This window comes from Pleurodeles waltl, chromosome 9, assembly GCF_031143425.1.
Source record: "Pleurodeles waltl isolate 20211129_DDA chromosome 9, aPleWal1.hap1.20221129, whole genome shotgun sequence".
NCBI classification, from domain to species: Eukaryota; Metazoa; Chordata; class Amphibia; order Caudata; family Salamandridae; genus Pleurodeles; species Pleurodeles waltl.
Genome location: NC_090448.1, coordinates 8,395,515 through 8,539,693, shown reverse-complemented (window position 1 = coordinate 8,539,693; position 144,179 = coordinate 8,395,515). Strand labels below are relative to the sequence as shown.

The 144,179-nt window shown below is 50.4% G+C and overlaps 1 protein-coding gene across 1 annotated transcript; it reads left to right on the top strand.

The window, feature by feature from the left end:
• Nucleotides 1–66,225: 66,225 nt before the first annotated feature.
• LOC138258827 (dual specificity protein phosphatase 7-like) lies at nt 66,226–132,073 on the top strand. Its single transcript, XM_069206098.1, has 3 exons — nt 66,226–68,599; nt 98,522–98,947; nt 130,164–132,073. The coding sequence occupies exons 1-3, from the start codon at nt 68,185–68,187 to the stop codon at nt 130,469–130,471; spliced, it is 1,149 nt and encodes a 382-aa protein (XP_069062199.1). The 5' UTR covers nt 66,226–68,184; the 3' UTR covers nt 130,472–132,073.
• The last annotated feature ends 12,106 nt before the right edge of the window (nt 132,074–144,179 follow it).

The following is a 144,179-nucleotide window of genomic DNA, read 5'->3' as shown; positions in this document are numbered from 1 at the left end:
CTTTTGATTTACTGATTCCACGTGCTAACAATGCATCCATCAACTAGTTCATTCTTTGGATTTACTGATGCCACGTGCTAACAATGCATCCTTCGATGGGTTCCTTCTTTTCATTTACTGACCGCGCGTGCTAACAATGCATCCTTCGACAGGTTCCTTTTTTTCATTTATGGATCCCACATGCTAACAATGCATCCTTCGACGGGTTTAGTCTTTTCATTTACTGATCCCACGTGTTAATAATGCATCCTTCAACAGGTTCTTTCTTTTCATTTACTGAACCAACGTTCTAATATTGAATACTTTGGCAGGTTTCTTCTTTTCATTTACTGATCTCACGTGCTGACAATGCTTCGTTCAACGAGTACCTTCTTTTCATTTACTGATCCCACATGCCAACACTGCATCGTTCGACGAGTTCCTCCTTTTCATTTACTGATCCCACGTGCTAACAGTGCATCCTTAGAGATGTTCCGTCTTTTCATTTACTGATCCCACGTGCTAACAATGCATCCTTCGACAGGTTCCTTCTTTTCATTTACTGATCCAACGTGCTAACAATGCATCCTTCAACAGGTTCCCTCTTTTCATTTACTGATCCTACGTGCTAACAATGTATCCTTCGACAGGTTCCTTCTTTTCATTCAATAATCCCACGTGCTAACAATGCATCCTTCAACAGATTCCTTCTTTTCATTCAGTGATCCCACGTGCTAACAATGCATCCTTCGACAGGTTCCTTCTTTTCATTTACTGATCCCACGTGCTAACAATGCATCCTTCGTGAGGTTCTTTCTTTTCATTTACTGATCCAACGTGCTAATAATGCATCCGTCAACAGGTTCCTTCTTTTCATTTACTGATCCCATGTGCCAACAATGCGTCCTTCGACAGGTCCCTTCTTTTCATTTACTGATCCAACGTGCTAACAATGCATCCTTCGACAGGTTCCTTCTTTCCATTTACTGATCCCGTGTGCTAACAATGCATCCTTGGTCACATTACTTCTTTTCATTTACTGATCCCGCGTGCTAACAATGCGTCCTTCAACAGGTTCCCTCTTTTCATTTACTGATCCAACATGCTAACAATGCATCTTTCGACAGGTTCCTACTTTTCATTCACTGATCCCACATGCTAACAATGTACCCTTCATCAGGTTCCTTCTTTTCATTCACTGGTCCTACGTGCTAACAATGCATCCTTCGACGAGTTCCCTCTTTTCATTTAGTGATTGCACCTGCTAACAATGCATCCTTCAACAGGTTCCTTCTTTTCATTTACTGATCTGTCGAGTAGGCTCTCCTAATGAGACTACTGGATTTTTGGGCGGCATGATCGTTCGTAGTGTGGGGGACTAAGTCTGACCCACGGTGAAGGACCCTTGTCATCTCAAATCCGGGTTTTGCTCTGGCTAACTAGCAGTGCCTTATCTCTCCCGAAGGGAAGAGACAATTGGGCCGCCGAGCTCATGACATCTTAATACTTCCCAGGGAAGTCGTGGTCACTCAGGTCTCAACAGCTGCTCTCATACACAGTAAGGTCTCATATAAAAATGACAAAGGCAGTTTAAGTTTGAAAGATTGGTTTAATAAAACAACTGCATTTTATATAGTAAGGCGTGAGCTGCAATAACCAGAACAAAACAACACAGTAGGATTAAAATAGTGACGATGAGAGTGAAGAACAAGAATAAGGCTATCATAGTGCAACTATATTAAGTTCTCTCTAAGTTATATTATGAGCACAGCATGTGAAGCTCTAAGCCTGCCTTTCAGGTTCCCCCGGGAGGACATCAACCGTCATACCTGAGCAAAGGCCTGTAAGCTGCATCAGCATCTGCAATGGGGCAGTCAGCATCTAGTTGTAGGTTCCTGGTCGGAATCTCCCTCTGACCTGTACTAGGACTAGAAAGTGATTTTATAACTAACACGCAGATGTTCTAAGAAAATGTCCCTACGTAAGGATGTGTATCGTCTACGAACACTAGAGACTAAACTTCTACCACGTGTACCGGCAATGTACCAGACTGTAGCCTTGACTGAAGCACAGGGTGAGCAAGAATGCATTGTTTGAGAACACAGTGCTGAACTAAGCTAAACAGTGTGATAGAAAGAATAAAACAAGACCGTAAAACTGGTTATTGTAAAATAACAGTGCGAAGTTGTATAAAATGTATCTAGGGCAAAGTGCACAGAGGCCTAATATGTTAACCTAACATGCATAAATCTATATTAAAAATGGCTACACTACAGATCCAACGTGCTAATAATGCATCCTTCGAGAGGTTCCTTCTTTTCATTTACTGATCCAACATGCTAACAATGCATCCTTCAACAGGTCCCTTCTTTTCATTTACTGATCCTACGTGCTAACAATGCATCCTTCGACAGGTCCCTTCTTTTCATTTACTGATCCAACATGCTAACGATGCATACTTCGACAGGTTCCTTCTTTTCATTTACTGATCCAACATGCTAACGATGCATCCTTCGACAGGTTCCTTCTTTTCATTTACTGATCACACGTGCTAACAATGCATACTTCGACAAGTACCTTCTTTTCATTTACTGATCCCATGTGCTATCAATTAATCCTTAGGTGGTTCCTTCTTTTCATTTACTGATCCCACATGCTAACAATGCATCCTTCGACGGGTTTAGTCTTTTCATTTACTGATTACACGTGCTAACAATGCATTCTTCAACAGGTTCCTTCTTTTCATTTACTGATCCAACGTTCTAATAATGCATCCTTCGACAGGTTCCTTCTTTTCATTTACTCACCCAACATGCTAACAATGCATACTTCGACAAATTCCTTCTTTTCATTTACTGGTCCCACGTGCTAATAATGCATCCTTCGACAGGTCCCTTCTTTTCATTTACTGATCCCACATGCCAACAATGCATCCTATGACGGGCGCCTTCTTTTTATATACTGATCCCACATGCCAACACTGCATCGTTCGACAAGTCCCTCCTTTTCATTCACTGATTGTAGGAGGCTGGCCTGGCTTGTAGTGGGTACCAGAGGTACTTACACCTTGTGCCAGGTCCAATTATCCCTTATTAGTGTAGAAGAGGTATTTCTAACAGCTTTGGCTGATAAAAGTTAGCTATGGCAAAGCAGCTTAGGCTGAAGTAGGAGACATGTAAAGCTCCTACTATACCACTGGTGTCATATGCACGATATCATAAGAAAACACAATACACAGAAGTACTAAAAATAAAGGTACTTTATTTTTACGACAATATGCCAAAAGTATCTCACTGAGTACCCTCAGTATGAGGATAAGTTATATACACAAGATATATGTACACAAACTAAAATGATGCAGGTAATAGCAAAAAAAGTAATGCAAGCAGTGTAAAGTTACAATAGATTGCAATAGGAGCACATAGGTATAGGGGCAACACAAACCATATACTCCAAAAGTGGAATGCGAACCACGAATGGACCCCAAACCTATGTGAGCTTGTAGAGGGTCGCTGGGACTGTAAGAAAACAGTGAGGGTTAGAAAAATAGCCCACCACAAGACCCTGGAAGGTAGGTGTAAAGTACACCTACCACCCCCAGAGAGCACAGAAGTCGTGATAGGGGGATTCTGCAGGAAGAACAAACACCAACAATGCAACAACAGTGAATTTACAGACCTGAGTACCTGAAAGACAAGGGGACCAAGTCCAAGAGTCGCGACAGTGTCGAGAGTGGGCAAGAGCCGAGGAAATGCCAGCTGGGAGTGCAAGGAAGCTGCCACCTGTTGGAAGAAGCTTGGAGTTCTGCAAGAAAGAAGAGGACTAGGAACTTCTCCTTTGGAGGATGGATGTCCCACATCGCGATGAAGCTTGCAGAGGTGTTCCCACGCAGAAAGACCGCCAACAAGCCTTGCTGGCTGCAAGGGTCGCGGTTAGAGTTTTGGATGCTGCTGTGGCCCAGGAGGGACCAGAATGTCACCACTTGGATGAGGAGACAGAGGGGGTGCCCAGCAAGTAAGGGAGCCCTCACAGAAGCAGGCAGCACCCGCAGAAGTACCTCAACAGGCACTTAGAAGAAAAGTGAACCGGAGTCCACCCGAAGTCACAAAAGGGAGTCCCACGACGCCGGAGGACAACTCAGAAGGTTGTGCACTGCAGGAAGGAGTGTCGGGGAACCAGGCTTGGCTGTGCACGAAGGAAATCCTGGAAGAGTGCACAGGAGCCGGAGCAGCTGCAAATCACGTGGTACCCAGCAATGCAGTCTAGCGTGGGGAGGCAAGGACTTACCTCCACCAAACTTGGACTGAAGAGTCACTGGACTGTGGGAGTCACTTGGACAGAGTTGCTGAGTTCCAGGGACCACGCTCGCCGTGCTGAGAGGGGACCCAGAGGACCGGTGATGCAGTCTTTTGTTGCCTGCGGTTGCTGGGGGAAGATTCCGTCGACCCACAGGAGATTTCTTCAGAGCTACTGGTGCAGAGAGGAGGCAGGCTACCCCCAGAGCATGCACCACCTGGAAACAGTAGAGAAAGCCGGCAGGATGAAGCGATACAAGGTTGCTAGTAGTCATCTTACTACTTTGTAGCGGTTTTGCAGGCGTCCTGAACAGTCAGCGGTCGATCCTGTGGCAGAAGGTGAAGAGGGAGATGCAGAGGAACTCTGGTGAGCTCTTGTATCCATTATCTGAAGAATTCCCCAAAGCAGAGACCCTAAATAGCCAGAAAAGGAGGTTTGGCTACCTGGGAAGGAGGATTGGCTACCAAGAGAGGTAAGAGCCTATCAGAAGGAGCCTCTGACGTCACCTGCTGGCACTGGCCTCTCAGAGCTGTCCAGTGTGCCACAGACACCTCTGTTTTCAAGATGGCAGGGGTCTGGGACACACTGGAGGAGCTCTGGGCACCTCCCCTAGGAGGTGCAGGTCAGGGGAGTGGTCACTCCCCTTTCCTTTGTCCAGTTTCGCGCCAGAGCAGGGCTGGGGGATCCCTAAACCGGTGTAGACTGGCTTATGCAGAGATGGGCACCATCTGTGCTCATCAAAGCATTTCTAGAGGCTGGGGAGGCTACTCCTCCCCAGCCTTCACACCTATTTCCAAAGGGAGACGGTGTTACACCCTCTCTCAGAGGAAATCTTTTGTTTTGCCTTCCTGGGCCAGGGCTGCCTGGACCCCAGGCCAGGGCTGCCTGGACCCCAGGAGGGCAGAAACCTGTCTGAGGGGTTGGCAGCAGCTGCAGTGGAGACCCCGGAAAGGCAGTTTGGCAGTACACGAGTTCTGTGCTAGAGACCCGGGGGATCATGGAATTGTCCCCCCAATGCCAGAATGGCATTGGAGGGACAATTCCATGATCTTAGACATGTTACATGGCCAGGTTCGGAGTTACCATTTTGACGCTGTACATAGGTAGTTACCTATGTACAGTGCACGCGTGTAATGGTGTCCCCGCACTCACAAAGTCCGGGGAATTTGCCCTGAACGATGTGGGGGCACCTTGGCTAGTGCCAGGGTGCCCACACACTAGGTAACTTTGCACCCAACCTTCACCAGGTGAAGGTTAGACATATAGGTGACTTATAATTTACTTAAGGGCAGTGGTAAATGGCTGTGAAATAACGTGGACGTTAGTTCAGTCAGGCTGCAATGGCAGGCCTGTGTAAGAATTGTCAGAGCTCCCTATGGGTGGCAAAAGAAATGCTGCAGCCCATAGGGATCTCCTGGGACCCCAATACCCTGGGTACCTCAGTACCATATACTAGGGAATTATATGTGTGTACCAGTAGGCCAATGTGAATTGGTAAATTTAGTCACTAGCCTGTTAGTGACAAATTTGGAAAGCAGTGAGAACATAACCACTGAGGTTCTGGTTAGCAGAGCCTCAGTGAGACAGTTAGGCATCACACAGGGAACACATACAGGGCACATACTTATGAGCACTGGGGCCCTGCCTGGCAGGGTCCCAGTGACACATAGACTAAATCAACATATATACAGTGAAATATGGGGGTAACATGCCAGGCAAGATGGAACTTTCCTACACAACCCCCCCCCCCCCAAAAACGAAGGACAATAAGACTAGCCATGACCTGATGAGTCTTCATTGTCTAAGTGGAAATATCTGGAGAGTCCATCTGCATTGGAGTGGTTACTCCCAGGTCTATGTTCCACTGTATAGTCCATTCCCTGTAGAGATATGGACCACCTCAACAATTTAGGGTTTTCACCTTTCATTTGTTTTAGCCAAAGAAGAGGTTTTTGGTCTGTCTGAAAAATAAAGTGAGTGCCAAACAGGTATGGCCTCAACTTTTTCAGTGCCCAGACCACAGCAAAGGCCTCCCTCTCTATGGCAGACCAACGCTTTTCTCTAGGAGTCAACCTTCTACTGATAAAAGCAACTGGTTGATCCTGGCCCTCAGAATTCAGTTGTGATAAGACTGCCCCTACCCCTAATTCAGATGCATCGGTTTGAACAATGAATTTCTTGGAGTAACATGGGCTTTTTAGGACAGGTGCAGAGCACATGGCCTGTTTGAGCTCCTCAAAAGCTTTCTGGCAGCTAGCTGTCCACAATACCTTTTTAGGCATCTTTTTACTGGTGAGATCATTAAGTGGGGTGGCTATGGAGCCATAGTTTTTAATGAATCTCCTGCAATACCCAGTGAGGCCTAGGAAGGCTCTCACCTGGGTCTGAGTTGTAGGAGGAACCCAATCCATGATTGTCTGGATTTCCCCCTGCAGTGGTGCAATCTGTTCTCCACCTACCAGGTGTCCCAGATAAACCACCTTTCCCTGCCCTATCTGGCACTTTGAGGCCTTGATAGTGAGGCCTGCCTTTTGCAGGGCCTCCAAAACTTTCCAAAGGTGGACCAGGTGCTCATCCCAGGTGGAGCTAAAGACAGCTATATCATCTAGATATGCTGCACTAAAAGCCTCCAACCCTTGCAGGACTGTGTTTACCAACCTCTGAAAAGTGGCAGGTGCATTCTTCAAACCAAAGGGCATCACTGTAAATTGGTAGTGCCCTCCTATAGTTGAAAATTCAGTTTTAGGTTTAGCATCCTCAGCCAATTTGATCTGCCAATACCCTGCAGTCAAATCAAAGGTGCTTAGATACTTGGCAGATGCCAGTGTATCTATGAGCTCATCTGCCCTGGGTATAGGGTGAGCATCAGTTACCTGATTGAGACCTCTGTAGTCTACACAACACCTCATCTCCCTTTTTCCATCTTTTGAGTGAGGCTTTGGCACCAGCACCAGAGGACTCGCCCATGGGCTTTCAGAAGGTTCAACCATTCCTAGATCAAGCATTTTCTGAACCTCTTGTTTTATGCAGTCCCTGACATGGTCAGGCTGCCTATAGATTTTACTTTTGACAGGCAAGCTGTCTCCAGTATCAATTGTGTGTTCACACCAAGATGTGGTGCCAGGCACAGTTGAAAAGAGTTCATAAAACTGTCCAAGGAGATTTATGCAGTTGTCTTTCTGTTCTGCAGACAGACAATCTGCTAACACTACTCTCTCCACTAAAGCATACTCTTCAGTGGAGGAGAAGAGATCAGGGAGAGGGTCACTCTCTTCTTCCTGTCCCTCATCTGTTGCCATGAGCAGGGTGAGATCAGCCCTGTCATAGTAGGGTTTTAGGCGGTTGACATGAATCACCCTAAGGGGACTCCTGGCAGTGCCCAGGTCTACCAGATAGGTAACCTCACCCTTTTTCTCAACAATTAGATGGGGTCCACTCCATTTGTCATGGAGTGCTCTTGGGGCCACAGGCTCCAATACCCACACCTTCTGTCCTGGCTGGTACTGGATCAGAACAGCCTTCTGGTCATGCCATTGCTTCTGGAGCTCCTGGCTGGCCTGAAGGTTTTTACTGGTCTTTTTCATGTACTCTGCCATTCTGGATCTTACGCCAAGTACATAGTCCACTATGTCCTGTTTGGGAGCTTTTAAAGGTTGTTCCCAACCCCCCTTCACAAGTGTTAGTGGACCTCTTACAGGGTGCCCAAAGAGGAGTTCAAATGGGCTGAAGCCCACTCCTTTCTGGGGTACCTTCCTGTGAGCAAAAAGGAGGCAAGGTAACAGGACATCCCATCTCCTCCTGAGTTTTTCATGGAGTCCCATTATCATTCCTTTGAGAGTTTTATTAAACCTCTCTACCAGACCATTAGTCTGTGGATGATGAGTGGTGAATTTGTATGTTACACCATATTCCTTCCACATAGCTTTCAAGTATGCAGACATGAAGTTGCTACCCCTGTCTGATACTACCTCTTTAGGAAAACCCACCCTGGAAAAGATTCCCAGGAGGGCCTTTGCCACTGCAGGAGCTGTAGTGGTCCTTAGAGGAATTGCTTCAGGATATCTTGTGGCATGGTCCACAACCACCAAGATAAACCTATTGCCTGAAGCAGTAGGAGGGTCAAGGGGGCCAACTATGTCAACCCCTACCCTTTCAAAGGGGACCCTAACCACAGGTAGTGGAATAAGGGGAGCCTTTGGTGTGCCACCAGTCTTGCCACTGGCTTGGTAGGTCACACAAGACTTACAAAAATCTTTTGTGTCCTCTGACATCCTAGGCCAGTGAAACAGGGGACAAGCGTTTCCCATGTTTTGATCATCTGGCCCAAATGCCCAGCCAAAGGAATGTCATGTGCCAGAGTTAGGAGGAACTCTCTGTACTGCAGGGGAATGACCAATCTCCTGGCTGTTCCAGGTTTTGGGTCCCTTGCCTCTGTGTACAAGAGGTTGTCCTCCCAGTAAACTCTATGTGAGTCACTGACATCCCCATTTTGCTGCTTGACAGCTTGCTGTCTGAGACCCTCTAATGTGGGACAGGATTGATGTGCCACACTCAGCTCTTCCCTGGCAGGCCCCCGTCCACCCAAAAGCTCAGCAGTGTCTGCTGCCAGCTCATCTGGTGAAGGTTCTACACAGGAAGGAAATTCTTCTTCCTCAGAAGGAGAATAATCTGTAGAGGGAGGGATAGTGGGTAGGGATTTACCCTTGCTACCCCTAGCTTTAGGGAGCACTTGGTCCATTGTTCCAGGATCCACGTTACCCTGTCATTTTTGCTTTTTGGCCTGAGCCCTTGTCAAAGCAAAAATATGTCCAGGAATGCCCAGCATTGCTGCATGAGCCTCCAACTCCACTTCTGCCCAAGCTGATGTCTCTAAATCGTTCCCTAATAGACAGTCTACAGGTAAATCTGAGGCAACCACAACTTTCTTTGGACCAGTAACCCCCCCCCCCCCAGTTGAGATTCACAACAGCCATGGGCTGGCTAAGAGTGTTGTTATGAGTGTCTGTCACTTGGTACTGGTGACCAAGTAGGTGTTGTTCAGGGTGTACCAGTTTCTCTATCACCATGGTAACACTGGCACCTGTGTCCCTGTAGGCCTGAATCTCAACACCATTTATTAGGGGAAGTTGCTTGTACTTATCCATATTAAGGGGACAAGCAACCAAGGTGGCCAAATCAATGGCACCTTCAGAGACTAACACAGCCTCTGTAGTCTCCCTAACAAGACCAACCTCAACTAAATTACCAAAAGTGAGCCCAGCTACTCCCTTGGATTGGCTATTAGTAGGTTTGCTCCCACCACCACTGCTATTACTAGTGGCACTAGAATTTGCAGTAGGAGTTGTGGTAGTGGGAGGTTTGGTTTTTTTCTTTGGACAACTGGCATCAGTTGTCCAATGGCCTTTGACTTTACACAAATAACACCAAGGCTTTTTAACTTGATTTGAAGAGGATTTGGACCCACCACCCCCACCAGAGGATTTTTGTGGGCCTGATGAAGACTCAGTTTTACTTTTGTCCCCACCCTTGTCAGAAGACTTACCATCCTTTTTCTATCCATCCTTGTCACCCCCTGTATGAACTTTTCTGTTTACTCTTGTTCTGACCCATTTGTCTGCCTTTTTTCGCAATTCTTGGGGGAGAGGTCAGATCTGAGTCCACTAGATATTGGTGTAACAAATCAGACACATGGTTATTCAGAATATGCTCTCTCAGAATAAGATTATACAGGCTTTCAAAGTCAGAAACTTTACTGCCATGTAACCACCCTTCCAAGGCCTTCACTGAACAGTCAACAAAGTCTATCCAGTCTTGTGAGGACTCTTTTCTGGTGTCCCTGAACTTAATCCTGCATTGTTCAGTGGTTAAGCCAAATCCATCCAAGAGTGCATCCTTCAAAACTGCAAAATTGTTAGCATCACTTTCTCTAACAGTAAGGAGCCTATCCCTACCCTTTCCATTGAAAGATATCCACAATATAGCAGCCCACTGCCTTTGAGGGACCCCTTGTACCATAAGGCCCTCTCAAGTGCAGCAAACCACTTGTTGATGTCATCCCCCTCCTTGTAAGGGGGGACTATCTTGTGCAGATTCCTGGAATCATGCTCTCTAACAGGATGACTATCAGGAATACTGCTTTTGCTGCCACCATGGGGTCCAAACCCCAATCTCTGTCTCTCCTTCTCCAGGTTTAGGGATCCCCTATCTAAGGCCAGCTGTTGCTGTTTAAGCTTCAGTCTGGTCTCTTCCACTCTCAACTTTTTGAGTTCCCTTTCTAACATGTTGTCTTCAGGGTGGGTGGGTTGGGAATGGTTGGACACAGAAGATAAATTGGAAACAACAAAGGGAGATCCGTCCCTAACTGACTGAACCCTAATAACCTGGCCTCCAGGAATAAAGACACCCCTACTATGATGGGAACCTACATTACTACCAGCATTACTAGGTGGCCTGCTAAGGGGCAGATTTGGAACAGAACCCTCCCCACCTCCCTCAAGGAGATCCCCTGAGTCAGAATGGGAGCCTTCTATTAACCTCTCATTTGAATTGCCACCTAGGGACTCATCATTCACAATAAGCATGTTATATAGAAACTCTTTTGTGGGGTTCTTTCCTATCACTAAACCTCTATCTAAGCAGAGACTCCTTAGGCTCTTGTAATTCAAATTGTCATAAGTAGTATTGACCATTTTAAGAGCAGACTCTACATCAGACATGATAGCAAAAGGTTTAGAGACAGTGAGAAGGAAGAAAAAGTTTCAGAACTTTTTAAAGAAAAGAGAAAAAAACTTTTTCTAAGTTTTAGAAACTTTTAGAAGTTTAGAGAAACTTTTCAGAACTTTGTAAAAAGTTTGAGAGAATAAAAGCAAAACTTTTTGGTTAGGTGTACATACACTGAACTTGTTTTGTATATTATTCTCTTATGAAAAGTACACAATGACAAAGTGGTAAGTAGTTACAAGTACTTATCCCACCGCTGCACAACCAATGTAGGAGGCTGGCCTACCAGAGGTACTTACACCTTGTGCCAGGTTCAGTTATCCCTTATAAGTGTAGAAGAGGTGTTTCTAGCAGCTTAGGCTGATAGAAGGTAGCTATGGCAAAGCAGCTTAGGCTGAACTAGGAGACATGTAAAGCTCCTACTATACCACTGGTGTCATATGAACAATATCATAAGAAAACACAATACACAGAAGTACTAAAAATAAAGGTACTTTATTTTTATGACAATATGCCAAAAGTATCTCAGTGAGTACCCTCAGTATGAGGATAAGTTATATACACAAGATATATGTACACAAATCAAAATTATGCAGGTAATGGCAAGAAAAATAATGCAAGCAGTGTAAAGTTACAATAGATTGCAATAGGAGCACATAGGTATAGGGGCAACACAAACCACATACTCCAAAAGTGGAATGCGAACCACGAATGGACCCCAAACCTATGTGAGCTTGTAGAGGGTCGCTGGGACTGTAAGAAAACAGTGAGAGTTAGAAAAATAGCTCACCCCAAGACCCTGAAAGGTAGGTGTAAATTGCACCTACTACCCCCAGAGAGCACAGAAGTCGTGATAGGGGGATTCTGCAGGAAGAACAAACACCAGCAATGCAACAACAGTGGATTTCCGGACCTGAGTACCTGTAAGACAAGGGGACCAAATCCAAGAGTCGCGACAGTGTTGAGAGTGGGCAGGAGCCCAGGAAATGCCAGCTGGGAGTGCAAGGAAGCTGCCACCTGTTGGAAGAAGCTTGGAGTTCTGCAAGAAAGAAGAGAACTAGGAGCTTCTCTTTTGGAGGATGGATGTCCCATGTTGCGATGAAGCTTGCAGAGGTGTTCCCACGCAGAAAGACCACCAACAAGCCTTGCTAGTTGCAAGGGTCGCGGTTAGGGTTTTTGGATGCTGTTGTGGCCCAGGAGGGACCAGGATGTCGCCACTTGGATGAGGAGACAGAGGGGGTTCCCAGCAAGTAAGGGAGCTTTCACAGAAGCAGGCAGCACCCGCCGAAGTACCTGAACAGGCACTTAGAAGAAAAGTGAACCGGAGTCCACCCGAAGTCACAAAAGGGAGTCCCACGACGCCGGAGGACAACTCAGAAGGTTGTGCACTGCAGGAAGGAGTGTCGGGGACCCAGGCTTAGCTGTGCACAAAGGAAATCCTGGAAGAGTGCACAGGAGCCGGAGCAGCTACAAATCACGCGGTACCCAGCAATGCAGTCTAGCGTGGGGAGGCAAGGACTTACCTCCACCAAACTTGGACTGAAGAGTCACTGGACTGTGGGAGTCACTTGGACAGAGTTGCTGAGTTCCAGGGACCACGCTTGTCGTGCTGAGAGGGGACCCAGAAGGCCGGTGATGCAGTCTTTTGTTGCCTGCAGTTGCATGGGGAAGATTCCGTCGACCCACGAGAGATTTCTTCAGAGCTCCTGGTGCAGAGAGGAGGCAGGCTACCCCCAGAGCATGCACCACCTGGAAACAGTCGAGAAAGCCGGCAGGATGAAGCGATACAAGGTTGCTAGTAGTCGTCTTACTACTTAGTTGTGGTTTTGCAGGCGTCCTGAGCAGTCAGCGGTCGATCCTTTGGCAGAAGGTGAAGAGGGGGATGCAGAGGAACTCTGGTGAACTCTTGCTTTCGTTATCTGAAGAAGCAGAGACCCTAAATAGCCAGAAAAGGAGGCTTGGCTACCTAGGAAGGAGGATTGGCAAACAAGAGAGGTAAGAGCCTATCAGAAGGAGCCTATGATGTCACCTGCTGGCACTGGCCACTCAGAGCAGTCCAGTGTGCCACAGACACCTCTGTTTCCAAGATGGCAGAGGTCGGGACACACTGAAGGAGCTCTGGGCACCTCCCCTGGGAGGTGCAGGTCAGGGAAGTGGTCACTCCCCTTTCCTTTGTCCAGTTTCGCGCCAGAGCAGGGCTGGGGGATCCCTAAACTGTTGTAGACTGGCTTATGCAGAGATGGGCACCATCTGTGCCCATCAAAGCATTTCCAGAGGCTGGGGAAGGCTACTCCTCCCCAGCCTTCACACCTATTTTCAAAGGGAGAGGGTGTTACACCATCTCAGAGGAAATCCTTTGTTCTGCCTTCCTGGGCCAGGGCTGCCTGGACCCCAGGAGGGCAGAAACCTGTCTGAGGGGTTGGCAGCAGCTGCAGTGGAGACCCCGGAAAGGCAGTTTGGCAGTGCCCGGGTTCTGTGCTAGAGACCCGGGGGATCATGGAATTGTCCCCCAATGCTAGAATGGCATTGGGGGGACAATTCCATGATCTTAGACATGTTACATGGCCATGTTTGGAGTTACCATTGTGACGCTGTACATAGGTAGTAACCTATGTACAGTGCACGCGTGTAATGGTGTCCCCGCACTCACAAAGTCCGGAGAATTTGCCCTGAACAATGTGGGGGGCACCTTGGCTAGTGCCAGGGTGCCCACACACTAAGTAACTTTGCACCCAACCTTCACCAGGTGAAGGTTAGACATATAGGTCACTTATAAGTTACTTAAGTGCAGTGGTAAACGGCTGTGAAATAACGTGGACGTTATTTCACTCAGGCTGCACTGGCAGGCCTGTGTAAGAATTGTCAGAGCTCCCTATGGGTGGCAAAAGAAATGCTGCAGCCCATAGGGATCTCCTGGAACCCCAATACCCTGGGTACCTGAGTACCATATACTAGGGAATTATATGGGTGTACCAGTATGCCTATGAGAATTGGTCAATTTAGTCAATAGCCTGTTAGTGACACATTTGGAAAGCAGAGAGAGCATAACCACTGAGGTTGTGGATAGCAGAGCCTCAGTGAGACAGTTGGGCATCACACAGGGAACACATACAGGGCACATACTTATGAGGACTGGGGCCCTACCTGGCAGGTGACACATAAATAAAACAACATATATACAGTGAAATATGGGGGTAACATGCCAGGCAAGATGGTACTTTCCTACACTGATCCCACGTGCTAACAGTGCATTTTTAGAGATGTTCCTTCTTTTCATTTACTGGTCCTACGTGCTAAAAATGCATCCTTCGAATGGTTCCTTCTTTTCATTTACTGAACCTACGTGCTAATAATGCATCCTTCGACAGGTTCCTTCTTTTCATTTACTGATCCCACGTGCTAACAATGCATCCTTGGACAGTTTCCTTTTTTTCATTTACCGATCCCGCGTGCTAATAATGCATCCTTCGACAGGTTCCTTCTTTTCATTTACTGATCCCACATGCCAACACTGCATCGTTCGACTGGTTTCTCCTTTTCATTTACTGATCCCACGTGCTAACAGTGCATCCTTAGAGATGTTCCTTCTTTTCATTTACTGATCCTACATGCTAATAATGCATCCTTCGACAGGTTCCTTCTTTTCATTTACTGATCCCGCGTGCCAACAATGCATCCTTCGACAGGTTCCTCGTTTTTATTTACTGATCCCACGTGCTAACAGTGCATCCTTAGAGATGTTCCTTCTTTTCATTTACTGATCCCACATGCTAACAATGCATTCTTCGACAGGTTCCTTCTTTTCATTTACTGATCCCACGAGCCAACAATACATCCTTTGACAGGTTCCTTCTTTTCATTTACTGATCCCACGTGCCAACAATGCATCCTTTGACAGGTTCCTTCTTTTCATTTACTGATCCCTCGTGCAAACAATGCATCCTTGGCAAGGTTCCTTCTTTTCATTTACTGATCCAACATGCTAACGATGCATCCTTCCACAGGTTCCTTCTTTCCATATACTGATCCCATGTGCCAACAATGGATCCTTCGACAGATTCCTTCTTTTCATTCACTGATCCCCTATGCTAACAATGCATCATTCGACGAGTTCCTTCTTTTCATTTACTGATCGCACGTGCTAACAATGCATCCTTCGACGAGTTCCTTCTTTTCATTTACTGGTCGCATGTGCTAATAATGCATCCTTCGACAGGTTCCTTCTTTTCATTTACTGATCCCACCTGCTAACAATGCATCCTTCAACAGGTTCCTTCTTTTCATTTACTGATCCCATGTGCCAACAATGCATCCTTTGACAGGTTCCTTCTTTTCATTCACTGATCCCACATGCTAACAATGCATCCTTTGACAGGTTCCTTCTTTTCATTTACTGATCCCGCATGCCAACAATGCATCCTTCGACGAGTTCCTTCTCTTCATTTACTGGTTGTAAGGAAATGCCTCCTTGGCATGGTTACCCCCTGACGTTTTGCCTTTGCTGATGCCAAGTTATGATTTGAAAGTGTGCTGAGGCCTGCTAACCAGGCCCCAGCACCAGTGTTCTTCCCCTAACCTGTACTTTTGTTTCCACAATTGGCACACCCTGGCATCCAGGTAAGTCCATTGTAACTGGTACCTCTAGTACCAAGGGCCCTGATGCCAGGGAAGGTCTCTAAGGGCTGCAGCATGTCTTATGCCACCCTGGGGACCCCTCACTCAGCACAGACACACTGCTTGCCAGCTTGTGTGTGCTAGTGGGGATAAAAAGACTAAGTCGACATGGCACTCCCCTCAGGGTGCCATGCCAACCTCACACTGCCTATAGGTATAGATAAGTCACCCCTCTAACAGGCCTTTCAGCCCTAAGGCAGGGTGCACTATACCATAGGTGAGGGCATAAGTGCATGAGCACTATGCCCCCACAGTGTCTAAGCCAAACCTTAGACATTGTAAGTGCAGGGTAGCCATAAGTGTATATGGTCTGGGAGTCTGTCATGCACGAACTCCACAGTACCATAATGGCTACACTGAAAACTGTGAAGTTTGGTATCAAACTTCTCAGCACAATAAATGCACACTGATGCCAGTGTACATTTTATTGTAACATACATCCCAGAGGGCACCTTAGAGGTGCCCCCTGAAACCTTAACCGACTACCCATGTAGGATGACTGGTTTTAGCAGCCTGCCACACTCCAGACATGTTGCTTGCCACATGGGGAGAGTGCCTTTGTCACTCTGTGGCTAGTAACAAAGCCTGTACTGGGTGGAGATGCTTATCACCTCCCCCTGCAGGAACTGTAACACCTGGCGGTGAGCCTCAAAGGCTCACCCCCTTTGTTACAGCACCCCAGGGCACTCCAGCTAGTGGAGTTGCCCGCCCCCTCCGGCCACGGCCCCACTTTTGGCGGCAAGGCCGGAGGAGATAATGAGAAAAACAAGGAGGAGTCACTGGCCAGTCAGGACAGCCCCTAAGGTGTCCAGAGCTGAGGTGACTCTTTTAGAAATCCTCCATCTTGCAGATGGAGGATTCCCCAAATAGGGATAGGAATGTGCCCCCCTCCCCTCAGGGAGGAGGCACAAAGAGGGTGTAGCCATCCTCAGGGCTAGTAGCCATTGGCTACTAACCCCCCAGACCTAAACACACCCCTAAATCGAGTATTTAGGGGCTCCCCAGAACCTAGGAGCTCAGATTCCTGCAACCTAAGAAGAAGAGGACTGCTGAACTGAAAAACCTGCAGAGAAGACGGAGACACCAACTGCTTTGGCCCCAGCTCTACCGGCCTGTCTCCCCCTTCTAAAGACACTGCTCCAGTGACGTGTTCCCAGAGTCCAGCAACCTCTGAAGCCTCAGAGGACTACCCTGCATCTAGAAGGACCAAGAACTCCCGAGGACAGCGGCTCTGTTCACCCAAGACTGCAACTTTGCAACAAAGAAGCAACTTTGAAACAACACACGTTTCCCGCCGGAAGCGTGAGACTTTGCACTCTGCAACCGACACCCCCGCCTCGACTTGTGGAGAACAAACACCACAGGGAGGACTCCCCGGCGACTACGAGACCATGAGTAGCCAGAGTTGACCCCCCTGAGCCCCCACAGCGACTCCTGCAGAGGGAATCCCGAGGCTCCCCCTGACCGTGACTGCCTGCTTCAAAGACCTGACGCCTGGTAAGGACTCTGCACCCGCAGCCCCCAGGACCTGAAGGATCCGACCTCCAGTGCAGGAGCGACCCCCAGGTGGCCCTTGCCCAGGTGGTGGCTACCCCGAGGAGCCCCCCCCTTGCCTCCATGCATTGCCTTGGTCTCCCATTGATTTCTATTGCAAACCCGACGCTTGTTTGCACACTGCACCCGGCCGCCCCCATGCCGCTGAGGGTGTACTTTCTGTGCTGACTTATGTCCCCCCTTGGTGCCCTACAAAACCCCCCTGGTCTGCCCTCTGAAGACGCAGGTACTTACCTGCTGGCAGACTGGAACCGGGGCACCCCCTTCTCCATTGAAGCCTATGCGTTTTGGGCACCACTTTGACCTCTGCACCTGACCGGCCCTGAGCTGCTGGTGTGGTAACCTTAGGGTTGCTCCGAACCCCCAACGGTGGGCTACCTTGGACCCAAACTTGAACCCCGTAGGTGGTTTACTTACCTGCAAAAACTAACAAACACTTACCTCACCTTGGAACTGTTGAAAATTGCACTGTCTAGTTTTAAAATAGCTATATGTCATTTATGTGAAAACTGTATATGCCATTTTGCTAATTCAAAGTTCCTAAAGTACCTTCATGAAATACCTTTCATTTGAAGTATTACTTGTAAATCTTGAACCTGTGGTTCTTAAAATAAACTAATAAAATATATTTTTCTATACAAAAACCTATTGGCCTGGAATTGTCTCTGAGTGTGTGTTCCTCATTTATTGCCTGTGTGTGTACAACAAATGCTTAACACTACTCCTCTGATAAGCCTACTGCTCGACCACACTACCACAAAATAGAGCATTCGAATTATCTCTTTTTGCCACTATCTTACTTCTAAGGGGAACCCTTGGACTCTGTGCATGCTATTTCTTACTTTGAAATAGTACATACAGAGCCAACTTCCTACATTGGTGGATCAGCGGTGGGGTACAAGACTTTGCATTTGCTGGACTACTCAGCCAATACCTGATCACACGACTAAATTCCAAAAATTGGCATTAGAAACTGATTTTTGAAATTTGAGCTATTTTTCTAAATTTTTAAAAGTCCTGCTAGGGCCTTGTGTTAGTCCCTGTTAGCATTTCTTTTAGAGTTTAAAAGTTTTGTAAAAGCTTGAATTAAGTTCTAGAGATAGTTTTAGATTCCTAAAAAGTATTCCAACTTTTAGAAACATAGGGGGTCATTACGACCTCGGCAGTCTTTTAGCAAGACTGCCGAGGGACCGCCGTGCGAAAGACCGCCTCTGCAGGCGTTTTGCCGCTCAGCGTATTATGACTGTTGGCTGCTCTCCGTCGTTATTCCGACAGAGAGCCGCCAATAGCCATACTTGCGGGCGGCGGGGAAGTGGAGGTTGGCGTGGAGGTGTCGGCGGAGCTGCTCCCATGGCTCCCGTACCCTCCCGGAGGATCGACGGAACAGGTAAGTCGATCGTCCGTTAGGGGAGGGGGGTGAGGGTGTTGTGTGTTGTGTGCGTGCATGGAAGTTTACATGTGTGTGTATGTAGAGGGGGTGTGTGAGTGCGTGTATGCTTGCGGGAGTGTTGTGTGTATGGGAATGAGTGCGTGTTTGGCTGTGGGTATGTCTGTATGGATATGTGCGTGTATGTTTGAATGTGGGTGTGCGTGCCTGACTGTGTGTGTGGCTGTGGGCATGTATGTCTGGGTGTGTGCATGTGTGTTGGTGGTGCCTGCATGCATGTCGGGTGTGTGTGAGTAATGTTATGTTGGGGGTCGGGGTGGGGAGGGGGGCCCTGCCACCTTTGGGGGGTGGCAGGGGTGGTGGGGGGTGTAGGGGAGGGAGTCAGGGTGGGGGTGGGGGTTGGGGGAGACCCCTATCAGTGCCAGGGAAGGAATTCCCTGGCACTGATAGTGCTTACCGCCATGGATTTCATGGCGGTTCAAACCGCTGGAAATACACGGCGGTAAGCCGGGTCCAAATACCGCTGGCGGTAAATTGACGGCCGCGGGGCTGGAGACCCAGGTCTCCAGCCCGGCGGTCGTTTCCGCCCTGGTAGGCGGGACGGAGAACCGGCGGATGACCATGGCGGTAACCGCCATGGTCATAATTCACCAAGGTAAGACCGCCAGCCTGTTGGCGGTCTTACCGCCGGTTCTCCGCCATCTGCCAGGGTTGTAATGACCCCCATAATGTCTAATGCAGAAGAGAATGTGATGGAACTCGACATCACCCCTTACCTGCATCTTAGGATAAAAGAGTTAAGGTCTCTCTGCAAAATAAAAAAGATTAGAACTGGTTCAAACCCTAACAAATTACAGCTCCCGGTGCTGTTGGCAGAGTTTGCCAAGAACAACCCCTCTGAGGATGACCTCACAGAGGAGGGAACTAGTGATGTGGAGGAAATCCCACCTCCAGTCCTAGTTAGGGAGGCCAGGGCTCCTCAAACCCTGACTCCAAATGTGATAGTCAGAGAGGCTGCTTCTCTCACAGGAGGGTCCAGCACCTCTGGAATCACTGAGGATAGCCTCAGTGAAGATGACCTACTGTTAGCCAGGATGGTCAAAATATTGGCTTTTGAGAGACAGCTCCTAGCCATAGAAAGGGAAAGACAAGAGATGGGTTTTGGTCCCATCCATGGTGGCAGCAACATAAATAGGGTCAGAGATTCTCCTGACATGTTGAAAATCCCTAAAGGGATTGTAACTAAATATGAAGATGGTGATGACATCACCAAATGGTTCACAGCTTTTGAGAGGGCTTGTGCAACCAGAAAAGTAAACAGATCTCACTGGGGTGCTATCCTTTGGGAAATTTTCACTGGAAAGTGTAGGGATAGACTCCTCACACTCTCTGGAAAAGATGCAGAATCTTATGACCTCATGAAGGGTACCCTGATTGAGGGCTTTGGATTCTCCACTGAGGAGTATAGAATTAGGTTCAGGGGGGCTCAAAGATCCTCGAGCCAGACCTGGGTTGATTTTGTTGACTACTCAGTGAAAACACTGGATGGTTGGATTCAAGGCAGTGGTGTAAATGATTATGATGGGCTGTACAATTTATTTGTGAAAAAAACCCTGTTAAGTAATTGTTTCAATGATAAACTGCATCAGCATCTGGTAGACCTAGGACCAATTTCTCCCCAAGAATTGGGAAAGAAGGCGGCCATTGGGTCAAGACTAGGGTGACCAAGACTTCCACAGGGGGTGACCAAAAGAAAGGGGTCACAAAGCCTCCCCAGGGGAAGAGTGTTGAGACATCCAAAGGGAAAAATAGTAAATAGACTTCTACAGGGCCCCAAAAACCTGCTCAGGAGGGTGGGCCCAGAACCTCTTCACAATCCAATTTTGGGTACAAGGGTAAAAACTTTGATCCCAAAAAGGCCTGGTGTCGTAGCTGTAATCAGCCTGGACACCAAACTGGAGACAAGGCCTGTCCCAAGAAAGGTTCCACTTCTAACTCTACTCCAGCTAACACTGGAATGGCCAGTCTCCAAGTGGGATCAACAGTGTGCCCAGAGCAAATCAGGGTTCACACTGAAGCTACACTAGTCTCTGAGGGTGGGGTGGATTTAGCCACACTGGCTGCCTGGCCCCCTAATATGCAAAAATACAGGCAGCAACTCTTAATTAATGGACAAAGTGTAGAAGGCCTGAGGGATACAGGTGCCAGTGTCACCATGGTGACAGAGAAACTGGTTTCCCCTGGTCAATACCTAGCTGGACAAACTTATCCAGTCACCAACGCTGACAATCAGACTAAAGTACATCCCATGGCTATGATAACTTTAGAGTGGGGAGGGGTCAATGGCCCGAAACAGGTGTCGGTCTCCTCAAATATCCCTGTAGACTGTTTGCTTGGAAATTACCTGGAGTCCTCAGCATGGGCTGAGGTAGAACTAAAGACACATGCAGCCATGCTGGGTATCCCTGGACTGGTGTGTGTCAAGACAAGGGCACAGTGCAAGGCTCAGGGTGGAAAAGTGGTGTTGGAGCCTGGAAAAGGGGCCCAACCCTCCAAGAGAAAAGGAAAGAAGACTGGGGAACCAGCTTCAACACAACAAGAAAAAGAGAACCTCTCTTCTCAGGAAGAAGTTCTGCCCTCTGAGGGAACTGAGCCTCTGGAGTTAGAACCTTATCAGGTTGAGCTCCTAGGCCCAGGGGGACCCTCAAGGGAACAGTTCTGTAGGGGGCAAGAAACCTGTCCCTCTCTTGAAGGCCTTAGGCAGCAAGCTGCTGAAGAGTCCAAAGGAAAAATAACAGGAACACATAGAGGCGGTCATTCCAACCCTGGCGGTCAATGACCGCCGGGTTGGAGGACCGCGGGAGCACCGCCGACAGGCCGGCGGTGCTCCCAAGGGCATTCCGACCGCGGCAGTAAAGCCGCGGTCGGACCGGCAACACTGGCGGTCTCCCGCCAGTGTACCGCCGCCCTTTGGAATCCTCCAAGGCGGCGCAGCTAGCTGCGCCGCTGAGGGGATTCCGACCCCCCCTACCGCCATCCAGTTCCCGCGGTCCGCCCGCCGGGAACCGGATGGCGGTAGGGGGGGTCGCGGGGCCCCTGGGGGCCCCCTGCAGTGCCCATGGGCCCCTGGCATGGGCACTGCAGGGGCCCCCGTAAGAGGGCCCCTACAAGTATTTCACTGTCTGCTTGGCAGACAGTGAAATACGCGACGGGTGCAACAGCACCCGTCGCACCTTCCCACTCCGCCGGCGCGATTACGAGCCGGCATCCTCGTGGGAAGGGAGTTTTTCCCTGGGCTGGCGGGCGGTCTTTTGGCGACCGCCCGCCAGCCCAGGGAAAAACTTAGAATACCCTCCTCGGTCTTTCGACCGCGGAGCGGTATTTCGGAGGGGGGAAGTCTGCCGGGCGGCCTCCGCCGCCCGCCAGACTTGGAATGACCCCCAGAGTCTACTGGGACGATGGACTCCTTTACACTGAGGCAAGAGATCCCAAACCTGGTGCCACTAGGAGAGTGGTAGTGCCTCAGGAGTTTAGGGAGTTCATTCTAACCTTAGCTCATGATATTCCTCTTGCTGGGCATTTGGGACAGACCAAGACGTGGGAGAGGTTAGTCAACCACTTCTATTGGCCCAACATGTCCCAGAAGGTCAAGGAGTTTTGTGTCTCCTGTACCACCTGTCAAGCCAGTGGTAAGACAGGTGGACACCCAAAGCCCAGCCCCTCATTCCACTTCCAGTAGTGTGGGTCCCCTTTGAAAGAGTGGGTGTGGACATAGTGGGTCCACTTGAACCTCCCACAGCCTCAGGGAACCAATACATCCTAGTAGTAGTGGATCATGCTACTAGATATCCTGAAGCAATTCCCCTTAGGTCGACTACTGCCCCTGCAGTAGCCAAAGCACTCATTGGTATTTTTACCAGAGTGGGATTTCCTAAGGAGGTGGTGTCTGACAGAGGTACCAACTTTATGTCAGCATACCTGAAACACATGTGGAATGAGCGTGGGGTGACTTACAAATTCACCACACCATACCATCCACAAACCAATTGTCTTGTTGAAAGATTTAAGAAGACATTGAAAGGCATGATCATGGGGCTCCCTGAAAAACTCAAAAGGAGATGGGATGTCCTCTTGCCATGTCTGCTTTTCGCCTACAGAGAGGTGCCTCAGAAGGGAGTAGGGTTTTCCCCCTTTGAACTTCTTTTTGGCCATCCTGTAAGGGGACCACTAGCTCTTGTGAAGGAAGGCTGGGAGAGATCTCTTCATGAGCCTAAGCAAGATATAGTGGACTATGTACTAGGCCTACGTTCAAGGATGGCAGAGTATATGGAAAAGGCAAGTAAAAACCTTGAGGCCAGCCAACAGCTCCAGAAGTTTTGGTATGACCAAAAGGCTGCTATGGTTGAATTTCAGCCAGGGCAGAAAGTCTGGGTTCTGGAGCCTGTGGCTCCCAGGGCACTTCAGGACAGATGGAGTGGCCCTTACCCAGTGCTAGAAAAGAAGAGTTAGGTCACCTACCTGGTAGACCTAGGCACTAGCAGGACCCCCAAGAGGGTGATCCATGTGAACCGCCTCAAACTCTTCCATGACAGGGCAGATGTGAATCTGTTGATGGTGACAGATGAGGACCAGGAAGCTGAGAGTGAACCTCTCCCTGATCTCCTCTCCACAGAACCTAAAGATGGCTCAGTTGATGGAGTGATCTATTCAGACACCCTCTCTGGCCAACAGCAATCTGACTGTAGGAAGGTCCTGCAACAGTTTGCTGAGCTCTTTTCCCTAACCCCTGGTCAGACACACCTGTGTACCCATGATGTGGACACAGGAGACAGCATGCCTGTCAAAAACAAAATATTCAGACAGTCTGACCAAGTTAAGGAAAGCATCAAGGTGGAAGTCCACAAGATGCTGGAATTGGGAGTCATTGAGCAATCTGACAGCTCCTGGGCTAGCCCAGTGGTCTTAGTCCCCAAACCTCACACCAAAGATGGAAAGAGAGAGATGAGGTTTTGTGTGGACTACAGAGGACTTAATTCTGTCACCAAGACAGATGCCCATCCCATTCGATGGCCAGATGAACTGATTGACAAACTAGGTGCTGCCAAATACTTAAGTACCTTTGACTTGACAGCAGGGTACTGGCAAATCAAAATGGCACCAGGAGCAAAAGAAAAGACAGCATTCTCCATACCTGATGGGCATTATCAGTTTACTGTTATGCCCTTTGGTTTAAAGAATGCCCCTGCCACCTTCCAAAGGTTGGTGAATCAAGTCCTTGCTGGCTTGGAGTCCTGTAGTGCAGCTTATTTTGACGATATTGCTGTCTTTAGCTCCAGCTGGCAGGATCACCTGGTCCACCTGAAGAAGGTTTTGAAGGCTCTGCAAGCAGCAGGCCTCTCTATCAAGGCATCCAAATGCCAGATAGGGCAGGGAACTGTGGTTTACTTGGGTCACCTTGTAGGTGGAGGCCAAGTTCAGCCACTCCAGCCCAAGATCCAGACTATTCTGGACTGGGCAGCTCCAAAAACCCATACTCAAGTCAGGGCATTCCTTGGCTTGACTGGGTACTACAGGAGGGTTGTGAAGGGATATGGATCTATAGTGACAGCCCTCATAAAACTTACCTCCAAGAAAATGCCCAAGAAGGTAAACTGGACTGTAGAATGCCAACAAGCCTTTGACACCCTGAAACAAGCAATGTGCACAGCACCAGTTCTCAAAGCTCCAGATTACTCCAAGCAGTTCATTGTGCAGACAGATGCCTCTGAACATGGGATATGGGCAGTTTTGTCCCAAACAAATGATGATGGCCTTGACCAGCCTGTTGCTTTCATTAGCAGGAGGTTACTCCCCAGGGAGAAGCATTGGAGTGCCATTGAGAGGGAGGCCTTTGCTGTGGTTTGGTCCCTGAAGAAGCTGAGACCATACCTATTTGGTACTCACTTTGTAGTTCAGACTGACCACAGACGTCTCAGATGGCTGATGCAAATGAAAGGTGAAAATCCAAAACTGTTCAGGTGGTCCATCTCCCTACAGAGAATGGACTTTATAGTGGAACACAGACCTGGGACTGCCCATGCCAAATCAGATGGCCTTTCCAGGTTCTTCCACTTAGAAAATTAAGACTCTCTTGGGAAAGGTTAGTCTCATCCTCTTTCGTTTGGTGGGGGGGGTTGTATAAGGAAATGCCTCCTTGGCATGGTTACCCCCTGACTTATTGCCTTTGTTGATGCCAAGTTATGATTTGAAAGTGTGCTGAGGCCTGCTAACCAGGCCCCAGCACCAGTGTTCTTTCCCTAACCTGTACTTTTGTTTCCACAATTGGCACACGTGGCATCCAGGTAAGTCCCTTGTAACTGGTACCTCTAGTACCAAGGGTCCTGATGCCAGGGAAGGTCTCTAAGGGCTGCAGCATGTCTTATGCCACCCTGGGGACCCCTCACTCAGCACAGACACACTGCTTGCCAGCTTGTGTGTGCTAGTGGGGATAAAAAGACTAAGTCGACATGGCACTCCCCTCAGGGTGCCATGCCAACCTCACACTGCCTATAGGTATAGATAAGTCACCCCTCTAGCAGGGCTTACAGCCCTAAGGCAGGGTGAACTATACCATAGGTGAGGGCATAAGTGCATGAGCACTATGCCCCCACAGTGTCTAAGCCAAACCTTAGACATTGTAAGTGCAGGGTAGCCATAAGAGTATATGGTCTGGGAGTCTGTCATGCACGAACTCCACAGAACCATAATGGCTACACTGAAAACTGTGAAGTTTGGTATCAAACTTCTCAGCACAATAAATGCACACTGATGCCAGTGTACATTTTATTGTAACATACACCCCAGAAGGCACCTTAGAGGTGCCCCCTGAAACCTTAACCGACTACCCGTGTAGGCTGACTGGTTTTAGCAGCCTGCCATACTCCAGACATGTTGCTGGCCACATGGGGAGAGTGCCTTTGTCACTCTGTGGCTAGTAACAAAGCCTGTACTTGGTGGAGATGCTTATCACCTTCCCCTGCAGGAACTGTAACACCTGGCGGTGAGCCTCAAAGGCTCACCCCCTTTGTTACAGCACCCCAGGGCACTCCAGCTAGTGGAGTTGCCCGCCCCCTCCGGCCACGGCCCACTTTTGGCGGCAAGGCCGGAGGAGATAATGAGAAAAACAAGGAGGAGTCACCGGCCAGTCAGGACAGCCCCTAAGGTGACCTGAGCTGAGGTGACTCTGACTTTTAGAAATCCTCCATCTTGCAGATCTAGGATTTCCCCAATAGGGATAGGAATGTGCCGCCCTCCCCTCAGGGAGGAGGCACAAAGAGGGTGTAGCCACCCTCAGGGCTAGTAGCCATTGGCTACTAACCACCCAGACCTAAACACACCCCTAAATCGAGTATTTAGGGGCTCCCCAGAACCTAGGAACTCAGATTCCTGCAACCTAAGAAGAAGAGGACTGCTGAACTGAAAAACCTGCAGAGAAGACGGAGACACCAACTGCTTTGGCCCCAGCTCTACCGGCCTGTCTCCCCCTTCTAAAGACACTGCACCAGCAACGCGTTCCCAGAGTCCAGCAACCTCTGAAGCCTCAGAGGACTACCCTGCATCTAGAAGGACCAAGAACTCCAGAGGACAGCGGCTCTGTTCACCAAAGACTGCAACTTTGCAACAAAGAAGCAACTTTGAAACAACACGTTTCCCGCCGGAAGCGTGAGACTTTGCACTCTGCACCCGACGTCCCAGGCTCGACTTGTGGAGAACAAACACCACAGGGAGGACTCCCTGGTGACTACGAGACCGTGAGTAGCTAGAGTTGACTTCCCTGAGACCCCACAGCAACGCCTGCAGAGGGAATCCAGAGGCTCCCCCTGACCGCGACTGCCTGCTTCAAAGACCCGACGCCTGGTAAAGACTCTGCACCCGCAGCCCCCAGGACCTGAAGGATCCGACCTCCAGTGCAGAAGCGACCCCTAGGTGGCCCTCTTCCTTGCCCAGGTGGTGGCTACCCCGAGGAGCCCCCCCTTGCCTGCCTGCATCGCTGAAGAGACCCCTTTGTCTCCCATTGATTTCTATTGCGAACCCGGCCCCTGTTTGCACACTGCACCCGGCCGCCCCCGTGCCGCTGAGGGTGTACTTTCTGTGCTGACTCGTGTCCCCCCCCCGGGACATACATAGTACATACAGAGCCAACTTCCTACACTGGTCCCACATGCTAACAATGCATCCTTCGACAAGTTCCTTCTTTTCATTTACTGGTCCCACATCTTAACAATGCATCCTTCGACGAGTTCCTTATTTTCATTTATTAAGCCCACGTGCGAAAAATGCATCATTCAACAGGTTCCTTCTTTTCATTTACTGATCAAATGTGCTAACAATGCATCCTTCGACAGGTCTCCTCTTTTAATTTTCTGGCCCCATGTGCTAACAATGGATCCTTCAATGAGTTTCTTCTTTTCATTTACTGGTCCCACATGCTAACAATGCATCCTTCGACGAGTTCCTTATTTTCATTTATTAAGCCCACGTGCTAACAATGCATCATTCGACAGGTTCCTTCTTTTCATTTACTGATCCCACGTGCTAACAATGCATCCTTGGATAGGTTACTTCTTTTGATTTACTGATCCAACAAGCTAACAATGCATCCTTCGACAGGTTCCTTCTTTTTATTTACCGATCCCGCGTGCTAACAATGCATCCTTCAACAGGTTCCCTCTTTTCATTTAATGATCCTACGTACTAACAATGCATCCTTCCACAGGTCCCTTCCTTTCATATACTGAACCCACGTGCTAACAATGCATCCTTCGACGAGATCCTTCTTTTCATTTACTGAACCCACATGCTAACAATGCATATTTCGACGAGATCCTTCTTTTCATTTACTGATCCCACGTGCTAACAATGCATCCTTCCACAAGTACCTTCTTTTCATTTACTGATCCCACATGCCAACACTGCATCCTTCGACGAGTTCCTCCTTTTCATTTACTAATCCCACGTGCTAACAATGCATACTTCGAGATGTTCCTTCTTTTCATTTACTGATCCCACGTGCTAACACTGCATCCTTCGACGAGTTCCTTCTTTTCATTAACTGATCCCATGTGCTAACAATGCCTCCTTCAACAGGTTCCTTCTTTTCGTTTACTGATCCCGCGTGCGAACAATGCATTCTTCAACAGGTTCCTTCTTTTCATTCACTGATCCCGCGTGCGAACAATGCATCCTTCGACGAGTTCCTTCTTTTCATTTACTGATCCCATGTGCCAATAATGCATCATTCGACAAGTTCCTTCTTTTCATTTACTGATCCAAAGTGCTACCAATGCATCCTTCTACAGGTTCCCTCTTTTCATTTACTGATCCTACGTGCTAACAATGCATCCTTCAACAGGTTCTTCTTTTCATTTACTGATCCCACGTGCTAACAATGCATCCTTGGACAGGTTCCTTCTTTTCATTTACTGATCCCACGTGCTAGCAATGCATCGTTCGTCGAGTTCCTTTTTTTCATTTACAGATCCCACATGCCAACACTGCATCGTTCGACGAGTTCCTCCTTTTCATTTACTGATCCCACGTGTTAACGATGCATCCTGCGACAGGTTCCTTCTTTTCATTCACTGAACGCATGTGCTAACAATGCATCCTTCGACGAGATCCTTCTTTTCATTTACTGAACCTGCGTGCTAACAATGCATCCTTTGAGAGGTTCCTTCTTTTCATTTATTGATCCCACATGCTAACAATGCATCCTTCTACTGGTCCCTTGTTTTCATTTACTGATCCAAAGTGCTAACAATGCATCCTTCAACAGGTTCCCTCTTTTCATCTACTGATCCTACGTGCTAACAATGCATCCTTCGACGAGTTCCTTCTTTTCATTTACTGGTCCCACATGCTAACAATGTATCCTTCGACAGGTTCCTTCTTTCCATTTACTGATCCCCCGTGCTAACAATGCATCCTTGGACAGGTTCCCTCTTTTCATTTACTGATCCAACGTACTATCAATGCATCCTTCGATAGGTTCCTTCTTTTCATTTACCGATCCCACGTGCTAACAATGCGTCCTTCAACAGGTTCCCTCTTTTCATTTACTGATCCTACGTACTATCAATGCATCCTTCGATAGGTTCCTTCTTTTCATTAACTGGTCTCACGTGCTAACAATGCATCCTTCAATGAGTTGCTTCTTTTCATTTACTGATTACATGTGCTAACAATGCATCCTTCAACAGGTTCTTTCTTTTCATTTACTAATCCAACAGGCTAACAGTGGATCCTTCGACAGGTTCCTTCTTTTCATTCACTGATCCCACACGCTAATAATGTACCCTTCATCAGGTTCCTTCTTTTCGTTCACTGGTCCTACGTGCTAACAATGCATCCTTCGACGAGTTCCCTCTTTTCATTTAGTGATTCCACCTGCTAATAATGCATCCTTCAACAGGTTCCTTCATTTCATTTACTGATCTAACGTGCTAACAATGCATCTGTCAACAGGTTCCTTCTTTTCATTACTGATCCAACATGCTAACAATGCATCCTTCGATGCGTCACTTCTTTTCATTTACTCATACAATGTGCTAACAATGCATCCTTTCAGAGGTTCCTTCTTTTCATTTACTGATCCACCCTGCTAAAGATGCATCCTTCAACAGGTTCCTTCTTTTCATTTACTGATCCACCCTGCTAAAGATGCATCCTTCAACAGGTTCCTTCTTTTCATTTACTGATCCAACGTGCTAACAATGCATCGTTTGACAGGTTCCTTCTTTTCATTCACTGATCCCATGAGCTAATAATGTACCCTTCGTCAGGATCCTTTTTTTCATTCACTGGTCCCACGTGCTATCAAGGCATCGTCGACAGTTTCCTTTTTTCATTTACTGATCCCACGTGCTATCAATGCATCCTTCGACAGGTTCCTTCTTTTCATTTACTGAACCCACGTGCTAACAATGCATCCTTCGACGAGATCCTTCTTTTCATTTACTGAACCCACGTGCTAACAATGCATCTGTCGACAGGTTCCTTCTTTTCATTACTGATCCAACATGCTAACAATGCATCCTTCGATGAGTCACTTCTTTTCATTTACTCACACAATGTGCTAATAATGCATCCTTCGAGAGGTTCCTTCTTTTCATTTACTGATCCCACCTGCTAACAATGCATCCTTCGACAGGTTCCTTTTTTCATTTACTGATCCAACGTCCTAACAATGCATCCTTCGACAGGCTTCTTCGTTTCATTTACTGATCCCACATGCTAACAATGCATCCATCGACGGGTTTAGTCTTTTCATTTACTGATCTAACGTGCTAATAATGCGTCCTTGAACAGGTTCCTTCTTTTCATTTACCAATCCAACGTGGTAATTATGAATCCTTCGACAGGTTTCTTTGTTTCATTTACTCACCCAACCTGCTAACAATGCATCCTTCGACTGGTCACTTCTTTTCCTTTACTGCTCCCACGTGCTAATAATGCATCCTTTAATAAGTTCCTTCTTTTCATTTACTGATCCCACGTGCTAACAATGCATCCTTGGACAGGTCCCTTCTTTTCATTTACCGATCCTGCGTGATAATAATGCATCCTTCAACAGTTTCATTATTTTCATTTACTGATCCTACATGCTAACAATGCATCCTTCCACAGGTTCCTTCTTTTCATTTACTGATCCCACGTGCTGACAATGCATCCTTCGACGAGTTCCTTCTTTTCATTTACTGATTACACATGCTAACAATGCATCCTTGGACAGGTTCCTTCTTTTCATTTACTGATCCCACATGCCAACACTGCATCGTTCAACGAGTTCCTCCTTTTCATTTACTGATCCCACGTGCTAACAGTGCATCCTTAGAGATGTTCCTTCTTTTCATTTACTGATCCTACTTGCTAACAATGCATCCTTCGACAGGTTCCTTCTTTTCATTTACTGATCCAGCATGCCAACAATACATCCTTCGACAGGTTCCTTCTTTTCATTTACTGATCCCGCGTGCCAACAATGCATCCTTCAACAGGTTCCTTCTTTTCATTCAATGATCCCACGTGCTAAAAATGCATCCTTCGACAGGTTTCTTCTTTTCGTTTACTGATCCCACGTGCGAACAATACATCCTTCGACAGGTTCCTTCTTTCCATATACTGATCCCACGTGCTAACAATGCATCCTTCGATGAGTTCCTTATTTTCATTTACTGATCCTACTTGCTAACAATGCATCCTTCGACAGGTTCCTTCTTTTCATTTACTGATCCAGCATGCCAACAATACATCCTTCGACAGGTTCCTTCTTTTCATTTACTGATCCCGAGTGCCAACAATGCATCCTTCAACAGGTTCCTTCTTTTCATTCAATGATCCCACGTGCTAAAAATGCATCCTTCGACAGGTTTCTTCTTTTCGTTTACTGATCCCACGTGCTAACAATACATCCTTCGACAGGTTCCTTCTTTCCATATACTGATCCCACGTGCTAACAATGCATCCTTCGATGAGTTCCTTATTTTCATTTACTGATCCAACGTGCTAATAATGCATCCATCAGCGGGTTCCTTCTTTTCATTTACTGATCCCACATGCCAACAATGCATCCTTCGACAGGTTCCTTCTTTTTATTTACCGAACCCGCGTGTTAACGATGCATCCTTCGACAGGTTCCTTCTTTCATTTACTGAACCCACGTGCTAACAATGCATCCTTCGATGAGATCCTTCTTTTGATTTACTGATCCCACGAGCTAACAATGCATCCTTCGAAGGGTTCCTTCTTTTCATTTACTGATCCCACGTGCTAACAATGCATCCTTTGACAGGTTCCTTCTTTTCATTTATTGATCCCACATGCTAACAATGCATCGTTCAAATGGTCCCTTGTTTTCATTTACTGATCCCTCGTGGTAACAATGCATCCTTCAGTGGGCGCCTTCTTTTCATTTACTGATCCCGCGTGCTAAGAATGCATCCTTCGACAGGTTCCTTCTTTTTACTAACTGATCCCACGTGCTAACAATGCATCCTTCGATGAGTTCCTTGTTTTCATTTACTAATCCCACATGCTAACAATGCATCCTTCGACAAGTTCCTTATTTTCATTTACTAAGCCCACATGCTAACAATGCATCTTTCAACAGGTTCCTTCTTTTCACTTACTGATCCCTCGTGCTAACAATGCATCCTTCGACAGGTTACTTCTTTGATTTACTGATCCAAAGTGCTAACAATACATCCTTCGACAGGTTCCTTCTTTTCATTTACCGATCCCGCATGCTAACAATGCATCCTTCAACAGGTTCCCTCTTTTCATTTACTGATCCTACGTGCTAACAATGCATCCTTCCACAGGTCCCTTCCTTTCATATACTGATCCCACGTGCTAACAATGCATCCTTCGACGAGATCCTTTTTTTCATTTACTGAACCCATGTGCTAACAATGCATATTTCGACGAGATCCTTCTTTTCATTACTGATCCCAAATGCGAACAATGCATCCTTCGACGAGTCCCTTCTTTTCATTTACTGATCCCACATGCCAACACTGCATCCTTCGAGGAGTTCCACCTTTTCATTTCTAATCCCATGTGCTAACAATGCATACTTCGAGATGTTCTTTCTTTTCATTTGCTGATCACACATGCTAACAATGCATCCTTCAACGAGTTCCTTCTTTTCATTTACTGATCCCACGTGCTAACAATGCATCCTTCAACAGGTTCCTTCTTTTCGTTTACTGATCCCGCGTGCGAACAATGCATCCTTCGACAGGTTCCTTCTTTTCATTCACTGATCCCGCGTGCGAACAATGCATACTTCGACGAGTTCCTTCTTTTCATTTACTGATCCCACGTGCCAATAATGCATCATTCAACAAGTTCCTTCTTTTCATTTACTGATCCAAAGTGCTAACAATGCATCCTTCCACAGGTTCCCTCTTTTCATTTACTGATCCTAAGTGTTAACAATGCATCCTTCCACAGGTTCTTCTTTTCATTTACTGATCCCGCGTGCTAACAATGCATCCTTCGACAGGTTCCTTCTTTTCATTTACTGATCCCACGTGCTAGCAATGCATCCTTCGACGAGTTCCTTCTTTTCATTTACAGATCCCACATGCCAACACTGCATTGTTCGACGAGTTCCTCCTTTTCATTTACTGATCCCACGTGTTGACGATGCATCCTGCAACAGGTTCGTTCTTTTCATTTACTGAACCCATGTGCTAACAATGCATCCTTCAACGAGATCCTTCTTTTCATTTACTGAACCTGCATGCTAACAATGCATCCTTTGAGAGGTTCCTTCTTTTCATTTATTGATCCCACATGCTAACAATGCATCCTTCTACTGGTCCCTTGTTTTCATTTACTGATCCAAAGTGCTAACAATGCATACTTCAACAAGTTCCCTCTTTTCATTTACCGATCCCAAGTGCTAACAATGCATCCTTCGACGAGTTCCTTCTTTTCATTTACTGGTCCCACATGCTAACAATGTATCCTTCGACAGGTTCCTTCTTTCCATTTACTGATTCCGCGTGCTAACAGTGCATCCTTGGACAGGTTCCCTCTTTTCATTTACTGATCCAACGTACTATCAATGCATCCTTCGATAGGTTCCTTCTTTTCATTTACCGATCCCAAGTGCTAACAATGCGTCCTTCAACAGGTTCCCTCTTTTCATTTACTGATCCTACGTACTATCAATGCATCCTTCGATAAGTTCCTTCTTTTCATTAACTGGTCCCACGTGCTAACAATGCATCCTTCAATGAGTTGCTTCTTTTCATTTACTGATTACATGTGCTAACAGTGCATCCTTCGACAGGTTCCTTCTTTTCATTCACTGATCCCACACGCTAACAATCTACCCTTCATCAGGTTCCTTCTTTTCATTCACTGGTCCTACGTGCTAACAATGCATCCTTCGACGAGTTCCCTCTTTTCATTTAGTGAATCCACCTGCTAACAATGCATCCTTCAACAGGTTCCTTCTTTTCATTTACTGATCCAATGTGCTAACAATGCATCCTTTGACAGGTTCCTTCTTTTCATTCACTGATCCCATGAGCTAACAATGTACCCTTCGTCAGGTTCCTTTTTTTCATTCACTGGTCCCAAGTGCTATCAAGGCATCCTTCGACAGGTTCCTTTTTTCATTTACTGATCCCACGTGCTATCAATGCATCCTTCAACAGGTTCCTTCTTTTCATTTACTGATCTAACGTGCTAACAATGCATCTGTCAACAGGTTCCTTCTTTTCATTACTGATCCAACATGCTAACAATCCATCCTTCGATGAGTCACTTCTTTTTATTTACTCATACAATGTGCTAATAATGCATCCTTTGAGAGGTTCCTTCTTTTCATTTACTGATCCCACCTGCTAACAATGCATCCTTCGACAGGTTCCTTTTTTCATTTCCTGATCCAACGTGCTAACAATGCATCCTTTGACAGGCTCCTTCTTTTCATTTACTGATCCCACGTGCTAAGAATGCATCCTTCGACGGGTTTAGTCTTTTCATTTACTGATCCAACGTGCTAATAATGCATCCTTGAACAGGTTCCATCTTTTCATTTACCAATCCAACGTACTAACAATGCATCCTTTGACAGGTTCCTTCTTTTCATTCACTGATCCCATGAGCTAACAATGTACCCTTCGTCAGGTTCCTTTTTTTCATTCACTGGTCCCAAGTGCTATCAAGGCATCCTTCGACAGGTTCCTTTTTTCATTTACTGATCCCACGTGCTATCAATGCATCCTTCAACAGGTTCCTTCTTTTCATTTACTGATCTAACGTGCTAACAATGCATCTGTCAACAGGTCCCTTCTTTTCCTTTACTGATCCAACGTGCTAATTATGAATCCTTCAACAGGTTTCTTCTTTTCATTTACTCACCCAACCTGCTAACAATGCATCCTTCAATAGGTCCCTTCTTTTCATTTACTGGTCCCACGTGCTAATAATGCATCCTTCAACAAGTTCCTTCTTTTCATTTACTGATCCCACGTGCTAACAATGCATCCTTCGACAGGTCCCTTCTTTTCATTTACCGATCCCGCGTGCTAATAATGCATCCTTCGAGATGTTCCTTCTTTTCATTTACTGATCCCACGTGCTAACAATGCATCCTTGGACAGGTTCTTTCTTTTCATTTACTGATCCCACGTGCTGACAATGCATCCTTCAACGAGTTCCTTCTTTTCATTTACTCATCCCACATGCCAACACTGCATTGTTCGACGAGTTCCTCCTTTTCATTTACTGATCCCACGTGTTGACGATGCATCCTGCAACAGGTTCGTTCTTTTCATTTACTGAACCCATGTGCTAACAATGCATCCTTCAACGAGATCCTTCTTTTCATTTACTGAACCTGCATGCTAACAATGCATCCTTTGAGAGGTTCCTTCTTTTCATTTATTGATCCCACATGCTAACAATGCATCCTTCTACTGGTCCCTTGTTTTCATTTACTGATCCAAAGTGCTAACAATGCATACTTCAACAAGTTCCCTCTTTTCATTTACCGATCCCAAGTGCTAACAATGCATCCTTCGACGAGTTCCTTCTTTTCATTTACTGGTCCCACATGCTAACAATGTATCCTTCGACAGGTTCCTTCTTTCCATTTACTGATTCCGCGTGCTAACAGTGCATCCTTGGACAGGTTCCCTCTTTTCATTTACTGATCCAACGTACTATCAATGCATCCTTCGATAGGTTCCTTCTTTTCATTTACCGATCCCAAGTGCTAACAATGCGTCCTTCAACAGGTTCCCTCTTTTCATTTACTGATCCTACGTACTATCAATGCATCCTTCGATAAGTTCCTTCTTTTCATTAACTGGTCCCACGTGCTAACAATGCATCCTTCAATGAGTTGCTTCTTTTCATTTACTGATTACATGTGCTAACAGTGCATCCTTCGACAGGTTCCTTCTTTTCATTCACTGATCCCACACGCTAACAATCTACCCTTCATCAGGTTCCTTCTTTTCATTCACTGGTCCTACGTGCTAACAATGCATCCTTCGACGAGTTCCCTCTTTTCATTTAGTGAATCCACCTGCTAACAATGCATCCTTCAACAGGTTCCTTCTTTTCATTTACTGATCCAATGTGCTAACAATGCATCCTTTGACAGGTTCCTTCTTTTCATTCACTGATCCCATGAGCTAACAATGTACCCTTCGTCAGGTTCCTTTTTTTCATTCACTGGTCCCAAGTGCTATCAAGGCATCCTTCGACAGGTTCCTTTTTTCATTTACTGATCCCACGTGCTATCAATGCATCCTTCAACAGGTTCCTTCTTTTCATTTACTGATCTAACGTGCTAACAATGCATCTGTCAACAGGTCCCTTCTTTTCCTTTACTGATCCAACGTGCTAATTATGAATCCTTCAACAGGTTTCTTCTTTTCATTTACTCACCCAACCTGCTAACAATGCATCCTTCAATAGGTCCCTTCTTTTCATTTACTGGTCCCACGTGCTAATAATGCATCCTTCAACAAGTTCCTTCTTTTCATTTACTGATCCCACGTGCTAACAATGCATCCTTCTACAGGTCCCTTCTTTTCATTTACCGATCCCGCGTGCTAATAATGCATCCTTCGAGATGTTCCTTCTTTTCATTTACTGATCCCACGTGCTAACAATGCATCCTTGGACAGGTTCTTTCTTTTCATTTACTGATCCCACGTGCTGACAATGCATCCTTCAACGAGTTCCTTCTTTTCATTTACTCATCCCACATGCCAACACTGTATCGTTCGACGAGTTCTTCCTTTTCATCTACTGATCCCACGTGCTAACAGTGCATCCTTAGAGATGTTCCTTCTTTTCATTAACTGATCCTACGTGCTAACAAAGCATCCTTCGACAGGTTCCTTCTTTTCATTTACTGATCCCGCGTGCCAACAATACATCCTTCGACAGGTTCCTTCTTTTCATTTACTGATCCTGCGTGCCAACAATGCATCCTTCAACAGGTTCCTTCTTTTCATTTACTGATCCCTCGTGCTAACAAAGCATCCTTTGACAGGTTCCTTCTTTTCATTTACTGATCCAACATGCTAACGATGCATCCTTCCACAGGTTCCTTCTTTTCATTTATTGATCCCACGTGCTAACAATGTATCCTTTGACAGGTTCCTTCTTTTCATTTACTGATCCTGCATGCCAACAATGCATCCTTCGACAGGTTCCTTCTTTTTATTCACTGATCCCACGTGCTAAAAATGCATCCATCGACAGGTTTCTTCTTTTCGTTTACTGATCCCGCGTGCTAACAATGCATCCTTCGACAGGTTCCTTCTTTCCATATACTGATCCCACGTGCTAACAATGCATCCTTCGATGAGTTCCTTATTTTCATTTACTAATCCAACGTGTTAATTATGCATCCGTCACCAGGTTCCTTCTTTTCATTTACTGATCCCACATCCTAACAATGCATCCTTCGACAGGTTCCTTCTTTTCATTTACTGATCCCGCGTATTAATGATGCATCCTTCGACATGTTCCTTCTTTTCATTTACTGCTCCCACGTGCTAACAATGCATCTATTTCTTTTCATTTACTGATCCCGCATGCCAACAATGGATCCTTCGACAGGTTCCTTCTTTTAATTTACTGATCCCACGTGCTAAAAATTCATCCTTCGACAGGTTTCTTCTTTTCGTTTACTGATCCCGCGTGCTAACAATGCATACTTCGACAGGTTCCTTCTTTTCATTCACTGATCTCTCGTGCTAACAATGCATCCTTCAACGGGCGCCCTCTTTTCATTTGCTGATCCCGCGTGCTAACTATCCATCCTTCGACAGGTTCCTTCTTTCCATATACTGATCCTACGTGATAACAATGCATCCATCGACAGGTTCCTTCTTTTTACTAACTGATCCCATGTGCTAACAATGCATCCTTCTATGAGTTCCTTCTTTTCATTTACTAATCCCACATGCTAACAAAGCATCCTTCGACGAGTTCCTTCTTTTCATTTACTGGTTCCACATGCTAACAATGTATCCTTCGACAGGTTCCTTCTTTCCATTTACTGATCCCGTGTGCTAACAATGCATCCTTGGACAGCTTCCTTCTTTTCATTTACCGATCCCGCATGCTATCAATGCATCCTTCGACAGGTTCCCTCTTTTCGTTTACTGATCCAACGTACTATCAATGCATACTTCGATAGGTTCCTTCTTTTCATTTACCGATCCAACGTGCTAACAATGCGTCCTTCAACAGGTTCCCTCTTTTCATTTACTGATCCTACGTACTATCAATGCATACTTCGATAGGTTCCTTCTTTTTATTAACTGGTCCCACGTGCTAACAATGCATCTGTCAATGAGTTGCTTCTTTTCATTTACTGATTCCAGAGGCTAACAATGCATCCTTCGACAGGTTCCTTCTTTTCATTCACTGATCCCACATGCTAACAATGTACCCTTCATCAAGTCCCTTCTTTTCATTCACGGGTCCTACGTGCTAACAATGCATCATTCGACGAGTTCCCTCTGTTCATTTACTGATCCAACATGCTATCAATGAATCCTTCTATAGGTTCCTTCTTTTCATTTACCGATCCCACGTGATAACAATGCGTCCTTCAACAGGTTCCCTCTTTTCATTTACTGATCCTACGTACTATCAATGCATCCTTCGATAGGTTCCTTATTTTCATTTACCGATCGCACGTGCTATCAATGCATCCTTCGACAGGTTCCCTCTTTTCATTTACTGATCCAATGTGCTATCAATAAATCCTTTGATAGGTTCCTTCTTTTCATTTACCGATCCCGTGTGATAACAATGCGTCCTTCAACAGGTTCCCTCTTTTCATTTACTGATCCTACGTACTATCAATGCATCCTTCAATAGGTTCCTTCTTTTCATTTACCGATCCCGCGTGATAACAATGCGTCCTTCAACAGGTTCCCTCTTTTCATTTACTGATCCTACGTACTATCAATGCACCTCTGAGAGGTTCCTTCTTTTCATTAACTGGTCCCACGTGCTAACAATGCATCCTTCAATGAGTTGCTTCTTTTCATTTACTGGTTACATGTGCTCACAATGCATCCTTCAACAGGTTCCTTCTTTTCAATTACTAATCCCACAGGCTAACAATGCATCCTTCTACAGGTTCCTTCTTTTCATTCACTGATCCCACATGCTAACAATGTACCTTCGTCAGGATCCTTTTTTTCGTTCACTGGTCCCACGTGCCATCAAGGCATCCTTCGACAGTTTCCTTTTTTCATTTACTGATCCCACGTGCTATCAATGCATCCTTCGACAGGTTCCTTCTTTTCATTTACTGATCCAACATGCTAACAATGCATCCTTCGAAGAGTCACTTCTTTTCATTTACTCATACAATGTGCTAATAATGCATCCTTCGAGAGGTTCCTTCTTTTCATTTACTGATCCCACCTGCTAACAATGTATCCTTCGACAGGTTCCTTTTTTCATTTACTGATCCAACGTCCTAACAATGCATCCTTCGACAGGCTCCTTCTTTTCATTTACTGATCCCACATGCTAACAATGCATCCTTCGACGGGTTTAGTCTTTTCATTTACTGATCCAACATGCTAATAATGCATCCTTAAACAGGTTCCTTCCTTTCATTTACCGATCCAACGTGCTAACAATGCATACTTCAACAGGTTCCTTCTTTTCATTTACTGATCGAACGTGGTAATTTTGAATCCTTCTACAGGTTTCTTCGTTTCATTTACTCACCCAACCTGCTAACAATGCATCCTTCGACAGGTCCCTTCTTTTCATTTACTGGTCCCACGTGCTAATAATGCATCCTTCAACAAGTTCCTTCTTTTCATTTACTGATCCCACGCGCTAACAATGCATCCTTGGACAGGTCCCTTCTTTTCATTTACCGATCCTGCATGCTAATAATGCATCCTTCAACAGTTTCCCTCTTTTCATTTACTGATCCTTCGTGCTAACAATGCATCCTTCCACAGGTTCCTTCTTTTCATTTACTGATCCCACGTGCTGACAATGCATCCTTTGACGAGTTCCTTCTTTTCATTTACTGATCCCACATGCTAACAATGCATCCTTGGACAGGTTCCTTCTTTTCATTTGCTGATCCCATGTGCTGACAATGCATCCTTCGACGGGTTCCTTCTTTTCATTTACTGATCCCACATGCCAACACTGCATCGTTCAACGAGTTCCTCCTTTTCATTTACTGATCCCACATGCTAACAGTGCATCCTTAGAAATGTTCCTTCTTTTCATTTACTGATCCTACGTGCTAACAATGCATCCATCGACAGGTTCCTTCTTTTCATTTACTGATCCAGTATGCCAACAATATATCCTTCGACAGGTTCCTTCTTTTCATTTACTGATCCCACGTGCCAACAATGCATCCTTCGACAGGTTCCTTCTTTTCATTTACTGAACCCTCGTGCTAACAATGCATCCTTCGACAGGGTCCTTCTTTTCATTTACTGATCCAACATGCTAACGATGCATCCTTCGACAGGTTCCTTCTTTTCATTTACTGATCCCGCGTGCCAACAATGCATCATTCGACAGGTTCCTTCTTTTCATTCAATGATCCCAAGTGCTAAAAATGCATCCTTCGACAGGTTCCTTCTTTTCGTTTACTGATCCCGCGTGCTAACAATGCATCCTTCGACAGGTTCCTTCTTTCCATATACTGATCCCACGTGCTAACAATGCATTCTTCGATGAGTTCCTTATTTTCATTTACTGATCCAACGTGCTAATAATGCATCCGTCAACAGGTTCCTTCTTTTCATTTACTGATCCCACATGCTAACAATGCATCCTTCGACAGGTTCCTTCTTTTCAGTTACTGATCCCGCGTGTTAACGATGCATCCTTCGACAGGTTCCTTCTTTCATTTACTGAACCCATGTGCTAACAATGCATCCTTCGACGAGATCACTCTTTTGATTTACTGATCCCACGTGCTAACAACGCATCCTTCGACGGGTTCCTTCTTTTCATTTACTGATCCCACGTGCTAACAATGCATCCTTCCACAGGTTCCTTCTTTTCATTTATTGATCCCACATGCTAACAATGCATCCTTCAACTTGTCCCTTGTTTTCATTTACTGATCCCTCGTGCTAACAATGCATCCTTCAAAGGGCGCCTTCTTTACATTTACTGATCCCGCGTGCTAACAATGCATCCTTCGACAGGTTCCTTCTTTCCATATACTGATCCTACGTGCTAACAATGCATCCTTCGACAGGTTCCTTCTTTTTACTAACTGATCCCACGTGCTAACAATGCATCCTTCAATGAGTTCCTTCTTTTCATTTACTAATCCCACATGCTAACAATGCATCCCTCGAAGAGTTCCTAATTTTCATTTACTAAGCCCACATGCTAACAATGCATCCTTCAACAGGTTCCTTCTTTTCACTTACTGATCCCTCGTGCTAACAATGCATCCTTTGACAGGTTACTTCTTTCAATTTACTGATCCTACGTGCTAACAATGCATCCTGGGACAGGTGACTTCTTTTCATTTACTGATCCAACGGGCTAACAATACATCCTTAAACAGGTTTTCTCTTTTCATTTACTGATCCTACGTGCTAACAATGCATCCTTCCACAGGTTCCTTCCTTTCATCTACTTATCCCACATGCTAACAATGCATCCTTCGACGAGTTCCTTCTTTTCATTTACTGATACCACATGCCACCACTGCATCCTTCGACGAGTTCATCCTTTTCATTTACTGATCCCACGTGCTAACAATGCATCCTTCGAAATGTTCCTTCTTTTCATTTACTGATCCCGCGTGCCGTAAATGCATCCTTCGACAAGTTCCTTCTTTTAATTCACTGATCCCACGTGCCAATAATGCATCATTCGACAGGTTCCTTTTTTCCATTTACTGATCCCGCGCGCTAACAATGCATCCTTCGACAGGTTCCTTCTTTTCATTTACCGATCCCGCGTGCTATCAATGCATCCTTACACAGGTTCCTTCTTTTCATTTATTGATCCCACATGCTAACAATGCATCCTTCGACAAGTTCCTTCTTTTAATTCACTGATCCCACGTGCCAATAATGCATCATTCGACAGGTTCCTTTTTGCCATTTACTGATCCCGCGCGCTAACAATGCATCCTTCGACAGGTTCCTTCTTTTCATTTACCGATCCCGCGTGCTATCAATGCATCCTTACACAGGTTCCTTCTTTTCATTTATTGATCCCACATGCTAACAATGCATCCTTCAACTTGTCCCTTGTTTTCATTTACTGATCCCTCGTGCTAACAATGCATCCTTCAACGGGCGCCTTCTTTTCATTTACCAATCCTGCGTGCTAACAATGCGTCCTTCGACAGGTTCCCTCTTTTCATTTACTGATCCTATGTACTATCAAAGCATCCTTCGATATTTTCCTTCTTTTCATTAACTGGTCCGACGTGCTAACAATGCATCCTTCAACGAGTTGCTTCTTTTCATTTACTGATTACATGTGCTAACAATGCATCCTTCAACAGGTTCCTTCATTTCATTTACTGATCCCACATGCTAACAATGCATCCTTGGACAGGTTCCTCCTTTTCATTTACTGATCCCACAGGCTAACAATGCATCCTTCGACAGGTTCCTTCTTTTCATTCACTGATCCCACATGCTAACAGTGTACCCTTCATCAAGTTCCTTCTTTTCATTCACTGGTCCTACGTGCTAACAATGCATCCTTCGACGAGTTCCCTCTTTTCATTTAGTGATTCCACACGCTAACAATGCATCCTTCAACAGGTTCCTTCTTTTCATTTACTGATCCAACGTGCTAATAATGCATCCTTTGACAGGTTCCTTCTTTTCATTCACTCATCCAATGAGCTAGCAATGTACCCTTCGTCAGGATCCTTTTTTTCATTCACTGGTCCCACGTGCTATCAAGGCATCCGTCGACACGTTCCTCTTTTCATTCACTGATCCCACGTGCTATAAATGCATCCTTCGACAGGTTCCTTCTTTTCATTTACTGATCCAACATGCTAAAAATGCATCTGTCGTCAGGTTCCTTCTTTTCATTACTGATCCAACATGCTAACAATGCATCCTTCGATGAGTCACTTCTTTTCATTTACTCATACAATGTGGTAATAATGCATCCTTCGAGAGGTTCCTTCTTTTCATTTACTGATCCCACCTGCTAACAATGCATCCTTCGAATGGTTCCTTTTTTCATTTACTGATCCAATGTCCTAACAATGCATCCTTCGACAGGCTCCTTCTTTTCATTTACTGATCCCACATGCTAACAATGTATCCTTCGACGGGTTTAGTCTTTTCATTTACTGATCCAACGTGCTAATAATGCATCCTTGAACAGGTTCCTTCTTTTTATTTACCGATCCAACGTGCTAACAATGCATACTTCGACAGGTTCCTTCTTTTCATTTACTGATCTAACGTGGTAATTATGAATCCTTTGACAGGTTTTTCGTTTCATTTACTCACCAAACCTGCTAACAATGCATCCTTCGACAGGTCCCTTCTTTTCATTTACTGGTCCCACGTGCTAATAATGCATCCTTCAACAAGTTCCTTCTTTTCATTTATTGATCCCACGTGCTAACAATGCATCCTTGGACAGGCCCCTTCTTTTCATTTACCGATCCCGCGTGCTAATAACGAATCCTTCAACAGTTTCCCTCTTTTCATTTACTAATCCTACGTGCTAACAAGGCATCCTTCGACGAGTTCCTTCTTTTCATGTACTGATCCCACGTGCTGACAATGCATCTTTCGACGAGTTCCTTCTTTTCATTTACTGATCCCACATGCTAACAATGCATCCTTGGACAGGTTCCTTCTTTTCATTTACTGATCCCACGTGCTGACAATGCATCCTTCGACGAGATCCTTCTCTTAATTTACTGATCCCACATGTCAACACTGCATCGTTCTACGAGTTCCTCCTTTTCATTTACTGATCCCACGTGCTAACAGTGCATCCTTAGAGATGTTCCTTCTTTTCATTTACTGAACTTACGTGCTAACAATGCATCCTTCGACAAGTTCCTTCTTTTGATTTACTGATCCCGCGTGCCAACAATACATCCTTTGACAGGTTCCTTTTTTTCATTTACCGATCCCTCGTGCTAACAATGAATCCTTCGACAGGTTCCTTCTTTTCATTTACTGATCCAACATGCAAACGATGCATCCTTCGACAGGTTCCTTCTTTTCATTTACTGATCCCATGTGCCAACAATGCATCCTTCGCAGGTTTCTTCTTTTCATTCACTAATCCGACATGCTAAAAATGCATCCTTCGACAGGTTCCTTCTTTCCATATACTGATCCCACGTGCTAACAATGCATACTTCGATGAGTTTCTTATTTTCATTTACTGATCCAATGTGGTAATAATGCATCCGTCAACAGGTTCCTTCTTTTCATTTACTGATCCCACATGCTAACAATGCATCCTTCGACAGGTTCCTTCTTTTCATTTACTGATCCCGCGTGTTAACAATGCATCCTTCAACAGGTTCCTTCTTTCATTTACTGAACCCACGTGCTAACAATGCATCCTTCGACGAGATCCTTCTTTTGATTTACTGATCCCACGTGCTAACAACGCATCCTTCGACGGGTTCCTTCTTTTCATTTACTGATCCCACGTGCTAACAATGCATCCTTTGACAGGTTCCTTCTTTTCATTTATTGATCCCACATGCTAACAATGCATCATTCAACTGGTCCCTTGTTTTCATTTACTGATCCCTCGTGCTAACAATGCATCCTTCAACGGGCGCCTTCTTTTCATTTACTGATCCCGCATGCTAACAATGCATCCATTGACAGGTTCCTTCTTTCCATATACTGATCCTAAGTGCTAACAATGCATCCTTCGAAAGGTTCCTTCTTTTTACTAACTGATCCCACGTGCTAACAATGCGTCCTTCGATGAGTTCCTTCTTTTCATTTACTAATCCCACATGCTAACAATGCATCCTTCGACGAGTTCCTTATTTTCATTTACTAAGCCCACATGCTAACAATGCATCCTTCAACAGGTTCCTTCTTTTCACTTACTGATCCCTCGTGTTAACAATGCATCCTTCGACAGGTTCCTTCTTTCCATTTACTGATCCTACGTGCTAATAATGCGTCCTTGGACAGGTTACTTCTTTTCATTTACTGATCCAACGTGCTAACAATGCATCCTTCCACAGGTTTCTTGTTTTCATTTACTGATCCTACGTGGTAACAATGCATCCTTCCACAGGTTCCTTCTTTTCATTTACTGATCCCACGTGCTAACAATGCATCCTTCGACGAGTTCCTTCTTTTCATTTACTGATCCTACATGCCAACACTGCATCCTTCGACGAGTTCCTCCTTTTCATTCATTGATCCCACGTGCTAACAATGCATCCTTCGAGATGGTCCTTCTTTTTATTTACTGATCCTGCGTGCTAACAATGCATCCTTCGACAGGTTCCTTCTTTTCATTCACTGATCCCACGTGCCAATAATGCATCATTCGACAGGTTCCTTCTTTTCATTTACTGATCCTACGTGCTAACAATGCATCCTTCCACAGGTTCCTTCCTTTCATCTACTTATCCCACATGCTAACAATGCATCCTTCGACGAGTTCCTTCTTTTCATTTACTGATACCACATGCCACCACTGCATCCTTCGACGAGTTCATCCTTTTCATTTACTGATCCCACGTGCTAACAATGCATCCTTCGAAATGTTCCTTCTTTTCATTTACTGATCCCGCGTGCCGTAAATGCATCCTTCGACAAGTTCCTTCTTTTAATTCACTGATCCCACGTGCCAATAATGCATCATTCGACAGGTTCCTTTTTTCCATTTACTGATCCCGCGCGCTAACAATGCATCCTTCGACAGGTTCCTTCTTTTCATTTACCGATCCCGCGTGCTATCAATGCATCCTTACACAGGTTCCTTCTTTTCATTTATTGATCCCACATGCTAACAATGCATCCTTCGACAAGTTCCTTCTTTTAATTCACTGATCCCACGTGCCAATAATGCATCATTCGACAGGTTCCTTTTTGCCATTTACTGATCCCGCGCGCTAACAATGCATCCTTCGACAGGTTCCTTCTTTTCATTTACCGATCCCGCGTGCTATCAATGCATCCTTACACAGGTTCCTTCTTTTCATTTATTGATCCCACATGCTAACAATGCATCCTTCAACTTGTCCCTTGTTTTCATTTACTGATCCCTCGTGCTAACAATGCATCCTTCAACGGGCGCCTTCTTTTCATTTACCAATCCTGCGTGCTAACAATGCGTCCTTCGACAGGTTCCCTCTTTTCATTTACTGATCCTATGTACTATCAAAGCATCCTTCGATATTTTCCTTCTTTTCATTAACTGGTCCGACGTGCTAACAATGCATCCTTCAACGAGTTGCTTCTTTTCATTTACTGATTACATGTGCTAACAATGCATCCTTCAACAGGTTCCTTCATTTCATTTACTGATCCCACATGCTAACAATGCATCCTTGGACAGGTTCCTCCTTTTCATTTACTGATCCCACAGGCTAACAATGCATCCTTCGACAGGTTCCTTCTTTTCATTCACTGATCCCACATGCTAACAGTGTACCCTTCATCAAGTTCCTTCTTTTCATTCACTGGTCCTACGTGCTAACAATGCATCCTTCGACGAGTTCCCTCTTTTCATTTAGTGATTCCACACGCTAACAATGCATCCTTCAACAGGTTCCTTCTTTTCATTTACTGATCCAACGTGCTAATAATGCATCCTTTGACAGGTTCCTTCTTTTCATTCACTCATCCAATGAGCTAGCAATGTACCCTTCGTCAGGATCCTTTTTTTCATTCACTGGTCCCACGTGCTATCAAGGCATCCGTCGACACGTTCCTCTTTTCATTCACTGATCCCACGTGCTATAAATGCATCCTTCGACAGGTTCCTTCTTTTCATTTACTGATCCAACATGCTAAAAATGCATCTGTCGTCAGGTTCCTTCTTTTCATTACTGATCCAACATGCTAACAATGCATCCTTCGATGAGTCACTTCTTTTCATTTACTCATACAATGTGGTAATAATGCATCCTTCGAGAGGTTCCTTCTTTTCATTTACTGATCCCACCTGCTAACAATGCATCCTTCGAATGGTTCCTTTTTTCATTTACTGATCCAATGTCCTAACAATGCATCCTTCGACAGGCTCCTTCTTTTCATTTACTGATCCCACATGCTAACAATGTATCCTTCGACGGGTTTAGTCTTTTCATTTACTGATCCAACGTGCTAATAATGCATCCTTGAACAGGTTCCTTCTTTTTATTTACCGATCCAACGTGCTAACAATGCATACTTCGACAGGTTCCTTCTTTTCATTTACTGATCTAACGTGGTAATTATGAATCCTTTGACAGGTTTTTCGTTTCATTTACTCACCAAACCTGCTAACAATGCATCCTTCGACAGGTCCCTTCTTTTCATTTACTGGTCCCACGTGCTAATAATGCATCCTTCAACAAGTTCCTTCTTTTCATTTATTGATCCCACGTGCTAACAATGCATCCTTGGACAGGCCCCTTCTTTTCATTTACCGATCCCGCGTGCTAATAACGAATCCTTCAACAGTTTCCCTCTTTTCATTTACTAATCCTACGTGCTAACAAGGCATCCTTCGACGAGTTCCTTCTTTTCATGTACTGATCCCACGTGCTGACAATGCATCTTTCGACGAGTTCCTTCTTTTCATTTACTGATCCCACATGCTAACAATGCATCCTTGGACAGGTTCCTTCTTTTCATTTACTGATCCCACGTGCTGACAATGCATCCTTCGACGAGATCCTTCTCTTAATTTACTGATCCCACATGTCAACACTGCATCGTTCTACGAGTTCCTCCTTTTCATTTACTGATCCCACGTGCTAACAGTGCATCCTTAGAGATGTTCCTTCTTTTCATTTACTGAACTTACGTGCTAACAATGCATCCTTCGACAAGTTCCTTCTTTTGATTTACTGATCCCGCGTGCCAACAATACATCCTTTGACAGGTTCCTTTTTTTCATTTACCGATCCCTCGTGCTAACAATGAATCCTTCGACAGGTTCCTTCTTTTCATTTACTGATCCAACATGCAAACGATGCATCCTTCGACAGGTTCCTTCTTTTCATTTACTGATCCCATGTGCCAACAATGCATCCTTCGCAGGTTTCTTCTTTTCATTCACTAATCCGACATGCTAAAAATGCATCCTTCGACAGGTTCCTTCTTTCCATATACTGATCCCACGTGCTAACAATGCATACTTCGATGAGTTTCTTATTTTCATTTACTGATCCAATGTGGTAATAATGCATCCGTCAACAGGTTCCTTCTTTTCATTTACTGATCCCACATGCTAACAATGCATCCTTCGACAGGTTCCTTCTTTTCATTTACTGATCCCGCGTGTTAACAATGCATCCTTCAACAGGTTCCTTCTTTCATTTACTGAACCCACGTGCTAACAATGCATCCTTCGACGAGATCCTTCTTTTGATTTACTGATCCCACGTGCTAACAACGCATCCTTCGACGGGTTCCTTCTTTTCATTTACTGATCCCACGTGCTAACAATGCATCCTTTGACAGGTTCCTTCTTTTCATTTATTGATCCCACATGCTAACAATGCATCATTCAACTGGTCCCTTGTTTTCATTTACTGATCCCTCGTGCTAACAATGCATCCTTCAACGGGCGCCTTCTTTTCATTTACTGATCCCGCATGCTAACAATGCATCCATTGACAGGTTCCTTCTTTCCATATACTGATCCTAAGTGCTAACAATGCATCCTTCGAAAGGTTCCTTCTTTTTACTAACTGATCCCACGTGCTAACAATGCGTCCTTCGATGAGTTCCTTCTTTTCATTTACTAATCCCACATGCTAACAATGCATCCTTCGACGAGTTCCTTATTTTCATTTACTAAGCCCACATGCTAACAATGCATCCTTCAACAGGTTCCTTCTTTTCACTTACTGATCCCTCGTGTTAACAATGCATCCTTCGACAGGTTCCTTCTTTCCATTTACTGATCCTACGTGCTAATAATGCGTCCTTGGACAGGTTACTTCTTTTCATTTACTGATCCAACGTGCTAACAATGCATCCTTCCACAGGTTTCTTGTTTTCATTTACTGATCCTACGTGGTAACAATGCATCCTTCCACAGGTTCCTTCTTTTCATTTACTGATCCCACGTGCTAACAATGCATCCTTCGACGAGTTCCTTCTTTTCATTTACTGATCCTACATGCCAACACTGCATCCTTCGACGAGTTCCTCCTTTTCATTCATTGATCCCACGTGCTAACAATGCATCCTTCGAGATGGTCCTTCTTTTTATTTACTGATCCTGCGTGCTAACAATGCATCCTTCGACAGGTTCCTTCTTTTCATTCACTGATCCCACGTGCCAATAATGCATCATTCGACAGGTTCCTTCTTTTCATTTACTGATCCAACGTGCTAATAATGAATCCTTCGACACGTTCCATCTTTTCATTTACTGATCCCACGTGCTAACAATGCATCCTTCGACAGGTTTCTTCTTTTCGTTTACTGATCCTGCGTGCTAACTATGCATCCTTTGACAGGTTCCATCTTTTTATTTACTGATCCCACATGCTAACAATGCATCCTTCGACAGGTTCCTTCTTTTTATTTACTGATCCCACATGTTAAAGCTGCATCCTTCGACAGGTCCCTACTTTTCATTTACAAATCCCATATGCTAATAATGCATCCTTCAACAGGTCTCTTCTTTTCAATTACTGGTCCCACGTGCTAACAACGCATCCTTCGACAGGTCCCTTCTTTTCCTTTACTGATTCCACGTGCTAATAATGCATCCTTCTTTTCATTTACTGATCCCACATGCTAACAATGCATCCTTCGATGAGTTTCTTCTTTTCATTTCCTGATCCAACATGCTAACAATACATCCTCCGACAGGTTCCTTCTTTTATATTCTGATCCCACATGCTATCAATGCATCCTTCGATGAGTTCCTTCTTTTCATTTACTAATCCAACATGCTAACAATGCATCCTTCGATGAGTTCCTTCTTTTCGTTTGCTGATCCCACATGCTAACAATACATCCTTCAACGAGTTCCTTCTTTTCATTTAGTGGTCCCACATGCTAACAATGCATCCTTCAACGAGTTCCTTCTTTTCATTTGCTGGTCCGACGTGCTAACGATGCATCCTTCGATAGGTTCCTTCTTTTCATTTACTGATCCCATGTGGTAATAATGCATCCTTCAACAGGTTCCTTCTTTTCATTTACTGATCCCATGTGCTAACAATGCATCCTTCAATAGGTTCCTTCTTTTCATTTACTGATCCCACGTGGTAATAATGCATCCTTTGACAGGTTGCTTCTTTTCACTTACTGATCCCACGTGCCAACAATGCATCCTTCGACAGGTTCCTCCTTTTCATTTACTGATCCCGCATGCTAACAAAGTATCCATCGACAGGTTTCTTCTTTTCATTTACTGATCCCACGTGGTAACAATGCATCCTTCGACAGGTCCCTTCTTTTCATTGACTGATCCCACGTGCTAACAACGCATCCTTCGACAGGTCCCTTCTTTTTATTTATTGATCCAACGTGCTAACAATGTATCCTTCGACAGGTCCCTTCTTTTCATTTACTGATCCAACGTGCTAACAATATATCCTTGGACAGGTCCCTTCTTTTCATTTACTGATCCCACATGCTAACAACGCATCCTTCGACAGGGCCCTTCTTTTCATTTGCTGATCCAACGTTCTAACAATGTATCCTTCAAGAGGTCCCTTCTTTTCATTTACTGATCCCACGTGCTAACAACGCATCCTTCGACAGAGTCCTTCTTTTCATTTACTGATCCAACGTTCTAACAATGTATCCTTCGACAGGTCCCTTCTTTTCTTTCACTGATCCAACGTGCTAACAATGCATCCTTCGACAGGTCCCTTATTTTCATTTATTGATCCAACGTGCTAACAATGTATCCTTCGACAGGTCCCTTCTTTTCATTTACTGATCCCACGTGCTAACAATGCATCCTTCGACAGGTTCCTTCTTTTCATTTACTGATTCAAAGTGATAACAATGTCTCCTTCGAGAGGTTCCTTCCTTTCATTTACTGATCCCACGTGCTAACAACGCATCCTTCGACAGGTCCCTTCTTTTCATTTACTGCTCCAACGTGGTAACAATGCATCCTTCGACGAGTTCATTCTTTTCATTTACTTATTCCCACATGCTAACAATGCATCCTTTGACGGGTTCCTACTTTTCATTTACTGATCCTACGTGTTAAAAATGCATCCTTCGAAGAGTTTCTTCTTTTCATTTCCTGATCCAACATGCTAACAATACATCCTCCGACAGGTTCCTTCTTTTATATTCTGATCCCACATGCTATCAATGCATCCTTCGATGAGTTCCTTCTTTTCATTTAGTAATCCAACATGCTAACAATGCATCCTTCGATGAGTTCCTTCTTTTCGTTTGCTGATCCCACATGCCAACAATACATCCTTCGACGAGTTCCTTCTTTCCATTTAGTGGTCCCACATGCTAACAATGCATCCTTCGACGAGTTCCTTCTTTTCATTTGCTAATCCCACGTGCCAAGAATGCATCATTCAACAGGTTCTTCTTTTCATTTACTGTCCAATGTGCTATCAATGCATCCTTTGACAGGTTCCTTCTTTCCATTTACTGATCCAATGTGCTAACAATGCATCCTTGGACAGGTTGCTTCTTTTTATTTGCTGATCCAACGTGATAACAATGTATCCTTGGACAGGTTCCTTCTTTTCATTTACTGATCCCTCGTGCTAACAATGCATCCTTGGACAGGTTACTTCTTTTCATTTACTGATCCAACGTGCTAACAATGCATCCTTGGACAGGTTACTTCTTTTCATTTACTGATCCAACGTGCTAACAATGTATCCTTGGACAGGTTCCTTTCTTTTCATTTACTGATCCCACATGCTAACAATGCATTCTTCGACAGGTTCCTTCTTTTCATTTACTGATCCTACGTGCTAACAGTGCACCCTTCGACAGGTCCCTTCTTTTTATTTACTGGTCCCACGTGCTAACAATGCATCCTTCGACAGCTCCCTTCTCTTCATTTACTGAGCCCACATGCTAACAATGCATCCTTCGACGAGTTCCTTCTTTTCATTTACTGGTCCCACGTGTTAATAATGCATCCTTCGAAAGGTTCCTTCTTTTCATTTACTCATCCAACATGCTAACAATGCATCCTTCGACGGGTTCCTTGTTTTTATTTACTCATCCAATCTGCTAACAATCCATCATTCGACAGGTTCCTTCTTTTCATTTACTGATCCCATGTGCTAACAATGCATCCTTCAATAGGTTCCTTCTTTTCATTTACTGATCCCACGTGGTAATAATGCATCCTTTGACAGGTTGCTTCTTTTCACTTACTGATCCCACGTGCCAACAATGCATCCTTCGACAGGTTCCTCCTTTTCATTTACTGATCCCGCATGCTAACAAAGTATCCATCGACAGGTTTCTTCTTTTCATTTACTGATCCCACGTGGTAACAATGCATCCTTCGACAGGTCCCTTCTTTTCATTGACTGATCCCACGTGCTAACAACGCATCCTTCGACAGGTCCCTTCTTTTTATTTATTGATCCAACGTGCTAACAATGTATCCTTCGACAGGTCCCTTCTTTTCATTTACTGATCCAACGTGCTAACAATATATCCTTGGACAGGTCCCTTCTTTTCATTTACTGATCCCACATGCTAACAACGCATCCTTCGACAGGGCCCTTCTTTTCATTTGCTGATCCAACGTTCTAACAATGTATCCTTCAAGAGGTCCCTTCTTTTCATTTACTGATCCCACGTGCTAACAACGCATCCTTCGACAGAGTCCTTCTTTTCATTTACTGATCCAACGTTCTAACAATGTATCCTTCGACAGGTCCCTTCTTTTCTTTCACTGATCCAACGTGCTAACAATGCATCCTTCGACAGGTCCCTTATTTTCATTTATTGATCCAACGTGCTAACAATGTATCCTTCGACAGGTCCCTTCTTTTCATTTACTGATCCCACGTGCTAACAATGCATCCTTCGACAGGTTCCTTCTTTTCATTTACTGATTCAAAGTGATAACAATGTCTCCTTCGAGAGGTTCCTTCTTTTCATTTACTGATCCCACGTGCTAACAACGCATCCTTCGACAGGTCCCTTCTTTTCATTTACTGCTCCAACGTGGTAACAATGCATCCTTCGACGAGTTCATTCTTTTCATTTACTTATTCCCACATGCTAACAATGCATCCTTTGACGGGTTCCTACTTTTCATTTACTGATCCTACGTGTTAAAAATGCATCCTTCGAAGAGTTTCTTCTTTTCATTTCCTGATCCAACATGCTAACAATACATCCTCCGACAGGTTCCTTCTTTTATATTCTGATCCCACATGCTATCAATGCATCCTTCGATGAGTTCCTTCTTTTCATTTAGTAATCCAACATGCTAACAATGCATCCTTCGATGAGTTCCTTCTTTTCGTTTGCTGATCCCACATGCTAACAATACATCCTTCGACGAGTTCCTTCTTTCCATTTAGTGGTCCCACATGCTAACAATGCATCCTTCGACGAGTTCCTTCCTTTCATTTGCTAATCCCACGTGCCAAGAATGCATCATTCAACAGGTTCCTTCTTTTCATTTACTGTCCAATGTGCTATCAATGCATCCTTTGACAGGTTCCTTCTTTCCATTTATTGATCCAATGTGCTAACAATGCATCCTTGGACAGGTTGCTTCTTTTTATTTGCTGATCCAACGTGATAACAATGTATCCTTGGACAGGTTCCTTCTTTTCATTTACTGATCCCTCGTGCTAACAATGCATCCTTGGACAGGTTACTTCTTTTCATTTACTGATCCAACGTGCTAACAATGCATCCTTGGACAGGTTACTTCTTTTCATTTACTGATCCAACGTGCTAACAATGTATCCTTGGACAGGTTCCTTTCTTTTCATTTACTGATCCCACATGCTAACAATGCATTCTTCGACAGGTTCCTTCTTTTCATTTACTGATCCTACGTGCTAACAGTGCACCCTTCGACAGGTCCCTTCTTTTTATTTACTGGTCCCACGTGCTAACAATGCATCCTTCGACAGCTCCCTTCTCTTCATTTACTGAGCCCACATGCTAACAATGCATCCTTCGACGAGTTCCTTCTTTTCATTTACTGGTCCCACGTGTTAATAATGCATCCTTCGAAAGGTTCCTTCTTTTCATTTACTCATCCAACATGCTAACAATGCATCCTTCGACGGGTTCCTTCTTTTTATTTACTCATCCAATCTGCTAACAATCCATCATTCGACAGGTTCCTTCTTTTCATTTACTGATCCCACGTGCTAATAATGCATCCTTCGACATGCTCCTTCTTTTCATCTACTGATCTCACCTACTCACAATACATCCTTCGACAAGTTCCTTCTTTTCATTTACTGATCCAACGTGCTCATAATGTTTCCTTCGACGGGTTCCTTCTTTTCATTTACTCACCCAACATGCAAACAATGCATTCTTCGACATGTTCCTTCTTTTCATTCACTCACCCAACATGCTAACAATGCATTCTTCGACATGTTCCTTCTTTTCATTTACTCATCCAACGTCCTAACAATGCATCCTTCAACAAGTTTCTTCTTTTCATTTACTGATCCCACGTGCTAACAATGCATCCTTCAACGAGTTCATTCTTGTCATTTACTGATCTAACATACTAATAATGACTTTTGGCTTGACTGGTGTGTTTTCATGTTTTGTGACATGCTCTCAGCCACTTTACCTCTTTTTCTTTCAGTGTTTGCACAGTCCTGGTATAAGATTGAAATAAGAGTGCCTTTGAACACCTTTGTCATGATGTAAGGTCTTCATCTCAGTAGTGCAAAGCTTAAACATGCAGCCACGAGTAACATTCTAGCTTCATTTGAAAGAAACATCTGCCAAAAGGGATAAGTGTAAACTGTGTTTTTGATTTTCAGAACTTGTCAGGCCCAGTTTCCGTCTCCATTGTGCATATTTTCACAAGTTACTAATGGAATGTTCCAGGTACTTTCCCTGGGTTAAACTCCTGTTTCTAGTGCAAGAGATTTAGGGGGTTATTCTAACTTTGGAGGAGTGTTAATCCGTCCCAAAAGTGACGGTAAAGTGACGGATATACCACCAGCCGTATTACGAGTTCCATAGGATATAATGGACTCGTAATACGGCTGGTGGTAAATCCGTCACTTTTCCGTCACTTTTGGGACGGATTAACACCTCCTCCAAAGTTAGAATAACCCCCTTAGTACTCATTTAGCGAAGTCATGTGCAGTGGATGACAACAGTGGAAGGTGAGTTTTCAGTCAACTTTCTAAAGGAGATTCACACACCTTTGGATGGCCTAGGTGCAGCCTTCTTTTCAGTCACACAGTAAAAAATGTGTTAATGGGTTCGACGTGGGTTGAGCTTCAAACCCTTTGTCAGGACGTAACAGAGGAAAGTGAAGATGTCTCTAGCTGTCAGATGTTGGAGCTACCTCACATCTGATGCCAAACAGAGCTGCCTTTCCAGTTTTCTGCATTACGGCCTACAGTGGTGCACACTGTTCAGTTATGACTTTTCAAACAGATCTGTTAGGAAGTGGGGGTGACTTATTTCACTTTGAGTTGAGCTCTGGCTTGGCGGCTAACCCAGTCATCATGCAGACCAAACTTCTTTACAGTTTAAAACCGCCATACTTTCAATACATGACAAATATATACAGCTATAAGCTTACCTAATCTGCACAACTCTCCCCAACCCTACCATGTTCCTCCTATAGACGTGGTACCACTACAACCCTACAAAAAGTAAGATGTATTGCACATGTGAGGACAGCACAGTGTAATACCACATTCACCATATATTATGCTCTGCACAAGGTGGGCTATGCTTGAAAACATGTTCAGATAAATGAACAGGAATGCCTCTTCAGTTTGGTCTGCTGTCTTTTATTGTCTTTTAACATGTTTACACTCACTTAAAGTGTTTTGTCAGTCTTTCCAGTAGTGTCTTGTTATTTTCTGAATTTAAACATCAAACTATACTTAAGAAAAAGGTAACATTCTAATTCTACTTGAAGAGAAATGCACTTATCAATCTGCAGTGAATCTAACATAACCAACCAACGTGAACTGTCCCTCAGTTCTGTTCAGCAATTTTCTATTGAAACAAATGAGATCACAGCAAAAGCTAATCTCCAGGTCAAAAGTACACCAAGTATAGTTGAATCCACAGAAGCCTCTAAGTATCACAGTAACTGGTAGTCCTCTTGTTTTCCCAACTACTTTAAACCAATAACCGCAAACTCCATAGTTAGACGTTGCTCTTTTCCACTCACAATTCAGAAAAGAAATGCAGTAACTTGCTGCCTAACCTAGTGGAGCACCTCTCATCACCAAGTAAACATGAAGTTATGACTATAAATGACTTCTGTCTTCTCTTCGCATAACAAAACACTGTCACTCTGACACAGACTCATGCCCTCATTCTGAGTTTGACAGGCAACGGAGGCCGCCCGCCAAACTCAAACCACCACCTGACCGCTGGTGCCGTCAGAACACCGCCGGCCGTAATCCGACTTCACCACAAGGCCGGCAGGCGGAAACAGTGTTTCCACCCACCAGCCCTACGGTGAAGAGGGCCTTAACATTGACTCCGGCTCAAGAGAAGGGAGTTGATAAACTCTGGAATGACCCAGTAACATTCACAGGACTTCCACATTTACTCTGCAGTTGTCCATCACCATTGTATGCTAGGGGGAAGGTGTCACCCACGGCATGAGCAATCACTCCTGAAGCAAACTCAGAGGCAAGGAAGAGGCGATAGCAGCAGGACTCCAGGAGCAGACTTGTAGTGGTAGAGAACTGATATACAAATGAAGAAAGGTTAAGAAGGATCACGAGAAGGGAACCGAAGGGAGCAACCAAAACAGCAAAGTTGCATAAGGAGCGGGCAACCTGATGTGAGGTAGTACAAGGATAGAGAAATGCATAGTTGGCAGCAAAGGTGTGCTGGGTTAAATACTGTCTCTTCCTTACTTCACCCAGAAATGTTATCCTCTGCCATCTTGGATTGGGAGATCATAGCACTCTAAAATGGAAAGAGGCGTTCTGGTGGAACAGAATAAAGCACACCTATTAGCCAGCACATCTAGTATCATCCGCACTGTGTTATGTGCTTCCACAGTCTCTGTGTTCTTACTGCAGGTTTCTTGTAACTGCGAAACCTGATATGCTTTGTGCCACAAGACTGTTCTCATCTGCTCCTCCTCCCCATTCCACTGCTGCCCCCCATGTCTAGCCTATCCTCCGACTCCTTTTCACTCCTTCCCCTTTAGCTCCTCTCCTGGTGCCTCCTCACCACCTACCTTTAGGGCCTGTTTTATGCCTTCTAGCCTCTGCCTGCCCTTGGCCCTCTCCTCCCCCCTTTCTCTCCTTTGTCCAGCCCTTCCTTCAGTGGTGCTGGAGGGGTTTCCAGAGTGGGGGAGCTGAAATCAAAGTTACATCACTGAAGTCACAGGGATTGTGAAACATACAAGTGTTTTGCAAAGAACAAGTGCAGCAAATGCATTCAGCAGGAGAATTATGGTTTAGTATATAGCTGGTGTTGCTTTTTGGGGAACACTTGTAAATAGATTATGAAAGCATAGTGTGGCAGTGCAGTATCATTTTCTGAGAGCACAATCTCCATTTAACTGGCCACTTCATTTACTCAAACATAGTTTTACTGATAAAAAAAGGTGTGCAAATGATAATGTGTGAAAAATGTGTCTTCATTTGTTTTGATAATTCAGAACTGCAAATACATTTGCTTCTTGTGAGTTTTCCAAACTGCAGATATATTCTAAAACATTTGTACAGTTGATTTACTGCCATTTAAAAGTTATTGTGTGTTAGAAAAAAGTGACAACCTTTCTTTTAACACTACCAGTAGCCTGCAAGATTGTCACCCGTGGCCATGGATGGAAATCCAAACGGTATCCATTTGTACTGGTAACACTGAAAAGGCATATTAAACAATATCAAATGTTTGCTCTTGGGATGTAGCAGGATTTGGTGATAAGCAGACGGTAGATGTGAACCATCTTGCACCTTTAGCCATGCCCAGCATTTCTCTGATTCTAGGGAGGGGAAATTTATCAACATTCATATTTTGGTTGAGGTTTCTTAAATCAATGCATAGCCTCACTGTCCCATTTGCCTTATGGGCAACCACAAAAGGTGCCATTCATTCACTCACCTCAATCCTTTCTATAACACCTTTACTTTCTGATTTTTCCAGTTCCTGTCTTACCTCATCTTGTATGCAGAATGTTCTATTCCTTACTTTGTTTGACACAGGTCTGTTATGTTCCTTCAATCTAATTTTGTGTTGGAACCCTTTCAATTAACCTTTTTAGGGTTGGCAGTGTTTTATGCAAAATGAGTGAAGAATTTTGCAGAAAAAACATACAACACTCAGAAGCTAATTAAAAGAACATGTGCATTTGAGTGGAACACCAGCATGTTTTGATAGTATCAAAAATATATTTTTACAGCTTTACTGTTGCAAGGTTTTGACCCAAAAGCCATGACCATTCTAATAACAGATGCCAGTGGACAGAGTTTGGGTCTGGTTCTTTCTGAATCCGAAGAGGATAATCAGGAGTATACAATTACTTGTGCTTCACGTTCCCTCACTAACACAGAGAAAGTTTCTCAACTATTGAAAGGGAAATGTTGGCCTATGACTGGGAAAGAAGTATAGGCAGTATGTATGAAGATTGCGTTTCTTTGTCCGTATGGATCACAAGCCTCTACTTAAAATTCTAACCAAAGAAGGAAAAAGACTATACCAAGATTGGCCAGGGTGTCCTTGGGAAGTTAGATTTTACGCACAAAGTACATTACCTTCCGGGGAGAAATAAAAGGGTAGCTGACTACTTAAGCTCCATTGGAAGTATGTGGTACTGTGGATAACTTGTGGGAAGATGTGTGAGTTGCAGAAGTTGTGGATAATGAAACATATATGATTATTAAGGAATAATGCAAGCAAGGTTATGTGGCTGATTTAACCCGGACTCACATTAAGATTCTCACCTTAAATGGTTGGCCAGATAAGATATTGGTTGGAGGAGGACCCAAGATTTTTGGAGCGAGCCGTAATGTGTTATCCTGGGAAGATGATGGATTTCTTCTGAGAGGGGTCAAAGTCATTCTTCCATGCAGTTTAGGTAGTAGGATATCAGAAATACCCCACAAGGGGCATTTGGGGATTGTAAAAGTAAGAAAATGGTCAAAGCACATTATTGGTGGCCAGGGTTAGACAAACAGATAGACAATTTAATGGAAGAGCATGTGGAATGTATAAATGGTGACAAACGTTTGAAGACATTCAAACTACCTTTATTTCACTTGAAGTCCTGACGGAGATATTTTGGGACCTGTGTTGGATTGTTTTAGTGTGGATTCCACACACTGCTCTGCCCCTTGACTCTCTCCTTCCCTCTTTCATCCAGCCCTTCATCTCGCTAACCTCTACTGTGGCTCCTCCTCCCCAGCTCCCTCTCCTGTGCTTTCTACACACTGCTCTGTCCCTTGTCCCCTCTAGTCCCTCTCCAGTGCCCTCTCCTCTCCTCCCTTCCCTCCCCTTCGCGCCGTTCCTCCTGCCTGCCCTTCTTTCTTCTCTCCAGCCCTTCCTTTTCTTCCAGCGACCTCCACCTCCTCCTCTTCCTCCACGGCTAGCCTCCCCCCCATCTGCTCTCTCTCTTGCAGCCTCCCTCAATGTGGTTCCTCCCTCTCCTTCCCTCCCCTTGTCTCCTTCCGGCCTCACTCCTCTCCGTCCCTCCCCTTCTCTCCTCCTTCTGCTTCTCTCCTTCCCTCCTCCCTCCCCTTCCTTCCTCCTCTACTTCCCTCCTCCCTCCCCTACCTTCCTCTCCTTCCCTTCTCTCCTTCCCCCTTCTTTCCTGTCTCCCCTTCTCTCCCTCCCTCTTCTCCTCCCCTTCTCTCACCTGCTGCTTCCCTCCTCCCTCCCCTTCTCGCCTTCCTCCTCTTCCCTCCTCCCCTTATCTCCTTCCCACCTCTCCTTCCTTTCCCCCTCTTCCCTCCCCTTCTCTCTTTCCCCATTCTCTCCCTCCCTCTTCCCCTTCTCTCCTCACCTGCTCCTTCCCTCCTCCCCCCCCTTCTCTCCTTCCTCCCTCACTCCTCTCCTTCACTCCTCCCTCCCATTCTCTCCTTCCTGCCTCACTCCTCTCCTTTCCTCCCATTCTCTCCTTCCTCCTCTTCTCTCCTCCCCCTTCTCTCATCCCTTTATCTCCTCACTCCTCCCACTCTCTCCTCCCTCACTCCCCTTTCTCTCCTTCGCCCCTTCTCTCCTTCCTCCTCTTCCCTCCTTCCCCTATCTCCTCCCCTTCTCTCCTTCCCACCTCTCCTCCCCTCCCCTTTTCTCCTTCCTCCTCTTCCCCCTTATCTCCTTTCCTCCTTCTCCTTCCTTCCTCCTTCCCCTTCTCTCCTTCCCTCCTCCCCTTCCTCACTTATCTCCTTCCCTCCTCCCCTCCCCTCCTCACTACCCTCTTCTCTCCTCCCTCCCCTTATCCCCGTCCCTCCTCATTTCCCCCTTCTCCCCTCCTCCCCTCCTCCCTCAGCTCCTTTCCTTCCAGCCTCCACCTCCCCCTCCTCGCCCCTCTCGCGCCCAGGCCCCGTCATGCCCGCCCCCTTCCCTGGGACTCCTCCCTCTCCACGGCCTCCTGCTCTTCCCGCGCTTCTTGGGCCATCGGGCCTCCCAGGCCCCGCCCCCCGGCGCCCATTGGTCGGCGACCGCGCTGACCCGCCCCCCTCAGATCCCTCAATGGCCGCCGGGTCCCGCTGACTGCCGGTCACGTGCCACAACAAGCATCGTCACGCATGCGCGTGCTAAAGAGGCCGCGCGCTGTGAATGGGCGCAGTGCTGTGAATGGGGCTGTAGCGCGCCATTCATGGGTTCTGCGCATGCGCCTCATTCATGGGTGCGAGGCCTGGGCTGTGGCCCTGGTGAGTTAAGGGAGGCGCCGTGTGCTCCTCTGCAGCTCTGTGTGTGCATGCTTCACATGCAGCTCTAGGTGTGTGCATGCTTCACATGCCCCAGCTCTAGGTGTGTGCATGCTTCACATGCCCCAGCTCTAGGTGTGTGCATGCTTCACATGCAGCTCTGGGTGTGTGCATGCTTCACATGCAGCTCTAGGTGTGTGTATGCTTCACATGCCCCAGCTCTAGGTGTGTGCATGCTTCACATGCAGCTCTGTGTGTGCATGCTTCACATGCAGCTCAAGGTGTGTGCATGCTTCACATGCAGCCCTACGTGTGTACATGCTTCACATGCAACTCTAGGTGTGTGCATGCTTCACATGCAGCTCTGTGTGTGCACATGCCTCCCTCAAAGGTCAGGTGTTGGCATCTGTCCCTCAGGGCTAGATGTTGACATTGACCCTCCCTCAGAGGTCAGCTGTTGACATCTGGACCCCTCAGGGGTCAGGTGTTTGCATTTGGCCCTCTCAGATGTCAGTGTTGGCATCTGGCCCTCCCTTAGGGGTCAAGAGTTGCTCATCTTGCCATCTCAAAGGTGAGGTGTTGGCAGCGGTCCCTCAGGGGTCAGGTGTTGCCATCTGGCCCTCTCTCAGAGGTAAGGTGTTGGCATCTGGCCCTCTCAGAGGTCACGTGTTGGCATTTGGCCCTCTCAGAGGTCAGGCGTTGGCATTGGTCCATCAGGGGATTGCCATGTAGCCCTTCCTCAGGGGTCAGGTGTTGGCATCTGTCTTTCCCTCGGGATCAGGTGTTGACATCTGGCCTTCATGGGTCAGGTGTTGGAATCTGACCCCCCTCAAAGATCAGGTGATGGCATCTGGCCTTCAGGGGTCATGTGTTGACATCTGGCCCTCCCTCAGAGGTCAGGTGTTGGCTTCTGTCCCTCAGGGGTCAGGTGTTCGCATCTGACCCTCCCTCAGGGGTCAGGTTTTGGCTCCTGTCCCGCCGTCAGGGGTCAGGTGTTGGCATTTGATCTTTCATCAGGGGTCAGGTGTTGGCATCTGGCCGTCCCTCAGGGGTCGGGTGTTGGCATGCGGCTCCCACTCAAGTGACAACATCTGGCCCTCAGGGATCAGGTGTTGGCATCTGTCCATCAGGGATTAGGTGTTGGCATCTGACCCTCCCTAAGAGGTCAGGTGTTGGCATCTGTCCCTCAGGGGTCAGGTGTTGACATATGGCCTCCCTCAGAGGTCAAGTGTTGCCATCTGACCTTCTGTCAGAGGTCAGGTGTTGGCATTTGGCCTTCTCAGGGGCCAGGTGTTGGCCTTTGGCCCTCTCTTAGGTCAGATGTTGGCATTTGGCCCTCTCATAGGTCAGATGATGGAATGTGTCCCTCAGGGGTCAGTTGTTGGCATTTGGCCCTCCCTCAAGGGTCAGATGTTGGCATCTGTCCCTCCCTCAGGGGTCAGGTGTTGGCATCTGGTCCTCCCATAGGGGTCAGGTGTTGGCATCTGGCCCTCCCTCAGGGGTCAGGTGTTGGCATCTGGTCCTCCCATAGGGGCAGGTGTTGGCATCTGGTCCTCCCATAGGGGCAGGTGTTGGCATCTGGCCCTCCTTCAGGTGTCAGGTGTTGGCATCTGGTCCTCCCATAGGGGTCAGGTGTTGGTTATCTGGCCCTCTCAGAGGTGAGGTGTTGACATCTGCCCTTCAGGGTCAGGTGTTGGCATCTGGCCCTTAGGGGTCAGGTGTTGATATCTGGCCTCCCTCAGAGGTCAAGTGTTGGTATCTGACCTTCTGTCAGAGGTCAGGTGTTGGCATTTGGCCTTCTCGGGGGCCATGTGTTGGCCTGTGGCACTCCCAGAGATCAAGTGTTCGCATTTGGCCCTCTCAGAGGTCAGATGTTGGCATCTGGCCCTCCCTCAAGGGTCAGGTGGTGGCATCTGTCTCTCCCTCAGGGGTCAGGTGTTGGCAGGTGTCCCTCAGTGGTCAGTTGTTGGCATCTGGCCCTCCCTCAAAGGTCAGGTGTTGGAATCTGTCGCTCCCTCAGGGGTCAGGTGTTGGCATCTGGCCCTACCTTAGGGGTCAAGGGTTGATTATCTGTCCCTCTCAGGGGTCAGGTGTTGGCACCTGTCCCTCAGGGGTCAGGTTTTGGCCCCTGTCCCTCCCTCAGAGGTCAGGTGTTGGTATCGTGGCCATCCCTCAGGGGTCATGTGTTGGCATTTGGGCCCTCCCTCAGGGGTCAGGTTTTGGCATCTGGCGCTCACTCAGAGGTCATGTGTTGGCAACTGGGCCCTCCCCCAGAGGTCATGTGGTGGCATCTGGGCCCTCGCATAGGTTTTGGCATCTGGGCCCTCCCTCAGGGCTCAGGTTTTGGCATCTGGGCCCTCACTCAGAGGTCACGTGATGGCATCTGGGCCCCCCTCAGGGGTCAGGTTTTGGCATCTGGGCCCTCTCTCAGAGGTCATGTGGTGGCATCTGGGACCTCGCATAGGTTTTGGCATCTGGGTCCTCCCTCAGGGCTCAGGTTTTGGCATCTGGGCCCTCACTCAGGGGTCAGGTTTTGGCATCTGGGCCCTCCCTCAGAGGTCATGTGTTGGCACTTGGGCCCTCAGAGGTCATGTGTTGGCACCTGGGCCCTCCCTCAGGGCTCATGTGTTGGCACCTGGGCCCTCCCTCTGAGGTCATGTGTTGGCACCTGGGCCCTCAGAGGTCATGTGTTGGCTCGTGGGCCCTCCCTCAGAGGTCATGTGTTGGCACCTGGGCCCTCAGAGGTCATGTGTTGGCTCCTGGGCCCTCAGAGGTCATGTGTTGGCACCTGTCCCTCCCTCAGGGGTCAGGTTTAGGCTTTGGTTCCATCTCGATGTCTGTGAGTACTAGAGCTCACGCAGGCCCTGGTTTCATACAGTTGTGAATGCGCCCCCTCCGCTCTCGGGAGCCCCCCATCCGGACCCTGAAAGGACGCCACTGCACACCGATGGGTCAAGGAACTGTGCAGCGCCCCCAGTCTCTCCTGGTCCCTTTCACACGAGTACTGAGCCCCGCCTTTACCTCTCTCGAGCAGGATTTCGGTCACAGTTCCTCAGTCACTGATAAAACCTGTCTCTGGTGTTCCTTGGCTGTAGCGCTTAAGCGTCTTGCTATAGCGCTGTATGCCATGGAGTTGCATCGACAAACTCTGCTTACACACCACCACACGCTGGGACTATGGGGGTCATTCCGACCCTGGCGGTCCTTGACCGCCAGGGCCGGGGACCGCGGGAGCACCGCCAACAGGCTGGCGGTGCTCCCTTGGGCATTCTGACCGCGGCGGTACAGCCGCGGTCAGAAACGGAAAACCGGCGGTGTACCGCCGGTTTTCCGCTGCCCATGGGAATCCTCAAGCTGCGCCGCCATGGTGATTCCGACCCCCATACCGCCATCCTGTTCCTGGCGGTTTTGGCCGCCAGGAACAGGATGGCGGTATGGGGTGTCGTGGGGCCCCTGGGGGCCCCTGCAGTGCCCATGCCAACGGCATGGGCACTGCAGGGGCCCCCGTAACAGGGCCCCACTGAGAATTTCAGTGTCTGCATAGCAGACACTGAAATTCGCAACGGGTGCAACTGCACCCGTCGCACCCTTTCCACTCCGCCGGCTCCATTCTGAGCCGGCATCCTCGTGGAAAGGGGTTTCCCGCTGGGCGGGCGGGCGTCCTTCTGGCGGTCGCCCGCCCGCCCAGCGGGAAACACAGAATAACCGCGGCGGTCTTCTGACCGCGCAGCGGTATTCTGGCGGCTCCCGCCGGCACCGCGGTTACCGCGGCCGACGGGAGTCAGAATGGCCCCCTATATTGTCTACCAGGGACACGGGTCTTCCTTCTGGACACGTGTTGGTAACGTCACCCGCTAGTGTTCATAGGCAGCAGGGCCTTTATAGCTCCTAGACACGGAGAGAACCTGGCGAGCCGCGCCCCCGTTGTTTAAAGGGCAGGGTGTGACGTGCAACACACAGAAACATAGTGTCACAAACCTTGATTACTTGGGATAGACGCCTCAGTTGGCCAGGGCACCTACTCCGGACGCACTCTGACTTCCTGGTGAGGGGTTCAGCGCCTAGATGCCCCAGGGGTCACTAGGCGCTTCAGCTGTGGGCCTTGGTGGCCTCTGCAGCTGAGACCCAAGGGACCTCAGTGCAGAGATGTCAGTAGGCCGCCAGCACTCACTCTCCCTAGGGCTCCTTTGGTGTCTCTACCCCCCACCCCTCTCTCTCTCTCTCTCTCTCTCTCTCTCTCTCTCTCTCTCTATATATATATATATATATATATATGTCCACTTAGAATATCATAGGCTACCGGCTCAGTGTTAAATGTAGGAAACCACAGACATTCACCTGTTGGAGTTACCTGAAGTAAGTATAACCCCTGCTCTGCAATCCGCTCTTCTATCTCACACCTCCCTCTCTAGCGTGTGGTGAGAGGGCTCAGGGTTGCCAGGACTTTCTCTTCCCCTCTCTCCTTTCTTCACTCTCTGCCCCCACCCTGCCCCTCGCATCTCCCTCACCTCCCTCTTCCTTTCCCCCCTCTCCATTTCACACCTCCTCTCTCTCGCCTCCCTCCCCCTCTCTCTAGCTGGTGGTGAGAGGGCTCAGAGTTGCCAGGACTTCCTCTCTCTCCCTCCTCCTCTCTCTCTCTCACCCCCTTCATTCCCTGCCTCTCTCCCTCCTTCACTCCCCGCCCTCCTTCCTGCCTCTCTCTCGCCTCCCTCTCTCTCTAGCTGGTGGTGAGAGGGCTCAGAGTTGCCAGGACGTTCTCTCTCCCCTCCTTCTCTCTCCTGCCACCCTCCCCCCCCCCCCTGGTCTCTGCCCTCCTCCCTGCTTCTCTCTCCCTCCCTCCTTCCTCTCTGCCCTCCTCCCTGGTTCTCCCTCCCTCCCTAACTCTCTGCCCTCCTCCCTTCTTCTCTCTCCCTCCCTCCTTCCTCTCTGCCCTCCTCCCTGCTTCTCTCTCCCTCCATCCTCCACTCTCTGCCCTCCTCCCTGCCTCTCTCCCTCCCTCCTTCACTCTCTGCCCTCCTCCCTGCCTCTCTCTCTCTCTCTCTCCCTCACTCTCTGCCCTCCTCCTGCCTCTCCCCCTCCCTCCCTCTTTCACTCTGAGACCTCCTCCCTGCCTCTCTCTCTCCCTCCTTCACTCTCTGCCCTCCTCCCTGCTTCTCTCTCCCTCCCTCCTTCCTCTCTGCCCTCCTCCCTGCTTCTCTCTCCCTCCATCCTCCACTCTCTGCCCTTCTCCCTGCCTCTCTCCCTCCCTCCTTCACTCTCTGCCCTCCTCCCTGCCTCTCTCTCTCTCTCCCTCACTCTCTGCCCTCCTCCTGCCTCTCCCCCTCCCTCCCTCTTTCACTCTGAGACCTCCTCCCTGCCTCTCTCTCTTCCTCCTTCACTCTGTGCCCTCCTCCCTGCCCCTCTCTCTCTCCCTCCTTCTGTCTCCCTCCCCCATTCGCGCTCTGCCCTCCTCCCTCCTTCCCTCCGCTAGGCTCTCCCTGCAGGTTGGGGTGAGCTCAGTAGTGCAGGAGCTGCTGGGCTCCTTTAAGACAGACCCCGCCCCTCCCCACCAGGCTCTGCCTTTAATTGAGGCTGGAGAGGCGCTTTGGCAGACAGGAGCTAGAGGAGCAGCAGGGATCCCGGGTGGTGATCCGCTCCCAGCGCGCCCCCTAGCGCTGCTCCCTGGCTTCGAGGCGCCTCAGTAGCCAGACTCTGCTCTGCAGATCAGGGGCTCATCTGTGCACTGGATCGTCGGATCTTAGTTCGGACGTCCCTCTCTCCCAAAGGGGCCTTGTGTGATCCTCTTCATCAGCATCGGGCCCTGGTTCCCCAGTTCGGGCCCTGAGATCTCTGCTTCGGAGCCTTGTTCACAGTTCGGGCCCTGAGATCTCTGCTTCGGACCCTGAGATCTCTGCTTCGCAGCCTTGGACACAGTTCGGACCCTGAGAGCTCCGGTTCAGACCCTGAGATCTCTGCTTCGGACCCTGGTTCCCAGTTCGGACCCTGAGATCTCTGCTTCGGGCCCTGAGATCTCTGCTTCGGAGCCTTGTTCACAGTTCGGGCCCTGAGATCTCTGCTTCGGGCCCTGAGATCTCTGCTTCGGACACTTGTTAACAATTCGGACCCTGAGATCTCTGCTTCGGAGCCTTGTTCACAGTTCGGACCCTGAGATCTCTACTTCGGGCCCTGAGATCTCTGCTTCGGACACTTGTTCACAATTCGGACTCTGAGATCTCTACTTCGGGCCCTGAGATCTCTACTTCGGGCCCTGAGATCTCTGCTTCGGACACTTGTTCACAATTCGGACTCTGAGATCTCTACTTCGGACCCTGAGATCTCTGCTTCGCAGCCTTGTTCACAGTTCGGAGCCTTGTTCACAGTTCGGACCCTGAGATCTCTACTTCGGGCCCTGAGATCTCTGCTTCGGACACTTGTTCACAGTTCGGACCCTGGTTCACAGTTCGGACCCTGGTTCACAGTTCGGACCCTGAGATCTCTGCTTCGGACACTTGTTCACAGTTCGGACCCTGGTTCACAGTTCGGACCCTGGTTCACAGTTCGGACCCTGAGATCTCTGCTTCGGAGCCTTGTTCACAGTTCGGAGCCTTGTTCACAGTTCGGACTCTGAGATCTCTGCTTCGGGCCCTGGTTCACAGTTCGGACCCTCAAATCTCTACTTCGGGCCCCGGTTCACAGTTCGGACCCTGGAATCTCTGCTCGGACCCTGGTTCACAAATCGGACCCTCGAATCTCTGTTTCAGACCTTTGGACATAGTTTGGACCCTGCAATCTCTGCTTCGGACCCTGAGATCTCCGCTTCGGACCCTTGGACACAGTTCGGACCCTGAGATCTCCGCTTTGGACCCTGAGATCTCCGCTTCGGACCCTTGGACACAGTTCGGACCCTGAGATCTCCGCTTCGGACCCTGAGATCTCCGCTTCGGACCCTTGGACACAGTTCGGACCCTGAGATCTCCGCTTCGGACCCTGAGATCTCCGCTTCGGACCCTTGGACACAGTTCGGACCCTGAGAGCTCCGGTTCAGACCCTGAGATCTCCGCTTCGGACCCTGAGATCTTTGCTTCGGACCCTGAGATCTCCGTTTCGGACCCTGAGAGCTCCGGTTCGGACCCTTGGACGCAGTTCGGACCCTGAGAGCTCCGCTTCGGACCCTGAGATCTCCGCTTCGGACCCTGAGATCTCCGTTTCGGACCCTGAGATCTCCGCTTCGGACCCTGAGAGCTCCGCTTCGGACCCTGAGAGCTCCGCTTCGGACCCTTGGACGCAGCTCGGACCCGCGGATGTGGCGGTTCGGGGGCGCCCAGGGCCCGAGCGCCTCAGAGCGGGGGGTCACCGCCTGAACCCCAGACCCATGAAGACCCACCTGTGCGCCGGGCGCCCCCCGCCCCCCGCCACGGCGCCCCCCGCCCCGGCCAAGAGCCCCGAGTGGCTGCAGGAGGCGCTAGAGTCGGGCGGGGGGGGCGCCCTCCTGCTGCTGGACTGCCGCCCCCACGAGCTCTTCGAGGGGGCCCACATCGAGGGGGCCCTGCACCTGGCCCTCCCCGGCCTCCTGCTGCGCCGCCTGCGGCGGGGGCGCCTCCCCCTGCGGGCGCTGCTCCCCGGGACCGAGGACCAGGAGCGACTGTCCCAGCGCTGCCGCTCGCAGCCCGTGATCCTCTACGACCAGGCGTCGGAGCACTGCCCGGAGGGGGCCCCCCAGGGCCCGGTGCTGGGGCTCCTGCTGCACCGGCTGCGGGAGGACGGCTGCGCGGCCTTCTACCTGCGGGGTGAGTGGGGGGGCCCCTGGGGGGGGGCGGGGGGCATGTGCAGAGGAGAACACATAGAGAGCCTTCTACCTGCGGGGTGAGTGGGGGGCCCCTGGGGGGGCGGGGGGGCATGTGCAGAGGAGAACACATAGAGAGCCTTCTACCTGCGGGGTGAGTGGGGGACCCCTGGGGGGGATCGGAGTCTGGGGGGGCATGTGCAGAGGAGAACACATAGAGAGCCTTCTACCTGCGGGGTGAGTGGGGGGCCCCTCCTGTGGGGGGGGCGGGGGGGCACGTGCAGAGGAGAACACATAGAGAGGGAGAGCCTTCTACCTGCGGGGTGAGTGGGGGGCCCCTGGGGGGGCGGGGGGCATGTGCAGAGGAGAACACATAGAGAGCCTTCTACCTGCGGGGTGAGTGGGGGACCCCTCCTGTTGTGGGGGGTCTGGGGGGCACGTGCAGAGGAGAACACATAGAGAGCCTTCTACCTGCGGGGTGAGTGGGGGACCCCTGGGGGGGATCGGAGTCTGGGGGGGCATGTGCAGAGGAGAACACATAGAGAGCCTTCTACCTGCGGGGTGAGTGGGGGACCCCTGGGGGGGATCGGAGTCTGGGGGGGCATGTGCAGGGGAGAACACATAGAGAGCCTTCTACCTGCGGGGTGAGTGGGGGACCCCTCCTGTTGTGGGGGGTCTGGGGGGCACGTGCAGGGGAGAACACATAGAGAGCCTTCTACCTGCGGGGTGAGTGGGGGACCCCTCCTGTGGGGGGGGGGGGGCGTGTGCAGAGGAGAACGCATAGAGGGAGAGCCTTCAACCTGCGGGGTGAGTGGAGGGACCCCCCAACCCCTGGGGTGGTGGGGGTGTTATCTGCCCATGGGGGTACTACCTGAACAAAGGAGACAACATGGGGCGTGCAGCTGCGAACCTCATACCTCAGCAGTAACAGGGTGCCCCCCCGCCCCCCCGGGGTGCAGACCTGGGGGTATTACATGGGCGGGGGGGTACCTAGGGAGTGCGGATAGACGGCTGCGCTGCCTTCTAACACAGGGGTAAGCGGAGCCCCCCCACCTTCAGACGATGGGGGTGCTGCCTGAGATGGGGGCAGGTAGGAGCAGCAGGAGTTCTCCCCTGTGGGGGGCAGAGGTACTTGGGGTCCTTTGTGCCCAGATCCTGGGGGGCATAGGGCACCCACCGAGGTACTGAGAGCCCCCCTTACGGGGGAGACCAGGGGAGCTGCCCTCACCATAGTGGGGGCTCTGGGTGCTGATAGAGGGGAACCTATGGGCTTCGATGGGGCAGCTCGGGGTTAAGGAGCCCTCCCCGTACAGTCTGGGAGGGGGGCGGGTACTGCCCGGGCAGAGGGGGCAGCTCGGGGGTGGGTACTGCCTGGGCAGAGGGGGCCGCTCGGGAGAGGGGGCAGCTCGGGGGCGGGTACTGCCTGGGCAGAGGGGGCAGCTCGGGAGAGGGGGCAGCTCGGGGGTGGGTACTGCCCGGGCAGAGGGGGCAGCTAGGGAGAGGGGGCAGCTCGGGGGTGTGTACTGCCCGGGCAGAGGGGGCAGCTCGGGGGTGGGTACTGCCTGGGCAGAGGGGGCAGCTCGGGGGTGGGTACTTCCCGGGCAGAGGGGGCAGCTCGGGGGTGTGTACTGCCCGGGCAGAGGGGGCAGCTCGGGGGTGGGTACTGCCTGGGCAGAGGGGGCAGCTCGGGGGTGGGTACTTCCCGGGCAGAGGGGGCAGCTCGGGAGAGGGGGCAGCTCGGGGGCGGGTACTGCCTGGGCAGAGGGGGCAGCTCGAGGGCGGGTACTGCCTGGGCAGAGGGGGCAGCTCGGGGGTGGGTACTGCCCGGGCAGAGGGGGCAGCTCGGGAGAGGGGGCAGCTCGGGGGCGGGTACTGCCCGGGCAGAGGGGGCAGCTCGGGGTAAGAGGGCTGACCATGTTTGCCTGGAGGTACTATCTAAGCCACCCCCCCCCCCCCCCCACCATGGCATCGAGGGCACAGCTGTGGCCCCCCTTAGCTCAATCAACCAATCAGTGATTTAAAGAGCGCGGCTAAGCACCCGTGGGGTCTCAAGGCGCTGAAGACACCTGTTTGGGGTGGGCGGGTGGCTGGGTGGAGGCCCTGGGGTACAGGTGGTACTGGAAGGTTCCGACAGTAGGATACAGAGGGCAGTGGCGGAAGGTGCTTCACCTGGCCGGTGGCTTGGGTGGCTCACTTGACAGGTGGTTGGGTGGTTCCGTTGGGGTGGCTCACCTGGCCTCCGGTTCGGGTGGTTCCGTTGGGGTGGCTCACCTGGCCGGTGGTTCGGGTGGTTCCGTTGGGGTGGCTCACCTGGCAGGTGGTTGGGTGGTTCCGTTGGGGTGGCTCACCTGGCCGGCGGTTCGGGTGGTTCCGTTGGGGTGGCTCACCTGGCCGGTGGTTCGGGTGGTTCCGTAGGGTGGCTCACCTGGCCGGTGGTTCGGGTGGTTCCGTAGGGTGGCTCACCTGGCCTGCGGTTCGGGTGGTTCCGTTGGGGTGGCTCACCTGGCCGGTGGTTCGGGTGGTTCCGTAGGGTGGCTCACCTGGCCGGTGGTTCGGGTGGTTCCGTAGGGTGGCTCACCTGGCCTGCGGTTCGGGTGGTTCCGTTGGGGTGGCTCACCTGGCCGGTGGTTCGGGTGGTTCCGTAGGGTGGCTCACCTGGCCTGCGGTTCGGGTGGTTCCGTAGGGTGGCTCACCTGGCCTCCGGTTCGGGTGGCTCACCTGGCCTCCGGTTCGGGTGGCTCACCTGGCCTGCGGTTCGGGTGGTTCCGTTGGGGTGGCTCACCTGGCCTCCTGTTCTGGTGGCTCACCTGGCCGGTAGTTTGGGTGGTTCCGTAGGGTGGCTCACCTGACAAGTGGTTGGGTGGTTCCGTTGGGGTGGCTCACCTGGCCTCCGGCGGGTGGCTCACCTGGCCTGCGGTTCGGGTGGTTCCGTAGGGTGGCTCACCTGGCCGGTAGTTTGGGTGGTTCCGTAGGGTGGCTCATCTGGCCGGTGGTTCGGGTGGTCCCGTTGGGGTGGCTCACCTGACAAGTGGTTGGGTGGTGCCATGGCTCACCTTACGGCCATAACCGTTCTTCTGTCTTGAGTGGGCGTCCAGTGGGTCCCCCAGGGGTCCGCACACTGACCATCACTGCTTCATATTCACTCGGCCCCTTTAGTGTCCTGGGGTGTTGGGTACGTAGAGGACTCCAAGTTTGTATACAGACTGCACCCCTTAAAACTTCTCAGACCCGCACCCCTTAAAACTCCCCAGTTCTGCCTTACTCAGTTCACTCGGTCAAAGCCCCCCACTCCCTCAGTCTCAGAAATGCAACAATGCATGTAATCATTTATCATTTTTGAATAATACAACTTTACAGAAAGTCATACCGAGTTAACGATACATCACATATTAAAATAGATTTCTGATCAATCAGCATAAGATGAGGCAATCCTGGGATTTAAGGTAATACCTGAGTACCCGAATAACTGACATTAAAAGCTGCAATGGCAATCCTAACAGGAAAGGCACCTACATTCTTGTTTGCTCCCTAGGTACATAACTGTTGAATGCAGAGGGTCCCACAGTTCATTGGTGTTCATTGACCCAGGGTGGGTTGGGGGCCCCCTGGAGGATCGCCCCCCCCCCCCCCTTGACCAAGTCTCTCAGGGCACAGCCTGTTATTGGATGCCACACTGTCTTAAAGTTGAGCCACTCAAGAACTGAGGGGGTGTCCCCAAGAAATGACGCTCCAATCACCCAGCCTTCCCTCTGCCGGGCAGTAAGTGCCCCCATCCCGCCTCGAGCTTGTAAATGGATCTGTTTAGTGCCAGTGATGAGGATTCGTCTACTCTCCTCACCAGCGCCTTGAAGCCTGTACGTGCGCGCATAGTGAGCACAAACACGTGCGTCAAAGCGCACTGAGCGCTTATTCGTATCCTTTCAAGCGCTCCCAGCTCAGGGGTGCGGAGAGTCTCTGTCCCCGGGGTGCTGGAAGATCCCGCGTGAGGGGTCGCTGTGCTGTTCGCTGCCCCCCTCTTGGTACAGATGGGGGTGAATCCGGCTAGGTGGCCTGCTGAGGCACCCCGGCACTCCTCTCGTAGAGAGTGTACATACCCCCCAACTCCACCCAACACCTGGTTCGTAGAGGTGCTTGAGGCCGTAAACCCTCCCTCCCCCCACCAAAGGGGCGCAAGCACAGTAGCACCAGGGCCCCCTGCACCCCAATTATGGAAGCCTTTACCACACACTCAGCATCCCGTGGCCCAATTTTGCTTTGCTTCAGGGCCTATGTTACCCTTCCACCCTCACCGTGCTGCGGGGCCCCTTATCAGCCTTAGTTTGGAGGGTCTCCAACCCTCCTGGGGGCCCCGTATCAGTCCTAGTTTGGAGGGTCTCCCTCTCCCTGCTGCGGGCCCCTTATCAGCCCTAGTTTAGAGGGTCTCCAACCCTCCTGCGGGGCCCCGTATCAGCCCTAGTTTGGAGGGTCTCCCTCTCCCTGCTGCGGGGCCCCTTATCAGCCCTAGTTTGGAGGGTCTCCCTCTCCCTGCTGCGGGGCCCCTTATCAGCCCTAGTTTGGAGGGTCTCCCGCTCCCTCCTGCGGGGCCCCGTATCAGCCCTAGTTTGGAGGGTCTCCCTCTCCCTGCTGCGGGGCCCCTTATCAGCCCTAGTTTGGAGGGTCTCCCTCTCCCTCCTGCGGGGCCCCGTATCAGCCCTAGTTTGGAGGGTCTCCCTCTCCCTCCTGCGGGGCCCCTTATCAGCCCTAGTTTGGAGGGTCTCCCTCTCCCTCCTGCGGGGCCCCGTATCAGCCCTAGTTTGGAGGGTCTCCCTCTCCCTGCTGCGGGGCCCCTTATCAGCCCTAGTTTGGAGGGTCTCCCTCTCCCTCCTGCGGGGCCCCGTATCAGCCCTAGTTTGGAGGGTCTCCCTCTCCCTGCTGCGGGGCCCCTTATCAGCCCTAGTTTGGAGGGTCTCCCGCTCCCTCCTGCGGGGCCCCGTATCAGCCCTAGTTTGGAGGGTCTCCCTCTCCCTGCTGCGGGGCCCCTTATCAGCCCTAGTTTGGAGGGTCTCCCTCTCCCTCCTGCGGGGCCCCGTATCAGCCCTAGTTTGGAGGGTCTCCCTCTCCCTCCTGCGGGGCCCCTTATCAGCCCTAGTTTGGAGGGTCTCCCTCTCCCTCCTGCGGGGCCCCGTATCAGCCCTAGTTTGGAGGGTCTCCCTCTCCCTGCTGCGGGGCCCCTTATCAGCCCTAGTTTGGAGGGTCTCCCTCTCCCTCCTGCGGGGCCCCGTATCAGCCCTAGTTTGGAGGGTCTCCCTCTCCCTGCTGCGGGGCCCCTTATCAGCCCTAGTTTGGAGGGTCTCTCACCCTGCTGCAGCGGCCCCGTGTCTGGCCTACTTTGGAGGGTCTCTTTCCTGCTACGGGGCCCCTTATCAGCCCTAGCTTGGGGGGGGGGGGGTCTCTCACCCTGCCATAGGGACCCGTATCAGTCCTAGTTTGGGGAGGTCTCTCATCCTGCTGTGGGGCCTGACATATCACCCCTAGTTTGGGGCGGTCTCTCATCCTGCTGTGGGGCCTGACATATCACCCCTAGTTTGGGGCGGTCTCTCATCCTGCTGTGGGGGGGCCGTCCCACCCCTAGTTTGGGGTGTCTGTCGCCTTGCAGTGGACGTCCAGTGAATAATGTTGGGAACTTGTGACTCTTGTCAGTAGCCCCCCCCCCCCCTCCAAAAAAAATCCGGAGAGGGCCCAGTTCAGCCTGCTTGGGCCCTTCTTCAGTGACCCCTCAACTCTGCTATGGTAGCCCCGGTCGGAGCCGATCTGGTTCAGAATGTACCCCCACACCCTCTTGAAAGGGTCCCAGCTCTACACTGCTCCGGTGGTCTTCAGAGCCCCTCACTCTTTTCATGTCGGGCAGTTCTGCCCACCTTCCAGCTGCGAGCCTCGCCTGGGCAGAGGCTGGCTGAGTGCCAGTGGGGCTGGGGCGGATGCCAGGTTTAAACTTTGCCCCCACCCCCTCAGAAGAGAAGCCCCGGCTCCATAGGGCCTGGAGGTGCCTGTCCTTGAGGGAAGAGTCGGTGGTGGTGGTGGTGGGGGTGGGGGGCGGGGGGGTGTTCGGGAGATGCCACTGCTAGGACCTGGCAGGCCCTCGATGTCCTCAGCAGGGCCTGCCCTCAGCAGCGCATCCTTCACAGCCCTGCCCTCAGCAGACCCTTCCCTCAGCAGGGCCTGCCCTCAGCAGCGCATCCTTCACAGCCCTGCCCTCAGCAGACCCTTCCCTCAGCAGGGCCTGCCCTCAGCAGCACATCCTTCACAGCCCTGCCCTCAGCAGCGCATCCTTCACAGCCCTGCCCTCACCAGACCCTTCCCTCAGCAGCCGCTTCCCTCTCTAGACCCTTCCCTCAGTAGACCCTTCCCACAGCAGGGCCTGCCCTCAGCAGCACATCCTTCACAGCCCTGCCCTCAGCAGCCGCTTCCCTCTCTAGACCCTTCCCTCAGTAGACCCTTCCCACAGCAGGGCCTGCCCTCAGCAGGGCCTGCCCTCAGCAGCACATCCTTCACAGCCCTGCCCTCAGCAGCGCATCCTTCACAGCCCTGCCCTCACCAGACCCTTCCCTCAGCAGCCGCTTCCCTCTCTAGACCCTTCCCTCAGTAGACCCTTCCCACAGCAGGGCCTGCCCTCAGCAGCACATCCTTCACAGCCCTTCCCTCAGCAGACCCTTCCCTCAGCAGACCCTTCCCTCAGCAGACCCTTCCCTCAGCAGGGCCTGCCCTCAGCAGACCCTTCCCTCAGCAGGGCCTGCCCTCAGCAGCACATCCTTCACAGCCCTGCCCTCACCAGACCCTTCCCTCAGCAGACCCTTCCCTCAGCAGGGCCTGCCCTCAGCAGACCCTTCCCTCAGCAGGGCCTGCCCTCAGCAGCGCATCCTTCACAGCCCTGCCCTCACCAGACCCTTCCCCCAGCAGGGCCTGCCCTCAGCAGCGCATCCTTCACAGCCCTGCCCTCACCAGCCGCTTCCCTCAGCAGGGCCTGCCCTCAGCAGGGCCTTCCCTCAGCAGTCTGTCAGCAGGGTCTGCCCCGCGTGACTCTATTAATTACCGGTTGTTAGCCGAGAGTGATTATCAGTAATCCTTTAATGTGTACAGAGTGCTGGCACCCCTCCCCCCCCCATGCTGCTAGTGCCTGCTGGAGTGCGCAGCCTTGTGTGACCCTGGGCGTGCGCAGCGGGGGTGGCTGACCAGCCCTCCCTGCCTTGGGGTGGGGGGCGCTGACCCCACCACAGCAACCTTCTCTCTGCCTTCTGGTGCACATGCTCATTTTTACACCCCCCCCCCCCCCCCCCCCCCCCCCCGGGACTCCAGGCCTCTTGAAGCCCCCAAACGTCCTCTTCACAGCGCCCCATGGATGAACACTTGACTCCTAGGCGCTATAGATGTGACTGCTCAAACATTCCTAACCGGATCTGGAGCTCATTATTGCACACACCTGGAACTCCAGGCCTCTTGAAGCCCCCACACTTCCTCCTCACAGCGCCCCATGGATGAACACTTGACTTCTAACCGCTCTGGGTTCTGTGTATACATGTGACAGCCACGGGAGGGCAGGCTCAGACATTCCTGTCCCGGCCTGGAGCTCATTACACACCCTCTGGGACTCCATGCCCCTTGAGGACCCCACCCTCCCTCCTCTCAGCGCCTCCTGGTTGAACACTTGACCTCTAGGCGCTCTGGGTTCTGTGAAGACATGTGACTGCCTGGCTCTGAAGCTTATTATTACTCGCCTCTGAAGCTCCAGGCGTCTTGAAGCCCGCACACGCCCTCCTCACAGCGCCACATGAATGAACACTTGACTTCTAGCCGCTCAGGGTTCAGTGTAGACATATGACTGCCGGGGGCGGATAGCCTCAGACATTCATGCCTTTCTCTGGAGCTCATTATTTTTCACCTCTGGAACTCCAGGCCTCTTAAAGCCCCACTCTCCCTCCTCACAGCGCCATTGGACTTCTAGCCGCTCTGGGTTCTGTGTATACATGTGACTGCCGGGGGCGGACAGGCGCAGACATTCCTGCCCGGCTCTGGAACTAATTATTATTCACATCTGGGACTCCAGGACTCTTGAAGCTCCCACTTTCCTTTCCTCACAGCGCCACTCGACTTCTAGCCGCTCTGGGTACTGTGCAGACATGTGACTGCGGGGGTGGACAGGCGCAGACATTCCTGCCCGGCTCTGGAGCTCATTATTACACACCCCTGGGACTCCAGGCCTCTCGAAGCACCCCTTCTCTCTCTCCTCACAGCGCCCCATGTATGAACAGTTGAGTTCTAGGCGCTATAGATGTTCCTGCCGGGGGCGGACAGGCTCAAACATTCCTGTCCGGGTCTGGATCTCATCACATACCCTCTGGGACTCCAGGCCTCTTGAAGCCGCCCCCCCCCCCCCTTCCTCACAGCGCCCCATGGATGAACAGTTGAGTTCTCGGCGCTCTGGGTTCCGTGTTGCTGTGTATACATGTGACTGCCGCGGAAGGACAGACTCGGACATTCTTGCCGGCTCTGGGTCTCATTAGTACACACCCTCTGGGACTCCAGGCCCCCTGAGGCCCTCACACTCCCTCCTCCCAGCGCTGCCTGGTTGAACGCTTGACTTCTAGGCGCTCTGGGTTCTGTGTAGACATGTGACTGCCCGGCTCTGAAGCTCATTATTACACACCCTGGGACTCCAGGCCTCGTGATGCCAGAAGAGACCTATGGAAAGGCCCGCAGCTCCAGTCACCCGGGTACCCCCCCCCCCCCCAGGTCGTTGCCCATTGGTGGAGGCTCCCTCACAAGGACCGCCCTCTGGCACCATTCAGAAGGGTTACAATTCTTCTGTTTTTCAATGGGGAGGGGATGCTGCAAGGACGTGTGCCCTAGAGCCAGCCCAGCTCTCGGGGGACCCTGCCCATGGGGTGCCACCCTGAGACTGCGGGTGTGAGGACCAGGACCCGGGGGTCCCGGCTGCGTCTCCTGGGGGGCCTGTATGCATGAATGTCAGGGGTAGCGGAAGTGACATCACACGCCTGTTGACATTCAGTTTTACTGGATATCACACACTCGCTCTCTCCCTCACACACACACTCGCCCACATGCACGCGCAACACATACATTGAAAAGCATTTTTTTCTCACCTCAACTGCTAGGAAGGTCATATTCCAGCCAATTCCACTGCATGTGTTTATTTCTCTTAAAGGGAATAATGGAACATTATTCCCTGATAGTGAAGTAAAAAAACTGAGAGCCAAGAGCCTCGACCGACCCCCATAAGAAGGAGCTGCTACTGCCTTCCTGGCACTGATTTTGTCACCTCTGAGGTCAGGGGTCGTGAAGGCAGTGCCAGGGGTCGCAGACCCCTAAATGACGCCCATGCCCGTATCTGTAATCCAGTGCCTGCCCTCAGAATGGACTAAACTCTGCCTTGTTGAGGCGCCCTCGATCTTGCAACACCCCCCCTTTTTACAGAAGTAGATCCTAACACGACCCCCCCCCCCTTTATCCACGGAAATAGATCCCGACACGCCTCCCCCTTTTATCCACAGATTATCTAACACATGGGTACTCGCAAACATTTTCCCAGGGGCCAAAAAGTTTGGTCTGTGAAGTGCCTTGGGGCCGCATTGATCCCAGGGTGGTGGCGGTGGGGTGACTAGGGGGATTGGTGGGAAGACAGGTGTAGGCGAAGCAAAGGCTATACATCTAGTGGCTGAAATAAACAATGGGAAACCAGAAACCCTGGAATGAATCCCGGCTTACCCACTTTTCCAAATTGTGTGATCCTAGGCAATTGTTTAGTGTAACTTTCCCTCCTTTTTCTGCATTATCACATTTAGGATGACCTCGAAATACCTGATTCATGGTGTGCGCTGCACAAAACCTGCTTCTATGTTTGATTTAATAAACTATAATGTTGTTTATGTATGATAGGAACCCAGGCCACCCATAAAGTGCACATACCAAGTGACTTGCCTCTTTAATTTACTATTGGTGGTGTTCTCAGGGTAAGGGAAATAAATAATGTTTCCAAATTTATGTTTGAAAACTATCACTTTAAAAGGAATACATCTCAATGCACTGATAAAATAAATTGTACTAAGGCGAAAAGGTTCTGCATGTTAACTAAATACACTTAATTCATTTTGAAGAGACTATCTTAGTTTTACACTTATGTTGCAAGATGTCTTTAAAAATGAAGGCGTTTCTAAAGTTAAGTGCAGGAGTCCCTACTTACTTCCTTTCTTTAGCACCAATTACGTTTGAAATAAATGATTGTGTGTGTATTTAATATTTTTGTTAGTGCAGAGTCGAGCAAACAGCTGCCCAGCGCTCCTGTTGCCCCAGGGGCCACATGTATAGGTCAGAGGGGGCCGCATGTAAAGGTCAGGGGAGCCGCACGAGGCCCGCGGGCCGTACTTTGAGTATCCCTGATCTAACATAAACTTAAACAAAAAAGAGCGAGGGGAAAAAAGTTATGGTTTGTGCAGTCAGGACACAGCTTTTGTGTACCCCTGGGGAAGAGGTCTCTCGTGAGCAACTCGACAATCACTACAGAGATGCTGTGTTGTCACACGCACTCCGAGGCCGGGGATGTGACCGAGAAGTGGACTCGGGTGAAACTCAGTGACGTTGACACAAGCGTGGACGGGGTCACACTGCCCAAAAGACTTTGTGCCCTCCATTGGCAGAGCCCTGTGCCCTCCATTGGCAGAGCCCTGTGCCACGGGCAGCAGGAGCGGAACCTGCTGAGCAACCTTGAACAAGACCTGCCTGGCACCTGCTAACGGCATGTGCCCACCCGTGGACTGCAAAGGTGGTTGTGAACAGCACAGTGACCTGCAGATCTGACCCCCCCTCCCCTCCACCTGCCTATGAGCCCCCTAGACCAGAACTGTGTTTCTCCCCTTAGAATAATCCGTGTAGTGCCTCTGGGGTCCTCTCCTGGAGGCAAGCGCTATGTAATTACGTTTTTCACAAAGACTTGGAATGATCATGTCCTGTTAGATCACTTCTGTGTCTGAGGTTTAGCCTCTAAGCACCCGCCGTGTAAGGCTCACTCGCTAGTAGGTGTTGTGTGATCACTCCTGTGTTGTGTTGTGTTGTATTGTGTCTGAGGTCTATCCTTGAAGCGCTTGTCATGTGAGGCTCACTCAGTAATATCTGTGATGTGATCACGTCCGTGTTGTATTGTGTCTGAGGCCTAGCCTCTAAGCACCTGCGTGTAAGGCTCACTCACTAATATCTGTTGTGTAATCACTTCTGTGTTGTATGTGTCTGAGGCCTAGCCTCTAAGCGCCCGCCGTGTAAGGCTCATTCACTAGTATCTGTTGTGTAATCACTCCTGTGTTGTTCTGTGTCTGAGGTTTAGCATCTAAGCACCTGCGTGTAAGGCTCACTCACTAATATCTGTTGTGCATCTCTTCTGTGTTGTATTGTGTCTGAGGCCTAGCCTCTAACCACCTGCCGTGTAAGGCTCATTCACTAATATCTGTTGTGTAATCACTTCTGTGTTGTGTTGTTCTGTGTCTGAGGTTTAGCCTCTAAGCGTCTGCCATGTAAGGCTCACTCGCTAGTATCTGTTGTGCATCACTTCTGTGTTGTATGTGTCTGAGGCCCAGCCTCTAAGCACCTGCTGTGTAAGACTCACTCACTAATTGTGTGATTACGTCTGTGCTGTATTGTGCCTGAGGTCTAGCCTTGAAGCGCCCGCCGTGTATGACTCATTCACTAATATCTATATCTGTTGTGTGATTATGTGAGCACTTCTGTGTTGTATTGTGTCTGAGGCCTAGCCTCTAAGCGCCTGCCCTGTAAGACTCACATGCTAGTATCTGTTGTGCACCACTTCTATGTTGTATTGTGTCTGGGGCCCAGCCTCTAAGCGCCCGCCGTGTAAGGGTCACTCGCTCGTATCTGTTGTGTGATCACTTCTGTGTTGTATGTGTCTGAGGCCTAGCCTCTAAGCGCCCGCCGTGTAAGGCTCATTCACTAGTATCTGTTGTGTAATCACTCCTGTGTTGTTCTGTGTCTGAGGTTTAGCATCTAAGCACCTGCGTGTAAGGCTCACTCACTAATATCTGTTGTGCATCTCTTCTGTGTTGTATTGTGTCTGAGGCCTAGCCTCTAACCACCTGCCGTGTAAGGCTCATTCACTAATATCTGTTGTGTAATCACTTCTGTGTTGTGTTGTTCTGTGTCTGAGGTTTAGCCTCTAAGCGTCTGCCATGTAAGGCTCACTCGCTAGTATCTGTTGTGCATCACTTCTGTGTTGTATGTGTCTGAGGCCCAGCCTCTAAGCACCTGCTGTGTAAGACTCACTCACTAATTGTGTGATTACGTCTGTGCTGTATTGTGCCTGAGGTCTAGCCTTGAAGCGCCCGCCGTGTATGACTCATTCACTAATATCTATATCTGTTGTGTGATTATGTGAGCACTTCTGTGTTGTATTGTGTCTGAGGCCTAGCCTCTAAGCGCCTGCCCTGTAAGACTCACATGCTAGTATCTGTTGTGCACCACTTCTATGTTGTATTGTGTCTGGGGCCCAGCCTCTAAGCGCCCGCCGTGTAAGGGTCACTCGCTCGTATCTGTTGTGTGATCACTTCTGTGTTGTGTCTGAGGCCTAGCCTCTAAGCGCCTGCCCTGTAAGACTCACATGCTAGTATCTGTTGTGCATCTCTTCTGTGTTGTATTGTGTCTGAGGCCTAGCCTCTAAGCGCCCGCCGTGTAAGGCTCATTCACTAGTATCTGTTGTGTAATCACTCCTGTGTTGTTCTGTGTCTGAGGTTTAGCATCTAAGCATCTGCGTGTAAGGCTCACTCACTAATATCTGTTGTGCATCTCTTCTGTGTTGTACTGTGTCTGAGGCCTAGCCTCTAAGCGCCCGCCGTGTAAGGCTCATTCACTAGTATCTGTTGTGTAATCACTCCTGTGTTGTTCTGTGTCTGAGGTTTAGCATCTAAGCACCTGCGTGTAAGGCTCACTCACTAATATCTGTTGTGCATCTCTTCTGTGTTGTATTGTGTCTGAGGCCTACCCTCTAACCACCTGCAGTGTAAGGCTCATTCACTAGTATCTGTTGTGTAATCACTTCTGTGTTGGGTTGTTCTGTGTCTGAGGTTTAGCCTCTAACCACCTGCCGTGTAAGGCTTACTCGCTAGTATCTGTTGTGCATCACTTCTGTGTTGTATGTGTCTGAGGCCCAGCCTCTAAGCACCTGCTGTGTAAGACTCACTCACTAATTGTGTGATCACGTCTGTGCTGTATTGGGCCTGAGGTCTAGCCTTGAAGCGCCCGCCGTGTATGACTCATTCACTAATATCTATATCTGTTGTGTGATTGTGTGAGCACTTCTGTGTTGTACTGTGTCTGAGGCCTAGCCTCTAAGCGCCTGCCCTGTAAGACTCACATGCTAGTATCTGTTGTGCATCTCTTCTGTGTTGTATTGTGTCTGAGGCCTAGCCTCTAAGCGCCCGCCGTGTAAGGCTCATTCACTAGTATCTGTTGTGTAATCACTCCTGTGTTGTATTGTGTCTGAGGTCTAGCCTTGAAGCGCTTGTCATGTGAGGCTCACTCCGTAATATCTGTGATGTGATCACTTCTGTGTTATATTGTGTCTAAGGCCTAGCCTCTAAGCACCTGCGTGTAAGGCTCACTCGCTAATATCTGTTGTGTAATCACTTCTGTGTTGTATTGTGTCTGAGGCCTAGCCTCTAAGCGCCCGCCGTGTAAGGCTCATTCACTAGTATCTGTTGTGTAATCACTCCTGTGTTGTTCTGTGTCTGAGGTTTACCATCTAAGCACCTGCCTGTAAGGCTCACTCACTAATATCTGTTGTGCATCTCTTCTGTGTTGTATTGTGTCTGAGGCCTAGCCTCTAAGCGCCCGCCGTGTAAGGCTCACTCACTAATATCTGTTGTGTAATCACTTCTGTGTTGTGTTGTTCTGTGTCTGAGGTTTAGCCTCTAAGCGTCTGCCATGTAAGGCTCACTCGCTAGTATCTGTTGTGTATCACTTCTGTGTTGTATGTGTCTGAAGCCCAGCCTCTAAGCACCTGCTGTGTAAGACTCACTCACTAATTGTGTGATCACGTCTGTGCTGTATTGTGCCTGAGGTCTAGCCTTGAAGCGCCCGCCGTGTATGACTCATTCACTAATATCTATATCTGTTGTGTGATTGTGTGAGCACTTCTGTGTTGTATTGTGTCTGAGGCCTAGCATCTAAGCGCCTGCCCTGTAAGACTCACATGCTAGTATCTGTTGTGCATCTCTTCTGTGTTGTATGTGTCTGAGGCCCAGCCTCTAAGCACCTACTGTGTAAGACTCACTCACTAATTGTGTGATCACGCCTGTGCTGTATTGTGCCTGAGGTCTAGCCTTGAAGCGCCCGCCGTGTATGACTCATTCACTAATATCTATATCTGTTGTGTGATTGTGTGAGCACTTCTGTGTTGTATTGTGTCTGAGGCCTAGCCTCTAAGCGCCTGCCCTGTAAGACTCACATGCTAGTATCTGTTGTGCATCTCTTCTGTGTTGTATTGTGTCTGAGGCCTAGCCTCTAAGCGCCCGCCGTGTAAGGCTCATTCACTAGTATCTGTTGTGTAATCACTCATGTGTTGTATTGTGTCTGAGGTCTAGCCTTGAAGCGCTTGTCATGTGAGGCTCACTCCGTAATATCTGTGATGTGATCACTTCTGTGTTATATTGTGTCTAAGGCCTAGCCTCTAAGCACCTGCGTGTAAGGCTCACTCACTAATATCTGTTGTGTAATCACTTCTGTGTTGTATTGTGTCTGCGGCCTAGCCTCTAAGCGCCCGCCGTGTAAGGCTCATTCACTAGTATCTGTTGTGTAATCACTCCTGTGTTGTTCTGTGTCTGAGGTTTAGCATCTAAGCACCTGCCTGTAAGGCTCACTCACTAATATCTGTTGTGTAATCACTTCTGTGTTGTGTTGTTCTGTGTCTGAGGTTTAGCCTCTTACCGTCTGCCATGTAAGGCTCACTAGCTAGTATCTGTTGTGCATCACTTCTGTGTTGTATGTGTCTGAGGCCCAGCCTCTAAGCACCTGCTGTGTAAGACTCACTCACTAATTGTGTGATCACGTCTGTGCTGTATTGTGCCTGAGGTCTAGCCTTGAAGCGCCCGCCGTGTATGACTCATTCACTAATATCTATATCTGTTGTGTGATTGTGTGAGCACTTCTGTGTTGTATTGTGTCTGAGGCCTAGCATCTAAGCGCCTGCCCTGTAAGACTCACATGCTAGTATCTGTTGTGCATCTCTTCTGTGTTGTACTGTGTCTGAGGCCTAGCCTCTAAGCGCCCGCCGTGTAAGGCTCATTCACTAGTATCTGTTGTGTAATCACTCCTGTGTTGTATTGTGTCTGAGACCTAGCCTCTAAGCACCTGCTGTGTAAGACCCACTAATTGTGTGATCACGTCAGTGTTGTATTGTGCCTGATGGCTCTCCTTGAAGCGCCTGCCGTGTAAGACTCACGCACTAATATCTGTTGTGCGATCACGTTTGTTTTGTAGTGTCTCGAAGGTCTAACCAAGCGCCTTGTGAGAGGGGGACTATTGAGGCACTTGACATAGAACAGGAAGAGTCTATGTCTCAGCCAAACGAACACCTTTAAGATTTGATCATGTAAATTCTGGGTGGGCGAGGGGTCAAATGTCAAATATAAATGAGCCACAAAACAGAAACACCCACCACCACCCCTATCCCCCCCCAAACTGGCTACCAATTGTATTTTTTTAATAAAGTACACAAAACAGTATAATAATCCTGTGTGTATCTTTGAGTTGTATCTAATTCACGTTCTTCCGTACCAGTAATTGTATATACAAGATATCCCCTGGTACAGAACACGTCTTCGAAACAGTTGTGCTCAAAATACACAATAGTGAAACAGCCCTATAGGCATTTCTTTACAGACAAAGAGAAAATAATGAGATTTTTCCAGAATCATAAATTTAAAAGTTTTAAAAGCTACCCCTCAGAAATAGTGATGGGGTCCGCTTAGTTCAAGAGCGCCCCAAGGACTCGCGGGGAGGAGGGGGACACTGAACCAGGGTCCAGTTTCCCTCCTGGGCCCTTTCCTTCCCCCAAGGCCTTTGTTAATGCCGGTAATCAGTGGACCGGGGAAGGCCTCGCCACCTCTCTGACGCCAAACATCGCCGACGCGTTTCGACCTCAGCAGGTTTGGGATCCAGGAGGCCAGCATCAGGGCAGAAACCATGGCTGTCGTCTGGGCATGCGCAGAGGCTACATCCTTGTTTTTTGGGATGAGGCGATTATAAAGTCGTGATGGGGAATTACCTGGCCTTCGGGTGTGTTTAATAGTTGGCGCTCTGCTTCTCGCGTCCTGTGACATATTCAGCGCCTGGAGGCGGTCTTCTGTTAGGTGGTTCGTCTCAGCCGAGACCCTTTTTAAACACCCATCAGGCTGCTGGGCGGTAGCTTACCTGGGGGTTGCCTCTCTTGGGGTTCTGCTGCTCAAGGAAAGTTAGAAGGCTCTGCCTAGAGGGGGAGAAGTCCTGTTTTTTGGGGTGCATGGAACCCCTTTTTCTCTGCTATATTCTGGAGGGAGTTTGACTGCATTGAGAATTCATTGATCTGGTTCTCCTTGTATGTGACAGGACGGGAGGCGGACCGGGGCAGAGACCTGAGCCGGAAAGAAGTGCTTCGAAGCTGTGTTTGGAGGCGCTGGAGCGTTGTGTTAGAGTGTGGCCAGAGACAGAAGAGAGCTGAAAGTCTGAACACATCGGGGAGACAGGCAGACCAGACAGGGGGAGCAGGCAGACCAGGGGGAGCAGGCAGACCAGGGAGAGCAGGCAGACCAGGGAGAGCAGGCAGACAGGGAGAACAGGCAGACAGGGAGACTGGCAGACCAGACAGACCAGGGAGAGCAGGCAGACCAGGAGAGCAGGCAGACCAGGAGAGCAGGCAGACCAGGGAGAGCAGGCAGACCAGGGAGAGCAGGCAGACCAGGGAGAGCAGGCAGACCAGGGAGAGCAGGCAGACAAGGAGAGCAGGCAGACCAGGCAGACAGGGAGAGCAGGGAGACCAGGGAGACCAGGCAGACAGGGAGAGCAGGCAGGCAGGGAGAGCAGGGAGAGCAGGCAGACAGGGAGAGCAGGGAGACCAGGCAGACAGGGAGACCAGGCAGACAGGGAGACCAGGCAGACAGGGAGGCTGGCAGACAGGGAGAGCAGGCAGACCAGGAGAGCAGGCAGACCAGGAGAGCAGGCAGACCAGGGAGAGCAGGCAGACCAGGGAGAGTAGGCAGACAAGGGAGAGCAGGCAGACCAGGGAGAGCAGGGAGAGCAGGCAGACAGGGAGAGCAGGCAGACAGGGAGAGCAGGCAGACAGGGAGAGCAGGCAGACCAGGCAGAGCAGGGAGACCAGGGAGACCAGGCAGACAGGGAGAGCAGGCAGGCAGGGAGAGCAGGGAGAGCAGGCAGACAGGCAGAGCAGGGAGACCAGGCAGACAGGGAGACCAGGCAGACAGGGAGACCAGGCAGACAGGGAGACAAGACAGACCAGGGAGACCAGACAGACCAGGCAGACCAGGGAGACCAGACAGACCAGGCAGACAGGGAGACTGGCAGACCAGGCAGACAGAGAGGCTGGCAGACAGGGAGAGCAGGGAGACCACGCAGACCAGGCAGACAGGGAGACCAGGGAGACCACGCAGACCAGGCAGACAGGGAGACCAGGCAGACCAGGCAGACAGGGAGACCAGACAGACCAGGCAGACAGGGAGACCAGGCAGATAGGGAGACATGGAGACCAGGGAGACTGGCAGACAGGGAGACCAGGGAGACTGGCAGACAGGGAGACCAGGGAGACTGGCAGACAGGGAGACCAGGGAGACAGGGAGACTGGCAGACCAGGCAGACAGGGAGGCTGGCAGACAGGGAGACCAGGGAGGCTGGCAGACAGGGAGACTGGCAGACCAGACAGACCAGGGAGACCAGACAGACCAGGCACACAGGGAGGCTGGCAGATAGGGAGACCAGACAGACCAGGCACACAGGGAGGCTGGCAGATAGGGAGACCAGGGAGACAGGGAGACCAGGGAGACTGGCAGGCCGCAGACGCCTGTGGCGAGGGACCCCTCAGGCTGTGCGGAAGGGTTCTGACTGCCCACAGCAAACACTGCAGAGTGCCTGTCTCTAAAACCTATCGGAGCAGCTGGGCTCCTGGTGCCTGCAGGCCACTGAAGGGCAGGGAAGAAAGTCCCTTCCTCTGAAGTTCACCAGTTGTAACTAGTCTGGCACTGGTCTGAGAGAAGATTCTTCGTTGGGAGGAAGTGATGAGGCAAGCTCCACTCTCTGGGCTGCTGCCAGAACCGAGCACTGCTCAGAGGGCGGCGAGGGCATGGGTTTCAGCATCTGAGACTGAACCAGCAGCTGGCAAGGGGAGGGCACGGTCTACCTGCCTCAGGCTGGCACAGAAGGACCAGGAGACGTGTGTGTGTCTCTTTCTCTTTCTTCTTCCCCCCCCCCCCCTCCCCTCTGCCATGGTTTAGCCAAGATTTGCCCAGTGGTGGGAATATTTGCCCCCTCCCCACACTAAACAATTGTGCTTCCTGTAAGGGGGTCCTGCCATCTCCACCCCTGGCAGGCCAGTCGGTTGCACCTCCTCCTCCTAGCACGGGCTCTTCTAGGAGCTAGGGCGCCTCGTGTGATCTCCTGTCCACAGCACCCCTCACCCCCGCCCTCCTTGGTGTGGCCCCCGAGCCAGTCCCGGGGCTGGACACGCCGACGGACAGTGCAGCCAGGAGTTGTGGTCAGTCCGTCCCTCGGAGCATCACCCCTCAGGATGCCCCCAATATATGCTGTTCTGCCCCCTCCCCATTCGCTGCTCACACCTTTAACAAGGGTTTACCAATCTAGACGCCTGCGCTTTATTTCTTAACGTTCTTTTTATAGTTTCGTTCCACGTGTGAAGCGTAATATTTTACCTCACAGGAGTTTATTAAATTGGTCTAGAAACCAGTTCTTGTGCATTTTGCCGAATTCCAACTGTGGGAAACGTGTTCTAAAAATTAAACCAAAGCCCACCGTGCATAAAAAATAAGACAATTGTAACACCGGACAAGAAATGGCCTTTTGTGTTTTTATCTTCCTGGTCCTACATTTCCCAGCCTCGCCCTCCTAGGAGGCAGCGCCTCTGTTTCTGGGATGACGTGTGATCTTGGGCACTGCAGGGGTGGGGGGGCTGAGGTGTTATACTGGCACTTGACACAACTTATCAGATCTTCAGTATTTGTCGCTTACTTGTGCCCGACGCCCCCCGTGAGGCCCACACTGCGCACACGGTGTCTGAATGTTGTGAGTGAGCGATGTGTGAGTATCTGCTGCCATCACCCCGGACACACGCCCCAGTGAGGCCCGCACTGCGCACACGGTGTCTGAATGTTGTGAGTGAGCGATGTGTGAGTATCTGCTGCCATCACCCCGGACACACGCCCCAGTCAGGCCCACACTGCGCACACGGTGTCTGAATGTTGTGAGTGAGCGATGTGTGAGTATCTGCGGCCATCACCCCGGACACACCCCAGTGAGGCCCACACGGGGCACACGGTGTCTGAATGTTGTGAGTGAGCGATGTGTGAGTATCTGCGGCCATCACCCCGGACACGCCCCAGTGAGGCCCACACTGCGCACACGGTGTCTGAATGTTGTGAGTGAGCGATGTGTGAGTATCTGCTGCCATCACCCCGGACACACGCCCCAGTGAGGCCCGCACTGCGCACACGGTGTCTGAATGTTGTGAGTGAGCGATGTGTGAGTATCTGCTGCCATCACCCCGGACACACGCCCCAGTGAGGCCCGCACTGCGCACACGGTGTCTGAATGTTGTGAGTGAGCGATGTGTGAGTATCTGCTGCCATCACCCCGGACACGCCCCAGTCAGGCCCACACTGCGCACACGGTGTCTGAATGTTGTGAGTGAGCGATGTGTGAGTATCTGCGGCCATCACCCCGGACACACCCCAGTGAGGCCCACACGGGGCACACGGTGTCTGAATGTTGTGAGTGAGCGATGTGTGAGTATCTGCTGCCATCACCCCGGACACACGCCCCAGTGAGGCCCACACGGGGCACACGGTGTCTGAATGTTGTGAGTGAGCGATGTGTGAGTATCTGCGGCCATCACCCCGGACACGCCCCAGTGAGGCCCGCACGGGGCACACGGTGTCTGAATGTTGTGAGTGAGCGATGTGTGAGTATCTGCGGCCATCACCCCGGACACACCCCAGTGAGGCCCACACGGGGCACACGGTGTCTGAATGTTGTGAGTGAGCGATGTGTGAGTATCTGCTGCCATCACCCCGGACACACGCCCCAGTGAGGCCCGCACTGCGCACACGGTGTCTGAATGTTGTGAGTGAGCGATGTGTGAGTATCTGCTGCCATCACCCCGGACACACGCCCCAGTGAGGCCCGCACTGCGCACACGGTGTCTGAATGTTGTGAGTGAGCGATGTGTGAGTATCTGCTGCCATCACCCCGGACACGCCCCAGTGAGGCCCACACTGCGCACACGGTGTCTGAATGTTGTGAGTGAGCGATGTGTGAGTATCTGCGGCCATCACCCCGGACACACCCCAGTGAGGCCCACACGGGGCACACGGTGTCTGAATGTTGTGAGTGAGCGATGTGTGAGTATCTGCTGCCATCACCCCGGACACACGCCCCAGTGAGGCCCGCACTGCGCACACGGTGTCTGAATGTTGTGAGTGAGCGATCTGTGAGTATCTGCTGCCATCACCCCGGACACACGCCCCAGTGAGGCCCACACGGGGCACACGGTGTCTGAATGTTGTGAGTGAGCGATGTGTGAGTATCTGCGGCCATCACCCCGGACACGCCCCAGTGAGGCCCGCACTGCGCACACGGTGTCTGAATGTTGTGAGTGAGTGATGTGTGAGTATCTGCTGCCATCACCCCGGACACGCCCCAGTGAGGCCCACACGGGGCACACGGTGTCTGAATGTTGTGAGTGAGCGATGTGTGAGTATCTGCGGCCATCACCCCGGACACGCCCCAGTGAGGCCCGCACGGGGCACACGGTGTCTGAATGTTGTGAGTGAGCGATGTGTGAGTATCTGCGGCCATCACCCCGGACACACCCCAGTGAGGCCCACACGGGGCACACGGTGTCTGAATGTTGTGAGTGAGCGATGTGTGAGTATCTGCGGCCATCACCCCGGACACACCCCAGTGAGGCCCACACGGGGCACACGGTGTCTGAATGTTGTGAGTGAGTGATGTGTGAGTATCTGCGGCCATCACCCCGGACACGCCCCAGTGAGGCCCCCACTGCACACACGGTGTCTGAATGTTGTGAGTGAGTGATGTGTGAGTATCTGCTGCCATCACCCGGACACACGCCCCAGTGAGGCCCGCACGGGGCACACGGTGTCTGAATGTTGTGAGTGAGCGATGTGTGAGTATCTGCTGCCATCACCCCGGACACGCCCCAGTGAGGCCCACACTGGGCACACGGTGTCTGAATGTTGTGAGTGAGCGATGTGTGAGTATCTGCGGCCATCACCCCGGACACATGCCCCAGTGAGGCCCACACTGGGCACACGGTGTCTGAATGTTGTGAGTGAGCGATGTGTGAGTATCTGCGGCCATCACCCCGGGGACACGTACCAGTGAGGCCCGCACTGCGCACACGGTGTCTGAATGTTGTGAGTGAGCGATGTGTGAGTATCTGCGGCCATCACCCCGGACACACGCCCCAGTGAGGCCCGCACTGGGCACACGGTGTCTGAATGTTGTGAGTGAGCGATGTGTGAGTATCTGCTGCCATCACCCGGACACGCCCCAGTGAGGCCCACACTGCGCACACGGTGTCTGAATGTTGTGAGTGAGCGATGTGTGAGTATCTGCGGCCATCACCCCGGACACACGCCCCAGTGAGGCCCACACGGGGCACACGGTGTCTGAATGTTGTGAGTGAGTGATGTGTGAGTATCTGCGGCCATCACCCCGGACACGCCCCAGTGAGGCCCGCACGGGGCACACGGTGTCTGAATGTTGTGAGTGAGTGATGTGTGAGTATCTGCTGCCATCACCCCGGACACGCCCCCCGTGAGGCCCACACTGCGCACACGGTGTCTGAATGTTGTGAGTGAGCGATGTGTGAGTATCTGCTGCCATCACCCCGGACACACGCCCCAGTGAGGCCCGCACTGCGCACACGGTGTCTGAATGTTGTGAGTGAGTGATGTGTGAGTATCTGCTGCCATCACCCCGGACACGCCCCAGTGAGGCCCGCACTGCGCACACGGTGTCTGAATGTTGTGAGCGATGTGTGAGTATCTGCTGCCATCACCCCGGACACACGCCCCAGTGAGGCCCACACGGGGCACACGGTGTCTGAATGTTGTGAGTGAGCGATGTGTGAGTATCTGCTGCCATCACCCCGGACACGCCCCAGTGAGGCCCACACTGCGCACACGGTGTCTGAATGTTGTGAGTGAGCGATGTGTGAGTATCTGCGGCCATCACCCCGGACACACGCCCCAGTGAGGCCCACACTGCGCACACGGTGTCTGAATGTTGTGAGTGAGCGATGTGTGAGTATCTGCGGCCATCACCCCGGACACACCCCAGTGAGGCCCACACGGGGCACACGGTGTCTGAATGTTGTGAGTGAGCGATGTGTGAGTATCTGCGGCCATCACCCCGGACACACCCCAGTGAGGCCCACACGGGGCACACGGTGTCTGAATGTTGTGAGTGAGCGATGTGTGAGTATCTGCGGCCATCACCCCGGACACACGCCCCAGTGAGACCCGCACGGGGCACACGGTGTCTGAATGTTGTGAGTGAGCGATGTGTGAGTATCTGCTGCCATCACCCCGGACACACGCCCCAGTGAGGCCCACACTGCGCACACGGTGTCTGAATGTTGTGAGTGAGTGATGTGTGAGTATCTGCTGCCATCACCCCGGACACACGCCCCAGTGAGGCCCGCACTGGGCACACGGTGTCTGAATGTTGTGAGTGAGTGATGTGTGAGTATCTGCTGCCATCACCCCGGACACGCCCCAGTGAGGCCCGCACTGCGCACACGGTGTCTGAATGTTGTGAGTGAGTGATGTGTGAGTATCTGCGGCCATCACCCCGGACACGCCCCAGTGAGGCCCGCACTGCGCACACGGTGTCTGAATGTTGTGAGCGATGTGTGAGTATCTGCTGCCATCACCCCGGACACACGCCCCAGTGAGGCCCACACGGGGCACACGGTGTCTGAATGTTGTGAGTGAGCGATGTGTGAGTATCTGCTGCCATCACCCCGGACACGCCCCAGTGAGGCCCGCACGGGGCACACGGTGTCTGAATGTTGTGAGTGAGCGATGTGTGAGTATCTGCGGCCATCACCCCGGGGACACGTACCAGTGAGGCCCGCACTGCGCACACGGTGTCTGAATGTTGTGAGTGAGCGATGTGTGAGTATCTGCGGCCATCACCCCGGACACACGCCCCAGTGAGGCCCGCACTGGGCACACGGTGTCTGAATGTTGTGAGTGAGCGATGTGTGAGTATCTGCTGCCATCACCCGGACACGCCCCAGTGAGGCCCACACGGGGCACACGGTGTCTGAATGTTGTGAGTGAGTGATGTGTGAGTATCTGCGGCCATCACCCCGGACACGCCCCAGTGAGGCCCACACTGCGCACACGGTGTCTGAATGTTGTGAGTGAGCGATGTGTGAGTATCTGCTGCCATCACCCGGACAGACGCCCCCCGTGAGGCCCACACTGAGCACACGGTGTCTGAATGTTGTGAGTGAGTGATGTGTGAGTATCTGCGGCCATCACCCCGGACACGCCCCAGTGAGGCCCACACGGGGCACACGGTGTCTGAATGTTGTGAGTGAGTGATGTGTGAGTATCTGCGGCCATCACCCCGGACACACGCCCCAGTGAGGCCCACACGGGGCACACGGTGTCTGAATGTTGTGAGTGAGTGATGTGTGAGTATCTGCTGCCATCACCCCGGACACGCCCCAGTGAGGCCCACACTGCGCACGGTGTCTGAATGTTGTGAGTGAGTGATGTGTGAGTATCTGCTGCCATCACCCCGGACACGCCCCAGTGAGGCCCGCACTGGGCACACGGTGTCTGAATGTTGTGAGTGAGCGATGTGTGAGTATCTGCTGCCATCACCCCGGACACACGCCCCAGTGAGGCCCGCACGGGGCACACGGTGTCTGAATGTTGTGAGTGAGCGATGTGTGAGTATCTGCGGCCATCACCCCGGACACGCCCCAGTGAGGCCCGCACTGCGCACACGGTGTCTGAATGTTGTGAGTGAGCGATGTGTGAGTATCTGCTGCCATCACCCGGACACGCCCCAGTGAGGCCCACACTGGGCACACGGTGTCTGAATGTTGTGAGTGAGCGATGTGTGAGTATCTGCTGCCATCACCCCGGACACACGCCCCAGTGAGGCCCACACGGGGCACACGGTGTCTGAATGTTGTGAGTGAGCGATGTGTGAGTATCTGCTGCCATCACCCCGGACACGCCCCAGTGAGGCCCGCACGGGGCACACGGTGTCTGAATGTTGTGAGTGAGCGATGTGTGAGTATCTGCGGCCATCACCCCGGGGACACGTACCAGTGAGGCCCGCACTGCGCACACGGTGTCTGAATGTTGTGAGTGAGCGATGTGTGAGTATCTGCGGCCATCACCCCGGACACACGCCCCAGTGAGGCCCACACTGGGCACACGGTGTCTGAATGTTGTGAGTGAGCGATGTGTGAGTATCTGCGGCCATCACCCCGGACACACGCCCCAGTGAGGCCCGCACTGGGCACACGGTGTCTGAATGTTGTGAGTGAGCGATGTGTGAGTATCTGCGGCCATCACCCCGGACACACGCCCCAGTGAGGCCCGAAATGGGCACACGGTGTCTGAATGTTGTGAGTGAGCGATGTGTGAGTATCTGCTGCCATCACCCGGACACGCCCCAGTGAGGCCCGCACGGGGCACACGGTGTCTGAATGTTGTGAGTGAGTGATGTGTGAGTATCTGCGGCCATCACCCCGGACACACGCCCCAGTGAGGCCCGCACTGGGCACACGGTGTCTGAATGTTGTGAGTGAGCGATGTGTGAGTATCTGCTGCCATCACCCGGACACGCCCCAGTGAGGCCCACACGGGGCACACGGTGTCTGAATGTTGTGAGTGAGTGATGTGTGAGTATCTGCGGCCATCACCCCGGACACACGCCCCAGTGAGGCCCACACGGGACACACGGTGTCTGAATGTTGTGAGTGAGCGATGTGTGAGTATCTGCGGCCATCACCCCGGACACACGCCCCAGTGAGGCCCACACGGGGCACACGGTGTCTGAATGTTGTGAGTGAGTGATGTGTGAGTATCTGCTGCCATCACCCCGGACACGCCCCAGTGAGGCCCGCACGGGGCACACGGTGTCTGAATGTTGTGAGTGAGCGATGTGTGAGTATCTGCGGCCATCACCCCGGACACGCCCCAGTGAGGCCCGCACTGGGCACACGGTGTCTGAATGTTGTGAGTGAGCGATGTGTGAGTATCTGCTGCCATCACCCCGGACACACGCCCCAGTGAGGCCCGCACGGGGCACACGGTGTCTGAATGTTGTGAGTGAGTGATATGTGAGTATCTGCGGCCATCACCCCGGACACGCCCCAGTGAGGCCCACACTGCGCACACGGTGTCTGAATGTTGTGAGTGAGTGATGTGTGAGTATCTGCTGCCATCACCCCGGACACGCCCCAGTGAGGCCCACACGGGGCACACGGTGTCTGAATGTTGTGAGTGAGCGATGTGTGAGTATCTGCGGCCATCACCCCGGACACGCCCCAGTGAGGCCCGCACGGGGCACACGGTGTCTGAATGTTGTGAGTGAGCGATGTGTGAGTATCTGCGGCCATCACCCCGGACACACGCCCCAGTGAGGCCCGCACTGCGCACACGGTGTCTGAATGTTGTGAGTGAGCGATGTGTGAGTATCTGCTGCCATCACCCCGGACACGCCCCAGTGAGGCCCGCACTGCGCACACGGTGTCTGAATGTTGTGAGTGAGCGATGTGTGAGTATCTGCGGCCATCACCCCGGACACGCCCCAGTGAGGCCCGCACTGCGCACACGGTGTCTGAATGTTGTGAGTGAGCGATGTGTGAGTATCTGCGGCCATCACCCCGGACACGCCCCAGTGAGGCCCGCACTGCGCACACGGTGTCTGAATGTTGTGAGTGAGCGATGTGTGAGTATCTGCGGCCATCACCCCGGACACACGCCCCAGTGAGGCCCGCACTGCGCACACGGTGTCTGAATGTTGTGAGTGAGCGATGTGTGAGTATCTGCGGCCATCACCCCGGACACACGCCCCAGTGAGGCCCGCACTGCGCACACGGTGTCTGAATGTTGTGAGTGAGCGATGTGTGAGTATCTGCTGCCATCACCCCGGACACGCCCCAGTGAGGCCCGCACTGCGCACACGGTGTCTGAATGTTGTGAGTGAGCGATGTGTGAGTATCTGCTGCCATCACCCCGGACACGCCCCAGTGAGGCCCGCACTGCGCACACGGTGTCTGAATGTTGTGAGTGAGCGATGTGTGAGTATCTGCTGCCATCACCCGGACACGCCCCAGTGAGGCCCGCACGGGGCACACGGTGTCTGAATGTTGTGAGTGAGCGATGTGTGAGTATCTGCGGCCATCACCCCGGACACACCCCAGTGAGGCCCACACGGGGCACACGGTGTCTGAATGTTGTGAGTGAGCGATGTGTGAGTATCTGCGGCCATCACCCCGGACACACGCCCCAGTGAGACCCGCACTGGGCACACGGTGTCTGAATGTTGTGAGTGAGTGATGTGTGAGTATTTCCTCCCCCGCCCACTACACACCCCTTCACACTACCTAATCAAACATTTCGGTACTCGACACTGGGTGAAGGTTCCTCCCCGCCCAGCGCATTCTGAAGGACACGAGTGAACATCTGACTGAATGTTTCTGACTATAACTGCAGCCTGTGTCCTACCGGTGAAGCACACGTGTAACACACACACACACAAACTAGATGTGTCCAGACTACACCTTGCCGGCCTCTGTCCTACCCGGTGAAGCACCCGTATAACACACACACACATACTCTAGATGTGTCCACACTAGACCTGGCTGCATCCTGCGTCCCTACCCAGTGAAGCACACGCGTGATACACACACTAGATGTGTCCAGACTACTCCTTGCCGGCCTCTGTCCTACCCGGTGAAGCACCCGTGTAACACACACACACATACTCTAGATGTGTCCACACTAGACCTGGCTGCATCCTTCGTCCTACCTGGTGAAGCACAGGCGTGACACACACACTAGATGTGTCCAGACTAGACCTGGCTGCATCCTTCGTCCTACCTGGTGAAGCACAGGCGTGACACACACACTAGATGTGTCCAGACTAGACCTGGCTGCATCCTACGTCCCTACCTGGTGAAGCACAGGCGTGACACACACACTAGACGTGTCCAGACTAGACCTGGCTGCATCCTACGTCCCTACCCAGTGAAGCACACGCGTGACACACACACTAGATGTGGCCAGACTAGACCTGGCTGCATCCTGCATCCCTACCCGGTGAAACACACGCGTGACACACACACTAGATGTGTGCAGACTAGATCTGGCTGCATCCTACGTCCCTACCCGGTGAAACACGCGTGACACACACACTAGATGTGTCCAGACTAGACCTGGCGGCATCCTACGTCCCTACCCGGTGAAACACACGCGTGACACACACACTAGATGTGTCCAGACTAGACCAGGCTGCATCCTACGTCCCTACCCGGTGAAACACACGCGTGACACACACACTAGATGTGTCCAGACTAGACCTGGCTGCATCCTTCGTCCCTACCCGGTGAAGCACATGTGTGACACACAACACTAGGGGCCAGATGTATCAAACCTTTTTGCATTCGCAAACGGTGCGAATGCCCGTTTGCGAATGCAAAAATAAGTTTCAGTATTTATGAAAGGAATTCGCAACGCAAATTTAAGGAATCGCTAAAATAGCGATTCCTTAAATTTGCGAGTCTGTTTAGAGAATCGCAAACTGCCATTCTCTAAATAAGAAATCGCAAATAAGGAATCCTTATTTGCGATTCCTAAACAACATGTAACAAGCAATTCCTTAATGCGAATTGGGCATTAAGGAATCGCTATTACCACCAAGTTGAACTTGGTGGTGACCATGTGCAAATTTTAAAAATGCATTTTTAAAATTGACATGTAACGCACACATGCCCCTTTGGCATGTGTGCGCCTTACATGTCCTGAAATATTTTTTGGGGGTGCAGCAGAGGGGGCCTTAGGCCCCCAGCACCCTGGAGTTTGCATTTCCTAAATTGCGAATTCCAGTTAGGAATTCGCAATTTGGGAAATGCAAAAAATTCACAAATATGGGCCTACAGGCCCGTACGTGCGAATGGGGTTTGTATCGCAATTTGCGATTCGGTAATAGCATTTGCGATTTTTAAGAAATCGCTATTACCGATTCGCAAATATGATACATTGCATTTTGCGAATCAGAAATAGCGATTTCTTAAAAATCGCTATTTCCGAATCGCAAATGCCTTTTTTGTTACATCTGGCCCTAGATGTGTCCAGACTAGACCTGGCTGCATCCTACGTCCCTACCTGTTGAAGCACATGCGTGACACACACACTAGATGTGTCCAGACTAGACCTGGCTGCATCCTACGTCCCTACCGGGTGAAGCACACGCGTGACACACACACAACCCTACCCGGTGAAGCACACGTGTGACACACACACTAGATGTGTCCAGACTAGACCTGGCTGCATCCTACGTCCCTACCCGGTGAAGCACACGCGTGACACACACTAGATGTGGCCAGACTAGACCTGGCTGCATCCTACGTCCCTACCTGGTGAAGCACACGCGTGACACACACACTAGATGTGTCCAGACTAGACCTGGCTGCATCCTACGTCTCTACCTGGTGAAGCACATGTGTGACACACACACTAGATGTATCCATACTAGACCTTGCTGCATCCTACGTCCCTACCCGGTGAAGCACACGCGTGACACACACTAGATGTGGCCAGACTAGACCTGGCTGCATCCTTCGTCCTACCCAGTGAAGCACACGCGTGACACACACACTAGATGTGTCCATACTAGACCTGGCTAAATCCTTCGTCCCTACCCGCTGAAGCAGATGCGTGACACACACACACTAGATGTGTCCAGACTAGACCTGGCTGCATCCTTCGTCCCTACCCGGTGAAGCACACGCGTGACACACACACTAGATGTGTCCAGACTAGACCTGGCTGCATCATGCGTCCTACCTGGTGAAGCACACGTGTGACACACACTCTAGATGTGTCCAGACTAGACCTGGCTGCATCCTCCGTCCTACCCGGTGAAGCACACGCGTGACACACACACTAGATGTGTCCAGACTAGACCTGGCTGCATCCTCCGTCCCTACCTGGTGAAGCACACGCGTGTCGCACACAAGACTGGATGTGGTGTAGCCTCAGCCCTACCTGGTGAAGCTGACATATGCCACACAAGACTAGATGTGGCCCTGGCTGCAGCGTGACTAGGTCCCTGGCCCTCCATCCAGCTGTTAATCCAGACTGACCAGCATTCCAGGCCCCCCGAGCTTGTCACTGCTAGCTTCCAGATCCAGTGGTCCTGCTGCTCTTCTCTCTTTCCAAAGCTGATCTTACAAATCCCATTTGGTTGAAATGTAGCAATTCATTTCCAGTGCTACGAAGCCCCATGCCTGCGTTCACAAGCGCTGTAACAACTTTGTGTAAATTATTGAGTAAAAAGTGATGTAACTTGTGTGTACCCCTTCTTTTCCCAGGGGGCTTCTCCAAGTTCCAGCTGGAATATCCGGACCATTGTGAGACGAGCCTGGACAGCTCCTGCCCTAGCTCGTCACCCCCCACCTCGGTCATGGGCCTTGGGGGGCTTCGCATCAACTCCGACTGTTCCGACGGAGAGTCCGACCGGGAGCCGGGCAGTGCCACCGAGTTCGAGAGCCCCCTCCCCAACAATCAGTCCACTTTCCCTGTGCAGATCCTGCCCTACCTGTACCTGGGCAGTGCCAAAGACTCCTCAAACCTGGACGTCCTGGCCAAGTATGACATCAAGTACATCCTGAACGTGACGCCCAACCTGCCCAACAAGTTTGAGCACAACGGGGATTTCAAGTACAAGCAGATCCCCATCTCAGACCACTGGAGCCAGAACCTCTCGCAGTTCTTTCCGGATGCCATCGCGTTCATTGGTAGGTAGTGGAGTGCTGCCTATGTACTGCGTTCTTACCAATGCCTTCTAAACCTGCCTTGTCTGCTTTTATTAGCTGTCGTGTGCTCACCTTTGCATGAGGCCCTGACTAGTGGTGTAAGTAGGAATCCATTGAAGGGCAATGCCACCACGTGGTACCTGAAGAGGTCTTTAGTGAATCCCCAGGCGCTAACCATACAGAGGCCTTGAAGGCAACAGACGCTTCCAACAAAGTGTAAATATTTGGTCCAGTCTCTAAGACTGGATCAACTTGGATACATAAGTTTACAAAAATGGTACATCATAGGTAAGGCAGCTGGATATTTGATCATTTAATGATTAATATAGAAGAATAAAGGTGTGAGAAATTAAATCAATGTGTCCTAAACACGAGTTATAATGGTTACATATGTAACATTTGCAGTTCGGAGAGGAAAAACTATCAATATAATTGTTTTTCCAATTTGTTTTGTGTATGTGACATCAAACTAATTCCGGTAATCTAGGGAAATCAACATGATGATGCATGTAAAGTTGGCAAACGTTTCAACCCATCCGCTGTTTAACCAGGGTCTTCATCAGGTTGTGAAAAAGTGGTTCACACATTATTATCTGTCCTATGTAGGATTTTGGACAGTTTGTGGGTCTTTGAATTGCAGCCACATGCAAGCGGCGGAGCACCAGGATGAGTTGTTTGCCTTTATGAGGAGCCCTGTATGTAACTGGCAGCACTCTCCATCCTGGCGAAGAGCGGGCCTTGTGCACTTCCATGCCCATCATCTGTGTTTTCACTTGTCTCTTAGATGTCACCACTGAGATCACGTTTCCTGTTACATGCACTACAGATATGGAATGCCTGGTTTGAATGAATTCATTTAGCTCTTGCCTTCCTCAATTCTTGGATGATATGAATTTAGGGCGTGGTTTAGAGTTTGGCGGGGGTTTACTCCGTCACAAACGTAATGGATATTCCGTCCGCAGAATTACAAGTTCCATAGGCTATAATGCAATCGTAATAAGGCGGGCAAATCCGAGGCATTGTAGGCACTGGTCAGTATTACGTAATGATTCATTTGTGCAGCCCTCTTGGGGGAAGGTGGAGAGCAAGGGAAATTCCTCTCATCTTTTTAATTAAATGTTTTATTGTGATCACGTTGTACAAACGGAGCCTTGCACAAGTAATTGCACTGTGTTGTGCAGTCCCCACACCTCTAATCAATAAACATCATATCCCTAACCTCATCTTCAAACGTCACACGTGTAAAGCGACAGCGACCCCGACCCCCCACACCCACCGCACACACCTCGTCCCCGGATGTTTAATTTCCTAAAGCTGCAATTTCACTGTCTGAATTTTGGGGCTGGCCCGACGTGCTTCAAGAAAGATCCCTGTGTATGGCCACCACACCAGCCAGAGTTGTTTGTGATGTTTCTAGGGGGACCCTCTTACTTTGTATGTGGGTCTCCTCAGGCCCACACAGCGATCCAACCCCCCCACCTCTCTAAAAGATTGAAAGGCAGGGCTCCGCCTCCTCTCAAACCCCAATAGTATCGCTTTTGGCCACCACAAGACCCAACCACGTCCGGGCCAGTTTGTAGCTCTTGCTGTGAGCTGAAATGTCCAATAAAGTGAATTGGTTCTCTTGGGAGCTTTGAACCCGGCACCCGCTCCAAGCATGCAGGGTCCCACAGGCCCAGACGGTGGGCACCAGGACCCCTCTGTAGGCAGAACATCTCAGCCAGCTGGGCAAGGACACCACAACCATCCTCCATAACCTGTCAGTACACAGTAGGCTCTGTGCAGGCCTTTCAACTCTATGGCTGGAACCTGCAGCTCACCCCCTCGTCCCGGTGGTCTTCATCTGGGGTCCCAGGCCTTCCTCTCGTGCCTCTCACAGTGGGCCCAAGGTAGCCCATGGGGTGACCACCATCAAACAATAGATTTCTGATAGCTTATGAACATCCATCAAATCCTTGGCCTCCCGGGAACTGCAGTTGGCCAGCTCCGCAAGGGCTGCTATAGGGTAGTGCCTTAGATGCAGGCCCTGGAGAAATCCACTGCGGCGAAGGTCGTACCCTTCCTGCAACTTCATAAGAACCTGAGTGTAGAGTCAGAGACAACATCTCCCAACCGAGACACACCCATGATCTCCCCGTCATCCGAATCAACACCTCCCATCATCTGGTGACACCCGTTGGGTGATCCCATGTGCTGTGCTGATGACGTGGCTCAGATATGGGCTCCAGGTACATAGCCATAGTACTTTACAGGATAACTGGTCGAGTGTCCACAGTGACGGGTCTTTTAATTGCCACTTTAAACAGTCCAGGCTGCACTATTTAATGCGGAGTCTCAGAAGGTCGTGGAGATGAGGACTTTTTAAGTTTTTAAAAACGAGCTGCTGCTGCAGACCCCATTATCTCCGGATAGTCCCTTCATCAAGGGAGTTAAACTTGAGGGGATGGTCTCGCTCCTTCATCAAGGGGGTTTAACTTGAGGGCGTGGTCTCGCTCCTTCATCAAGGGGGTTTAACTTGAGGGGATGGTCTCGCTCCTTCATCAAGGGGCTTTAACTTGAGGGGATGGTCTCGCTCCTTCATCAAGGGGCTTTAACTTGAGGGGATGGTCTCGCTCCTTCATCAAGGTGGTTTAACTTGCGGGGATCGTCTCGCTCCTTCATCAAGGGGGTTTAACTTGCGGGGATGTCTCGCTCCTTCATCAAGGGGGTTTAACTTGCGGGGATGTCTCGCTCCTTCATCAAGGGGGTTTAACTTGAGGGGATGGTCTCGCTCCTTCATCAAGGGGGTTTAACTTGCGGGGATCGTCTCGCTCCTTCATCAAGGGGGTTTAACTTGAGGGGATGGTCTCGCTCCTTCTTCAAGGGGCTTTAACTTGAGGGCGTGGTCTGGCTCCTTCATCAAGGGGGTTTAACTTGCGGGGATCGTCTCGCTCCTTCATCAAGGGGGTTTAACTTGAGGGGATGGTCTCGCTCCTTCATCAAGGGGGTTTAACTTGCGGGGATCGTCTCGCTCCTTCATCAAGGGGGTTTAACTTGAGGGGATGGTCTCGCTCCTTCATCAAGGGGGTTTAACTTGAGGGGATGGTCTCGCTCCTTCATCAAGGGGGTTTAACTTGAGGGGATGGTCTCGCTCCTTCATCAAGGGGCTTTAACTTGCGGGGATGGTCTCGCTCCTTCATCAAGGGGCTTTAACTTGAGGGGATGGTCTCGCTCCTTCATCAAGGGGCTTTAACTTGAGGGGATGGTCTCGCTCCTTCATCAAGGGGGTTTAACTTGCGGGGATGGTCTCGCTCCTTCATCAAGGGGGTTTAACTTGCGGGGATCGTCTCGCTCCTTCATCAAGGGGCTTTAACTTGAGGGGATGGTCTCGCTCCTTCATCAAGGGGGTTTAACTTGAGGGGATGGTCTCGCTCCTTCATCAAGGGGGTTTAACTTGCGGGGATGGTCTCGCTCCTTCATCAAGGGGCTTTAACTTGAGGGTGTGGTCTGGCTCCTTCATCAAGGGGCTTTAACTTGAGGGCGAGGTCTGGCTCCTTCATCAAGGGGCTTTAACTTGAGGGCGTGGTCTGGCTCCTTCATCAAGGGGCTTTAACTTGAGGGCGTGGTCTCGCTCCTTCATCAAGGGGCTTTAACTTGAGGGCGTGGTCTCGCTCCTTCATCAAGGGGCTTTAACTTGAGGGGATGTCTCGCTCCTTCATAAAGGGGGTTTAACTTGAGGGGATGGTCTCGCTCCTTCATCAAGGGGGTTTAACTTGAGGGGATGGTCTCGCTCCTTCATCAAGGGGGTTTAACTTGCGGGGATGGTCTCGCTCCTTCATCAAGGGGCTTTAACTTGAGGGCGTGGTCTGGCTCCTTCATCAAGGGGCTTTAACTTGAGGGCGTGGTCTGGCTCCTTCATCAAGGGGCTTTAACTTGAGGGCGTGGTCTGGCTCCTTCATCAAGGGGGTTTAACTTGAGGGCGTGGTCTCGCTCCTTCATCAAGGGGCTTTAACTTGAGGGCGAGGTCTCGCTCCTTCATCAAGGGGGTTTAACTTGAGGGGATGGTCTCGCTCCTTCATCAAGGGGGTTTAACTTGAGGGGATGGTCTCGCTCCTTCATCAAGGGGGTTTAACTTGAGGGGATGGTCTCGCTCCTTCATCAAGGGGCTTTAACTTGAGGGCGAGGTCTCGCTCCTTCATCAAGGGGGTTTAACTTGAGGGGATGGTCTCGCTCCTTCATCAAGGGGCTTTAACTTGAGGGCGAGGTCTGGCTCCTTCATCAAGGGGGTTTAACTTGAGGGGATGGTCTCGCTCCTTCATCAAGGGGCTTTAACTTGAGGGCGAGGTCTGGCTCCTTCATCAAGGGGCTTTAACTTGAGGGCGAGGTTTCGCTCCTTCATCAAGGGGCTTTAACTTGAGGGCGAGGTCTGGCTCCTTCATCAAGGGGCTTTAACTTGAGGGGATGGTCTCGCTCCTTCATCAAGGGGCTTTAACTTGAGGGCGAGGTCTGGCTCCTTCATCAAGGGGCTTTAACTTGAGGGCGAGGTCTCGCTCCTTCATCAAGGGGGTTTAACTTGAGGGGATGGTCTCGCTCCTTCATCAAGGGGGTTTAACTTGAGGGGATGGTCTCGCTCCTTCATCAAGGGGGTTTAACTTGAGGGGATGGTCTCGCTCCTTCATCAAGGGGGTTTAACTTGAGGGGATGGTCTCGCTCCTTCATCAAGGGGGTTTAACTTGCGGGGATGTCTCGCTCCTTCATCAAGGGGCTTTAACTTGAGGGCGTGGTCTCGCTCCTTCATCAAGGGGCTTTAACTTGAGGGCGAGGTCTGGCTCCTTCATCAAGGGGCTTTAACTTGAGGGCGAGGTCTCGCTCCTTCAAGGGGTTTATCCCCAGGAAGTACCACTTCATGAGGACTGCACCCAAGAATGCCCGGGCCTCTGCCCCCTTCACCAAGGTAGTCATCTTCCCACCGGGTCAAGAGATCTATCCCAGAACACACCTATGTCCTTCTATCAGAGGTCTTTATGCCACAACCCCTGACTTCTTTCAGCACGTGGTATATCCCACTTCACCCCTGCCTCCTTTCTTCCATTGGTTTTCACCAGGAAACTCCTGGTTTCCTTAGGAGACTTTATCTCAAAGCACTTCCTATGCGCCTCGTGCGTCGAGCCCCCCTATTTCATGGGTTTTCGTTTCCGGAACAGGACAGAAGCTGCAGGTGCAATTTGTAACTCCATACTTGATGCTAAGGCCCAGTTCACAAATGTAAACGTGCATGTGTACATCTCCCCCACAGCTTGGAGCCTCTCCCCGTTGTCTAGCTCTTCACCAGGTCCAAGTGGGGATGGACGCCTGGGTGTGGGCTGTGTGCACATCTCCACCCCTGAGATCAGTGCTGCCTTCTACAGCAGAATTTACTCTGTAAAGTTACTACCTGTAACTTTTCACCTATTGGTGGAGATCTTCCTATGGGAAAGCAGAATAATATAACAAAAAATGTAACTTTAAAAAAAACATTTGAAATATTTTATTTTCTAATATAGAATAACTTAAAAATATATATTAATCAGGAGCTGATAAAACGTTAATGCCCATGAACCCATCAAATTAAATGTTAATAAATAATAAGGCAATTTAAATATATTTTATATAATTTTAAATGAATTTTAATAGCTTATTGACCCTCACTATGGTTTTTATTTGTATTTAATTTTAGTAAACGTGGTTAAGTTATGCATTTAATTACAGTCCCTCTTTAAACAAAATGTTATTTTGGAGTTTACGGCATTAAAAATCAAGAATTAAACATAATTGTTGTTTTTGCACCAAAACCATATACCTCTAAATAGAATTCAAATGTGAAGTAGTTTCTTTTAACAGGAGTTCCTGTTGGGCGTGGTGTTGGCCCCCTGCCTCCATTGGTTGCTGTGGAATGATGCTTGCTTACTCCCCAGCTGGGCGTGGTGTTGGCCCCCTGCCTCCATTGGTAGCTTTGGGAATGATGCTTGCTTACTCCACAGCTGGGCGTGGTTTTGGCTCCCTGCCTCCATTGGTTGCTTTGGGAATGATGCTTGCTTACTCCACAGCTGGGCGTGGTTTTGGCTCCCTGCCTCCATTGGTTGCTTTGGGAATGATGCTTGCTTACTCCCCAGCTGGGCGTAGTTTTGGCCCCCTGCCTCCATTGGTTGCTTTGGGAATGATGCTTGCTTACTCCACAGCTGGGCGTGGTTTTGGCCCCCTGCCTCCATTGGTTGTTTTGGGAATGATGCTTGCTTACTCCACAGCTGGGCGTGGTTTTGGCCCCCTGCCTCCATTGGTTGCTTTGGGAATGATGCTTGCTTACTCCACAGCTGGGCGTGGTTTTGGCTCCCTGCCTCCATTGGTTGCTTTGGGAATGATGCTTGCTTACTCCACAGCTGGGCGTGGTTTTGGCCCCCTGCCTCCATTGGTAGCTTTGGGAATGATGCTTGCTTACTCCACAGCTGGGCGTGGTTTTGGCCCCCTGCCTCCATTGGTAGCTTTGGGAATGATGCTTGCTTACTCCACAGCTGGGCGTGGTTTTGGCCCCCTGCCTCCATTGGTTGTTTTGGGAATGATGCTTGCTTACTCCACAGCTGGGCGTGGTTTTGGCTCCCTGCCTCCATTGGTTGCTTTGGGAATGATGCTTGTTTACTCCACAGCTGGGCGTGGTTTTGGCCCCCTGCCTCCATTGGTTGCTTTGGGAATGATGCTTGCTTACTCCCCAGCTGGGCGTAGTTTTGGCCCCCTGCCTCCATTGGTTGCTGTGGAATGATGCTTGCTTACTCCACAGCTGGGCGTGGTTTTGGCCCCCTGCCTCCATTGGTTGCTTTGGGAATGATGCTTGCTTACTCCACAGCTGGGCGTGGTTTTGGCCCCCTGCCTCCATTGGTTGCTTTGGGAATGATGCTTGCTTACTCCACAGCTGGGCGTGGTTTTGGCCCCCTGCCTCCATTGGTTGCTTTGGGAATGATGCTTGCTTACTCCCCAGCTGGGCATGGTTTTGGCCCCCTGCCTCCATTGGTTGCTGTGGAATGATGCTTGCTTACTCCACAGCTGGGCGTGGTTTTGGCCCCCTGCCTCCATTGGTTGCTTTGGGAATGATGCTTGCTTACTCCACAGCTGAGTGTCACTTTGGCCCCCTGCCTCCATTGGTTGCTTTGGGAATGATGCTTGCTTACTCCACAGCTGGGCGTGGTTTTGGCCCCCTGCCTCCATTGGTTGCTTTGGGAATGATGCTTGCTTACTCCACAGCTGAGTGTCATTTTGGCCCCCTGCCTCCATTGGTTGCTTTGGGAATGATGCTTGCTTACTCCACAGCTGGGCGTGGTTTTGGCCCCCTGCCTCCATTGGTTGCTTTGGGAATGATGCTTGCTTACTCTAACGCTGGGCTGGAGCCTGTTGTGACACTTAGGGCCCAATTCCGAATCAGGCGGACACTAGACCGCCAGACTCGCGGTGGCGGCCTGGCCACCATGGTTTTCACAGTCCAACCATCAAACTAAGAGTTTGGCGGTTGGACCGCCAAAAGGCGGCGGTCTCCACCAGGATCAGTGATCCCGACGGGGTGACGGCGGTCGTGGATATAATGCCATGGCGTAACTGAAGTCTGCGCTACCCTGCTGATTACAACCTTGTTCTCTACCAGCCTTTTCATGGCTGGCGGAGAACAAGTCCAGGGGGATCCCTACACTGCCCATGCCCGGACCATGGGCAGTGTAGGGATCCCCCAACCCAGCAACCTGTGCAAACAGAGTGCCTCTTAAAGGGTGCTGGCACACCCCTGGTGCCTCGGCATTGCTGCAGTTCAGTTATGAGCCGGGAACAATGCTGCCAGCCCTTTCCCACTGGAAACCTTGGTTTCTGCCTGTCGGCCCAGTGGGAATGTTGTAATGAGGCCGGTGGGGAGACCGCCAGCACCGCGGTGGCCTCCTCATTGGAGTTTTAGCAGGTGAAAATTTCCGTCTGCCAAACTCCTAATGACCCCCTTGAGTTGCAGTAACTTTAGAAGTGTATTTTGCGACTTCTCCGGGTATGATTTGTATTACCATTTCCCTCCCGAACTCGGGCTTGAACTTCATTTTTCGCTACTCATTGTTGAGTATTTATTCCCCATTTTAGCACCAGATTGCCCCAGAAGTGATGGATAGTGATATAGAGTTGTGTTAATACAGGCAGTGGTGATTACTAGGGGGCATTGAGTCGAGTGTTGACTCCCCACCGGTGGGGCTAGGGGGATTGAGTCGAGTGTTGACCCCCCGTGGTGGGGATAGGGGGATTGAGTTGAGTGTTGACCCCCCGTGGTGGGGATAGGGGGATTGAGTCGAGTGTTGAACCCCCCGTGGTGCGGATAGGGGGCATTGAGTAGAGTGTTGACTCCCCCAGTGGTGGGGATAGGGGGATTGAGTTGAGTATTGACACCCCCAGAGCTGGGGCTAGGGGAATTGAGTAGAGTGTTGACACCCCCAGAGGTGGGGCAAGGGGGATTGAGTCAAGTGTTGACTCCCCTGTGGTGGGGATAGGGGGATTGAGTCGAGTGTTGACTGCACCCCTGTGGTGGGGATAGGGGGATTGAGTCGAGTGTTGACACCCCCGCCCACCCCCCCCTGTGGTAGGGATAGGGGGATTGAGTCGAGTAGTGACACCCCCTGTGGTGGGGATAGGGGTAGTGAGTCGAGTGTTGACACCCCCAGAGGTGGGGATAGGGGGATTGAGTCGAGTGTTGACACCCCCAGAGGTGGAGCTAGGGGGATTGAGTCGAGTGTTGACCCCCCCGTGGTAGGGACAGGGGTATTGAGTCGAGTGTTGACTCGCCCCGTGGTAGGGATAGGGGTATTGAGTCGAGTGTTGACTCCCCCCGTGGTAGGGATAGGGGGATTGAGTCGAGTGTTGACCCCCCCTGTGGTGGGGATAGGGGGATTGAGTCGATGGTTGACCCCCCCCTGTGGTGGGGATAGGGGGATTGAGTCGAGTATTGACACCCCCAGAGCTGGGACTAGGGGAATTGAGTAGAGTGTTGACACCCCCAGAGGTGGGGAAAGGGGGATTGAGTCGAGTGTTGACTCCCCTGTGGTGGGGATAGGGGGATTGAGTCGAGTGTTGACTGCACCCCTGTGGTGGGGATAGGGGGATTGAGTCGAGTGTTGACTGCACCCCCGTGGTGGGGATAGGGGGATTGAGTCGAGTGTTGACTCCCCCCGTGGTAGGGATAGGGGGATTGAGTCGAGTGTTGACCCCCCCTGTGGTGGGGATAGGGGGATTGAGTCGATGGTTGACCCCCCCCTGTGGTGGGGACAGGGGGATTGAGTCGAGTGTTGACTCCCCCCCGTGGTAGGGATAGGGGTATTGAGTCGAGTGTTGACTCCCCGTGGTAGGGATAGGGGGATTGAGTCGAGTGTTGACCCCCCCTGTGGTGGGGATAGGGGGATTGAGTCGATGGTTGACCCCCCCCCTGTGGTGGGAATAGGGGGATTGAGTCGAGTGCTGACTCCCCCAGTGGTGGGGATAGGGGTATTGAGTCGAGTGTTGACTCCCCCCGTGGTAGGGATAGGGGGATTGAGTCAAGTGTTGATCCCCCCCTGAGGTGGGGATAGGGGTATTGAGTTGAGTGTTGACTCCCTCCTCATCAGTCCTCCACCTTGGTGCGCCCTGACGAGATGCCTAGGGGCATTGGGTTTCGTGTTGACACCCCAGTGGGGGGCTCTTCTGCTGTGGCACGCCCTGCAGAAGTGGGGTTTGGAACGATCCACGGAGGCAGTTTCAGCTCGTGGTACCAGTTCTTGCGTCCAGCAGTTGGTTGGCGATGACTACAGTCCTAAACCAATATTAGACTAGAGGGCAGAGCCTGAGGTGCCAGGGCAGTGGCAGGTGACTCATGAGCTGGTGCTGGCAGTAGGGGCCCTGCCAGCCCCGGTGTGTGGGCAGCTTCCTCTGGTGCCTCAGGGGCTGCCCTGTTCCCCCGGCCTGCCAAGGGTGCCACCCATGTGAGGGTCTCAGGATCCCACAAGGTAAATGGTGTTGAGGTAACACCACGGCGCCTCCTGGGGGCGCAACGGTCTCTTCCCCACTGTCCCTGTAATCCAGAGGCAGCTGAGGTATATACCTCTTCTCTGTCCTTTCATGCACGGGACCAATGAGGGGGTTCTGTGCACAGGGAGGGTCTGTGCACAGAGCCTTCGAGAGAGTTCTGTGCACAGTGTCAGTAAACGCATTCAATGCACAGTGCCGGTGTGAGGTTTCTGTGCATAGTGCCACTGTCAGGATTATGTGCACAGTGCCGGTGTGAGGCTTCTGTGCATAGTGCCACTGCCATGATTCTGTGCACTGGGCCTGTGAGAGGGTTCCGTGCACGGGCCAATAAGTGTTCTGTGCACAGTGTCAGTAAATGCATTCCGTGCACAGTGCTGATGTGAGGATTCTGTGCATAGTGCCACTGCCAGGATTCTGTGCACTGGGCCTGTGAGAGGCTTCTGTGCATAGTGCAACTGCCAGGATTCTGTGCACTGGGCCTGTGAGACTTCTGTGCATAGTGCCACTGCGAGGATTCTGTGCACTGGGCCTGTGAGGCTTCTGTGTACATTGCCACTGCGAGGATTCTGTGCACTGGGCCTGTGAGGCTTCTGTGCATAGTGCCACTGCAAGGCTTCTGTGCATAGTGCCACTGTTAGTATTCTGTGCACTAGGCCTGTGAGGCTTCTTTCCACTGTGTCTATGAGAGGCTTCTGTGAAAAGTGCCACTGCCAGGATTCTGTGCACTGGGCCTGTGAGAGGGTTCTGTACATAGTTCCACTGCAAGGATTCTGTGCATTCTGTGCACTGGGGCCTGTGAGACTTCTGTGCATAGTGCCACTGCGAGGATTCTGTGCACTGGGCCTGTGAGAGTCTTCTGTGCATATGTGCACTGGGCCTGTGAGGCGTCTGCGCATAGTGCCACTGCGAGGATTCTGTGCACTGGGCCTGTGCGACTTCTGTGCATAGTGCCACTGCGAGGATTCTGTGCACTGGGCCTGTGAGAGGCTTCTGTGCATATGTGCACTGGGCCTGTGAGGCTTCTGCGCATAGTGCCACTGCGAGGATTCTGTGCACTGGGCCTGTGAGAGGCTTCTGTGCATGGTGCCACTGCGAGGATTCTGTGCACTGGGCCTGTGAGAGGCTTCTGTGCATATGTGCAGTGGGTCTGTGAGGCTTCTGCGCATAGTGCCACTGCGAGGATTCTGTGCACTGGGCCTATGAGAGGCTTCTGTGCATAGTGCCACTGCGAGGATTCTGTGCACTGGGCCTGTGAGAGGCTTCTGTGCATATGTGCACTGGGCCTGTGAGGCTTCTGTGCATAGTGCCACTGCGAGGATTCTGTGCACTAGGCCAGTGAGACTTCTGTGCATAGTGCCAAGTGCGGGGATTCTGTGCATTCTGTGCACTGGGGCCTGTGAGGCTTCTGTGCATGGTGCCACTGCGAGGATTCTGTGCATTCTGTGCACTGGGGCCTGTGAGGCTTCTGTGCATGGTGCCACTGCGAGGATTCTGTGCATTCTGTGCACTAGGGCCTGTGAGGCTTCTGTGCATGGTGCCACTGCGAGGATTCTGTGCACTGGGCCTGTGAGAGGCTTCTGTGCATATGTGCAGTGGGCCTGTGAGGCTTCTGTGCATAGTGCCACTGCAAGGCTTCTGTGCACTGGGCCTGTGAGAGGCTTCTGTGCATAGTGCCACTGCGAGGCTTCTGTGCATAGTGCCAAGTGCGAGGATTCTGTGCATAGTGCCACTGTGAGGATTCTGTGCACTGGGCCTGTGAGGCTTCTGTGCATAGTGCCACTGCGAGGATTCTGTGCACTGGGCCTGTGAGAGGGTTCAGTGCACGGGTCAATAAGAGTGTTCTGGGCACAGTGTCAGTAAACGCATTCAATGCACAGTGCCGGTGTGAGGTTTCTGTGCATAGTGCTACTGTCAGGATTCTGTGCATAGTGCCACTGCGAGGATTCTGTGCACAGTGCCGGTGTGAGGCTTCTGTGCATAGTGCCACTGCCATGATTCTGTGCACTGGGCCTGTGAGAGGGTTCCGTGCACGGGCCAATAAGTGTTCTGTGCACAGTGTCAGTAAATGCATTCCGTGCACAGTGCCGATGTGAGGATTCTGTGCATAGTGCCACTGCCAGGATTCTGTGCACTGGGTCTGTGAGAGGGTTCTGTGCACAGGATTCTGTGCACTGGGCCTGTGAGAGGCTTCTGTGCATAGTGCAACTGGCAGGACTCTGTGCACTGGGCCTGTGAGACTTCTGTGCATAGTGCCACTGCGAGGATTCTGTGCACTGGGCTTGTGAGAGGCCTCTGTGCATAGTGCCACTGTCAGGATTCTGTGCACTGGGCCTGCGAGGCTTCTGTGTACATTGCCACTGCGAGGATTCTGTGCACTGGGCCTGTGAGGATTCTGTGCATTCTGTGCACTAGGGCCTGTGAGGCTTCTGTGCAAAGTGCCACTGCCAGGATTCTGTGCACTGGGCCTGTGAGGCTTCTGTGCATAGTGCCACTGTCAGGATTCTGTGCATAGTGTCACTGTTAGTATTCTGTGCACTCGGCCTGTGAGGCTTCTGTGAATAGTGCCACTGTGAGGCTTCTTTCCACTGTGTCTGTGAGAGGCTTCTGTGAAAAGTGCCACTGCCAGGATTCTGTGCACTGGGCCTGTGAAAGGGTTCAGTGCACTGGTCAATAAGAGTGTTCTGTGCACAGTGTCAGTAAACGCATTCCATGCACTATACCGATGTGAGGGTTCCGTGCATAGTGCCACTGCAAGGCTTCTGTGCACTGGGCCTGTGAGGCGTCTGTGCATAGTGCCACTGTGAGGATTCTGTGCATTCTGTGCACTGGGCCTGTGAGAGGCTTCTGTGCATATGTGCAGTGGGCCTGTGAGGTTTCTGTGCATAGTGCCACTGCGAGGATTCTGTGCACTGGGCCTGTGAGAGGCTTCTGTGCATATGTGCACTGGGCCTGTGAGGCTTCTGTGCATAGTGCCACTGCGAGGATTCTGTGCACTAGGCCTGTGAGACTTCTGTGCATAGTGCCACTGTGAGGATTCTGTGCATTCTGTGCACTGGGGTCTGTGAGGCTTCTGTGCACGGTGCCATTGCGAGGATTCTGTGCATTCTGTGCACTAGGGCCTGTGAGGCTTCTGTGCATGGTGCCACTGCGAGGATTCAGTGCAGTGGGCCTGTGAGTTGCTTCTGTGCATATGTGCAGTGGGCCTGTGAGGCTTCTGTGCATAGTGCCACTGCAAGGATTCTGTGCACTGGTCCTGTGCGAGGCTTCTGTGCATAGTGCCACTGCGAGGCTTCTGTGCATAGTGCCAAGTGCGGGGATTCTGTGCATAGTGCCACTGCGAGGCTTCTGTGCATAGTGCCAAGTGCGAGGATTCTGTGCATAGTGCCACTGTGAGGATTCTGTACACTGGGCCTCTGAGGCTTCTGTGCATAGTGCCACTGCGAGGATTCTGTGCACTGGGCCTGTGAGAGGCTTCTGTGCATAGTACCACTGTGAAGCTTCTGTGCATTGTGCCACTGCGAGGAGTCTGTGCACTGGGCCTGTGAGAGGCTTCTGTGCATAGTGCCACTGCCAGGATTCCGTGCACTAGGCCTGTGAGAGGGTTCCGTGCACAGTGCCGGTGTGAGGCTTCTGTGCATAGTGCCACTGTGAGGATTCTGTGCACTGGGCCTGTGAGAGGCCTCTGTGCATAGTGCCACTGTCAGGATTCTGTGTACTGGGCCTGTGACAGGGTTCTGTGCACGGGCCAATAAGAGTGTTCTGTGCACAGTGTCAGTAAACGCATTCCATGCACGATACTGATGTGAGGGTTCCGTGCATAGTGCCCGTGGGAGGTTTCTGTGCAAGGGCCAATGAGAGGGTCCTGTGCACACTGTCAATAAAAGGCTTCTGTGCATGGTGCCACTGTGAGGATTCTGTGCACTGGGCCTGTGAGAGGCTTCTGTGCATATGTGCAGTGGGCCTGTGAGGCTTCTGTGCATAGTGCCACTGCGAGTATTCTGTGCACTGGGCCTGTGAGAGACTTCTGTGCATATGTGTACTGGGCCTGTGAGGCTTCTGTGCATAGTGCCACTGCGAGGATTCTGTGCACTAGGCCTGTGAGACTTCTGTGCATAGTGCCACTGCGAGGATTCTGTGCATTCTGTGCACTGGGGCCTGTGAGGCTTCTGTGCATGGTGCCACTGCGAGGATTCTGTGCACTGGGCCTGTGAGAGGCTTCTGTGCATATGTGCAGTGGGCCTGTGAGGCTTCTGTGCATAGTGACACTGCAAGGATTCTGTGCACTGGGCCTGTGAGAGGCTTCTGTGCATAGTGCCACTGCGAGGCTTCTGTGCATAGTGCCAAGTGCGGGGATTCTGTGCATAGTGCCACTGCGAGGATTCTGTGCACTGGGCCTGTGAGAGGGTTCCGTGCACAGTGCCGGTGTGAGGCTTCTGTGCATAGTGCCACTGTGAGGATTCTGTGCACTGGGCCTGTGAGAGGCCTCTGTGCATAGTGCCACTGTCAGGATTCTGTGTACTGGGCCTGTGAGAGGGTTCCGTGCACGGGCCAATAAGAGTGTTCTGTGCACAGTGTCAGTAAACGCATTCCATGCACAATACTGATGTGAGGGTTCCGTGCATAGTGTCCGTGAGAGGTTTCTGTGCAAGGGCCAATGAGAGGGTCCTGTGCACACTGTCAATAAAAGGTTCACTATACGGTATAAGTGAGAGGGTACCGTGCTTGGTGCCAGTGAGAAGATACCATGCGGAGTTGTCAGTAAACGGATTCTGTGCACGGTGCCAGTGTGAGGGTTGTGTGCACGGTGCCAGTGCGAGGGACCTGTGCAAATTGCTAGTGCGAGGGTTCTGTGCACGGTGCCAGTGTGAGGGTTCTGTGCACGGTGCCAGTGCGAGGAATCTGTGCACGGTGCCAGTGTGAGTTCTGCGCATGGTGCCAGTGAGAGGTTTCTATGCCTGGGGCCAGTCAAAGGTTTCATTGCAAAGTGTCAGTTAATAAGTTCTTTGAGCCGTGCCACTGCGAGGGTTGTGTGCACAGTGCCAGTGCGAGGGTTGTGTGCACAGTGCCAGTGCGAGGGTTGTGTGTACGGTGCCAGTGCGAGCGTTCTGTTCATGGTGCCAGTGCGAGGGTTGTGTGCACGTGCCAGTGCGAGGGTTGTGTGCACGGTGCCAGTGCGAGCGTTCTGTTCATGGTGCCAGTGCAAGGGTTGTGTGCACGGTGCTAGTGAGAGGCTTCTGAGCACAGAGACATTGAGAGGGATCCACAAGGTGTCTCTGAAGGCATTTCAACATTGGCTTTATTCTGTACAATTGACTTGTGCATCGGAACATATTTTGTTATTGCTGTTTTACAACGTGTAACAGGTTAATGCACTTTGCTTACTGTTGCACAGGGTTTTGCACATTAGTGCACTTTGCTGGCTAATGTTCATTGTAAAGCAGGTTAGTGCACATTTGTCTGCTGTTGTACAATCTAAAGCACATTAGAGCACTTTCCTTGCTGTTGTACAACGTGGTGCAGGTTAGTGCACTTTGCATGCTGTTGTTCAACGTATAGCACTTTAGTGCACTTTGCTTGCTGTTGTACAGTGTGTAGCACGTTAGTGCACTTTGCTTGCTGTTGTACAGTGTGTAGCACATTAGTGCACTTTGCTTGCTGTTGTACAATGTGGTGCAGGTTAGTGCACTTTGCGTGCTGTTGTACAGTGTGTAGCACATTAGTGCACTTTGCTTGCCTTTGTACAATGTGGTGCAGGGTAGTGCACTTTTCTTGCTGTTGTACAGTGTGGTGCAGGTTAGTGCACTTTGCTTGCTGTTGTACAGTGTATAGCACGTTAGTGCACTTTGCTTGGTGTTGTACAATGTGGTGCAGGTTAGTGCACTTTGCGTGCTGTTGTACAGTGTGTAGCACATTAGTGCACTTTGCTTGCTGCTGTACAATGTGATGCAGGTTAGTGCACTTTGCGTGCTGTTGTACAGTGTGTAGCACATTAGTGCACTTTGCTTGCTGTTGTACAATGTGGTGCAGGGTAGTGCACTTTTCTGCTGTTGTACAAAGTGGTGCAGGTTAGTGCACTTTGCTTGCTGTTGTACAGTGTGTAGCACGTTAGTGCACTTTGCTTGCTGTTGTACAATGTGGTGCAGGTTAGTGCACTTTGCTTGTTGTTGTACAGTGTGTAGCACGTAAGTGCCCTTTGCTTGCTCTTGTACAATGTGGTGCAGGTTAGTGCACTTTGCGTGCTGTTGTACAATGTGTAGCACGTTAGTGCACTTTGCGTGCTGTTGTACAGTGTGTAGCACATTAGTGCACTTTGCTTGCTGTTGTACAATGTGGTGCAGGGTAGTGCACTTTTCTTGCTGTTGTACAATGTGGGGCAGGTTAGTGCACTTTGCTTGCTGTTGTACAGTGTGTAGCACGTTAGTGCACTTTGCTTGCTGTTGTACAATGTGGTGCAGGTTAGTGTACTTTGCTTGCTGTTGTACAGTGTGTAGCACGTTAGTGCACTTTGCTTGCTGTTGTACAATGTGGTGCAGGTTAGTGCACTTTGCGTGCTGTTGTACAGTGTGTAGCACATTAGTGCACTTTGCTTGCTGTTGTACAATGTGGTGCAGGGTAGTGCACTTTTCTTGCTGTTGTACAATGTGGGGCAGGTTAGTGCACTTTGCGTGCTGTTGTACAGTGTATAGCACGTTAGTGCCCTTTGCTTGCTGTTGAACAATGTGGTGCAGGTTAGTGCACTTTGCGTGCTGTTGTACAGTGTATAGCACGTTAGTACACTTTGCTTCCTGTTGTACAATGTGGTGCAGGTTAGTGCACTTTGGTCGCTTTTGTTGAACGTATAGTAGGTTAGTACACTTTGCTTGCTGTTGTATAATGTATTGCACATTAGTGCACTTTTCTTGCCGTTTGATGTATAGCAGGTTAGTGCACTCTGCTTGCTGTTGTACAGCGTGTAGCATGTTAGTGCACTTTGCTTGCTGTTTTACAATGTGGTGCAGGTTAGTGCACTTTGCTTGCTTTTGTTGAATGTGTAGCAGGTTAGTGCACTTTGCTGTTGTACAATGTACACATTAGTGCACTTTTCTTGCCGTTCAATGTATAGCAGCTTAGTGCACTTTGCTTGCTGTTGTACAGTTTGTAGCACGTTAGTTCACTTTTGCTCGCTGTTGTACAACGTGTAGCACGTTAGTGCACTTTGCTGTTGTAGAATGTGTTGCAAGTTAGTGCACTTTGCTTGCTGTCGTACAGTGTGTAGCACGCTAGTGCACTTTCCTTGCTGTTGTACAACGTGTAGCACGTTAGTGTACTTTGCTTGCTGTTGTACAGTGTGGTGCACATTGGTGCACTTTGCGTGCTGTTCAGCGTATAGCAGTTTAGTGCACTTTGCTTGCTGTTGTACAACGTGTAGCATGTTAGAGCACTTTGCTTGCCCTTGTACAATGTGGTGCACTTTCCTTGCAGTTGTAGAATGTGTAGTAGGTTAGTGCACACTTGTTTGCTGTTGTGCACGTTGCTCCCTGGTATTTTTGTTTTGTGCCTCTGCACATAGTGGCTGCCCGCTCGTGCATGCTTGCTGTGTGGTTAGTGCATGTTTGTTTGCTGTTGAGCATCCTAGTGCACATTTCTCACTGGCTCCCTCGTACATTTTGTTTCATGTCTCTGCAAACAGCTGCTCACTCGTGCATGCTTGCTGTGTTTAGTGCACATTTTTTGCTGGCTCCCTTGTACATTTGTTTCATGCCTCTGTACCCAGCGGGTGCTCTCTCATGTGCATGCTTGCTGTGGATAGTGCACATTTCTCACTGGCTCCCTTGTACATTTGTTTTGGGTCTCTGGACACGGCTGCTCACTCCTATGCATCCTTGCTGTGGTTAGTGCACATTGCTCGCATGCTCCCTGGTACATTTCTTTTGTGCCTCTGCACACGGTGGTTGCACACTCATGTGCATGCTTGCTATAATCAGTGCACATTTGTTTGCTGTTGTGCATCCTAGTGCATTTTGCTTGCTTGCTCCCTGGTACATTTGGTTTCATGCCTCTGTAATCAGTGTCTGCTCGTTCATGTGCATGCTTCTGTGGTTAGTTCACGTTTCTTGTGGACTCCCTGGTACATTTGTTTCGTGCCTCTGCACAAGATGGCTGCTCGCTCATGTGCATGCTTGCTGTGGTTGGTGCACATTTCTTGCGGACTCCCTGGAACATTTACTTTGTGCCTCTGCACACGATGGCTGCTCGCTCATGTGCATGCTTGTTGTGGTTAGTGCACGTTTGACACAGCTCCTGTTACATTTGTTTCGTGCCTCTGAACACGGCTGCAGGCTCATGTGCATGCTTGTTGTGGTCAGTGTACATTTCTCATGGCTCCTGGTACATTTGTTTCTTGCCTCTGCACACAGCTGCTCGCTCATGTGCATACTTGTTGTGGTCAGTGGACAATTCTCTCTGGCCCCTCGTACACTTGTTTTGTTCCTCTGCATACATTGGCTGCTCGCTCATGTTCATGCTTGCAGTGATTAGTGCACGTTGCTCATGTGCTCCCTGGTACATTTTTTTTGTGCCTCTGCACACGGTGGCTGCTCACTCATGTGCATGCTTGTGGTCAGTGCACATTTCTTATGGCTCCTGGTACATTTGTTTTGTGCCTCTGCACACGGCTGCACGCTCATGTGCATGCTTGTTGTGGTGAGTGCGCATTTCTCTCTGGCTCCCCGTACACTTATTTTGTGCCTCTGCACACGGTGGCTGCTCGCTCATCTGCATGCTTGTTGTGGTCAGTGCACGTTTCTCTCTGGCCCCCATACACTTGTTTTATGCCTCGGCATACGGCGGCTGCTCGCTCATGTGCATGCGTGCTGTGGTCAGTGCATGTTTCTCTCTGGCCCCGCCATAAACTTGTTTTATGCCTCTGCATATGGTGGCTGCTCGCTCATGTGCATGCTTGCTGTGGTCAGTGCACGTTTCTCTCTGGCCCCTCCATGCACTTGTTTTATGCCTCTGCATATGGCGGCTGCTCGCTCATGTGCATGCTTGCTGTGGTTAGTGCATGGTTCTCATGGCTCCCTGGTACATTTGTTTTGTGCCTCTGCGCACAGTGGCTGCTTGCTCATGTGCATGCTTGTTGTGGTCGGTGCACGTTTCTCCCTGGCTCCCCGTACACTTGTTTTGTGACTTTGCACACGGTGGCTGCTCGCTCATGTGCATGCTTGTTGTGGTCAGTGCACGTTTCTCTCTGCCCCCCGTGCACTTATTTTGTGCCTCTGCACACGGTGGCTGCTCGCTCATCTGCATGCTTGTTGTGGTCAGTGCACGTTTCTCTCTGGCCCCCATACACTTGTTTTATGCCTCGGCATACGGCGGCTGCTCGCTCATGTGCATGCGTGCTGTGGTCAGTGCATGTTTCTCTCTGGCCCCGCCATAAACTTGTTTTATGCCTCTGCATATGGTGGCTGCTCGCTCATGTGCATGCTTGCTGTGGTCAGTGCACGTTTCTCTCTGGGCCCTCCATGCACTTGTTTTATGCCTCTGCATATGGCGGCTGCTCGCTCATGTGCATGCTTGCTGTGGTTAGTGCATGGTTCTCATGGCTCCCTGGTACATTTGTTTTGTGCCTCTGCGCACAGTGGCTGCTTGCTCATGTGCATGCTTGTTGTGGTCGGTGCACGTTTCTCCCTGGCTCCCCGTACACTTGTTTTGTGACTTTGCACACGGTGGCTGCTCGCTCATGTGCATGCTTGTTGTGGTCAGTGCACGTTTCTCTCTGCCCCCCCGTGCACTTGTTTTGTGCCTCTGCAAACAGTGGCTGCTCGCTCATGTGCATGCTTGTGGTCAATGCACGCTTCTCTCTGGCCCCCGTACACTTGTTTTGTGCCTCTGCACACGGCGGCTGCTCGCTCATGTGCATGCTTGTTGTGGTCGGTGCGCATTTCTCTCTGGCTCCCCCGTACACTTGTTTTGTTCCTCTGCACACAGCAGCAGCTCGCTCATCTGCATGCTTGTTGTGATGAGTGGACGTTTCTCTCTGGCCCCCCGTACACTTGTTTCGTGCCTCTGCACACGGCGGCTGCTCGCTCATGTGCATGCTTGCTGCTCTCTGTGGTGGGATGCTTGTTGCCATGGCGACGGGACATCCAGCATTACCTCACCCACTTACTGTAAAACCAGATTTAGTTGGTGAGGTCAGCTGACAACACATCCGAGGTAGATCACCTTATGTGAGGGGCTCAGAAGGGGGGTGGGGGAGGCAATAAATATTCAGGTCTCCACCGAGCTTTCCAGAGTAGGGGGGGGTGTTACTCCGGAGGTCTGTCCAGGGGAAGACAGGGGGCTGCTGGGTGTGCCTCGTCCTCTAGAGGAGACCACCCTGTTACTCAAAGCATTGCCCCCCCCCCCTTCGTCCGGTCGCCCTGCCCCCGAGAGAGGGTGTAGGAGTGAAAGTTAGGTTGGATGGATGGATGGTTGGATGGAGGAGTGAAAGGATGATGAGACAAAGGATGGATGGAAGAATGAGTGGATGGATGAGTGGAAGTATAAAAACATGGATGAGTGGATGAATGGATGGACTGAAAACATGGATGGATGAGTGAAAGGATGTATGTAAAGATGGGTGAGTAAAACAATGGATGGATGAGTGAAAGGCAGAGCAGATGGGTGCCTGGATGAAAGGTTGGATGGCTGAGTGAAAGGGTAGATGGTGGGATGGATGATGGATGGGTGGGACAAAGGGTGATAGATGGAGAGACGGGGTGGGTGGATGAAAGAAGAATGAATGAAAAGGGGGGGCTGGATAAGTGAACAGATGGATGATTGAGTGGATGGATTGGTTTGATGGATGGGTGTCCCTGGACCAGTGGCAGCTCTCTTTTTTGGGGTCCACAGAAACACTACCCCCTCCTTGATTTGTGGTCCATTTTTATTGTATCAAGAGTTGGAGAGGAGTGATCTGGTGTTGTAAAACTCTCTTCAAACTTCTCCAGTGTCCAGGAATGAAGAGCCTTCCCTACCCCAGAGACTGCATAGTATCTATGGATGGGTTGTCACCAGCTAGAGCAGAAAACGTGCAGAGTCCCTGGGTATCACCTCACGTCCACCACGAGGTGCGGTTTTGAGGTTTTCATACTGCAGAGACCGCTTGTCGCTGTCCGGTAAGGCGCGTATTGCTGTGGTGTCGGTTCTGATTTTGACACTGTCCACTGTGATCCATGTTAGTGTATGCTACCATGCCAGTTTCCATAAACAGCTATGCCAGCTTCCATAAACAGCTATGCCAACTTGCATAAACAGCTATGCCAGTTTCCATACACCACCATGCCAGTTTCCAAACACAAGTTTGCACACACCACCATGCCCATTATGGACAGCTCACGGTGCCAGTTTTCACACACCACCTTGCCAGTTTGGATACACTACCATGTCAGGTTGCACACACCACCATGCCAGTTACGGACAGCTCATGGTACCAGTTTGCACACACCTCCATGCCAGTTACAGACAGCTCAGGGTCCCAGTTTGTATACACCACTGTCCCAGTTTGTATACACCACCGTCCCAGCTTTTATACACCACCATGCCAGTTTGCATACAGCACCATGCCACTTACGGAAAGGTCCCGGTGCCAGTTTACATACACCGTGCCAGTTTGCATACACCACCATGCCATTTACGGACAGCTCATGGTGCCAGTTTGCACACACCACCATGACAGTTACGGACAGTTCACTGTGCCAGATTGCACACACCACCATGCCCGGTATGGACCGCTCACTGTGCCAGTTTGCATACACACCACCATGCCAGTTACGTCCAGCTCACGGTGCCAGTTTGCACACACCACCATGCCAGTTACAGACAGTTCAAGGTGCCAGTTTGCATACACCACCATACCAACTTACATACACCACCCTGCCAGTTACGGACAGCTCACGGGGCCAGTTTGCATACACCACCATGCCAGTTTGCACACACCGCCATGCCAGTTACGGGCAGCTCGCGGTGCCAGTTTGCACACACCACCATGCCAGTTTGCACACACCACCTTGCCAGTTACGGACAGCTCACGGTGCCAGTGTGCACACACCACCATGCCAGTTTGCATGCAGCAACAAGCTAGTTATGGACAGCTCACGGTGCCAGCTTGGATACACCACCATGCCAGTTTGCACACACCACCATGCCTATTATGGACAGCTCACAGTGCCAGTTTGCATACACCACCATTCTAGTTTGCATACACCAACATGCCAGTTCGTATACACCACCATGCCACTTTGCATACAGCACCATGCCAGTTTTGGAAAGCTCATGGTGCTAGTTTGCATACACCATGCCAGTCTGCATACACCACCATGCCAGCTTGTATACACTGCCATGCCAGTTACAGATAGCTCACAGTGCCAGTTTGCATACACCACCATGCCCAGTATTGACAGCTCACGGTGCCAGCTTGCATACACCACCATGCCAGTTACGGACAGTTCAGTGTGCCAGATTGCACACACCACCATGCCCGGTATGGACAGCTTACTGTGCCAGTTTGCATACACCACACTACCATGCCAGTTACGTCCAGCTCACGGTGCCAGTTTGCACACACCACCATGCCAGTTACGGGCAGCTCACGGTGCCAGTTTGCACACACCACCATGCCTATTACAGACAACTCACAGTGCCAGTTTGTATACACCACCATGCCAGTTTGCATACATCACCATGCCAGTTACGGGCAGCTCACAGTGCCAGTTTGCACACACCACCATGCCAGTTGGCACACACCACCATGCCAGTTACGGACAGCTCACAGTGCCAGTTTGCACACACCATCATGCCTATTACGGACAGCTCACAGTGCCAGTTTGCATACACCACCGTCCTAGTTTGTATACACCATCATGCCAGCTTGTATACACCACCATGCTAGTTTGCATACAGCACCATGCCAGTTACAGAAAGCTCACGGTTCCAGTTTGCATACACCATGCCATTTTGCATACACCACCATGCCAGCTTGTATATACCACCATGCCAGTTACGGATAGCTTACGGTGCCAGTTTGCATACACCACCATGCCTTTTACGGACAGCTCACGGTGCCAGTTTCCACACACCACCATGCCCGGTATGGACAGCTCATGGTGCCAGTTTACATACACCACCATGCCAGTTACAGACAGCTCACAGTGCCAGTTTGCATACACCACCATGCCAGCTTACATACACCACCATGCCAGTTACGGACAGCTCATGGTGCCAGTTTGCACACACCACCATGCCCGGTATGGACAGCTCACGGTGCCAGCTTACATACACCACCATGCCAGTTACGGACAGCTCACAGTGCCAGTTTGCATACACCACCATGCTAGTTACGGACAGGTCACGGTGCCGGTTTGCACATACCACCATGCCAGTTTGCATACAGCACCATGCCAGTTACGGAAAGCTCATAGTGCCAGTTTGCATACACCATGCCAGTCTGCATACACCACCATGCCAGCTTGTATACACTGCCATGCCAGTTACAGATAGCTCACGGTGCCATTTTGCATACACCACCATGCCATTTACAGACAGCTCACAGTGCCAGTTTGCATACACCACCATGCCCAGTATTGACAGCTCACAGTGCCAGCTTGCACACACCACCATGCCAGCCTGTATAAACCACCATTCCATTTTGTACACACCACCATGCCAGTTACAGACAGCTCACGATGCCAGTTTACACACACCAGCATGCCTATTAAGGACAGCTCACGGTGCCAGTTTGCATAGACTACCACGCCAGCCTGTATACACCACCATGCCAGTTTGCACACACCACCATGCCAGTTACAGACCGCTCACGGTGCCAGTTTGCACACACCACCATGCCTATTAAGGACATCTTAACGGTGCCAGGTTGCATACAGCACCATGCTAGTTTGCATAGAGCACCATGCCAGTTACGGAAAGCTCACGGTGCCAGCTTCCATACACCACCAAGCCAGTTTGCAGACAGCACCCTGCCAGTTACGGACAGCTCACGGTGCCAGTTTGCACACACCACCATGTCTGTTACGGACAACTCACGGTCCCAGTTTGCATACACCACCAAGTCAGTTATGGAAAGCTCACGGTGCCAGTTTGCATACACCACCATGCCAGTTACGGATAGCTCACAGTGCCAGTTTGCATACACCACCATGCCAGTTACGGACAGCTCACGGTGCCAGTTTGCACACACCACCATGCCTGGTATGGGCAGCTCATGGTGTCACTTTGCACACACCTCCATGCCAGTTACAGACAGCTCACAGTGCCAGTTTGCATACCCCACCATGCCCAGTATGGACAGCTCATGGTGTCAGTTTGCACAAACCACCATGCCAGCTTACATACACCACCATGCCAGTTACGAACAGCTCACGGTGCCAGTTTGCATACACTACCACGCCAGCTTGTACACACTACCATGCCAGCTTGCATACAGCACCATGCCAGTTACGGAAAGCTCACGGTGCCAGTTTGCATACACCATGCCAGTTTGCATACACCTCCATGTCTGTTACGGACAGCTCACGCTCCCAGTTTGCATACACCACCTTGCCAGCTTGCATATAGCCCCATGCCAGTTACGGAAAGCTCATGGTGCCAGTTTGCATACACCATGCCAGTTTGCATACACCACCATGCCAGTTATGAACAGCTCACGGTGCCAGTTTGCATACACTACCACGCCAGCTTGTACACACTACCATGCCAGCTTGCATACAGCACCATGCCAGTTACGGAAAGCTCACGGTGCCAGTTTGCATACACCATGCCAGTTTGCATACACCTCCATGTCTGTTACGTACAGCTCATGCTCCCAGTTTGCATACACCACCTTGCCAGCTTGCATATAGCCCCATGCCAGTTACGGAAAGCTCATGGTGCCAGTTTGCATACACCACCATGCCAGTTATGGACAGCTCAAGGTGCCAGTTTGCACACACCGCCATGCCTGGTATGGGCAGCTCATGGTGTCACTTTGCACACACCTTCATGCCAGTTATGGCCAGCTCATGGTGCCAGTTTGTATACCCCACCATGCCCAGTATGGACAGCTCATGGTGTCAGTTTGCACACACCACCATGCCAGCTTACATACACCACCATGCCAGTTACGAACAGCTCACGGTGCCAGTTTGCATACACCACCATGCCAGTTTGTATACACCACAAAGCCAGTTTGCACAAACCACCATGCCAGTTACAGACAGCTCACGGTGCCAGTTTGCACACACCGCCATGCCTATTAAGGACAGCTCACGGTGCCAGTTTGCACACAGCACCATGCCAGTTACGGACAGCTCACGGTGCCAGCTTGCATACACCACCATGCCAGTTACGGACAGCTCACAGTGCCAGTTTGCATACACCACCATGCCCGGTATGGACAGCTCACGGTGCCAGCTTACATACACCACCATGCCAGTTACGGACAGCTCACAGTGCCAGTTTGCATACACCACCATGCTAGTTACGGACAGCTCACGGTGCCGGTTTGCACATACCACCATGCCAGTTTGCATACAGCACCATGCCAGTTACGGAAAGCTCATAGTGCCAGTTTGCATACACCATGCCAGTCTGCATACACCACCATGCCAGCTTGTATACACTGCCATGCCAGTTACAGATAGCTCACGGTGCCATTTTGCATACACCACCATGCCATTTACAGACAGCTCACAGTGCCAGTTTGCATACACCACCATGCCCAGTATTGACAGCTCACAGTGCCAGCTTGCACACACCACCATGCCAGCCTGTATAAACCACCATTCCATTTTGTACACACCACCATGCCAGTTACAGACAGCTCACGATGCCAGTTTACACACACCAGCATGCCTATTAAGGACAGCTCACGGTGCCAGTTTGCATACACTACCACGCCAGCCTGTATACACCACCATGCCAGTTTGCACACACCACCATGCCAGTTACAGACCGCTCACGGTGCCAGTTTGCACACACCACCATGCCTATTAAGGACATCTTAACGGTGCCAGGTTGCATACAGCACCATGCTAGTTTGCATAGAGCACCATGCCAGTTACGGAAAGCTCACGGTGCCAGCTTCCATACACCACCAAGCCAGTTTGCAGACAGCACCCTGCCAGTTACGGACAGCTCACGGTGCCAGTTTGCACACACCACCATGTCTGTTACGGACAACTCACGGTCCCAGTTTGCATACACCACCAAGTCAGTTATGGAAAGCTCACGGTGCCAGTTTGCATACACCACCATGCCAGTTACGGATAGCTCACAGTGCCAGTTTGCATACACCACCATGCCAGTTACGGACAGCTCACGGTGCCAGTTTGCACACACCACCATGCCTGTATGGGCAGCTCATGGTGTCACTTTGCACACACCTCCATGCCAGTTACAGACAGCTCACAGTGCCAGTTTGCATACCCCACCATGCCCAGTATGGACAGCTTATGGTGTCAGTTTGCACAAACCACCATGCCAGCTTACATACACCACCATGCCAGTTACGAACAGCTCACGGTGCCAGTTTGCATACACTACCACGCCAGCTTGTACACACTACCATGCCAGCTTGCATACAGCACCATGCCAGTTACGGAAAGCTCACGGTGCCAGTTTGCATACACCATGCCAGTTTGCATACACCTCCATGTCTGTTACGGACAGCTCACGCTCCCAGTTTGCATACACCACCTTGCCAGCTTGCATATAGCCCCATGCCAGTTACGGAAAGCTCATGGTGCCAGTTTGCATACACCATGCCAGTTTGCATACACCACCATGCCAGTTACGAACAGCTCACGGTGCCAGTTTGCATACACTACCACGCCAGCTTGTACACACTACCATGCCAGCTTGCATACAGCACCATGCCAGTTACGGAAAGCTCACGGTGCCAGTTTGCATACACCATGCCAGTTTGCATACACCTCCATGTCTGTTACGTACAGCTCACGCTCCCAGTTTGCATACACCACCTTGCCAGCTTGCATATAGCCCCATGCCAGTTACGGAAAGCTCATGGTGCCAGTTTGCATACACCACCATGCCAGTTATGGACAGCTCAAGGTGCCAGTTTGCACACACCGCCATGCCTGGTATGGGCAGCTCATGGTGTCACTTTGCACACACCTTCATGCCAGTTATGGCCAGCTCATGGTGCCAGTTTGTATACCCCACCATGCCCAGTATGGACAGCTCATGGTGTCAGTTTGCACACACCACCATGCCAGCTTACATACACCACCATGCCAGTTACGAACAGCTCACGGTGCCAGTTTGCATACACCACCATGCCAGTTTGTATACACCACAAAGCCAGTTTGCACACACCACCATGCCAGTTACAGACAGCTCACGGTGCCAGTTTGCACACACCGCCATGCCTATTAAGGACAGCTCACGGTGCCAGTTTGCACACAGCACCATGCCAGTTACGGACAGCTCACGGTGCCAGCTTGCATACACCACCATGCCAGGTTGCACACCACCATGCCAGTTACAGACAGCTCACTGTGTTAGTTTGCACACACCACCATGTCTGTTATGGACAGCGCACGGTCCCAGTTTGTATACACCATTGTCTCAGTTTATATACACCACTATGCCAGCTTGTATACACCACCATGCCAGTTTGCATATACCACCATGCCAGTTACGGATAGCTCACGGTGCCAGTTTGCATACACCACCATGCCAGTTATGGATAGCTCTTGTGCCAGTTTGCATACACCACCATGTCATTTACGGACAGCTTATGGTGCCAGTTTGCACACACCACCATGTCCGGTATGGACAGTTCATGGTGTCAGTTTGCACACACCTCCATGCCAGTTACGGACCGCTCACGGTGCCAGTTTGCATACCCAACCATGCCCAGTATGGACAGCTCATGGTGTCAGTTTGCGCACACCACCATGCCAGTTTGCAAACACGCCACCATGCCCATTACGGACCATTCATGTTGCCAGCTTGCATACACCACCAAGCTAGTTTGCATTCACCACCATGCCAGTTACAGACAGCTCACGATGCCAGTTTTCACACAATACCTTGCTAGTTACGGACAGCTCACGGTGCCAGTTTGCACACACCACCATGCCCGTTACGGATAGCTCACTGTGCCAGTTTGCACATTGCCACACTAAGGGGCACATGGCCACAATCCATTGCTTCAAGAAGACGTTGCTATTTCTGTTTCCCTTCTGCCCCCGCTGAGAATGTGTTCCTCTTGTGCCAGGCATGTTCTGCTCACTGTCCTTCCCTTCCCCACACACTTCCCTCCAACCTTTTGTCCCCAACAGTTCCCTTTGCCCCTAGCACTCCATCACTTCTCCGCTCTTTCCCACCTTCTCCCTGCACTGCGCAGTTTCAGCACCCAGGGATCTCTGTGCCCACACGAGGAAAGCAGCCAGTGGCAGGTCCTGAGAGGGGTGATGTACCCCATGGTGATGCCACAATTCTTAAACAGTGCTAAACCCACACTATATCATGAGTTATAACGCATGACAGTAAAGTCGCTGCTTATTCCCAGCACTCATTGCTAGCTTCTGGGCCCATCCTTGTGTCCAAGATGGACATGAGGATGCATTATGTGCCTAGAAAATAGCTCTAAATGCAACAGAACATGAACAGCGCTGCAAGCACCTGCTCGCACTCACTAAATGTCTTGTCGCACAAGGGTTTTTGTTCCCAAATTACTTTTGAGTACGCAAGAGGCCTAACTGCATTATTATTGGTGATTCAACATCAAAAACTAACAGAATGACGAATATTACTCCAGTGCAATTAAAATGACTCCCATGTCCATCCTGAGTGGGATGTGCATTATTAGCTGGGACCGGTTTAGGGTTGTGCGCTGGATTGGAAAAGCGCTTTTCACATGCGTGGTGCTGTGGCCGGTTGATCCAGGCAAGTTCGTAGGTGTACTCAGTCTTGGGGGGCTTCTTTTGTTTAAAGATGAGAATGCCCCCCTCGTCCTCCTGGGAGACCCCCTGGGACCCCTTCTTCCTGAATCTTCTTTGAGTGGCAGACGACAAAGCTCAGACATTTGTTCCTTCTGGATTCCTTCTGCGTTAAGAGCTAACTTCGGACTTGTGTGCCTCTCTCAGAGGATCCCACCCCTGCTTTCCAAAAGTACTCACATGTGTAAAATGTGCGCCCATGGAATTGAAATAGAGAGGGAAGGCTGGGGTAGGAAAATGTGACGAAAGCATGGATTTGCTCATAACTTTGTGTTTCTTGTTTCCTTTATGGGGAAATTGCCCTCTGACCCCCGAAACAAAATGCCCTTCTTTGTGTACCCCACTAAATGTGAGTGATTTCCTCCCCATTCCATCCCTGGAAGGAGTCCTGCTCTGGTCTGAAGTGCATTTAGATGCATTTCTAGGATGGGGCAGAACCACAGAGGTGCAGTTTCATGGAAGTTCACCAACATTTGCAGGTAACAGTTGCTTCCGATGCCTCTTGTTGGTGAACTGAAAGGTTGTTTCTTCCCAGCAGCAGATGTCTCTTGTTAGTGCACTGAAGGTGTATCTCTTCTTAGTGCACTGAAGGTGTATCTCTTGCCAGTAGCAGGTATCTCTCTTGTTGGTGAACCAAAGATGTACCTCTTGTCAGCAGCTAATGGCTCTTTTGTTGGTGAACTGAAGGTGTATTTCTTGTTGGTGAACTGAAGGTGTATCTCTTGTGGGTGAACTGAAGGTGTATCTCTTGCCAACCGCTAATGGCTCTCTTGTTGGTGAACTGAAGATGTATTTCTTGTTGGTGAACTGAAGATGTATTTCTTGTTGGTGAACTGAAGATGTATTTCTTGTTGGTGAACTGAAGATGTATTTCTTGTTGGTGAACTGAAGATGTATTTCTTGTTGGTGAACTGAATGTGTTTTTCTTATTGGTGAACTGAAGATGTATCTCTTGTGGGTGACCTGAAGGTGTATCTCTTACCAGCAGCACATGTCTCTTGTTGGTGAACTGAAGGTGTATCTCTTGTGGGTGAACTGAAGGTGTATCTCTTGTTGGTGAACTGAAGGTGTATCTCTTACCAGCAGCACATGTCTCTTGTTGGTGAACTGAAGGTGTATCTCTTGTGGGTGAACTGAAGGTGTATCTCTCGTTGGTGAACTGAAGGTGTATCTCTTTCCAGCAGCACATGTCTCTTGTTGGTGAACTGAAGGTGTATCTCTCGTTGGTGAACTGAAGGTGTATCTCTTTCCAGCAGCACATGTCTCTTGTTGGTGAACTGAATGTGTTTTTCTTATTGGTGAACTGAAGGTGTATCTCTTGTGGGTGAACTGAAGGTGTATCTCTTGTTGGTGAACTGAAGGTGTATCTCTTTCCAGCAGCTCATGTCTCTTGTTGGTGAACTGAAGATGTATCTCTTGTGGGTGACCTGAAGGTGTATCTCTTACCAGCAGCACATGTCTCTTGTTGGTGAACTGAAGGTGTATCTCTTGTTGGTGAACTGAAGGTGTATCTCTTGTTGGTGAACTGAAGGTGTATCTCTTGTGGGTGACTTGAAGGTGTATCTCTTGTTGGTGAACTGAAGGTGTATCTCTTGTTGGTGAACTGAAGGTGTATCTCTTGTTGGTGAACTGAAGGTGTATCTCTTGTTGGTGAACTGAAGATGTATCTCTTGTGGGTGACCTGAAGGTGTATCTCTTGTTGGTGAACTGAAGGTGTATCTCTTGTTGGTGAACTGAAGGTGTATCTCTTGTTGGTGAACTGAAGGTGTATCTCTTGTTGGTGAACTGAAGGTGTATCTCTTGTGGGTGAACTGAAGGTGTATCTCTCGTTGGTGAACTGAAGGTGTATCTCTTACCAGCAGCACATGTCTCTTGTTGGTGAACTGAAGGTGTATCTCTTGTGGGTGAACTGAAGGTGTATCTCTTGTGGGTGAACTGAAGGTGTATCTCTTGTTGGTGAACTGAAGGTGTATCTCTTTCCAGCAGCTCATGTCTCTTGTTGGTGAACTGAAGATGTATCTCTTGTGGGTGACCTGAAGGTGTATCTCTTACCAGCAGCACATGTCTCTTGTTGGTGAACTGAAGGTGTATCTCTTGTGGGTGAACTGAAGGTGTATCTCTCGTTGGTGAACTGAAGGTGTATCTCTTTCCAGCAGCTCATGTCTCTTGTTTTTTCTCTCTTCTTGCAGATGAGGCTCGTTCCAATAAGTGTGGGGTCCTTGTCCACTGCTTGGCAGGAATCAGCCGCTCTGTGACGGTCACAGTTGCATACCTGATGCAAAAACTCAACCTTTCTCTCAACGATGCTTACGATTTTGTGAAGAGGAAGAAGTCAAATATTTCCCCAAACTTTAACTTCATGGGACAGCTTCTGGACTTTGAGAGGACCCTGGGGCTCAACAGTCCTTGTGATAACAGATCCCCCACCGAGCAGCTGTACTTCACTACTCCGACCAATCACAACTTGTTCCAGCTCGATTCCTTGGAGTCAACCTGACAGGACTCTGGCTGACTGGGGCACCCAAGCCCTGAAAAGTTTCACTTCTGAGCACTTCGAGAAGCTCTTCAGAGAGGCTTCGAAGGCTGGGATTCTCGGACAGAGTCCGATTGCGGGTCCATAGGCAAGAGCCAGTTTCTGGGTGTCTTAATGCCCGTCCGAAGGAAGCTACAAAGCAGGACTCTTCTGAGGGTAGTTTAAAGCGGTGATGGTGCTGTGCACACCGCTGTTACAGGCAGCAACAGAGTCCTGTTCAGATGGAAAGGCTCCCTGTCTCTGGGCTGGTTGTGGAATATATTCAGATCATGTGCACTTAACAAATTGGAGCCAGGACAGGCCTGCGACTGTTAGCCTACGTTTACGGACCATGGAACCCCTACTCTGCGGAGTATGGTTGGTCTTCTCACAGGTAAAAGTTCCACTCTCTTCACACACTGACAGTTTTCTGAACAAAAACTTGTTTCATGATCTGTTCAACTTGACCAAAAGCACTTTGCACACTTGAAGCCTTGATGCCTCCATGCGCTGGTGGTGGACTTGGAGATGTCAGCAGAAGACTTTGTTGGCATGCAACAGGTAGCTCTGCGAAGGGCCCAGAGGCTACTTCTATCCACCACTAATCACTTCTCCTTAACCTGCACTTAAGCCAGAATCCACTGGCCGACAATGATCTTAAGTATTTACCATGGTTGGATTGGGACGATGGGTTTAGCATGAGGGGGTGAGGCCTACCATGGGCCCACGAGGCGTGCGTAGAGGTTGGAGGGGTACACACGCCGGTAAGGAGGGGACATTCAGCCGGTAAGGCTTGACCCCTGGAAGCCAGAATTGTACTTGTTGTGCAAGTAACTAACCCTCGTCGTTTGTGTTGGATGCCTTCATGTTGGAAGGAGGAGCAGACACCTTGGCTGCTCAGCCGGTAAGGTGACCTGGTCCAGCCTGACGCGAGCATCCTTTGACCAAGAGCGGAAGACTCTTCCAGACGGACAGTGGGGCAGTGCCTTACCACCTACACTTCTGATGGGTTCAGACATTTTGCCATGTCTTTTAACAGACACCTTGTTGACTCTTGTGTATAAGTGGTATGTTTGGAGGGGGAGCGGAAGGAAGTTCCCTTGTTTTTTAGCTGCAGTGCAGCTCATCCTGTCCCCACGCTCTTCTCTCCTCCCCCAATCTGCACCCAACGGAGAAGCCACGGATTTTTCTACAAATTGGTTTTTTTGTACCTTTCCAGGTGGAGGAGGGTCTGCATGGTTGGACTGCACCACTGATATTTTTATTTTCATAAGAAGCTGGAATGATAGCGTTTCTAGTGCGGTTTGTGTGCGGCGAGTGAGTGCGGAGAGGGGGGGACCCCCACTTCAGGGGTTTGGGGCAGTGCAGCTTGCAGAGCTGGAGTGGGGGGGCTTGCACCCTCTTTCTGTGTCTTTCCACAGGTGCGTCTCTTGGTTACTGCAAACCCAAGCTGGGAGCTGGTACGCTTCACCTCATGAAGGAACCTTGTCATGATGTATGTATATATTTATGGGTATATACATGTGTGTCTGCCAGCCAGTTGGGACCCTGTTTATATATTGCAAATAAATATTTTTTCTTTATAAACTTGGTGGATGTTGCACATCATCAGTCTCGTGCCTATATCTGGATTTGCCTAGAAGTACAGTGGTGTTTTGTGGCTGTTTTCTGTCTTCTCAGGAGTGAGCAGCTGAGGATCACACCCCCCCCCCCCATGTTTGCTTGGTGGCTTTGGCGATCACCGTAGAGGTTCATCTTCATGGGGTCGGTGATGGTTGTTTAATTTACAAACCGACATCCATGCCCCAGAACCCCAGTGGTAGCGGAATGTCATCATGCACCGTTTGACGCCCAGTAGGAAGTGATGTCACATGAGCTTTGCCCCAGATGATGACACCTTCGGTGGTGTCCAGAGGCACTTAAGCCACTGACCGGTGGGGTGGATCCTTCTGTGGCCAAACGTCTTCTCCCCAAGCCTTGTTCCCCCGCAAGAGCTTTCTTTATGCGCTCTCCGACATACAGGGCACAACTCCTGGAAAAAAGTAGTCTGGGGGCTAACTGAGTTAGGCAGCATGCAAGTGATATCACTATATGTGACCTCACAGCACATGAAATCACATGTGACATCACAGGAGTTGACAGCAGAGGAAGCAGTATCTCAAGAAGTGACATCAGATCCTAAGACCTCACACATATGTTTAGCTGGTCTATTATGAGTACACATGCAAACACTCCTGATTTAGGCAGAAGACTCACGCTTTTGTAAGCTACACATAAAACAATGTTGCTTTCTGCTAGTGTGAAGCTTCCTTTATGCAAGGATTGAACAAACCAACACCCACGCCTGCCTTCTTCACCAGGTGTAATATTCCATATGCAGCACGTTTCCTTGTAGATGTGATTGGTTTAGCTGTCTGAGCTCTCCAGAGGGGAGATCTCGCTCCTATGAGAAGTATGGGGCCTCAGTCCTGTCCACCACTGCATGGGTCCGTGGGGGGCACCTGCACTGAATTTAGAAGATTGAGGCTCATTTTTCACCAACTGACCACGACCCACAGGAAGATAGACATACAAAAAAGAGAAAAAGAGATGGAAAACAAAGCTGAAGGCAGAAAAGGGGATGAAAAAAGAACCTTCAAGAATCAGCAAATGTGGATCAGTGAAAGAAAAGGTAGTGGCGACCGTGGCATTCAGCAACAGGACTCTGAGAAGAGGTTTGGGACTCTGCATTTATGTTTATACAAATTACACACTGCCCCCCCAAATGTCACCTTCACATTTAGCAGCAGACATCTCCCCCGCTCTTATAGTTGGCACACCTTTGTGTAAACCACCTCCACAGTCGTCAGCGGACATCTCGCCATGGAATCAGTACCACCAGATGCCCGCAGCAGGAATGGACCATACACCTCAAACTGAGGGGTACCCGCCCCCGCTGCTCAGTGTCCAAGGGTGGGCAGGATATGGTGACAAAAGCAATTCACAAGACAAAGGCGCCCGCAATTCCAGTCCCAACGAGCACTTTAAAGAATATATTGGTCTTCACAAGGAAATGTTGCTAGTTTCTATAGAAAAACTACCCGAGTGGGGAGATGTAAGAGCAGCGATAGATGCCACACACTGGCCCGTAATCCGAGTTTACACTCGAGTACGCTTGCTAACAAGAAGACACGTTGCACTGCCCACGTGGTGCCCTAGAGCTGGCCTCCTTGACCTACGTGTTTACAGTAACACTGACCTGGGGGAAGTAACCCCACGCTGAAGCAGCCAGCCCTAAATAAGTACACACGGTCATTCATTTAATATATACAGCGTAACTCTGAATTACTTCAGTCTGGGAGACTGACCCTCTCAGCCACCCTGCAGTACTGGGTTATAGTAAGTCCACTGCAAACCTACCAGTATCGCTACAGTAGGGGGGGGGGGGTGAGAATGACAAGAGACAACCCACCCATACCTCAGCAGGGTAACAACTTGGCAACATTTCACACGGCCATATACAGTGCTCTCGAGTTTCCAGAGCGACGAGAGATTAACCTGTCTTCCTTTCAAGGAAAACAAATCCTTGATATTTAGTGACTGGAACTGGTAAATAAAGCACGTCATTTCAAATCTTTGGAAATTATTTTTTGTTCTGGTGTGACAAATTTAGATACTTCTGCACACATGTGAAATATCTGAGAGATCACCCACCCCTCTCAGTACCAAAGAGATCACCTGCCCTCGTAGTACAGGCAAGAGATCACCTGCCCCCCCTCAGTGCCAAAGATCTCTTGCCCCCCTCAGTGCCAAATAGATCTCCTCTCCCTCTCTCTACTAAAAAGATAATCAGCCCCTCCCAGTACAGGCAAGAGATCACCTTCCCCTCTCAGTACAGGCAAGAGATCACCGCCCCCTCTCAGCACAGGCAAGAGATCACCGCCCCCTCTCAGTACAGGCAAGAGATCACCGCCCCCTCTCAGCACAGCCAAGAGATCACCGCCCCCTCTCAGCACAGCCAAGAGATCACCGCCCCCTCTCAGCACAGGCAAGAGATCACCTTCCCCTCTCAGTACAGGCAAGAGATCACCGCCCCCTCTCAGCACAGGCAAGAGATCACCGCCCCCTCTCAGTACAGGCAAGAGATCACCGCCCCCTCTCAGTACAGGCAAGAGATCACCGCCCCCTCTCAGCACAGCCAAGAGATCACCGCCCCCTCTCAGCACAGGCAAGAGATCACCTTCCCCTCTCAGTACAGGCAAGAGATCACCGCCCCCTCTCAGCACAGCCAAGAGATCACCGCCCCCTCTCAGCACAGGCAAGAGATCACCTTCCCCTCTCAGTACAGGCAAGAGATCACCGCCCCCTCTCAGCACAGCCAAGAGATCACTTGTGCCTCACAGTAACAAAGAGATCACCCACCCCTCTGAGTACCATAGATCACCTGCTCCTCTTAGTACAGGCAAGAGATCACAGCCCCCTCTCAGTGCAGGCAACAGATCACTTGTTCCTCGCAGTACCAAAGAGATCACCTGCCCCACTCAGTACCAAAGAGATCACCTGTCCCTCTCAGCACAGTCAGGAGATCACCCGCCCCTCTCAATACCAAAAAGATGACCTGCCCCCTCTCAGTACCAAAAAGATCTCCTGCCCCCTCTCAGTACCAAAAAGATCTCCTGCCCCCTCTCAGTACCAAGGAGATGACCTGCCCCCTCTCAGTACCAAGGAGATGACCTGCCCCTCTCGGTACCAAGGAGATGCCCTCCCCCCTCTCAGTACCAAGGAGATGACCTGCCTCTCTCAGTGCCATAGATCACCAACCCCTCTCCGTACCAAAGTGATCACCTGACCCTCTCTGTACAGGCAGGAGATCACCCGCCCCTCTCAATACCAAAGAGATCACCTGCCCCGCTCAGTACAGACAGGAGATCTGTTGACCCTCTCAGTACCAAAAAGATCTCCTGCCCCTCTCTGTAACAGAGATGACCTGCCCCTCTCTGCCCTCTCGGTACCAAGGAGATGGCCTGCCCCTCTCGGTACCAAGGAGGTGACCTGCCCCTCTCGGTACCAAGGAGGTGACCTGCCCCTCTCGGTACCAAGGAGGTGACCTGCCCCTCTCTGTACCAAGGAGATGACCTGCCTCTCTCGGTACCAAGGAGATGACCCACTCTCGGTACCAAGGAGATGACCTGCCCCTCTCGGTACCAAGGAGGTGACCTGCCCCTCTCTGTACCAAGGAGATGACCTGCCCCTCTCTGTACCAAGAAGATGACCTGCCCCTCTAGGTACCAAGGAGGTGACCTGCCCCTCGCTGCCCTCTCTGTACCAAGGAGATGACCTGCCTCTCTCTGTACCAAGGAGATGACCTGCCTCTCTCTGTACCAAGGAGATGACCTGCCTCTCTCGGTACCAAGGAGATGACCCACTCTCGGTACCAAGGAGATGACCTGCCCCTCTCGGTACCAAGGAGATGACCTGCCCCTCTCGGTACCAAGGAGGTGACCTGCCCCTCTCTGTACCAAGGAGATGACCTGCCCCTCTCTGTACCAAGAAGATGACCTGCCCCTCTAGGTACCAAGGAGGTGACCTGCCCCTCTCTGCCCTCTCTGTACCAAGGAGATGACCTTTCCCTCTCGGTACCAAGGAGATGACCTGCCCCTCTCTGTACCAAGGAGATAACCTGCCCCTCTCTGTACAAAAGAGATGACCTGCCCCTCTGTGAACCAAAGAGATGACCTGCCACTCTCTGTACCAAGGAGATGACCTGCCCCTCTCGGTACCAATTAGGTGACCTGCTCCTCTCTGCCCTCTCTGTACCAAGGAGATGACCTGCCCCTCTTGGTACCAAGGAGATGACCTGCCCCCCTGCCCCTCTCGGTACCAAGGAGATGACCTGCCCCCCTGCCCCTCTCGGTACCAAGGAGATGACCTGCCCCCTCTCGGTACCAAGGAGATGACCTGCCCCCTCTCGGTACCAAGGAGATGACCTGCCCCCTCTCGGTACCAAGGTGGTGACCTGCCCCCTCTCGGTACCAAGGTGGTGACCTGCCCCCTCTCGGTACCAAGGTGGTGACCTGCCCCCTCTCGGTACCAAGGTGGTGACCTGCCCCCTCTCGGTACCAAGGTGGTGACCTGCCCCCTCTCGGTACCAAGGTGGTGACCTGCCCCCTCTCGGTACCAAGGTGATGACCTGCCCCCTCTCGGTACCAAGGAGATGACCTACCCCTCTCTGTACCAAGGAGGTGACCTGCCCCTCTCGGTACCAAGGAGGTGACCTGCCCCTCTCGGTACCAAGGAGATGACCTGCCCCTCTCGGTACCAAGGAGGTGACCTGCCCCTCTCGGTACCAAGGAGGTGACCTGCCCCTCTCTGTACCAAGGAGGTGACCTGCCCCTCTCTGTACCAAGGAGGTGACCTGCCACTCTTGGTACCAAGGAGGTGACCTGCCACTCTTGGTACCAAGGAGGTGACCTACCCCTCTCGGTACCAAGGAGATGACCTGGCCCTCTCGGTACCACCCCTCTCAGTACCAAGGAGGTGCCCTGCCCCTCTGGGTACCAAGGAGGTGACCTGCCCCTCTCGGTACCAAGGAGGTGACCTGCCCCTCTCGGTACCAAGGAGATGACCTGCCCCTCTCGGTACCAAGGAGGTGACCTGCCATCCTCTGTACAAAGGAGATGACCTGCCCCTCTCAGTACCAAGGAGATGGCCTGCCCCTCTCGGTACCAAGAAGATGACCTGCCCCTCTAGGTACCAAGGAGGCGACCTGCCCCTCTCTGCCCTCTCTGTACCAAGGAGATGACCTGCCCCTCTCTGTACCAAGGAGATGACCTGCCTCTCTCTGTACCAAGGAGATGACCTGCCTCTCTCGGTACCAAGGAGATGACCCACTCTCGGTACCAAGGAGATGACCTGCCCCTCTCGGTACCAAGCAGATGACCTGGCCCTCTCGGTACCAAGGAGGTGACCTGCCCCTCTCGGTACCAAGCAGATGACCTGGCCCTCTCGGTACCAAGGAGGTGACCTGCCCCTCTCGGTACCAAGGAGATGACCTGGCCCTCTCGGTACCAAGGAGATGACCTGCCCCTATCGGTACCAAGGAGATGACCTGCCCCCTTTCGGTACCAAGGAGATGACCTGCCCCTCTCGGTACCAAGGAGATGACCTGCCCCTCTCGGTACCAAGGAGATGACCTGCCCCTCTCGGTACCAAGGAGGTGACCTGCCCCCTCTCGGTACCAAGGTGATGACCTGCCCCCTCTCGGTACCAAGGAGGTGACCTGCCCCCTCTCGGTACCAAGGAGGTGACCTGCCCCTCTCGGTACCAAGGAGATGACCTGGCCCTCTCGGTACCAAGGAGGTGACCTGCCCCTCTCGGTACCAAGGAGATGACCTGGCCCTCTCGGTACCAAGGAGATGACCTGCCCCTATCGGTACCAAGGAGATGACCTGCCCCCTTTCGGTACCAAGGAGATGACCTGCCCCTCTCGGTACCAAGGAGATGACCTGCCCCTCTCGGTACCAAGGAGATGACCTGCCCCTCTCGGTACCAAGGAGGTGACCTGCCCCCTCTCGGTACCAAGGAGATGACCTGCCCCCTCTCGGTACCAAGGAGATGACCTGCCCCTCTCGGTACCAAGGAGATGACCTGCCCCCTCTCGGTACCAAGGAGGTGACCTGCCCCCTCTCGGTACCAAGGAGGTGACCTGCCCCCTCTCGGTACCAAGGAGGTGACCTGCCCCTCTCGGTACCAAGGAGGTGACCTGCCCCTCTCGGTACCAAGGAGGTGACCTGCCCCTCTCGGTACCAAGGAGATGACCTGCCCCCTCTCGGTACCAAGGAGGTGACCTGCCCCTCTCAGTACCAAGGAGACAAACAGACTGCCAGCAGCTCCGGTCCACTGCCTCGCACCTGAGCTCCGGTTCTTTCACAGCCTGAGGTCCGGGTCCAAGGCTTCTCTGCTACAATGCTTCAGCTGTTAGAAGCAGAGAGGACGGGAGCTTTTCAGAAATAACTGCTGATTGTTACTCTGTAGCATCTGTGTCAGGGGGTGTCCCTGTCATGGGTACGGATTGTTTCTACCGTCTCAACAAGGAGGTGTCAAGGGTACGGGGAGTCATTCTACCAGCACAACAAGCATGTATGAAGGGTACGGAGAGTAATTCTACTGCACAAGGAGCTATGAAGGGTACGGAGAGTCATTCTACTGACACAAGTAGCTATGAAGGGTATGGAGAGTCATTCTACCAACTCAACAAGCATGTATGAAGGGTACGGAGAGTAATTCTACTGCACAAGGAGCTATGAAGGGTACGGAGAGTAATTCTACTGACACAAGTAGCTATGAAGGGTACGGAGAGTCATTCTACTGCACAAGGAGCTATGAAGGGTACGAAGAGTCATTCTACTGACACAAGTAGCTATGGAGGGTACAGACAGTCATTCTACTGACACAACAAGCATGTATGCAGGGTACGGAGAGTCATTCTACTGACACAACAAGTAGTTAGGAAGGGTACAGAGAGTCATTCTACCAGCACAACAAGCATGTATGAAGGGTACGGAGAATCATTCTACTGACACAAAATGTACCTATGAAGGGTACGGAGAGTCATTCTACTGACACAACAAGTAGCTATGAAGGATACGGAGAGTCATTCTACTGACACAACAAGTAGCTATGAAGGGTATGGAGAGTCATTCTACCGACACAACATGTAGCTATGAGAATACAGAGAGTCATTCTACTGAAACAACATGTAGCTATGAAGGGTACGAAGAGTCATTCTACTGACACAACAAGTAGTTATGAAGGATACGGAGAGTCATTCTACTGACACAAGAAGTAGCAACGTAGGGTATGGAGAATCATTCTACTGACATAAGTAGCTATGAATGGTATGGAGAATCATTCTACCATACAACAAGTAGCTATAAAGGGTACGGAGAGTCATTCTACTGAAACAACATGTAGCTATGAAGGGTACAGAGAGTCATTCTACCGACACAACCTGTAGCTATGAGAATACGGAGAGTCATTCTACTGAAACAACATGTAGTTATGAAGGGTACAGAGAGTCATTCTACTGACACAAGAAGTAGCAACGTAGGGTATGGAGAATCATTCTACTGACACAACAAGTAGCTATGAATGGTACGGAGAATCATTCTACCATACAACAAGTAGCTATAAAGGGTACGGAGAGTCATTCTACTGACACAACATGTAGCTATGAAGGGTACTGAGAGTCATTCTACTGATACAAATTGTAACTATTAAGGGTACTGAGAGTCATTCTATTGACACAACAAGTAGTTATGAAAGGTACGGAGAGTCATTCTACTACACAAGGAGCTATGAAGGGTATGGAGAGTGAGTCTACTTACACAACATTTAGCTATGAAGGGTACGGAGAGTCATTCTACTGACACAAGTAGCTATGAAGGGCACAGAGAGTCATTCTACTGAGACCAGTAACTATGAAGGGTACGGAGAGTCATTCTACTGACTCAACAAGTAACTATGAAGTGTGCGGAGAGCCATTCTACTGACTCAACAAGTAACTATGAAGGGTACGGAGAGCCATTCTACTGACACAACAAGTAGCTATGAAGGGTAAAGAGAGGCATTCTACTGACACAATAAGTAGCTTTGACGGATACGGAGAGTCATTCGACCAACACAACAAGTAGCTATGAAGGCTATGGAGACTCATTCTACTACACAAGGAGCTATGAAGGGTACGGAGAGTCATTCTACTCACACAACAAGTAGCTATGAAGGATACGGAGAGTCATTCTACTACAAAAGGGGCTATGAAGGGTACGGAGAGTCATTCTACTACACAAGGAGCTATGAAGGGTACAGAGAGTCATTCTACTGACACAACAAGTAGCTATGAAGGGTACTGAGAGTCATTCTACTGACACAACAAGTAGCTATGAAGGATGCGGATGGTCATTCTACTGACTCAGCAAGTAGCTATGAAGGGTACGGAGAGTCATTCTAAAATACAACAAGTAGCTATAAAGGGTACGAAGAGTCATTCTACTGATACAACATGTAGCTATAAAGGGTACGGAGAGTCATTCTACTGACACAAGTAGCTATGAAGGGCACAGAGAGTCATTCTACTGAGACCAGTAACTATGAAGGGTACGGAGAGTCATTCTACTGACTCAACAAGTAACTATGAAGTGTGCGGAGAGCCATTCTACTGACTCAACAAGTAACTATGAAGGGTACGGAGAGCCATTCTACTGACACAACAAGTAGCTATGAAGGGTAAAGAGAGGCATTCTACTGACACAATAAGTAGCTTTGACGGATACGGAGAGTCATTCGACCAACACAACAAGTAGCTATGAAGGCTATGGAGACTCATTCTACTACACAAGGAGCTATGAAGGGTACGGAGAGTCATTCTACTCACGCAACAAGTAGCTATGAAGGATACGGAGAGTCATTCTACTACAAAAGGGGCTGTGAAGGGTACGGAGAGTCATTCTACTACACAAGGAGCTATGAAGGGTACAGAGAGTCATTCTACTGACACAACAAGTAGCTATGAAGGGTACTGAGAGTCATTCTACTGACACAACAAGTAGCTATGAAGGATGCGGATGGTCATTCTACTGACTCAGCAAGTAGCTATGAAGGGTACGGAGAGTCATTCTAAAATACAACAAGTAGCTATAAAGGGTACGAAGAGTCATTCTACTGATACAACATGTAGCTATAAAGGGTACGGAGAGTCATTCTACTAACTCAACAAGTAGCTATGAAGGGTACGGAGAGTCATTCTACTACACAAGGAGCTATGAAGGGTATGGAGAGTGAGTCTACTTACACAACATTTAGCTATGAAGGGTACGGAGAGTCATTCTACTGACACAAGTAGCTATGAAGGGCACAGAGAGTCATTCTACTGAGACCAGTAACTATGAAGGGTACGGAGAGTCATTCTACTGACTCAACAAGTAACTATGAAGTGTGCGGAGAGCCATTCTACTGACTCAACAAGTAACTATGAAGGGTACGGAGAGCCATTCTACTGACACAACAAGTAGCTATGAAGGGTAAAGAGAGGCATTCTACTGACACAATAAGTAGCTTTGACGGATACGGAGAGTCATTCGACCAACACAACAAGTAGCTATGAAGGCTATGGAGACTCATTCTACTACACAAGGAGCTATGAAGGGTACGGAGAGTCATTCTACTCACACAACAAGTAGCTATGAAGGATACGGAGAGTCATTCTACTACAAAAGGGGCTATGAAGGGTACGGAGAGTCATTCTACTACACAAGGAGCTATGAAGGGTACAGAGAGTCATTCTACTGACACAACAAGTAGCTATGAAGGGTACTGAGAGTCATTCTACTGACACAACAAGTAGCTATGAAGGATGCGGATGGTCATTCTACTGACTCAGCAAGTAGCTATGAAGGGTACGGAGAGTCATTCTAAAATACAACAAGTAGCTATAAAGGGTACGAAGAGTCATTCTACTGATACAACATGTAGCTATAAAGGGTACGGAGAGTCATTCTACTGACACAAGTAGCTATGAAGGGCACAGAGAGTCATTCTACTGAGACCAGTAACTATGAAGGGTACGGAGAGTCATTCTACTGACTCAACAAGTAACTATGAAGTGTGCGGAGAGCCATTCTACTGACTCAACAAGTAACTATGAAGGGTACGGAGAGCCATTCTACTGACACAACAAGTAGCTATGAAGGGTAAAGAGAGGCATTCTACTGACACAATAAGTAGCTTTGACGGATACGGAGAGTCATTCGACCAACACAACAAGTAGCTATGAAGGCTATGGAGACTCATTCTACTACACAAGGAGCTATGAAGGGTACGGAGAGTCATTCTACTCACGCAACAAGTAGCTATGAAGGATACGGAGAGTCATTCTACTACAAAAGGGGCTGTGAAGGGTACGGAGAGTCATTCTACTACACAAGGAGCTATGAAGGGTACAGAGAGTCATTCTACTGACACAACAAGTAGCTATGAAGGGTACTGAGAGTCATTCTACTGACACAACAAGTAGCTATGAAGGATGCGGATGGTCATTCTACTGACTCAGCAAGTAGCTATGAAGGGTACGGAGAGTCATTCTAAAATACAACAAGTAGCTATAAAGGGTACGAAGAGTCATTCTACTGATACAACATGTAGCTATAAAGGGTACGGAGAGTCATTCTACTGACTCAACAAGTAGCTATGAAGGGTACAGAGAGTCATTCTACTAACACAAGTAGCTATGAAGGGCACAGAGAGTCATTCTACTGATAACAGCATGTAGCTATGAAGGGTACGGATAGTCATTCTACTGACTCAACTGGTAGCTATGAAGGGCATGGAGAGTAATTCCAGTGGCACAAAAAGTAGCTATGAAGGGTATGAAGAGTCATTCTACTGACATAAAAAGTAGCTATGAAGGGTACGGAGAGTCATTCTACTGAGACCAGTAGCTATGAAGGGTATGGAGAGGCATTCTACTGACACAAAAAGTAGCTATGAAGGGTACGGAAAGTCATTCTACTGAGACCAGTAGGAGAGTCATTCTAGTGACAACAAGTAGCAAAGTAGGGTATGGAGAATCATTCTACCTTCACAACAAGTGGCAATGTAGGGTACTGAGAGTCATTCTACTGAGACCAATAGGAGAGTCATTCTAGTGACAACAGGTAGCAATATAGGGTCAGGAGAATCATTCTAGTGACACAACAAGTAGCAATGAAGGGTACGGAGAGTCATTCTACTGACACAAGTGGCAATGTAGGTTCAGGCGAATCATTCTAGTGACACAACAAGTAGCTATGAAGTGTACAGAGAGTCATTCTACTGAGACCAGTAGCTATGAAGGGTACCGAGAGTCATTCTACTGACACAACAAGTAACTATGAAGGGTACGGAGAGTCATTCCACTACACAACACAACATAGCTACGAAGGGTCAGGAGAATCATTCTAGTGACACAACGAGTAGCTATGAAAGGTACGGAGAGTCATTCTACTGACACAACAAGTAACTATGAAGGGCACAGAGAGTCAATCTAGTGACACAACAAGTTGCTACGAAGGGTATGGAGAGTCATTCTACCAACACAACAAGCATGTATGAAGGGTACGGAAAGTCATTCTACTGACACAAGTAGCTATAAAGGGTACGGAGAGTCATTCTACTGACACAACATGTGGCAATGTAGGGTCAAGAGAATCATTCTAGTGACACAACAAGTAGCTGTGAAGGGTACGGAGAGTCATTCTACTGACACAAGTAGCTATAAAGGGTACGGAGCGTCATTCTACTGACACAACATGTGGCAATGTAGGGTCAGGAGAATCATTCTAGTGACACAACAAGTAGCTATGAAGAGTACGGAGAGTTATTCTACTGACACAAGTAGCTATGAAGGGTCAGGAGGGTAATTCTACTGAGACCAGTAGCTATGAAGGGTACAGAGAGTCATTCTACTGGCATAAGTGGCTATGAATGGTACAGAGAGTCATTCTACTTACACAACAAGTAGCTATGAAGGGCACAGAGAGTCAATCTATTGGCACAACAAGTAGCTATGAAGGGTACGGAGAGTCATTCTACTGACACAAGTAGCTACGAAGGGTACGGAGAGTCATTCTACCAACTCAACAAGCATGTATGAAGGGTATGGAGAGTCATTCTACTGACA

What these genes read in the sequence shown, in the direction of transcription:
- LOC138258827 (XM_069206098.1), top strand. Translation starts at nt 68,185, where the DNA reads ATGAAGACCCACCTGTGCGCCGGGCGCCCCCCGCCCCCCGCCACGGCG. An exon ending in CGCGGCCTTCTACCTGCGGG is followed by an intron (nt 68,600 to 98,521) that starts GTGAGTGGGGGG and finishes TTCTTTTCCCAG; the next exon opens with GGGGCTTCTCCAAGTTCCAG. An exon ending in GGATGCCATCGCGTTCATTG is followed by an intron (nt 98,948 to 130,163) that starts GTAGGTAGTGGA and finishes CTCTTCTTGCAG; the next exon opens with ATGAGGCTCGTTCCAATAAG.